This window comes from Schistocerca cancellata, chromosome 4 (assembly GCF_023864275.1).
Source record: "Schistocerca cancellata isolate TAMUIC-IGC-003103 chromosome 4, iqSchCanc2.1, whole genome shotgun sequence".
In the NCBI taxonomy this organism is placed as follows: domain Eukaryota; kingdom Metazoa; phylum Arthropoda; class Insecta; order Orthoptera; family Acrididae; genus Schistocerca; species Schistocerca cancellata.
The window spans coordinates 746036181-746180359 of NC_064629.1; the positions used below are offsets into that span (position 1 = coordinate 746036181).

Here is a 144179-nt window from a genome sequence, read left to right on the forward strand (position 1 = left end):
ATTTAGTTCTTGGACGACTTCATAAGTTCCTTCTCTCTAGTATTAATCTGCCACATACTGTCATCATCATAGCAGTCTCCCTGCTGTGTATTCTTAATTTGCGTAACTGCACATACCACTTCTTGTTTTTGGACTTTTGTGCAGTATCATTCTCTGGAATAAGGTGGTTTCTGAAGGAAATAGTTAAAACATATTCTGCAATCAGGTAATCAATTAACAACTTTGGGATTTGCTACTTGCACAGTAATTTTGCAATATACAAAAGAGTAGAGCGTAGCATTGAATGATGACTTCCAAATGTGAAAGTACAAAACAACCACCACTCCATTTTCTGCCAAACTGTAACAAGTATATCAAACACTCTGAAAATGCTCCAATTTGCCTACCAATTTTATCATTCAGATGACAGAGCTACAAACTTTCTTCCCTCCTCATTATTCCACAATTATCTGCACTTCAGCAGTTTACAACATTCAAGCTCTCTTTAGGCTGGAAGCACATACAAAAATTCAAAATTGCCAAAAGCTTTTCTTGCATATATGATTATGGATGGTGTCAGTTAAATAGGTACAATATGTAGTAAAATAATGATTGTGTGCATAAAAGCCCTTTAATACACCACTACCCACAAAACTACTAATACTGGTGTATCTTCATAATTGGCACGGGTAACCAAGTGCTTTCAATTTTTCACTACCAGATAAGGTATAAAGTTAATAGTCAATTCATTCTGTACTATAATAAGCAGTGTGTAAAATCAAGCAGAAAATTGTGTTCCTATATACAGCAACTTACCAGGGCTACAGCATAGCTGGTGAAATTCTGTTGTGCTACCTTAACTGATATAACTGTGCTATTAAGTGTCTGTAAAGATAGTTTAGATGGAATGTGTAATAAGCAGAAAGATCTGGTATTATGCCACATGCATTTATTAGCCATACATCAGACTGTTAGCAAATTTCAAACTGGCAAAGAAAACAAAATAATAGGGATAAAAACCACATGTAAGCCAGTGGTCATATTTACATGATATCACAGTCTTTATGAACTCTGAAAATTCAGAGTAGGTAGTTACTTGCAATTACACTGCTGCACAGAATTTTATGGTGTCCAACTCTCAATGTTTTTATGCAACAGTTTATGGATTTACACAATGAACGTAAGTGCTAAGCCAGTGTTTGAGGGGGATGCAGGTGGGGCTAGGGGAGGTGGAAAAATAATCAACTGTTATGAGGTGAGTTATCTTCAGAGTAGCAGCTAAACAAAATCTCTCACTTTAAAATGTCTTGTTTTGCTTCTCAGTTTACATACACAATGAACATAAAAAACTTGTCACCACAATATTTAGGCAGAGATAGCAACTTGCCTACATATTCCAAGGCATCTTAAAACGAATATATCTGATTACACTGTCCTTAAGCAGACTGCAGACATACTCTCACAAAAATGGCATACTGCAACAAAGGACAGTGTACTCATGAAAACATAGAAATATCACAAAAAGTTTCAAACATATCTATTAAAAAATTCTGAAATGTTATAGCACCTTCTACAGTTTCAGGAAGGCACGACTGGGCCAAGAATTGGTGTTTTCCACAAAACAGATAAAGCTGGTAAACACTCTTACTGATTGTAAAACACACACACACACACACACACACACACACACACACACACACACACACACACACCTCTTTACCTAGTCTTTTATTAATTAAAAATCGTGTCAAACAATACGTGAATGGTCTATATCTAAATTGTAATGGCAGTAATCTATCACACAGGCAGTATACATTTACAAATTTATTGTATATGCAAAAGTAAGTATTTATTGCAGTATTTAGAAATTCAATGGAGGCAGTTCTGTTCCACTAATTTTTCAACCATGTTTACACATGTATGTGATCTTAAAGTTCTAGATTTTTTTGTAAATAAATAAGTAAAACAAAAGATTTAATATTAACATTGCAGCAGACTGCAATATACCATTTGTAGCAGAATAATGGCAACACATTTATGCCTCTGTCCTTCTGACGACTATCTACTGCCTGTTAAATATCTCTAAAAGAAAACGATAAATACACAAGAACAAAAGCACAAACAGATTAGGCATAACAAAACTTTAATCAATATAACTATAAAAATTATACAACTAAATATGCATAATTTTGGAAAGGAAAGAACAGATTTATAACATAAGGTCACTATATGATAAACAAACAACAGAAAACTGAAGCATGAACATATTAACAAAAGTGTATGGTGTTTGTGTTTTACTCAGAGCACATACTGTTTGTCAACATAACTTTATCAACAATACCTCTTTTAAAATATCACAGAGTGGGTCACTGAATATAAAAACTTACAAATTCCAGTATAATATTACAGCAGAAGAAAATATAATTGTAATAAATCAACTGCAGTACTGAAATGAAAGGAAGAAGCAGAAGCTTATCTTCAAGCAGCCTGAAAAAATTATATAAGTGCTGAAATTTAATTTCAACTGAACTCAAGAAAATCAAATAATGCTCTCACTAATTAAAAAATACAATCAGCTTTTTTTTATACCCCTCACTTCACACTTTTCAGAGGTATATAATTCAGAGTGTCTTCGATGTTCTGTTTCATTGGGTGAAATTTGAAATTACATACACATGATAAACAAATTTAAAATACAAGTATCAGAAATTTATACATTATTATGCTGTTCATATTAATCTGATTACAAAATGATATGTCACAGAACTCCACAAATACAGTAGAAACAATGCTGGTGACTGAATTTGTAACTTGTTTCCATGTTTTGTTAGATAGTTATTACAAAAAAAGTTGACAGACAACAATGTATTTTCTGCCAAATTTAACAACTTTTAAGTCACTTTTTTTCTGTTTGAATGCACTTCACTCCACAAAATGATTCTAAACTGATGTCTTCCCTATAACACAGAACCTGAAAATTGACAGGCAATCCTGAAAATTGACAGGCAATTTCATGCTTTGCCAAAATGTTACACCCTTAATTTTAAGAAAAGCTAAGCACATATTATGCCTATAATTTGGCTGCAAGTCATAGCTAATTACAATTGTTGTTAACCAGTATTTACAAATGATTACCTTAAGAAAATTTTAAAAAATTAACATTCAATTTGCAAATCTTACATAATACCATTATGTACAAAAAGTATGACAAAATTGTATCTGTGCCACAAAAAAAGATTAAAATGGTCTTTTTTACCACAGTGATGATTATATCTTATACATATCCACACACGATAGATGCCTTGCTTCAACTTTATGAATTTACAAAATTTTCCATTAAGCTGAAATATATCACAGAAACTGATAAATAGAGGAAGATCCATATAAAACACACACACACACACACACACACACACACACACACACACACACACAAATAATAAACCAACTGTAATCCAGAACACCTTGAAACTGAAGGAATGTTTAAGAATTAATAAAAAAAATTGAGGAAGTACCAAAAATAAAAGTAATACACGACTGATACCTGTCAGAAGCAACTGAAGTGAGCAATATTGCGCTACGAAAATAGTGCAAAAATAAATGCGAGGTTTTTGAGTTTGCTGTCTAGGTCATTAGACCCTTAGTGGAAGCTCAAATTAGACAAGAATGAGAAGGAATTGTTTATGGTTAAGGAATCACACCAGCATTCCCCTGGAGTTGGGTGAGGGAGTCTCCGAAAAACCTGCATCAGACTGGTTGGATAAGAATATGGACACAATCTCTCTCAAATACAAGTGAAGGTGTGTATGTGTGTGTGTGTGTGTGTGTGTGTGTGTGTGTGTGTGTGTGTGTGGGGGGGGGGGGGGGGGGGGGATACAGGGACCATTAAGAGTAAGAACAGATTAAATGTGTCACTCTGTGCAGGGTTACAAAACTAGTTATGTGTAGAACAAATATAATTTTTATAATATTTTGATGAAATCTTTCCACAAAACTCTCAAATCATTTGAAACTGTCCCCATAAGACCCACAGCTTCAGGTGATTGAGAAGAGAAAATATAAGAGAATGCTGTTTGACAATAGCGTGTATAGCAACGAGATCACAGGATAGCATAATTTCAACTGATACAAAACTGTGCTCTTGGAAAAGACAAAGACGACAGGGAAGTACATTACCACTGATGGAAGCAAGTACACTAACTGTATAGAAAAAGGCTAACTGACACGTTAATGAAACAGTACAAAGTGATAAAGTCCTCTAAAATCATCCAGCTCATAAAAAAACGAACTGAGAACAGTATGGTGAAATAAGTGACTATAGCTGTGGCAATATTCACTTTAGCACACAGCTAAAAGGAAACGGAACTATATAAAGTCTAGAACCATGAAATCTTACCTCTGTTCCCTGAAGTAGTCTTTATAAACAAGATGAGGCAACTCATCCATAAATGGATAAATGGATATTGTATGAAGTCGTTACATCCACAAAGCTGCAACAACATTTCAGGAAACTGGGGAACTGCTTGTACAGATGTCAAAGCTGGTTGCCATATTCCCACAACTTTTTTTTTTTTTTTTTTGTGGTGTTGGGGAGGCACTCCCACCCTCTCGCCCACAGCCTGTCCAACCTTCATCACTACACAATATTCCACCTCAATTGCAGCAGCAAATTCTGTATCTTAGATGGTGCTCAAGAATAAACAGAAGGCTTAAAGATTGTTTCATCACACACTGACCTTCGAATTCTGTAACCTATGAATGTAATCGGCAAAACCATGGATCTCATTAACAGTGTCAGTCTCACTCAAAGACACAGACACAGCAATAGAATTAGGAACAGATCAATCTGATAATGACATATGCTGTTAACCTGTAAACAGACACTGACACAAGAATGTAGAATGTCAATTAACCACAGCATTTTTTGAATGCTGTACTTTTACAATTAGATAAACAAATTTAACTTAGATCAAACTTTACCAAACCACAATAATTAAAAACAGATATATATTTTTCAAATCGATGGTATTGCAAGGCATGTATACCAGTCAAAAGCGATACATTACAGCCAACTAGTGCCAAGAAATCGTGTTAAACAGTTTGAAATCTGAAAAACTTAATTGAGTCACTGTATTACTATTACATTTCATTCTTCTTGTGACAAAATACGTGGAGAAAATATTATAAAAGACCAAATGGGAAAATACAGATAAGCATACAAAAAGGTAACTAAAGCATGTGTAAGGAACATTTACACCAATAATGGATATACTGTAACGGAACAGATGTAAATATCCAAAGACATCTGATAGACTGAATTACAAGACCTCATACCCAAGCACAATGTAAAAGATTTTGAACTATTTACAGCAAACTAATGTCCCTAAGAAAGATTTAATTTAGTTGGGTAGAAAAGTTGTGGCCTAATAGATCGTGGCCCGATTGTCTCAGCACTACTATGTGGAGTTAAAATGGTCAGAGGACCAATAAGCTCTTAATATTTTGGGGAACCAGCCAGTAATTAACAAGACAATGATATAACAGAACCTGCAAAAACTCATCTAAAATCCTGGGCGAAGAATTCTGAATGTTGACAGTGGCCAACATAACAATACAGTAAGGACTTAGCACCAACCATGGGGACTTCGAAAACCCAACACGAAATTTTGATAGATACCGGTCAATCATTACTGTGAGTTTTTTCAAAAATAAAGTAATTCCAGATTCTCTAGTATAACTGCCTAAACTTATTACTGCTCCACAGCATACATTAACTGAAGAGTGTTTAAAACATGTCCTACAAAATTCAACACTACTTATGAGAAACAATCAACCTGTTGTTAGTACTGTACACTTACCTATTCCTAATGATAACAACAAGCAAAGCACAATATTATATCAATTTATATTCCACTTTCTTCCTTCCTATCTTGGTGTCTATCTTCACATCATTCGATTACAAGATTCTTTCAGCAATAATTCTGAGTACTACATTCTTACCAACTGCCTGCTGTCATAAGCCTACCTACTTGTTTTACCCCTCTTTACTGGTTAAACTTTAAATTCACAGAAGTGATTGTGATGGTCAGTCACCTTCAATTACAGAAATACAGCCTGCACATCTGAGTTTGTCAACATTTTCTTGATTGCATTTCTTAAAAAGTAAATAGCTGATACTGATTTTTCATCACTGTGATTCATAACTGCCAGAATATGTAAATGAAACTTATAACAACAACATAACTTCTACTACTGACAAATATTAGCAATTTTATTAATCTGTGACTATTGCTTTTGAATGTATGTATTTATGTATGTAAGGTTTGCTTGGTACTTGAGTGACACTTTTATCACAAAATTTTCTAATCATTATCTGGTAAACATGATTGAAAATTGCAGGATAATATGTGATCACAACCACAATGCTTTCTAAGCTTCTTCCAGACTTTTTGAATAACCCCTAGGGGTTTACTCAAAAGTTGATTCCTCAATCATGGCTAATTCATAATGATCAGATGATTATTTTCACAAATTATTCCTCTTATTTGAAAAGATAGCAAACTCTAAATGCAACTAATCGTTGCAGCATGATTATTGTACAATAAAGTTATTAGTCTTATACTGATTAGTGTAACCATTACTTCATATGAAATGATATGAAAGACTGGAATTGATGGATCTTCTTAAATGTCTGAAAGGGACTGGCTATCCCAGTACATCACAGTGACAAATTGTTTAAATCCAGAACACAAACCTATTACAATGCAAGTGATGAAAAAATGGTGATGTCTCATATTTCACTTAATTTGATCTGTTATTTTATGCATGTCACAACTCCTTGCAGGTTTTGTGCTCTGTTTCTGGAACTATCTACACTTTTGCACTATGCTTATCTGCAAAAACTTTTGCTAATATATTTTAATAAGGCAGCTGCTTTTTCAATTAGTTTTAAGTAAATGATTGAAGAATACATGTCTTTCTGCCACAACACACTTTCACATGCATGCACACACGCATGCTCACTGCTGACACTCTTACAATATGCTGAATTATTTGTTACCGTGATGTCGATGGTCGGTTACTGTCTATAGACTCTTGATCATTCATCTCTTCTGGCCCTCGTTGTTTCTTTAAGTTATCCATGTATTCCTGCTGTGAAGTAGCTAATACTTGTGCCAAAATGTCAGCATCTTCCCATTCAGTCAGCCCTGTAACATATCAGTTGAATAAAGTAAAAAAGATCTGATATCAGATTAATAATAGTGATGAATAATTCAGACAACCATTATAGACAATATTTTGTACACCCTACATGATGTAACATGCTTTTGCCTCCCTATATTCTCAGGCATATGAGCCACCGTCATCCACTCCCACACACACACACACACACACACACACACACACACACACACACACACACACACACACACACCCCTACCTACCTTTTCTAACATTTCACTTTTATTATCACACATAATTCATAATTGAATTACACACAATCTCCATTTTTACTAACCAAAAAGCTCAGGCGACAGATGATTCATGAACGACGCTGTCTCCAACAGCTGAAACCCTTGGTAATGTGCAGCTCGCTTGTGGTCACCACATGAGTTATTGCTCTCAGATGAAGACGCTACTGCTACATCTAAATGAGTTTCACCAGTCTTTGGAGAATTGCGTGTTAAGTCTGAACGCGGTGGTGATCCGTGTCCTGGAAATCTGCCTCTAGGAGATGACCTCAGTTCTGATGAAGTTACAGTTGCCGAGCTGCCAGTCTCTGTAACTGGAAGCTGCAACAGATATGTTCAATTATATACACAAATTTTTTTTAAAATTGTGTAATGTAACACTAGAAGACATATTTCTATACCAGAAAAAGTTTAGAACAGAAAAAACAATTACCTTTGATTTGTTTCTTTTCTCATTGTCTCGTAACCATTGTAAATAGCTCTCCCTAGCCACCTGCTCCTCTATAGCTTCATTTGTGGCTTCCCAGTCAGTAGCTCTTAGTTTATCCTCCAACATTGTCTGCAAATAAAAATTCATTAACATCTGTCTAGTAACAGTTAGATATATATTGTGAATATTAAATTCCATACCTGCTCAATATGAAAATCTTCACTAACACTCACAGCTTCCTTCATTAAATTTTTTTCTGCAAGTCCTGGTGTGTAGCTAGGTAAACCCAAGCCAACACCTATTGTTGCTTTATAAGGATCAACAATGCTGTTATAGTGACTTCCACGGTGGTACGACAATCTTATAGGCTCATTATCTGTCTTGTGTTTTCCGTGGAAGATATTTATGGGTTCTGAAAATGTTATTAAAGTTACGAGTTAATTTGTGAAAGCCTGTGTTAAAATTGATTTTGTGTGTGTGTGTGTGTGTGTGTGTGTGTGTGTGTGTGTGTGTGTGTGTGACTGTGAGAGATACACTTTTTAATATATCAATTAAAATTTGAATCTTATCACCTACTCCACGTCAAAGTGAAATTTATACCTAACAGACAAATCAAGAGAACCAACAGAATTTTAAGAACATATCCAGAGTATATAAAGTAAAAGAACAAAGAAACAATAGAAAAAAAAATCAAGAAAATCTAGAGTAATGACTGGGCAGAACTGTCAAAAAATGAAAGACCTGATAAAACTGGAGCAACCACCACAAAAAAAGGAAACACACATGGTGTAAAGTGATGTGTGACAAAGCCACAGAATAAAGGATAAATGCCTGTAAAAAATTTTGACAGCCAAAAAATTTGAAAAATGGGTAGAAATCATCAAGTTACGGAAGACTTCTTTGAAAATAATCTGCAGAGAAAAAAAGAAGACATTAGGAAAATAATAGGTTTAAGGAGATGGAAGAGGATTTCAATAGAAACACAACAAAACTTAATAGAGCAGTCAGAGAAAATATTACAGGACTAGCAAACCAGGTAATGCTTCGTAACTGCTAAATCAGTGATATGTCCTCATTTTCCTGTCTCTGCCCCTCTCCCTGTTATCCTCCCTCCTCCTCCCACTCTCTCTTCCCACTTTATATTCATTTCCTCCTCCTCCCCACCCCAGTCTCTCTCTTCCCTGTCTCCCCCCCCCCTCCCCTCCCCTCTCTGACCTTGAGCCTTGATCACTGTTTTTGCCCATGAAAGCTCCATTGGGAATTAAAGTCACTTAAAATGAATGGCTAAATCAGTTGGGATCATTGGTATACAGGGTAAGAGAGAGAGACCTGCTCCCGCTGGATCTGTGAGAATGGTAGCTTCAATGTCAGTATTTTGCATAATTTTAATCTGCAAACAGGTAGCATTACAAAGTCAGCCACAAGTAGAACTTTTCCGTTTTCTGTTACAACCAACCATGAGGAAGAAAACGAAACAACATATTATTTTGCATATAACTTTAGTGTAAAATTATATATAAAGAAAAAATATTGATGGGAGAAGCAATATGTCTAATAGTTTAAATTCCCTACTATTATAATTAAAACTCACTGAGAAAGAAAACGAAACTGCACATATCCAAAGCACAGCACAGCATTTTCTTTCTCACAGTGGGTTTTAACAGAAAACCTGTACATTGTTGTTTAAAAACTGTAGTCTATGTCTCTCTGAATGTCTGTTAGAGTATTATGTAAAAATTTGAAGCAAACTGGTCAAGAACTATGAGATTTTTGGTAACAACATTAAAACAACAACTTACCTTTATATGGTAGTATAGATACTACTGAGATTATGCTTCAAAAGGACAAGATGGAACACCGGATATGAATGTGAAAAAGAACTGAGATATTGGCACAGTACTTTTACACAGTACTCAACAATGATATTCCGACATATACGGCTCAAAATGGCTCTGAGCACTATGGGACTTAACATCTGTGGTCATCAGTCCCCTGGAACTTAGAACTACTTAAACCTACTAGCTAACGTAAGGACATCACACACATCCATGCCCGAGGCAGGATTCGAACCTGCAACTGTAGCAGTTGTGCGGTTCCAGACTGAAGCGCCTAGAACCGCTCGGCCACACCAGCTGGTGTCGACATATACTAACAGTTTGAAAAACCAAAAACCTAACCTGGATTTCAAACCCCAACACACAAAGAAATCCAGAAGGTAATAAAATCATTGAAACATAACAGAGCACATGGAGAAGATGAACCCATTTCAAAAATCTGAAAAATCAGGCCATGAAAACATTACACCCATAATACACAGTCATCAAAGATACCTGGGAAACGGGAAAGATAACAAAAGAATGAATGTCAGCCCCAATTCAATCCCCTCCAGAAGAATGATAAAACAGACACCAATAAATACAGAGGAACTTCACTGCTACTCATCACACACAAAATTCTGCCCAAAGCCCTGATAAATTGGCTACAACCTCAGATAGATCCACAGATCAAGGAGGTTTCAGGAAGGGAAGATCACGCAGTCCCGGAACACCACACTAACATTTGTCAACTTCAAGAAGGCCTATGACTCACAAGGGAACCTCCCCATCACACCCCCCTCAGATTTAGTTATAAGTTGGCACAGTGGATAGCCATTGAAAAACTGAACACAGATCAATCGAGAAAACAGGAAGACGTTGTGTGGAACTATGAAAATGTTAGTAAAATATACAAACTGAGTAGTCTATGCGAAGAGAGGCAACATCAAGGACAATGGGACTCAAGGAGCGCCGTGGTCCCATGGTTAGCGTGAGCAGTTGCGGAACGAGAGGTCCTAGGTTCAAGTCTTCCCTCGAATGAAAAGTTTAATGTTTTATTTTCAGTTTATGTGACAAACTCTTATGTTTTCATCACTTTTTTGGGAGTAATTATCACATCCACAAGAAGACCTAAATCGGGCAAGGTAGAAGAATCTTTTTACCCATTCGCCAAGTGTACAAGTTAGGTGGGTCGACAACATATTCCTGTCACGTGACGCACATGCCGTCACCAGTGTCGTATAGAATATATCAGATGTGTTTTCCTGTGGAGGAATCTGTTGATCTATGACCTTACAATCAAATGTTTTCGGTTCCTATTGGAGAGGCATGTCCTTTCGTTTACCAATGGCACGGTTTTGCGGTGTGGTCGCAAAACACAGACACTAAACTTATTACAGTGAACAGAGACGTCAATGAACGAACGGACAGATCACAACTTTGCGAAAATAACGAAAGTAAAATTTTCAGGTGAGAGGAGACTTGAACCAAGGACATTTCGTTCCGCAGTTACTCACACTAACCATGGGACCACGGCGCTCCTGAACTCTCACTATCCTTGATGTTGCCTATCTTGCACATGGACTACTCAGTTTGTATATTTTACTAATTTTTTTCATAGTTCCACACAACTTCTTCCTGTTTTCTCGATTGATCTGTGTTCATTTTTTCAAGGCCTATCCACTGTGTCAACTTATAACTAAATCTGAGGGGGGCGCGATGAGGAGGTTCCCTTGTCAGTAGATAGAGAAGTATTCTTCGACACACTGGAAGAAATGAAGGTGGACAGCAGTACCAGAAAACTATTACTGGAAACACTAACAACTACAACAGCCCAAGTCAAATTTGTGGGAGATATCTTGGAACCATTCGGAAATCAAGACATGGGTGAGACAGGAAAATGACCCGTCACCCATTCTACTTACCACAGTTTTAGAGAAAATAATCAGGACACAGGACAAAGGAGTCAACGGCGGAGATAAGGAAAGAACCGTCAACCTACGATGTCTGGCCGTTGCTGATGATATCACCATCATAACAAACACAGAAGAAACCAAAAAAGCTCTAGAGACACTACACCAAATATCAGCCAAAACAGGACTACAAATCTCTTATGAAAAAACTCTGTACATGGAGACAAAATTCACAGACACACACACACCGGAAACCATGTACAGAAAGATAACACACATAGGAAGTTTCAAATACCTGGGATAGATTACATAGAATACCGTGCTGAGCTTTATGTCCTATACAGAAAGAATCAAAAAATTACAGAAAGCTTACAGACTTACATGGAGCCACTACAACAATAGTAGTATCTCCATCAATGCCAAATTATGACACTATAATATGTACACACATTACACATCAGTGTGTTTGTCATTTCTGCTCTGCATCTAACAGCCTTCCCACAAACACAGCACAGACTTTATGACCTGGGTTTTCAGCACAGTCATAAATACACCTCTAAGCGGACTATGCCTGTCAGTTTGGGCTAGCTGTTTTGTGCCACACTTCCAAAACCTGACCTGCTGCCCAGGGAAAAATAAGCACTAATAGCTTGTTCTTGCTATATGTGTTTGGAAGTGCTAATCAACCTAAAAACATACTACTACTAATGGATATTATTGTTAGCCTGCAAATGAAGTAAATACTGCTATAATTTGTTCAGTGCACTGTCCTCTATCACCAATAAAAATATCTGCACTTCAAACCCATATAAGCTAAGGATAGCTACACGGATTCAAATCTCCTGAAAGAAGGAAAGTGAAATTTATATAAAGGTCAGGATCTGACATCGTAGTGTACAAAAAATACTGTATCATTTTAAAGAAAGTCATTAAAATGAGAGAAATCTGCACATCCTGACAAATTAATACTGCAGAGGTTAAGATTAAAACAAAGGAGAGGACAACTAGTCTCCATCACAAACTACACAAGGTTGTGACACATTCACAAGTTGCAAGTATTTTTAAGGATCACTTTCTAAACATAGCAAAAAAGGATTAAATTGTTCAGTTGAGAAAGCAGCAGATTATGCAATGCCTACTTCTCATGTTGGCAGCTGTTCTCAATTCAAATTCTGGAATATTTACTTCGCCTTCTTTGGTGGAGTAGTTTTGGAAGGCTTTGTTTAGTAACTCTGCTTTGGCAGCACTGTCACCAATAGCATTTCTATTGCTATTGCACAGAGAAGGCATTGACTGCCACTTGCTGCCTGCATATTTTAATATATGACCAGAATCTCTCGGTATTATCTGCCAGGTTTCAAGACGAAGTTTCATTGTGGAAACTATTATAAGCAACTCACATTAAAGTCCACGGTAAATTACGAGTTTCTGTAAGAGATCATCAATCTTGGGGATTTTCAGTGCATTTCAATTTGGCATGATTTTTGTTGTTTCTGCAACAGTGTTCTGACCCGTTTTGTGTACTAAGGGGGATCAACTCCACCATTTGTTAATTTATTTGGTATAAATCTCTCAATTGCTGTTGATAATATTTCTTTGAATTCAAGCCACATCTGGTCTACACTTACATTGTTATTTTGGAAGGCATGGAGATTGTCTCTCAGGAAGGCATCAAGCAAATTTTTATCTGCTTCTTTCAATAGGTAATTTTTTTTGTTAATTTCTGGAGGATTTAGGAGTTACGGTATTCAGACTTGCTACAACAACCATGTGTTCACTACTCCCTGTACCTGTTTTGATGCTCATTATTAGCTCAGGTTTATTTGCTGCTAAGAGATCAATGTGTTTTCACAACACATGAATGGATCGCTAGAAATTATTTCTAGAGAATGCATTTAGCACAATTCTGGATGATGTTTTATGCATGTAAACATGTATTTTCGCCAACGTATCAATGGTAAATTGAAGTCACTGCCAACTATAATTATATGAGTTGGGTACGTGTTTGAAATTAAGACTCAGATTTTCTTTGAACATTTCAGCAATTTTATCATTCGAGTTGGGAGGTTGGTAAAAGGATCATATATATATATATATATATATATATAGAGAGAGAGAGAGAGAGAGAGAGTTATAATAGAAGGAAACATTCCACGAAGGAATTATTATTTTATTGTGGTTGTCAAGAATGACCTCTACCCATATTAACTCACAGGAACTATCTACATCAATTTCACTCCAAGATAAACTACTTCTAACAGCAACAAACACTCCACCACTAGCTGTGTTTAGCCTATCCCTTCTGAACACGTGACGTCTTCACAAAAATTTCGGCTGAACTTATCTCTGGCTTTAGCCAGCTTTCAGTGCCTGTAACAATTTGAGCATCATTGCTTTCTATTAGGGCTTGGAGCTCTGGTACTTTCCCAAAACGGCTAAAACAATTTGCAACTGTCATACTGATGGTTCCTACATCTACGTTCTTCCTTTGTTCGACCTACACCCTTTGAGGCTGAAACCCTTTCTGTGTTTCCCCAATAGCCTCTAACCTAAAAAACTGCCCAGTCCATACCACACAGCCCCGGCTACCCGTGTAGCCAGCTCCTGCATGTAATTGACTCCTGACCTATTTGGCAGAACTCTAAATCCAACCACCCTATTGTGCACATGGAGGAATCTGCAGCCTACATGGTAGCACAACCATCTAAGTCTCTGATTCAGACCCTTCACTTGGCTCTGTACCAGAGGTCCACAATCGGGCCTGTCGACTATGCTGCAAATGGTGAGCTCTGCTTTCATCTCACAAGCAAGACTGGCAGCCTTTACCACTTCTGATAGCCGCTTGAAACCAGAAATAATCTCTTCCATTCCAAAGCGACACACATCACTGGTACCGACATGAGCCACCACCTGCAGTTGGCTGCATCCTGTGCTCTTCGTGGCATCTGGAAGGACCCGTTTCACACCTGGAATGATTCCACTGTGTACGTACAGGGAATGCAAATTGGCTTTCTTCCCCTGCTGTTGCTGTATAATGATATCCATACCTACAACACTAAAGCAAAAAGATCTTTATTACACATTATCAAAGCTATCACTGGCTAGGAAAGGAGTAGTTTTCAAGTGTAGTTGCATATGAATAGGGCTGCCAAATATACTCATTAGCATTTAAACTAATCATGTATACACATCCTGTAAAGTGACTTCTTCCACACCAGTCTGATAAAAGAATCATTCAAATGATGCATGGGTCATTAACTAATCTAAATCACTATCACAGCAACAAGTGTCATCCTATACTCTAACTTATATTCATGCTACGTGTGGCTGGAGGCTTGTTTCTCATACATAGTATGTATTATTGAGGTTGCTACCTTTCCCAAAATCCAACCAGTTACACGAAGTGCACCTTTCTGCAGAAAACATCAATTTCAATCTTTGCTCTCAACTGGTATTGGTTAAGCACAAGCAAAGTTACTAATGATAAATAGCAGGCAGTGTTTACTATTCTCCAGCTCAGGAACCCTGGATATATGAAACCAAGGTAGAAATAACTGGTTTTTCAAACATGTTCATAATTTAGCATCTCTCACACCCAAACCTCCAGGTGTCAGACAGACTGATACAAAATGTTATATACCAACAGAGTATCAACCAAAACTCCGATATAGTTTGTGCTACATGCCGTCATCCAGGAGCATGTATGTAAATGATAAATAAATAGTAACACCTGACGTAAGGAGCACAGGAAAAGCATAACTACAAGCATTTATCACATAGAGTTCCTGTGAGAAAGTCAGTAGAGCATTAGTTTGCTGTACAAAGGGTAACGAGTTTGAGTTTTACTGTAGTACATGTGAAACTGTTACATGGGACATGTTCCTGACATGTAAAAGCAATGTTTTATTGGAAGTCCACTTTCCCTTTATTTATTAGAAAAGAGCGAACCTATAGAGTACATTTGTAGTTTCACAGAATAAACAAACGAATGGAACAGAAAAATAAAGAAACAATTGCATCACATATGTGAATTATTATTATTGTTGTTATTATTATTATTATTATTATTTCTTTTCTTTCTCAGACATTATTATTATTATTATTATTATTATTATTATCATCAATAATACTTCCACACGTGATGTAACTGTTTCTTTATTCTTCTGTTTTGATTGTTTACGTTTATTCTGTGGAACTAAAAGTGTACTCTGTATGTTTCCTACTTTCAAATAAATTAAGCGAAAGTGGACAGCCAATAAAACATTGCTATGAACTCCAAACAGGCCTTTTACATGTCAGGAACATGTTGTCCCACACAACAGATTCACACCTACTACAGTGCAGAAACTGTCATGATGAGGGCTCAAACTCAGGACCCTGGGTACGACGATCTAATGCTCCACAGACTTTCCCCACAAGAGCTCTACACAACATATGCTCACAATTATGCATTTCCTGTGCTCTGTACTTCAGATGTTACTTATTAGTTACTGTTTATGCATATTCTCCTGGACGACAGCACATGGCACAAACTATATCAGAGATTTGGTTGATACTCTGTCAATATTTGACATTTGCTACCAATCTGACTGTTTGACATCTGAAGTTTTGGGTGTCAGAGGCACAAGCAGTGTCAGGGATACTACGGACATCATGAACATTACATCACCATAGTTTTACGAGTGATAAAGATATGCCCAGGATAAGTTTTACAGAGGGTGTTACCAAAAATCACAGTTCAAGGACATTGGTAGAGGAGAGGGTAAAAGGCTTGTTAAATTACTGAACTACTTTACATCCTCCCACGTGTTCACTTGTTATTCAAGTGCAGAATTACTTAACTAGTTTGTGTCAACTTTAGTAGATGTATATCTCTCTGCTGAGTAGAAGCTTTTGCTGTCATTATTTGATTGTAACTATATTTAGATTCTGTTCAGAGATCCATATTTCCAGGAACATAAAAATTCACAGGACAAAATAAAATAATCCCAATAAAGAGAGAAGCCAACAGCCATCAAGCTTCAACTTCCATTTACTGTGTGGAGCCACTAACTACCTCTGTCAACAGTTTCAGGGAAAGAATAGTAATTATGCTACAGTACTTCTTGTGAAAAGGAAAGTTTAAGCAGTCAGGTCTTCCATCAGTAGAATGGCACAATAAATCATTCTGCGTATTGAGACTTTAGACAGAAATTACTCTGTTAATTTTAAAGAGATGTTGATGTCTTACCTGTTCCATAACAGAATACTTCGACAGTACGATTGTACATCTCACTCATTGCTTGCATCTCTATGTGATTTCCATGAACATAATCACGTCTCTTCCTGTTAACGTACCTGTCAAAATCCTCTGTGACGTAATGAGAGAAATAATCTCCATTAGCAGCCTGGAAAAGAAAAAAAAAGGGGGAATTACACACTCTCTCTCTCTCTCTCTCTCTCTCTCTCTCTCTCTCTCTCTCTCTCTCTCTCTCTCTGTGTGTGTGTGTGTGTGTGTGTGTGTGTGTGTGTGTGTGTGTGTGTGTGTGTGTGTGTGTAGGGGGGGGGGGGGGCTGCACTAGTTTGCACGCATGACCAGCACTGCAAGTGAGAATTTCAAAAACAGTGTTTATTTAAAGATTACAATTTAAGGAATGCTGAAGATCAAAACAAAACAGTATACCTGAGCTGTTCTCCTCGCATATTGCCTTACTCAAATCCTTGGTGCACTGCCAGCTTTTCATAGAAAAAATTATTTAGGCTGAACTGGTATGTTTGTAAGCTATCTTGTTGTGACAATAGCAGAGAAATAAAAGTACAAACAAAACTATGGATGCTAAAACAAATTACTTATAAGTCATACAAAGAAATTGGCTCTAACCAATGGTTCCATTGACTCAAAAAGCAAAGGCTACTCAGAAAGTGAACTAAAATCAGTGAAATCACTTCACTTCTTTAAATTAACTTACACCACTCTCAGTTAATTCCACCATCTGCAACCATGATTCTTTTCTTACCATGCTCTACATGTTCATCATCCAACAACTGTAGGACCTGTTCACTAGTATAAAATTGCACTCTTTTTGAACTTCAGTTGCAGAAAAAAGAAGAAAATTATGTCGAACAAGGTCAAAAAATAATTTTATGTTGCCTGACACTGATATTTAACGTTTTGAGGAGAACACAACTTTGCACCTTCTACATCCATATCCTTGTTTACAGCTACGCTTACATCTACCTCTACTCATATACTCCATAAGCCACCTTATGGTGTGTCACTTCCGTCCTCTCCTGCTCCAATTGCAGCTCTAATTTTACTTTCATGATCTTTTTGCTAAATGTAAGTGGAAAGAAGCATTATGTTGACTGATTTTTATATGAAAATACACTCCTGGAACTTCACAATGCCAAATGCCTCTCTTTCTGTGTCTGCCACTGGAATTGGCCGAGCCTCTCCATGACCCTTTCAAACTTAATAAGTGAACAAGTAACAATATGCTGCTCTTCTTTGGATCGCCTCTATTTCCTCCATAAATACTATGTGGCACAGATCCCAAACCGATGAGCAATATTCAAGTAACAGTCAAATGAGGGTTTTGGAACATACCTCCTTTCTGGTTGGACTACACTTCCTGAAAATTTTTCCAGTGAATCTCTGTCTGCCACCTGCCTTATCTGCAATTAGTTTTATGTGATCATTCCACTTTAAATCACCTCATATGCATACTCTTAGATATTTTATGGATGACTGATTCCAGTAACTGTTCTGCATTAGTGTAATGATACAATAATGGGTCTTCCACATATTTATGCCCCAAATATTACATTTATGTTAAGGGTCAACTACCAATTTGTGTCCAAGCACTGACGATACTCTGCAGGTCTTCCTGCATTTCACTACAGTTAGCTTGTGCTGCAACTTCTTTGTACACAACAGCATCATCTGCAGAAAGCCTCGTGGAACTTCCAATGTTATCCACTAACTCATTTATGTATACACATTCCAGTCACATCAGCGTGACCACCAACTGATATTCTATGTCAGTGTGCAATAATCACTCACAGATTGGAGGTGGCAGCACTACTAGTGGAGGGTATACAAAGCATGTCATGGAGCTGCAGAAAACAGTGCAGTCATTCTGGAATTTAAAACTTTTTTGGTGTACACTTTCTATAAAATGTCAAGAGGACTGCCAGGTGCCTATAACTTACTGGTACAACATTTCGGCACAGTCTTCTGGCCACCTTCTGGCAAATACTGACGAGCAATACACTAAGATTCCCTATTTAAAACCCAGCCAGCACATGAGTGGTGTCCTAGTTGGTAATGTGCACGTTGCTCAAGCGCATGTACTTCTGCTGTGAGTCTGTGCACTGCTCTGCGGATCCTCTGTGGTGGAAGCTTGACTCTTTGATATCAAAACGACTGCCTTCACATAATAAGATCTCAGGATGACGCCAATTATGCAGAGCACCACGTTTTTCTATAATCAGGTTCCGTGCAGAATTTAACTGGAAACTGCCATCTTGATTCATAAGGGATTCAGACAGTCTTATTTCCTCAGCTGTTTGACGCATGGAGCACAATTTTTGTTCCATTATATTTAATTGAATGACCAGTGGAAATACAGTGGTCAGTGATAGCAGACTTATTTGCGCGAAGAGGACGCATATGCCACTGATGTACTGTAATGCAATCCTGCAAAGAGTGTGTTGTTTGCCCTATGTAAGATCTGCTGCATCTACACAGAATCCTGTAAACACCTACTCTGAGCAACTCTACACAATTCTTAACAGATCCCAAAAGTGCTGGTATTTTGGAATGAGGTCGAAAGATTACTTTAATTTTGTATCTTCTTAATATTCTGCATATGTTCGCTGATACATTCTCAATATACAATAAGCAAGCAGTTGTTTTGAAGGCCTCATTCTCTTCCTTGTTACGTTGTTTGTACGTCGTCTGTAGCTCTCTCTGTACTTGTTACAACAATTATCGGTTGTTCAGGAACACAGTTTACGGGTGTTCCAATTCACTTTCCAGGCTATATACATCTGAAATAATATGTGCTCATTGGTTCAAGGTCTTTAGAATTCCCATCCTGTTTTGTGCATAATGGTGGAAACCAGTAGATTTAAATAAAGGTCAATATGAGTGGCCTTTCTAAATGCTGAACGCCAAATTGTGCCCTCACTCTTACATCACACCAAGCCGTCTAAAAATGGCAAGCAACCATCTTTCTCCAGCTCCACAGTAAATTTCACTTTTTCCAAGTATGGAGTTCATAAAATGAAGGAACTAATGGAAACTGTCCATGTGGCCAAACTATGAAACTATCATCAACATATCGCCAAAGTACTGTCGGTTTTGAAATAGCCAAGACAAATGTTGGTTTCTCCAGTTCTTCCATGGAAGATTTGGGGCTCAGTTATCAGTGGAAATACGACTGTGTGAATCCCTTATGAATCGAGACAGCAGTTTCCAGTTAAATACTGCATGGGAGCCGATTACAGAAATGCTTTGTGCTCTGCATAATCGGCGCTGTCCTGTGATCTTACTGTGCGAAGACAATCATTTTGATATCGAAGAGGCAAGCTTTCATTATGGAGGGCATGCAGAGTGGCACACAGATTTACAGCAGAAGCACGTGTGCTCAAACAATGCATGTGCAATGCCAACTAAGATACCATGCATGTACCAGTGGGATTTTAAATAGGGGAGCTTAGTATTGCTCATCAGTATTCACCTGAGGATGGCCAGAACACACTGCTCCAAAATATCATACTAGCAAGCTACAGACATTCAGCCATTCTCCCAAAATTTTATAGAAAAGTGCAGTCATCATCATAATGCGTAAACAGTGTGTCATATGGCATCCAAATGGGCATGATTTTGGGCTATCGGGCCATGAGTGGAAGCATTTCCAAAATAGCTAACTTATCTGCTGAGCCCGAGTTTGAATAAGGTCATGATATATTACCATCTTTATATTTTTAACTCAATTACCTGCAATCTTTTTATTTCTTGTTGATGGTTCACAACAAGCTTGTTTTGCCACATGTGCCATTTTCAAGTGTTCCTGTTGACATTACAGTTATATATATTTTTATTCTATGTCTATTTAATAGTACTATGAGTTTCTATCTTACATAACATTTGTGTCTAGATGGTGTTACATCCATAAAACATCTTGGAACATAAGTTATTTTAGGTACTACATTGTTAACATAGGTCACTTATTTACTTTCTATAGAAATTTGTTTTTGACAGTTATCCATTTAATTTTTCTATTATGTCAATAAAGTTTTCCAGACAATTTATGTGTTTGTTTAGGGTGCGCATAAATTTCTAGATCTTCCAAAATGTTCACGGTTTGACCTTTCGGTAACCAGTGTAGAATTTTCAAAGCACTTTTGATTGTGTTCATTCTATGATTTTTGTTTTGTAAGTGTACGTAAAAACTGGATTGATCACTTTCACAAGCTTTTGTGTGGTCTTCAGATCTACATCTACATCTACACTCTGCAAACCCCCATGAGGTGCACGGCAGAGAGCATGTCCCACTGTACCAGTTATTAGTGTTTCTTCCTGTTTCATTCTTGTATCTTACATAACAGACTTTCGTGGGATAGTTTATGTCTATCTTCAAGAGTCTTCCAGTTGAATTCCTTCAGTGTTTCTGACACACACTCCCATGGATCAAACAAACCTGTGACCATTTGTGCTGGCTTTCTCTGATACTAAAACTTCTCCCTGTTAGTCCAATGTAAAAACTGTTGCAGTCACCACAGGAAATGCTGTATGCACCTGAATTAGAAAAGATAGGGATGTTCCTCTTTCCTGATCTCATCTTTCTTTGTAAGTTATTGATAGAGCAAAATGCTAGTTGTACTTTTTTGTATTCCTTAACAATTTGTTTATTTTGTGAGATATGTTGGCTATATATGTTGTTGGTACATATGTCAATCTGGCTTTGGTTTTGCCCAATCTTTTCAATGTTACATCTTTATGTATGTTGTCTGCTTTAGGTTCAGTATGGTCTTTGTAGACTTTGAGTACTATAGCTGGCTCGAAATTGTTTTTTGTGCTAAATATTGTAGTGATGTAATTTCATTTTTTATTGTGTGTTCTTCAAGCAGTAAATTTACGATTCTATTGATCATCAATTAAAATATGCATACTTACGCAACCTGGGGTGTCAAGAATTTTTATTGATGATGCCTGTAGTTTTGGGTTTTCTGCAACTTTCAAATTTGTATTGATTATCATTATTGGTTATTTCTACATACAAACAAAGTTGAGATCAGGAAAGGACAACATCCTTATCTAATCCATGTGTACATAAAATTTCCTGTAATGACTGCAATAGTTTTCACATTGGACAAACAGGAAGAAGTTTTAGTATCAGATTTAAAGAAGACACAAGAGATCACGAAAGCAACCAATCAAGTTTTTACCTACACTTAGTAAACAGAAACCATAGTGAAACGTAATCGAAAACGCTTTCAAAATTCTACATAGGATATCAAAAGATAAAGGTTTAACAGTCTGGAGGAACTAGAAATTTATCCACACAGAAATATGTATCAGAATGACATTCTAAACAGACGGACATCAAACATAAAAAATACCTGTAAAGCTTTATTGGCATAATAGGCAAAGAAAAGGGATGAACACTACACAAAAAACAACAAACAACATTATGATTGCACATCTACATAATACACAATATCTCTAGCAGAAAATATTTCTGACTACTTAAGATATAACTTACTAGTTAACATAAAACATCATTGGAATGCTCTGTCATTTTACAGCTGTCAAAAAATTTCTACAGAATTTAAGTGTGTGTCCAATGTTAACAGTAAAAGAACTGGCTTCCCAAGATGTTTTAGGTTTTGTTTTGGTATAGGGTACAAAAACAACTAAGACCATACACGCCATTGTGAGAACCATAGAACACAAACACGGAGGAGTTACAAGTGACTACATGGTAAGCCTAATCGACAGAAGGAAAGACAGCTGTAAACAGGGACTTTCTCTTGGAAAAAAGTCCATAAAATACACCACAGAGACAACAGAGGTCCTGAACTGAAGATTAAATGTGCTTCGCAATATTGTTATGATGGATAAAAAGTAAAACGAGGCTGATATCTGTGTGTCCTTGCTAAAATGGCTGATAACTCAAACAGCAGACATAAATAAGAACCCACTGGCAGACAGCAACACAGAGATTGGAAGGAATGGAAGAAGTAGCGGGTTGAGGTAGGAGGACTGCAGCCTTGGCAGCCGTGTCAGTGGCCTCTTTTACCATCAGACCAATGTGATTAGGGACCCACATAAACATCACAGTGGCGCCATCAAGAGTGGGCAAGTGAAAGTTCTCTTGGACCCATTGCATTAAGGGATGGACGATGTACAGCACACAGAGACTCTAAAGGGCAGTGAGGGTGTTAGGGCAAATGACAAAATTGGAAAATACTTAGCAGTGTTCCGGAAGCCAATATCGAAAATCGTCGGTGCCAATGACGAAGGCACACCCGACACCCAACACCATGGTCAGTTGGAGAGCTACCAGTGTACACAAAGGTACTATCATGACCAGGCGCGGCTCATGGTTTCTATACTGGGGAAGGCTGCGGTATTTATCGATCGGAGCCAACATGGACCTAAGGTTATGCTACAGATTAGTTTGACATAAACAACTAAGAATTCAGGGGGAGGGAGGTGGGCATATCACTCTCTACCCTTGATTTTACGTACTGTATCTTCTATAATGAGGTATTAAATATCATTAGAAGCTAACTTCGAGTTAAAATCTTTGGTTAGTGTTTTTAAACATCATTACATTTTCTGACACTTTGCAGCAAATCATATGAAAAAACGAGTTTCGGAGAGATCTTTAATGCGATGAATGTTAACTTTGCAGCTGCTTAATATTTTAAGTGTTTTCAGTTCTAAACTTAAGGCGTTTATTGTGGTTTACCTCCAAAGCTTGAAGTTTATGAGTTCGCATGACGATACTGTGATGTTTTGGTGACGTTACAGGTCTTGTGCAAGTAAAACTCACTAAAATCTTGCAAAATACACTCCGAAAAAGAAACTTGCTAATATCACACGATATCAACAAAAGCAGTCAGCATCAGCAAGCAAGGAAAGTAAAGTAATGGGACAAATTTCGCGCACTTTGTCCTCTAATCACTTATGGAACTCTCGCTAGATGGCAGTACTGTTATGTTACTGTAGTCTAGTGCACTCTGGCGGGATATTTGCAAACTTATTCTAAATGTGGATAAAATAGCCAATGGCAGAAACAAAACAACTATGTAAAACATTATCAAAACAATAATACTAAATGTCGATTAATGACGCATCGAAGTGTAGTAGAGATGTGCAGAGAGAGAGAGATTGGATAGCAAAGTTTCGGCCACTCTACATTCCTTTATTACATAGATAGTGGAACGTGAAAAACATGTGGTGGTTGGTATGACACCCTTAGGCTGCAAGCTCTGAGCCTTCGGGTCGCCCATAAAGAGCAGTACTATGTAGAAGCCACGCCCCCAAACCGCTACTACATGCAGCTTACGGACGTTCCAAGGCGCAGCCTAAACACTATTAACCATTCTTAAAACATCTATCGATACAAACAGTTCCAAAAACGTTGACCGTTGTTATTTTAATCGGAATGGGAATTATGCCAAATTCGTCCTGATAATTTAAATTATGTAATACGTTCTTGCGAAATTTACTTTAACATATATTTTGGGCCGACTCCGCCTCAGAGCCTTTAATTACGAGCCGCGCCTGATCATGACGTTCTGTACGAAGGTTGAGAAACTTACAGGGATAGAGTGAGTCTGGAGTAGTGTTCTTAGGAAGCGAATAAAGTCCAAGGAACACAGGCCGCCGTACGAAGCCAATGTGGGGAAGAGTTCGCACCCATCAGGAAAGTGGCAGGTAGCATTAATTTAAGCTTCTGGAGCAATAGCCGAAAGTGAACTCGAGGAGGTAACAGAAGAGAGATGCGCCCCATACTGGTGGTCAAAGGAGTCATCAAAGGAGGTGGCATAGGACGGGTGGACAGGCATGGCAGATCAACGGCATGCAAATCTGCTGAGGAGAACATCACATTGGTATGACAGCAGTAGTTCGGCAGCTTCTGCATATCGACTCTCAACCGGGCTAGTGTAAAGGTGCCAGTGGCCAAACAGATGCCACGATGGTGGACTGTATTGAGATGGCATAAGGTGGACAGACGTGCAGACGTATAAATGACACACCAGTGGAAGAGCACCAGGCCCAAGATGTAAAGACTGTGGAAGAAAACCACTGCACTGAAAGAAATTCATACAAGCAATTCTGTCAGTGGAAAAGCAAAAAAAACATTGTTGATGCTCCATGAATAAAGACTATCAAGACAATGCTAAAGACACTGCTCACGGACATAAGTCTGTGGAGAACTGCAACAGATGGCAAAATCGTCAATGAAAGGGGAGCCAGAGATGCCAGCGGGAGACAGGCCACAAGAGGGTTTACAGCGATACCAAATACGATGACCCTCTGGATGAGGCATTGACGCACAACGTTTTCCTGGATAAAGGTGTCCAACAAGGCAGAACCCACTCATACCTTGAAAACACGGTCTTTTAAAAATTCCTTAAGGAAATGGGACAGGCAGCCTCAGAAGCCCCACATGTGAAGAGTACGGAGGATACTAGTCCTCCAGCAGGTGTCTTAGGCTTTCTCCAAACAAGAAACATGGCCACAGTCTGGTATTTCTGCAGAAAACCATTCATGACATTGGTTGACGAAGTAACATGCACAGTGCTGTGCTCAAAATCCACATTATGCAGTGGTTAGTAAATTGCGAGACTCAAGCCAGCACACCAGGTGGGCATGAATCATACATTCCATCACCTCGCAAAACCAGCTGGTGGGAGAAATGGGGCAGTAGCTAGATGGAAGGTGTTTGTCCTTATTGGGCTTAGGTATGGGTATGACAACAGCTTCACTCCAGCATCTGGGAAATGTGCCCTCTGCCCAGGTGTGATTGTATGTATGAAGGAGAAAGTGACTGCCCGCAAGAAGAATGTGCTGCAACATTGGAATGTGAACATTGTCCGGTCCTGGGGCAGAGGATTGGGATGGAGTGAGAGCATCATGATCTAGGTCCCTAATAATAAAAGCGGCACTGTAGCACTCACGATTATGAGAAAAGAAGGGAATTTCCCAAGCCTCCTCCACTCGTTTCCAATGGAGGGAGGCAGAGTGATAGTGGGTGGAGCTCAAAATCTTCGCAAAATAGTAGCCCAAGGTGTTGGAGATAGTAATAGAGTCCACTATGAAATCATCTGCTACGGTCAGGCCGGAAAGTGGGGAATTGATCTTGGTCCCAGAGAGCCATTTGAGTTTGGCCCACATGAAGGAAGAGGAAGTGGAAGTGGAAATGTTAAAAGAACCAGCCAATGAAAACCAGCTAGCTTTTTTGCTATCCCGAAGAATGCAACAACACTGCACATGTAACTGTTTATGATGAATACAGTTTGCCATCATAGAATGATGGTTAAAAATGTGAAGAGTACATCTCCATGTGTGAATTGTGGGGCACGTCTCAGTCCACAAAGGGACCGGGACACAGGATGGTAAAGATGAAGTGCAAAGAATGGAACATTGTTGTGGATTGGCAAGACAGCCAATCCACTATGAAGGAAGCCGAAAGGCACGCGTTTAAGCTCACGCAGGCTGGCGTGAGGTTTGGAACTGACAAGGAAGTTAGACTTTAGAAAAAAAGGTCGTAGCTGTTGGAATACTTAACTTTAATCCATAATTGGTGAACATAGCTCTTGACGGTACATGTTTTACATCATCAATAGTAACTGGTAATGGCGCCTTGCTAGGTCGTAGCAAATGACGTAGCTGAAGGCTATGCTAACTATCGTCTCGGCAAATGAGAGCGTAATTTGTCAGTGAACCATCGCTAACAAAGTCAGCTGTACAACTGGGGCGAGTGCTAGGAAGTCTCTCTAGACCTGCCGTGTGGCGGCGCTCGGTCTGCAATCACTGGTAGTGGCGACACGCGCATCCGACGTATACTAACGGACCGCGGCCGATTTAAAGGCTACCACCTAGCAAGTGTGGTGTCTGGCGGTGACACCACAAACATACTGCGGCGGTAAGGATAATGTTTCTAAGGTATTCTACTTGTCCATCACAACTGGGGAAAAGTTGTTTGTTATAGGCTGCCAGAGAGAGGTAAAGCCTCCAGTCGGCGTTAAAAAGCTGCCATTTGGATTTGCACAAATGTAAGGTAGGAATCAGCAAATGGATAGCACATAGGAAATGGTCACTCAAGTATGTGTCGGAGAACAGACCACTCAAGATGATGGGCAAGCTGGGCAGTGCAGAATGAGGGGCCAAATGGAAATGGGTGCACGTGGAGTCTGAAAGGAACATGGGTGCTCCAGTGTTAAGGCACATGAGGACGAGTTGATCGAGACAGTAAGCTAAGAGGACATCTCTCTGTCAGGTGCTGGGAGAGCCCCAAAGGGGATGGTACACATTAAAGTCACTGAGCAGCAAAAAGGGATGAGGGAGTTGATCAATAAGCTGGAGAAAGTCTGCCCTGATGACAACAAATGACAGAGGAATGTAAATGGTACAAAAAGAAAAGGTGAAACGAGGAAGGAAAATGCAGACTGCAACAGCTTGTAGCTGGGTGTTCAGGAAGATGATTTGATTGCAAATGTCATCCTGAATGAGCTGCATGGCTCTCCCATGCTGTTCTTGAGGGGAAGGTCAATGCGGAAAAAGAAATGCGAGAGGTGAAAGTGATTTTCAGGATGCAATTTTGTTTCCTGGAGGCAGAGAACAACTGGATGCTGTGATTCCAAGAGCAGCTAGAATTCCTCCGTGTTGGATCTAAGGCCATGAATGTTCCATTCATTGGAGGTGAATCATGACGGGGAAAGGCAAGGGGGAAAAAATGAAGGGGTGTCACCTTGGTGGCTGCACAGTGCCAGCCTTCAAAGACACACTGCTGCAGGGCACAGAGGTTGGAGGGTCTGGGTTCATGAAATCTATAGAGGTATTGGCATTCGCACCTGGTCAGTCTGTGTTGTCCTGGGCAGAAAAACTGTTGGCAGTGCGCATTGGCGATACTGAAGAGGGCCAGGAGACGTCATTACACGGTGACACCACTGAAGAGGACCTCTGAGTTGGCAAAAAAGAATACAGTTTGCCTTTGTTTGAATTTCTGGAGCCTTTACAGCTGGCACATGAAGATTCAGATGTTTGTTGGCTGGGGGGATGTAAAAAGTCTTTGTGGGAGTCTTCTTTCCATCCTGACCAAGCTGCTGGTTGGTTAGCAGGTGATTTTGCTGCACAAGGCAAAGATTTGGTGGCTTCTTGCACAGCTAGAGGAGAAGGAGACAGGGATGCTAATGTAACACTGGGCAATTTTACAACTGCGGTGCTGAACATGAGGATGAAAGTCTGTGTGGCCATGTCCTATGTGGATGGAGATGTAGCAAGAACAGTACTGTAAGTGCCAGATGGCAAAACGCAGGGTTTCCAACTAGCCAACAACTTGCGAGCAACAGGGTAAATCACTTTTTCCTTCACCCAGATCTCCTGGACAGCCCACTCATCAAGATACACAGGACATTCAGGTTACACATTTCGTCAGGTGTCAACAGGACATTTGAATGTGGTTGTAACAATGACACTGGTAGCAGCACATCGGGTTTGGAATGTACAGTCAGACTTTGATGACTTCAAAACCTGCTTTTACCTTTTCACGGTAGCACTACTCTATCACACATGAGAAAAAGAGTGCATGTGGGCACTAAGGATGCATCTACCTTTTTCATCAGCCAATGGACTGCAGTGAGACACTGATCGGAGGGGTAAGTTAGGATTTCTGCCTCAGTCAGACCATCAAGCAGCCTAGTGTAAATAACACCACCCGAAGAATTCCACATTCGATGGGCCTCGACAAACAGGATAGCCGTGGAGGAGCAAAGCTGCAAGTAGTCGTTGGGCTTGAGACAAGTTGTCTCCAAAGGCAAAGTGTCATTGGGTAAAAGAGCAAGATTCCACAGGACCAGCAATTGCATCAACAACTTTCTGAATAATAAATGAATTTACTGTAGCAAAGGTCTGACCGCCTTCGTACGTGAAACCATGTGGAACCAACATGCAGCTGGCAGGGTCTTTGAATCATTAGCCTCAGCCTGTTCACGTTAAATAGACATATACTGAGGAGATGATGATGATGATGATGATGATGATGATGATGATTGGCTCATTCCCAGAAAATCCCCCACGATTGTCAGTGTCTGCGATGGCATGCTCCTTCCAATGCCTCCGCCCCCCCCCCCCCCCAGATGGGGGCTAGGAATAACGCAGTACCTAGTCATCTGTTACATGTCAGATGTATGGGCTGGCCTTCAGGAGTGCATAGGAGGAAGAAGAAAAAAAAAAAAAGAGTACTCTCAAATACCGAAGTGCAGTAAGGATAGGACAAGTAGAACGAAGAAAGAAAAAAAAACAAACAAAAAACAATGGAGAGGCCGTTCAGATGTCAGGCTACTGAAAATACAGGAATATTCCCCAAAAATATCCCAGCCATGTTCCCCGAGGGAGGGAAAAAAGAATAGCAGGATGACAGACATGCAGCATGGAAGGGAAAAGTGCTGCAAAGGCTGGGTCTCCATGGTACCAAGCAAGAACTTACCACGAAGAGGTGAGCCCACTGGCGGGAAGATGATTTATGTGCATCACTCCTCCTTGATACTAGTGTTATATTAAAAAAATCTAATAGTACTATACATAGACATAGAATAAAACAATATATAAATGTAATGTCAACAGGTATATTTGAAAATGGCACATATGCCAAAAGAAGCTTGTTATGAACCTATGTAATCAACAAGAAATAAATAATTTGCAGCTAATTTTGTCAGAAGCATGAAGTAGTTTGTAAACTGTTCGTGAGCTGCCATAATTAAAGTATTCTGTACACAGTGAAATGCTGCTATCCTAAACTGGCACTGCCGCAACTACGATGCACCGTGGGCCATACGTGACAGGGATGAACAACGGCTTAGAGATTCGCAGGGGCAAAGAGACGTGCAACTGGAGAGCAACTGACTGCTCAGATGAACTGAGGGGTTACCCACAGTGTCTCCTCAATGACCATTCATTCAGTGTGTGTGGGCCCTTGCAGTAGGCGCACGGTTCACGCATCCGTGCTTACAGATATTCATCAATGATGAAGGGTGGAATTTGCTCACCAATACTGCTACTGGATGTCCACCAAATGGCAACAGAAGGATCTTTTGAGATGAATCACGTTTCATGCTCCATCAGCATCTTGAAAGCAAACACTCTGCAAAAATTGTCGAAAGGGTCCAGGCCAGATGAGGAAGCATAATGATCTTTGGAATGTTTTTGTATCATTCCCCTGGCAATCTTCTCATTTTGGAAGGCACAGTGGATCAACCGAAGTATGCACCTATCCTTGGGGACCATGTCCATTCCCACATGCATTTTGCTTTTCCTCAGCACACTGGTGTCTACCAGCAGGGCAATTCAATGTGTCACACAGCTCGCAGTGTACATGCGTGGTTCATAGAGCATCAGGGGGAGTTTACTGTACTCCCTTGCCCACTAAACTTCCTGAATTTAAAGCCAGTGGAAAATCTGTGGGACCACCTCGATCAGGCTGTTCACACCACAGCTCTTCAACAGGAAAACCTGGCACAACTGGCCATGGCAATGGAGTCTGTATCCTTGTTGGTACCTTCCAGAACCTCACTAACACACTTCCTGCATGTCTCGCAGCGGTCTGTGCTGCAAAAGGTAGTTATTCAGGCTTTTGAGAAGTGGGCACAATAATGAGACTGGACAGCGTATATTTTGGAAAATAATGGTCCTATAACACCACTATGGGGTACAATTGAAGTTATTTTTATGCCTTATGATTTTTCTCAGTTGAGAATGATAGGCTCTGTTTTTTTACAAAACTGTTAAGGCTTTCGTAGTCACTTGTCGAAAAATTGCCTGTTGGCTTCTGTCTCAGGTTCCTTGGCCAATGCTCATTTGACGATTTTTGATATTTTGCCAGCACAAGTGGCTGACTTTGTCAAAGCTTCAACCTTCATTGCTGGTGACACACTGGAGTCAAGCTCGTGGCCGTAGGTTGTATGTACCTGTTACACCAAAGCCCTAGGGATTTTTTGTGGTAATTACTGATGTGATTCTCTCCTTGATACCTACAATGGCCATTTGCTGAAGCACACGAATCCAGGATCCGTTCACCTTCAGGCTTTCCACTTTCTTGTTGAAACTATTGTCACATTTATGGATTTCTATAGCTTCATGGAACTAGCAGATGTTCAGTGATCCTAGTGTTGACTGATTGTCCAGTCATTCCAACATAGACTTTTTCACATGTACATGGTATGTGATACATTCCCGACATTGCAAGTAGGTCCCTTTGTCAGTTTATAAATAGTTTTTATGCCATGTTTGCACAAGACATGGGTAATTCTGTCCATCACTCTGGGAATGTATGGCAGAAAGGCCATACCCAACATTTCTTCTTCAAATGTGTCTCCTTGCCAAGAGTTTGAATCTGTGATACTTCTTATGTAGCTGATGAAGTACCCACTGCTCCTTAGAACACTTTCCAAATGCTGCATCTCGCGTCTAAGGTGCTGCGGCTCATATAATCACCTTTGGTGCGTTACGAGTATATTAATCATCCCTTTTTTCTGCTTCACATGGTAATTTGACTGTTTGTGCAAGTATTGGTCCTTGTGTGTCAATTTTTGATACACGATGTGCCTCAGGTTTTCACCATTCCTTGTAGCCAGAACATCAAGAAAGTGTGTCTGTTCATCCTTTTCTACCTCCACAGTCAATTTTGTGTTGGCATGTAGCCGGCTAGGTGTCTTAGGAAGTCACTGAGCTGTTCCCCATCATGGCTCCACATAGGTCTCATGACATCTGTGCTACACCTTAGGTTTATAAGGTGCCAAGTCCAGCATGTGTTTCAATATGTTGGCCACTACCGGACTAAGTGGACTACCCACAGCAATACTTTCCAACTGTTCACAGAAGTTGCCATTTGGCATCTAATAGCGTGTAGTGAGTCGTGCACTAAAAAAGTTCTGTTTGCTTCAAACTCTTCAATTCAGTCTCTCAGCTGGTCTGATGTTTCATAATCTCTTACTTTTGTTCATTAGGTGGCATTCTGGAGCTGCATCGAATACTTTCCAGAAGTCAAGGAACAGAGCATCAACCTGGGTGCTGGCATCTACTACTTTGTGGGTCAAGTGGACATACACGATGAACTAGATTTCAAACACCTGTTGTTTTTCAAACTGTTGTTAATTTCTACAGAGGAGATTTTTCTCTATAAATGTCATAATATGTTTATACAACATGTTCCAAAATACTACAGCAGACTGATACCACAGATATATGCGTTTATAGTTTGGAGCTTCTGTTCAATGACCTTTCTGGAAAACAGGAATGACCTGGGCTGTTTACCAGTCACCAGAAATGCTCCACTCCTCCAGCCACCTATGGTACATGGCTGTTAGAAGATATCTAGCTCTTCACATACTCTACGTAGAATCGCAACTGGTACCGCAGCAGGTCCAGTGGCCTTTCTTCAACTGAGTGGTTTCAGTTGCTTTTCTATCACAAGGTTACAATTTTGATATATGTCATTTTGACATTTGTGCAAAGATTTACAGGAGGAACTACAATACAATATTCCTCTGTGAAGCAGTTTTGGAAAAAGATGTTTAGTATTGTGGCCCTCTCTGTATCATCCTTACTTTTCGATGCCATTACAGTCACAGCGTGTCTGGACAGATGGCTTCTATGTGTTTACTGGAACATAAGACCAAGACTTCTTAAGCTTTCCTGTCAAGTCAGTGGATAATATTCCTTTTGAATATGCCGAACACAGCACACAAGACCTGCCCTGATGCTAATTTTGGTTTTGTTCAATTTTTGTTTATCTGTGTGGATTTGGCTACATTTAAATTCACAGTGAAGCTCTCTCTACTTTCGTAGCAGCTTTCTAACATGGCTGTCAAACCATAGTGGGTCATTTCCATCCATCAAGTTTGCTCGGCACATACCTCTTTGAGACCTGTTATGCAATACTGTTGACCTTTGTCCACTGATACTCAACACTGTCAGTGTTGAAGATGAAATTTTCATGCTGACTACTCTACTACTCTTCAGCCCCCTCCCCCTTTACACATCTGCCACCCAATCCTGCCTCCCCAACCTCCTCTCAACTCCCATCTGTCTGCCTACTCCTCTCCCCTCTCTCTACCCTCCTCCTCCCCCTCCCCTCCTTTTCTCTTTCCAGGTCATCATACCTAGCACAACAGGAGGTTGTTGGTTCTTTCCTTCACAGTATTTCTTTCCACACAGTAAGTAGTATGTGTACCAAGTTGGGATTTTTTTTTACCTCTGGCTTTGCTCATGTACACACAATTCATTCGGGAATTTAACTTCTCTCTCAGTACTCATGCTGCCTTCTAATCTCTTCCAGAGACTAACAAGATGAATTGTTCAAGTCCTTGGAGAAGTTGATGGCACAGGAGCATGAACAAATTGCACTACATCTACATCGCTACTCTGAAAATCACACTCAAGTGCCTGGCAGAGGGTTCATCGAATCACCTTAACAATAATTCTCAGTTTTTCCACTCTTGAACAGGATGCAGAAAAAACAAAATCTTTCTGTGCGAGCTCTTATTTTCCTTGTTTGCTTATGATTCTCATTTCTCCCTATGTCGGTTGGTGTCAACAAAATATTTTCACATTCAGAAGATGAAGTCGGTGACAAACTTTGTTATAAGCTCCTAGCACGATGAAAATGTCTGTTTTAATTATGTCCACCCTACATTCTGTTTCATTTCCATGACACTCTCCCCTATTTTCTAATAATACAAAATGTGCTGCCCTTTTCTGAACTTTCTCTATGTACTCTGTTAATCCTATCTGATAAGGATCCCACACAGTGGAGCAGTACTCCAAAAGAGAATGGACAAGTGTAGTGTAGGCAGTACCTTTTGTAGATATGCTGAATCTTCTAAATGTTCTGCCAATAAATTGCAGTCTTTGGTTTGCCTCCTAACACACTTTGTGTGTGTTCTTTCCAAATTAAGTTGACTGTAGTTGTAATTCCTAGATATTTAGTAGAATTAACAGACTTTAGATTCAACTTATTTATCGTGTAACCAAAGTTTAGTGGATTCCTTTTTGCACTCAAGTGGTTGACCTCACAGTTTTCATTATTTAGGGTCAACTGTCAATTGTCATACCATACAGATAGCTATCTAAATTGGTTTGCAATTAGTTTTGATCGCATGATTACTTGACTAGATGATAAACGATAGCATCACCTGCAAATGAAGACAGCTGCTCAGATTGTGTCTCAAATCATTTTTAGAGATAATGAACAACAGAGGGGAATGCCAGAAATAACTTCTGTTTTACTCCATCACTTCCCATCAATTACTAAGAACTGTGACCTCTCTGAACGAAATCACAAATCAGTCGGATATCTGAGACAATATTCCACAAGCATGCAACTTGATTGCAAGCTGCTGCGGTGTCAAAAGCCTTCCATAAGTCTAGAAATATGGAATCATTTTCAAATCCTTTGTCGATAGCACTCAACGCTTTGTCTGAGTATAGAGCTAGTTGTGTTCCACAAGAATTATGTTTTCTAAATCCGTGTTTACTGCGTCAAAAGACCGTTCTCTCTGATGTAATTCATTATGTTTGAATACAATTTGTGTTCCAATATCCTCTTTGTATCTACGTTAATGATATGAACTTTTAATTTAGTGGATTACTCCTATTGCCTTTCTTGAACAGTGGTTGTATATGGTTGTTAAGTACGGGGCTATTGCATCAGCATACTCTCAAAGTAACCTAACTGGTATACAATCTGGGCCAGAATACTTGCTTTTATTAAGTGATTTAAACTTCTTCACTACTCCGAGGATAACTTGGCAGCTGCTCTTGATTCGAGTTCTGGAATATTTACAACTGTGTCTTTGGTGAGGGAATTTTGGAAAGCTGTGTTTAGTAATTCTGCTTTAGCAGTACTGTCATTAATAGTATTTCCACTGCTATCGGACACAGAAGGCATTGATTGTGTCTTGTGGCTAGCATACTATACATACAACCAGTATCTCTTTGAGTTTCCTCTCCCAGATTTTGAGACAAAAGTTTCATTGTGGAAACTATCTTAAGCATTTCATATTTATGTCTATGCTAAATTTCAAGCTTCTGTAAAAGATCGCCAATCTTGAGGTTTTTGCATTCATTTAAATTTGGCATGCTTTTTTCTGTTGTTTCTGCACCAGTGTTCTGACCTGTGTTGTATGTCATGGGAAATCATCTCTGTGTCCTTTGTTAATTTATTTGTTATAAATCTCTCAATAGTTGCTGATACTATTTCTTCGAATTCAAGTCACATCTGGCCTACACTTACATTGTTAATTAGGAAGGAGTCAAGATTGTCTATCAGTAAGGCATCAACCGAATTTTTATCCACTGTTTTGAATAGATATCTTTTTCATTCATTTTTGGTGGATTTGGTAGTTGTGGTATTGAGTCTCACTATAACAACCCTGTATTAATTAATCACTGTATCCAGTTTGATGTGCATTATTAGCTCAGGAAAGTGTGATTTCACAACTGTTTACCATTCGAGTGGACTCATGAAATAATTGCTCAAAATAGTGTTCAGAGAAAGCGTTTGGCATAATTTCAGATGATTTTTTATGCATACCTTTGGATTTTAACATGTATTTTCTCCAACATATCGTGGGAAAATTAAAGCTGTCAACAACTTATAAAATTAAAGTCATATATGTGTTTGAAATTAGACTCAAGTTTTCTTTGAATCTTTCAGCAATTTTATCACCTGAGTTGGTAGGTCAGTAAAAGGATTCAATTATTATTGTATTCTGGTTGTCAACAATGACCTCTACCCATATTAACTCATGGTATTGAGCTGCCACCATATTACAGCATTCTACCATATTCTCCTTAATATAACTGTTCCTGCAGTGACTCCCACCCTGCTTGCTATTCCAATACTGAGCGTGACTATATACTGATGTTTCACACGCAATTTATATAGTAGAAGACATACAGCCACCCCAGCTGTCTATGTGCCCTGTCCATGTTCCAGTGCATAAATTAATGACAACTTATATTTCTACTGTGATGAACTGTAATTTTTTAATCTCACTTGGGATTGTTTTATTTTAATTAAAAGGATTACTTTGTAATTGTCTTATGAATTGTTTATTTTTGTGACTTACAAACAAAACTATTTTATTATTGTGTCTATTCGGTCATTTGATATCATTTTGTTGTCATGGGTTGTTTTTACAATCTTTCTATTCAGTTAACTGAACTTAATTAACTCGCTTGTGCAATCACGTAAATTTTGGTCAATGGATTCACCCTTCAGGTGTCTGTTGTAAATGATTCAATGCAGTGAGAAGCTTCATGTTTTGTAGTTGTCAATTTAAACTTTCGTTTGATGTATCTATCTAATTTCATACTTGTTGATGCTCAGCTATAATCAATCTGTAATTGACTTCGTACCTTCCACACACTAATATATTTTCAATGTTGCAACTTTTCTTTGGTCAGTTGAATAGTTACAATATTACTTATAGGATATAATTTGTGATGTTAAACTCTAAACAAATTCTAGATTACAATGCTTCCATCCTTCCTGATTACGGTTAAAAAAAAAAAATTGTGTTTCAAAACTCTGTTCTGTGGTTTCAACCTCCTTATCAGGTTAGCAACCAAATGTTGCCGGATGTTCGCCACTGCTTGCACATGTGATCTTAGAAAATAACTGCAGTCTGACAAGGAGGCCATTCAACATCACATGACCCCTATTCTATTACAAATCACATTGGATCTGTTACCTCCTTTAATAACGCTACACATCAATCATTCATTTACTTTATTAATTAAAAAATAAAAACCCATAAATGTGGCATTGTTCAAAGAACACAGTGCTGTAACTAAATCGGCAAAGCCACACCCTTTCTCAACTTCGCAGAGCCACCGCACAGAGACACTGAAATACGGCTGAACAGATCAACACATACCCCCAGTTCATGATCAACAATTAAGATGATGGCATCATCATGTAGGGCACTAGTGAATATTATGTCTCATTTTAAACTTAAATTGTGAGCATTATGTCTATGTACTACAAATGAAGAGCCTTGTAAATGTGTGTATCAAACAATACTTTTTGCAAATACTCAGAACATTCCAGTGAAAATGGATTATATGAACACAAGTACATCTTCATACCTAAATTAGAATAACGTGAACTAATATTTTACATCATCTACTTTCCACTCCTCCTCTAGGAACAAGTAACGAACCTACTTTTGTAATGACGACTGCATTCTCGTCAGGTACAACAGTAAACATGTATTGGTTATTTTTATGTCATATCCTTATCCTTGTCGTACAAGTCTTTCAGTTGCTTGCACTCCTCAAAGCCGTCTCTGAAGCCAGCTTCATATGCCTTTATAACTCTGCTGCTGTCACAGTCCTGTTCTGACAATTATAGCACTGTCACCATCACGGTCCTTTGTCGACAACTGTAGTCACCGCTTGGAAACTTAACAGTTACACTCACATTCCAAGATTTGAATTGTGTGTGTGCTCTGCACAGTTGTGTACTCTGTTTAGACTGAAATAGTGAAAATTTACAGCAGTCACATACATGGATATAGAAGGCTGAAAGTCATTCCCAGCCCAGCAAGATGACATAAAACTGTTGTCAACAGATGTAAAGGTCTGGCTTACACATGTGACAAATGGACTTTACGATATTCTCAAAAACTAAAACATAGTGATGTATGATACAAAACAAAGAATCAGCAACTCACAATGTAATCCATACAGTGATTTCTCACGACTGCATGCATGTCTTGGTCACCATAAACTTGGTCAGCTACTGCACGAAACAAACATGCCCCATCTTCTTCCATTTTCTTGATGATGAAGCCTTTCCTCTTGATAATTTTTTCAAACCAACGGTCACGCTGTAATTATGTTATACCATTGAGTAAATGATTTATTAATTTATCTCAGAGCAGTTTAAACAGATAACAAATATGTGAACAAGTTAACTGTTTAGGTGTGTAGAAATGACAAGAGGAACTTCAATTGCATTTTCGTACGAAAATATAGGGTGTGTCATGCCATTGGAGTAAAAAATCATACAACAGTAAAGCATTGTAAACTGATTGAGATATGAGGAACCAATAGTCGGAAATGAGTATTTCAGATGACGTGATGTCTTGAATGAGCTATGCATGTGGGGTTACACATTTGTATAGAGCTTAGGTTTATGCACTGACGTTGGTGGCACAACCTTGAAAAGCAACACACAGTTTTCTGTAATGAAATGACTGAAAAAATTGTAACAAAAAAAATAATTAATGCACAGTAATGAAATTTTAGGAATATATTTGTCTAGGTGACATATTTAAGTGATTAACACTGCAAGATCACACGTTAATCTATGTGCAAGATAAGCCATTACAATGTGAAATGCTGGTACACCAATAACCAGCGCAGCTGCTAAAATGTTGAATGCCAGCATACAAACATGCATGCATTGTGTTGTACAGGAGTCAGATGTCAGTCTGTGGGATTGAATTCCACGTCTACTGCACTTGGTCAGTCAATACAGGCACCGTTATTGCTGGTTGTGGGTGATGCTGGAGTTGTTGTCCAATGTGTCCCACATGTGCTAAACTGGAGACAGATCTTGTGATCAAGTAGGCCAAGGGAACATGTCATCACACTGTAGAGCATGTTGGGTTACATCAGTGGTATGTGGTGACCATTATCCTGTTGGAAAACAACCTTTGGAATGCCCTTGATGAATGGCGACAAGAGGTCAAATCACCAGACTGATGCACACACTTGCAGTCAAAGTGCATGGGATAACTACAGGAGTGCTCCTGCTGTCATAGGAGATCCCACTCCAAATCAAAGCTGGAGGTGTAGGTGTAGGTGTAGGTGTAGGTAAAGTGTGTCTAGCAAGCAGACAGGTTGTTTACACACCCTCAACTGGCCGCCTCCTAACCAATGCAAGGCCATTACTGGCACAGAGCAGAATCACCTTTCATCATAAAATGCAAAAGACATTCATTCTGCCCTCCAATGAACTCTCGCTTGACACCACTGAAGTCACAAATGGCTGTGGTTTGGGGTCAGTGGAATGCATGCTGCACGGCATCTGGCTGGGAGCTGTCCTTGAAGTAACTGATTTTTAACAGTTTGTTGTATCACTGTGGTGCCAACTGCTGCTGAAATTGCTTTTGCAGATGCAACAGGATGCACCAGAGCCATACTCTGAACACGATGGTGTTACCTCTTGGTAGTCCCATGTGGCCATTTGAAGTCTGCTCTTTCTACGACTGTATGGTCTCATACCCACTGCTGCCAGCAATCGTGTACAGTTGCTACAATCCTGCCAAATTATTCTGCAATATCACAGAAGGAACATATAGCTTCTTGTAGCCCTATTACTTGACCTTGTTCAAACTCGGCGAGGTGGTGATAATGACGTCTTTGTCCGTTAAAGATATTCTTGATTAACATCAGCTCACCACATCTGATTTCAAAGGTAACTGATGCTCACAACTATTACAGTGTATATTTAAAGCAAATTTGAGTTGCATCCTTATAGTGACAGTACTAAGGCTACTCTTACACGACTGGTGTGAAATTTAAACAGACATCATGTAGAAACATGCGTAACAACATTTGTTTGTCACACAACTCCTCCTTGGTGTTGCAATTTTTTTCCCCATCAGTGTATGTCCATAGAGGAGCACTGCTCATTAGGGGAACTTCGCCTATGTGGTTAACAGATGGTACAGCAGGTGGTAGCACTCAGAATGCCAAACAAATGTACAGATTTAAGTTTTGTGATGGACGTGATACTAAGTGAAAGAAATTCATCACCATGATCAGAAATGGGCAAAAAATTAGGATGTTATAGCCAAAGAGATCTGGCTAAGGTTTTTTCACACAGGAGAATTTGAGATCACATGGGAGACATCTGATCAATAAGTACATGTCAAATTGCCCCTGAAACACCCACATTAAAAAATATAGTGTGGAGCAGTAATTACAAACTCAGCACTAACAATGTGTGCAAGCATTGGGAGTCAGTAGAGCTTAGTTCTGTCAATTCATGCGTTATAATATATGCATTAAGACTGATGGTAACCACTCTTGATGAGCTTAAGTTATACGAGGTGTAAGTTGCTTACGTAAAAAAATGTAAATATTCACTTCTGTCCACGTGCTCATGACCTGAACACACTTCTGATACAGGTTTCATTTTGCCCCTGAGGTATGGAACACCCTGTGTATTACATATATTATATATTTGGTTGACCCGTAAGTTCACAGTGTTTTTCCATTAGTTTAGTAAATACCACAGATACAAGTAACACACACTTCAGTCATCAATAACATACTCTCTTTCACTATTTACAACAGTCTCCCAATGCTGGTGTAACTTTTCGATACTACGACTGTAGAAACTGCATGGTTTTGAGGTGGTGAACTCTTTGAGCCATATTCAAAACCCATTTTCATCTGGAATGTGAGTCCCTTGAAGGTTTCAGAATGAAATTTTCTCTCTGTAGTGGAGTGTACACTGATAGGAAACTTCCTGGCACATTATAACTGCGTGCCAGATGGAGACTCAGACTCGGGACTTTGCCTATCGCGGGCAAGTGGTCTACCGACTAAGCATCTGAAGCAGGGCTCGTGACCCATCTTCACAGGTTTACTTCCACCAGTACCTCTATCTGTAAAGCACCTGCCAACGAAAGGCAAACGTCCAGAGTTCGAGTCTCAGTCCAGCACACACTTTTAATCTCCCAGGAAGTTTCTTTGATGGTTGTTCAATAGTGTGGAAAAGGTGAAACTCTGAGGGCACAAGTTCAGTTGAATAAGGTGGTTACGGAGTGACTTCCCAACCCAACGCCTGTATAGCATTTTTAGTCGGTCTAGCAGAATGCGGGCAGGCCTTATTGTGGAACAGCATCATTTCACGCAGTTTTCTTGTTCATTGTTCTTGAATTGTATCTGAAAGATGTTTCAATTGTTGACAATGAATGTCAGCAGTGATGATTACACCTCAGGGAAGCAATTTGTAGTACACCACCCTGTCGCTGTTCCACCAGATGTGTAACATTATCTTTTGCGGATGTGTGAAGTCCCTGTACAGGGAGTTGCTCCTTTGTTTGGGCTCAACCATACTTTCATTTTACTTATGTTACCATAAAGATATGATACAGGGTAGGAATGATCAGTGTTGTTCACGAGCCAATTGATGACTAGCAAGCAGAGATGCGCATATGGCTGCCCACTGATTTCTGTGATTTTGGCTTAGAGGCTGTGGTACCCATACACCCAATCTTTGAATCTTCTCCATTGCAAGCAAACATCGCATAATAGTGGAATGATCACAGTTCATCACATTTGCGAGTTCTCCAGTACACTGATATAGATCATTGTGGATTAATGCACTTAAAAAATCTTCTTCGAACCCTGAAGGACTTCCTGAACACAAGAGTCACTATGCCAAAAAGAATCTTCTCAAAACAAGGAAACTATTTTTCTTGCCATGCTCCATCCAATGGCATTATCTGTACACACGGTGGAAATGTTTCTGGCTGCCTGCACTGCTATCACCCCTCAATGGAATTCAAACAGAGAAATACGTCAGAAATGTCCCGCTTTCTCCACTTAGCACAGAATTCTCTAGTGTCCACAGCTCCTCTCACGATCCCCACATGATAAAATGATAATACGTACCCTCAAATTGTGGCAGTGAACTACAAATAAAAAATGGCAATTGATAAATAAACCCAGAGCAACCAGAACAGCAATGTGCAAACGATCATTTGTGCCAGGTTAAAATAGTGATTGGAAAAAAGCTACATTCCTTCTATGTATATAAGTAACCGACATGCCTTATACAATTATTTTTATTTCTTTCTGAAAATTACAGAAGATGATTTTATACATTAAAAATCTTTAAACTTTTGCCAGTTCTACTCCAAAGTTTTGTAAAGTAAAATTAAAAAATGGTATAGTTCATTACATCGCTGTAGAACCTAGCAAATCTTCAGGATAACAGCATCAAATAGTCTTTCAAACTTTCTTCATTTTCTATTCTACTGTTCTTTCATTTATACACAACCTTTTGTTTTTTTAAATCATCAAATAATTTATAATATTCCTCACAGCAATTAATAAGTGCTAACAACTTGTTATCTATTCCATATTCAGATAGTGTGTGTACCATCAAAGTAATAAAAATATACCTAAAACAGTGCAAGGGCTTTGTATACAATAATAAGAAAGAAGGAAATATCAAGTTAATTGGTATATATTGCCAACAACTGCTGAACCTATACTCAAATTTTGAAGTGTTTACATCATAGACACTATAAATTTTTTACATTTAATGATTTTAGTGTCAGTGTTGTTTTAGTTCCCGAAGACGGGTAATGTACATGCAATTGGTAAAAGTGAAATCCCTATTTCTGTGTAAAAAGAAGAAAGAGAATTGATTAAAGCTGTGTGTTGGATCACGAGAAGCTTGGACCCTGTACTTTCACAAAACACAATATTACCAATTATGCTATCTGAGTCACGACTAAAAAGTTTCAACTTTGATATCATAGAAACAGTGACAAGTAATGAGGGTGTCCACAAGGCTTATTTACACTTACCCATTTCAAACGGAAGTAAGGCTATGATTGTGACAATACATACAATAAGATAGTTTGACTCAAGCACACTGATTTAATGACAGAAATAAGGTTTCATTGGCATGTTTCGAGATAAACATAATTCCTATCACTAAATATATGCTTGGGGCAAATTATATTAGTTCACAAACTATATGATGCATTCAGAAACTGCAAATGATAGTTCACTGTCTGTGGAAGAAAGGCAGCCAAGTTTGAAGTCCTGCCTCCAACACAATTTTAACTGTTGACAAATTTAGTTACACTCATGATAAGCTTTGATAATTCAGAGAGAAATGTAACCCTGGAGCTGATGCAGGTGAGTTAAGGAATTAGCCTAATATTAATTTAAATAGCTAACATTCTAAAGTGTGTTTATAATACTAATGGCTGAGCCCACATACTTCTGACTACATCCACTATGGAATTCTGGAGATATCAAAACCACATAACTTTTACAATCTTTATCAGTGTGGCTATTTCTAGTTACTGAGAGTTATTCTTAGGGTCTTCATAATAGAAATTTCACTGGCAACCCCAATATTAGGCCATACAAAACTTTATACATGATAGTGAATATTATAGCTCAGTATATGCCCAAGGTCTTACCTCCAACCAGTCAGTCTCACTCAGGGCTTGGTCATCACACGGTCCATACTCATCACCGCTGTTGTAACCATTAGCATGGTCATCAGCAGACTGAGATGGACCTGCTTTTGGTGAAGTGACAACAACTCCACTACAACCAGCAAAACTTGGTGGGGAGGCTGCATTTCTTTCCCGTAGCTTACTTCGACTGCTTCTGAAAATATCAAACCGAGGACATCTCATATTTCCAAACTTAGCAAAACTTGTTTGCGGAACAGGAAAATTTCCACTATGGAAAATGAAAAATTTTGATAATGTTATGTACCCAGGTACGTCAAAGCAAAAACTAATATTACAGCGTAGATGTCACTCATGTCTACAGTTCGTAAGCAGCAAGATGGTGCATTTTCTTGCTAAAGCAACAGATCATCTGCAGGTAGTTGTAAGTGAACACACAATGTTCATACAAAACATGACTGTAAGATGTGCTAACACTATTAACACAGAAAATGCATACACAAAATGCACGGTGCTGTGCTGAACATTACTTATTGTCAATTAAGTTTACACTTGACAATGCAAAACACTGACCCCAGCCGAAAATTCTAAAACGCCTGAAATTCTGACCAGATTTTATTAAATTGTTGAATTTACTGTCTTTGTACTTGTTGGTGATTCATCATTCCTATAATAGAATATTCGCAGTCATGTTTTGTATGAACATTGTGTGTTCACTTACAACTACCTGCAGATGATCTGTTGCTTTAGCAAGAAAATGCACCATCTTGCTGCTTACGAACTGTAGACATGAGAGTGCCGATATACAGCTGCCCCCCCCCCCCCCCAATGCTACTGCGCATATTTTAGATGCAATATAGGGAGATTATGTGCCTTGAGTGCAGCTCAGCAAATTGTGGGAAGTAGTTGAGCAGTCAGGGATAGGGATGCAACACATTCAGTATCTCATGCACTACACACAACTAGATGGATGTATGCAATACAACTTCCCAAAGAACACATTTTATTTGTTCTTAATTATAACTTCACACACATTCTGTTATAAGATACTAAATGACATCAAAATCACAAGGAATTAGTTGTGTTCTTCACATAATTATCTAGCTTATACATAAAAAAATTTCAAAACCCATAGCACTGTGGTGTAGTGGTTTGATTCTAAACTGTTGCATGGAGGGTTGTGAGTTCAAAACTCACCTAGACTGTACAATTTTAATTTCTATATTTGGTTCGAGTACATTCTCGAAGTATCCACAAGTGCCAAGAATCATTGTACTGGAATGCTCTGTAGCTGTATATATACTGTATGTGTTCTGGCCAGAGGCAGTTCGCTCCTTGCTCTTTTATGTGCAAGTGCTGAATAAACCTTCGTTAAGTGAAGTTAGTGTTCGTCAATCATCTAATTCCACCTTCTTCTATGTGGCAATATATTTCTTCATTGGTATACTATTCGTAAGTGTCTTAAAGGAACACACATTTTCTTCTTGAAACTTCCTGGCAGATTAAAACTGTGTGCCCGACCGAGACTCGAACTCGGGACCTTTGCCTTTCGCGGGCAAGTGCTCTACCATCTGAGCTACCGAAGCACGACTCACGCCTGGTACTCACAGCTTTACTTCTGCCAGTATCTCGTCTCCTACCTTCCAAACTTTACAGAAGCTCTCCTGCGAACCATGCAGAACTAGCGCCCCTGAAAGAAAGGATATTGCGGAGACATGGCTAAGCACTCCTTTCTTTCAAGAGTGCTAGTTCTGCATGGTTCGCAGGAGAGCTTCTGTAAAGTTTGGAAGGTAGGAGACGTTAAAGCCTATAGTGAAAAATTAAAGAAATGCAAAGTTCACTTTGCTGTTGAAACATCTGACGAGTTCCAAGATTATTACTGAATGCTGACACTAACCTCATCTAACAAAGTCATTCTACTTGCTAGTAAATAAACATTATAAACGGGGTCAAGTTTGTGTGTGTTTAATGGAATCAGTGGAATAAGGTTTGAATACAATCATGTGATTTGATGCATTTTTCAATCTAGCATTGGGCCATTTTACGGTTTTTACAATGTTGAAATGGAAAATTTTAAGATAATCTGAAGATGCCCTATGAAGCCAAAATGTGTTGTCAATGAAATAATAAATTGCAACCAAGACCATTTTTACTTCAAATATCCTACATATTGTTGCTGTACCAGACAACCTAATGGAGTGGAAGATATTTTAAGGAAATATTTCACTATGAAAGCATTTTTAAAGCTAAATCAATGAAAATTTTTATTTGACTTCCAAGTTAAAAATACAGACATATGTGTCAGAGGACGAAAGTTTCTATCAAAATGTCACCACAAGAAATCAAAAGGCAAGATTAACAAACACCACTGACTAGTTACCAGCATCTCTTTTTGGTCACACACACACATTTGCAAAAGACCATTGCTGCAATGGCCATAGTGTGAAAAGTTTAGAAGGTGTTGCAATTTGCAAACTACATCAAAGAAAGCTATTTAACAGTCACCACGACAAATTGGTTCCGTCAGAATCACATACAAAAAGAAATGGCTCATTAATACATAAAATTTTCAATAAACCTAATATATAGTCATAAAATTATTTTTGTTGTAATTACTCCACAAACTAATCATTACTGATGACAAAATAGATACCATGTTCGAATGTAATTCCATATACAGGAATATCCATTTGAGATGACTAGGTGCACTGTTTCTAGATTGTTGATTTGTACACGTACAATGTCTGTTTAAATTAAAATTTTTATAAAAATTCCAAATCTTGTAGGAAGAATTGCTTTATTAAATTTTAATAGCCTATTTGAAGCTTAGGTTGCATAGACAAGATATACTATTTGCACTGTGTGTAGATTAACAGATGAGCAATGGGTGTAACATACAAAATTTGATTTAAAAAAAATCTATGGAGGCCACACAGTCTATGCGAGTGAAGCAGTAGGCGCTAAGCTAGTATATATAGTTGTGGTTCTGATATCAGTACCTGTGAGGACTGGAACGGTGTCGACGTTTTGTTGCTCCATGGCTTGGGCCACTATCATGTTCATAGTCATCATAATGTGGACTTCGTTTCTCTTCCCTTGACCAGCACGATGGTGAGTTTAGTCTTTCATGACTCTCACTGGCCTACAGGAATAAATTTTGAGTTGTTAAAAAAATTGATCCATAAGATGACATAAATATGGTGCTGAAGCATTGTAATGAAGTTTCAGAACAGCTTAAGAGAAAGTGGTAGTCTATCAGTTGAGAGTCTCATCAAATGAATCATGAAAAATACAAATACAATTTGCACAAAGGAGAGATACAAGTCCTTACCAACAATTTGAATGTACTGTGATGTAATTCTATTTATAATTCTTGATATGAATGATTCCTATAATGTCATAAAGCTCAAGGGTATTAAAACAAGAGCACTAATCTTGCATTGTTAATGGTGGCAGAAACCACTTAACTTGTCCTCCTGTCCAATTCTTCTGAACAGTTTATTCAACTTCTCAACTTCTGACAGACCAAGGTTTAAAAGCAAATTCTGAGACTTATTGTCAAATCACTGGTCTCATAATGACATCAAAACAAACAATGAATTCATGTCATGTCATGCCATGATATGCCATGCACGACAGTGTACGTAAATAATTTTTTTTTTTTTCAGTTTGAGGAGGCGTTACTGAAGATCATTTTTAACAATCCACACTAATTTAGTGATTCACATTTGGTATGAAAAACAATTTGAAAGGTCAAACATGACTCTGGTGCTGGCTATGACTGACTACAGGTGAAATTCACTGAGGGGTTAGGATTTTGTATGGACGCACAAGCCTGAAGGAGAACCTGCTAGTATTTACACTGACAGCCAGTTGTGTAATCCCCAAATGTTCCACAGACAATGTCACTTAGGAACAGATGAAAATACAAAAACTATCAGTATAACTTTGGAAGCTTAATACTTTGAGTTAGCACGAAGACATATAACATCACAACAGACAATTATTGCAAAAAAGTGCATCATTTTGTGGCAGGCCAAAAACATAGAATAATCTGCCATTATTTAGAATGCAACAATAGGCACTTAGCAATAACTACTCCATTGATTTACAGCTTACAAACACCCTTATCTTAAGGCACATATCCATCTAAGTAATGTGGAGATATTTATGAGGGACAAGAGGAATTCATCATTTTGTCTGTGTTTCACAGTGGCAAAATTGTATTTATTGTGGACTCCACTATTCGCAGTGTATTCCCAACTTTGGTGTAATATGCCTCACATTTTGATGTAGACACCATTATTTAATCAGTAGAACTTTGTTCACTCAATGGTCAATGATTATTATAAACACAGTCGGGGGGCAATATTCACTTTTAGGTTATTTCAAAATAAGCTACACTTTCTTTGCATGAAAGTATCACATCTTGTAGCATACTGTTCTCAAGCATAAAATTAACTGGTTAGCTTTGATTCACATATTTCAATGGCGAATGTCTGTTGTCATTATTGCACTTATCATATAGTGTGTTTTACACAATGTCACTTTCTTGCAATTCTTAATGACAAATAGCATGGAGCCATCACTTTCTGTTGGAACTCCATGATCTTTTCCATTCAATCCCACCAACACTTCAAAGATGAAATTTTTCTGGAACTTTCTAGCAGATTAAAACTGTGTTCCAGACCGAGACTCGAGCTCGGGACCTTTGTCTTTCGTAAACATGTACTCTACCACTTGAGCTACCCAAACACAACTCATGACCTGTGCTCACAGCTTTACTCCTGCCAGTACCTTGTCTCCTATCTTTCAAACCTCACAGAAGTCGTCCTGCAAACCTAACGTTCCTGGGAGAAAGCGGTGAGGATGGGTCATGGTTTCTGCTCAAGCAGCTCTGTTGGTAGAGCACTTGACCACAAAAAGGTAAAGGTGACGTGTTCGAGTCTCGGTCCAGCAAACAGTTTTAATCTGCCAGGGAATTTCATAGCAGCACACACTTCACTGCTGAGTGGAAATTTCATTCTGATTTTTTTTCCCTATTGGTTGCTTGTGCAATGATTATTTTACAAATTCAACTTAATCTCTAGCATAATTACATTAATTCAAAATATAACCTTTTGTTAGGAACAGACTACCGAGTCATCCTCTGTTCCCTTTGTATGAGTAAGTCAAATGCTCAAATAGTATCAGAATTTATTCATTATGGCTGCTTGTGCTTTAAGTAGGTTCTAAGTGTTCAAACATTTTATTCATATTATAATAGGAGATCTCTGTTTATCTCAACTCTGTCAAGTCCGGCAGTTTAACAGTGAAGTGCATTGCCAGAAACCGAAAGGTCGTGGGATCGAATCCCGGTTGTATCACTGATTTTTCAGTCTGTCTAATCTAGCATTCACCTCTCAACAGTGCGGACATCTCTCAGAAACAAATCAAGATTCTGATTTCCTGCTCAGATAACTGGGATAGGTCAGAGAGAAACATCGCCGAAGTGGCATTTGATTGAAATATTTGCACCGGGCCACTGAACCACACAAAAATCATCATATGTATCTTGATTCTTCATTTTTCGTGAACTGTAATTTTAAAAAATTCTCCATGTGTGAATTGGCATTATTAACTGTTGTAACACATGATAATTAACAGAAGCTTAGAACTGACAGATCGTAGGACTATCTACATTATTTTTGATAATGCCAATGCTTTCTAGAGACAGGCATCCATAATTGATGTACAGACCCTTATTGCTGCTGTTACAATTTTATACTGCTACAGAAAATCTTTCCAAACAGAACACACCGAAAGCTTCATTTCATATCAAGTTAATTACTTCTTATGAAATAACTTCCTGGGTACTTTGAAAAGATATGTTTAGAAACATTATAAAGTCAACATTTTCATTTCACACAGAAAATTGTTTGATAACTTTTCACTTATTGTTTTCTCAATAGAGTGAGCAAGTGAATGAGCAATTCAGTTATTCCCTTCACTTCACTTTCCCTTATATATGTATCATAGCCAACACTTCTTTTCATACTTCATTTCTCCATTTCAGTTCACGCAATTACATACCAGTGGAAAATATTTCTATCGGAGCCAAAAAAATAAATAAATAAATAAATAAATAAATAAATAAAATAAAATGGCAAATATGCTCCCATTTATTAAGAGATCGTCTGAAAAGCGGAGTATCATTTGCCTCATTCTGCCTTCCTCGGCACCTTTAAAAATTTGCCCACAAATTTTTGAATGCAAACATATTAATGTTATTTTTAACATGCAACTCACCTCCCACTCCCACAAGATCCTATTCGGCTGTAACTCATTCACACTCACTAGTCCGACACCGTAAGTCGCTCACCCACCCACTCCCACTTGCCTATTCTCACTCGTCCACTCAGCCAAATTCATTGTCAGTCTGTCTTTGTGACTGTCACTGTCCGGTCTCATAGCCACAGTCTCCTTTGTTCTGTCCTCCTATTACTGTCTCCTCTCACTGTCACGTTTCCCTCTTGCTCTCTCCACCACCACCACCACTATCTTAGTCATTCCTTCCCACTGCTGCTGTCTCTTCTCTTCTCTTCTCTCTCTCTCTCTCTCTCTCTCTCTCTCTCTCTGTCTGTCTGTCTGTCTGTCTGCCCTCCTTCACTGCCATTGACTGTCTCTCATTATCACTGCCTCTCACCTATGTCCACCTTCTCTTAATTCCTCTCCCACTGGCACTATCTTCTTCCCTCTTTTCCTAGCACTGTTCTGTCACTGTCAACTATGTTCTACTGCTACTGTGTCCCTCCTCCTCTCAAAATACCACTGTTTCCATCACTCTTCCTATACAACAGCAAGTGTCTACTACTTTCCACTATTTATTACTTATCTGTCTCTTTCCCACTGCCACTGTATCCTCCTCTTTCAGTATAAAAAGTGTGAATATGTTTGCAAGCCAAAATTATTGGGACAGTTTTCAAAGGTGCTGAGAAAGACAGAATGAGGCAGCTGGGACCCACTTTTTCAGTCAGACTTTTAACAGACAGGAGCATATTCACATTTCTGCACTCTGATAGGAACATTTTTCTGTTGGTTGCCTTCTTTTCCCTGCTACAGCAGGGCACGTCACTCATACGAAAAGAGAGTTTAAGGATCACTACAATATTTATAGTTTACTTATGCGAAGTTGAAATGTCACAAAACTGTACAATTTTACACCTCAGACCGGATTTTATGTGCACAAAAATTTTGCGTGGGCTTCAGTACAACAACATATGGTTCCCTGAATCCTTCCGGTGATAGAAGAGACAATTTATAGCGTATCTCCCTGTGCTACATCACTTTATAAATGTTTGTGCCTCACCCTGAATTTTACGTGTAAAAGTAAGGTAAGTTTGAACCACTGTATTTCAGAAACGGATAAACGTTCAAGAAAATTATCACAGTTCTGCAAGATTGGGATCTTAGGAATACCTCATACAAATTTCAGCCATTTCTCATGAGCTAAATGGTGCCTCCATTAAACCCCTAATGTGCACTGATAAACCACATCTAATGCAAAAGTAACCAGCTGATTTGCCCCATTTGCCTAAGCTGGAGGAAGACCCTGTACTGTAGGTTATTTACTGTGAGATGATCCTTCTGTTAGGTATGCAGATGGTCCCTACAGAAAAAAGGTGTGGTGCAGCGCAACATATTAGGTAGTCCATGCTGTGGCGTGTGTGTACAGACAAGCAGGGAACTGTGATAGTTAAGTTACAAATTAGTAATAGAAAAGATTTTAATCCAATTCCCTAGTTGTCACAGGTGTTTTTTTTTTTCTTTTCATGGCACTGGATGCGACTTTCTCCTGAACGCGTTAATTTAGTTTGATACGAAAGTCATAATTCAGACACATTCAAACAACTGCCTGGACAATATATGTGACTGTGTCATACTAAGCCTCAACTGCTTATTATTTAGCTAAACAAATGCAAAACAGAAATGAACAATTAAAACAGAATACAGTATTTAAGGATGTTACTATGAAAATAAACAAAATAAACAAGTAATTTTTGCAGACTGAATCTTTCATTCTATAGCAGAGTACACACTATTGTGAAACTTGCTAACAGATAAGAACTGTGAGCAAGACCAGGCTCAAATGTGGAACCTAACTCTTTCACATGTAATGCAGGAGACAACCTGTGTAGTTTGAAAAGGAGAGGCACAGTGATAGAATTGACACTGTGAAAGTAGATCCTGGGTTGTAATTGGATATCTCAGCATGTACAAGAATTTCCTGCAAAAAAACAATATTTCAGGTTCAAGTCCCAGCCTGGCACACAGTTTTCATTTGTCAAAATGTTTCTTGTCATTATATGACGAGTTTCGTCTAGACATAATTATTCCTGTTTCGTCACTGATAAAACATCAGAACTCCTATTAGAGAAAGTAAATGAAACCCTCAAGGGTGTTTACACTAATAGTTCTATACGAGGGCAGTTCAATAAGTAATGCAACACATTTTTTTTCTCGGCCAATTTTGGTTGAGAAAACTGGAAATTTCTTGTGGAATATTTTCAAACATTCCCGCTTCGTCTCGTATAGTTTCATTGACTTCCGACAGGTGGCAGCGCTGTACGGAGCTGTTAAAATGGCGTCTGTAACGGATGTGCGTTGCAAAAAACGGGCAGTGATCGAGTTTCTTTTGGCGGAAAACCAGGGCATCTCAGATATTCATAGGCGCTTGCAGAATGTCTACGGTGATCTGGTAGTGGACGAAAGCACGGTGAGTCGTTGGGCAAAGCGTGTGTCATCATCGCCGCAAGGTCAAGCAAGACTGTCTGATCTCCCGCGTGCGGGCCAGCCGTGCACAGCTGTGACTCCTGCAATGACGGAGCGTGCGAACACACTCGTTCGAGATGATCGACGGATCACCATCAAACAACTCAGTGCTCAACTTGACATCTCTGTTGGTAGTGCTGTCACAATTGTTCACCAGTTGGGATATTCAAAGGTTTGTTCCCGCTGGGTCCCTCGTTGTCTAACCGAACACCATAAAGAGCAAAGGAGAACCATCTGTGCGGAATTGCTTGCTCGTCATGTGGCTGAGGGTGACAATTTCTTGTCAAAGATTGTTACAGGCGATGAAACATGGGTTCATCACTTCGAACCTGAAACAAAACGGCAATCAATGGAGTGGCGCCACACCCACTCCCCTACCAAGAAAAAGTTTAAAGCCATACCCTCAGCCGGTAAAGTCATGGTTGCAGTCTTCTGGGACGCTGAAGGGGTTATTCTGTTCGATGTCCTTCCCCATGGTCAAACGAGCAACTCTGAAGTGTATTGTGCTACTCTTCAGAAATTGAAGAAACGACTTCAGCGTGTTCGTAGGCACAAAAATCTGAACGAGCTTCTCCTTCTTCATGACAACGCAAGACCTCACACAAGTCTTCGCACCCGAGAGGAGCTCACAAAACTTCAGTGGACTGTTCTTCCTTATGCACCCTACAGCCCCGATCTCGCACCGTCAGATTTCCACATGTTTGGTCCAATGAAGGACGCAATCCGTGGGAGGCACTACGCGGATGATGAAGTTATTGATGCAGTACGACGTTGGCTCCGACATCGACCAGTGGAATGGTACCGTGCAGGCATACAGGCCCTCATTTCAAGGTGGCGTAAGGCCGTAGCATTGAATGGAGATTACGTTGAAAAATAGTGTTGTGTAGCTAAAAGATTGGGGAATAACCTGGTGTATTTCAATGCTGAATAAAACAACCCCTGTTTCAGAAAAAAAATGTGTTGCTTTACTTATTGAACTGCCCTCGTATACATAATCATGGAACGAGAGCCAGTTTGGAGTTACATTTATCCAGAAAAAAAATAAAGAAAAATTCAAAACCGCATTTTATAGCAGGGGATAAAACTGTATAATAAAGTGCCATAGGAAGTGAAAAAACTCACTGAAGTACATTTGTTTAAAAAAGGCAGCTAAAATGATCGTAATACTGCATATTACACAAAGTTTACTCAAGAGGACTCAGAGTACTGGATAGTAATGAAAGAGTATAACTACAGCACCTTGTCACATTTCAGTACATGATGTGTTTACAGATTTAATACGTAAGAAACTATCAGCCCCGACTGCGGTAATGAAACAAACCTTTATCTGGGTTTCTGCCCAAGTAATTGAGCCTTCTTCAGAATATAAACCTGATTCTATAATATGTTTACGAGGGCATGGTCTAGAAATAAAACTAAAACAGCCTGAATAGGTGTAGTCATATTTTAAAAATGCGGTACATAGGTACTAAGTCACCACCAAGACTTGACTTATGCTCCGGCGAGCACCTCGTCTCCACGGACACCATGCAGTGGGCCTCGGGAGCTCACATGAAACTCAATTTGACTATGCCTATTCAGGCTGTTTTAGTTTTATTTCTAGACCATGCCCTCACAGAAATATTATAGAATCAGGTTTATATTCTTCAGAAGGATCAATTACTTGGGCTGAAACCTAGGTAAAGGTTTGATTCATTACCGCAATCGAGGCTGATAGTTTCTTATATACAGGGTTATTACAAATGATTGAAGCGATTTCACAGCTCTACAATAACTTTATTATTTGGCATATTTTCACAATGCTTTGCACACACATACAAAAACTCAAAAAGTTTTTTTAGGCATTCACAAATGCTCGATATGTGCCCCTTTAGTGATTTGGCAGACATCAAGCCGATAATCAAGTTCCTCCCACACTCGGCGCAGCATGTCCCCATCAATGAGTTCGAAAGCATCGTGGATGCGAGCTCGCAGTTCTGGCACGTTTCTTGGTAGAGGAGGTTTAAACACTGAATCTGTCACATAACCCCACAGAAAGAAATCGCATGGGGTTAAGTCGGGAGAGCGTGGAGGCCATGACATGAATTGCTGGTCATGATCTCCACCACGACCGATCCATCGGTTTTCCAATCACCTGTTTAAGAAATGCCGAACATCATGATGGAAGTGCGGTGGAGCACCATCTTGTTGAAAGATGAAGTCGGCGCTGTCGGTCTCCAGTTGTGGCATGAGCCAATTTTCCGTGGGCTACGCGTGAAACTTGCCCGCACGCGTTCAACCGTTTCTTCGCTCACTGCAGGCCGACCCCCTTTACAGAGGCATCCAGAAGTTATAAACTGCGCATACCATCGCCGAATGGAGTTAGCAGTTGGTGGATCTTTGTTGAACTTCGTCCTGAAGTGTCGTTGCACTGTTATGACTGACAGATGTGAGTGCATTTCAAGCACGACATACGCTTTCTCGGCTCCTGTCGCGCTCTCGAGCGCTCTGACGGCAGAAATCTGAAGTGCGGCTTCAGCCGAACAAAACTTTATGAGTTTTTCTATGTATCTGTAGTGTGTCGTGACCATACGTCAATGAATGGAGCTACAGTGAATTTATGAAATCGCTTCAATCATTTGTAATAGCCCTGTATAAGAGTATCACGATTGGTGACTGGGCTGCAATGTTGAAAGTACTAAGATGTTTACAGATTTCATAAAGATCATCTGACAAGTTGTATAATACACAATTAGCAATGCCTTTCTGCTTAATTTTTTAGTTGGGCAGTAGCACATAGTTAAATATGGATTCCAGAATTGAGGCAAGGGGCACGGCAGCAACTTCTCAGTCCGGGACCATTGGTGGGCGTCTTAGGGCGAGCATCAGTGAAGAGTGGAACAGTGTTTTACATTACAAGTGACTGGAAATAGTTCAGGATTCTCCAGTGGGTGACCTCAGTGTGTGGACAGTGAGGAGGGAAACTATGTTTTATATTGCAAGTTATCTGAAACAATGTGTGTGTAAATGAAGAAACATTAAACAACAGAATTACTGAATCAGCCAGTGCAGCTGTTAGAACACTGTCCTCATATTCGGAAGGATGGAGCTGCCCTGTCCGAGCATCCTAATTTGGGTGTTCTGTGGTTTTCCTAGGTCGCTAAGGCAAATGCCAGAACGGTTCCTTAATAAAGGTAATAAAGGTCCTTAATAAAGGTACCCATAGGCTACCTGTCCTATCCTCTTAAAGCATGTTATGAATGTTGTGTGTTAATTTTGTCCCAGTGGCTGGCATCCTATTTAATCGATCACTTGACTGTGAAATGAGAGTAGGGTATTGCTACTAGATGAAATTTTTGTTTTGTTACTTGAACAAGGTCTTCCATTTGTTTTCCAATCTGTTGTAAGCTGTTTGCTAAAGCTATTTCACCACTGATACTTATCACCTTATCTACATTACAAAATTTACTTCAGATTAGTTTAAGCCATTCATATAACAATGAGAACCACACTTTCTTCAATGAGATATACTTAAGCAGTAACGTATTTTAAAGAAATTGACAAAGATTAAGAAGGCTAATATGTAACTACTATGAGCACACTTGTATTTTTGAATTTCTGTTTGAGGCATAGTCCCGCCAGAGTTCCCAACATGATTAGATTTCATGCAACACGGACAACGGGCTGTACATAATTTATATTTTGGCATGTCCCCTCTAAAGCAACTGCCAATTAACATGAACAATATTTGAAAAAGAATACAGTGATTTTTAGACAATTCACAAGGCAATAAGGCCAGGCATAAGACTTTGCAGTCAATTTGAAAACAATAGTGCCTGTGGAAATTTAGCTTAGTAGCAATACATTTATTTTCTCCCCCCCCCCCCTCCCCTACCCCTCTCCCTGCAACTAACAATACTAGTGTAGCAGGAATTTACACTTTAATTTTGAAATGGTGTCCATCTGTTCTCATTATGTGCAATGCCACTATCTCTCAATCAGCTTCTCTGTGTATGAAGATGCATTTCAGTAAATTCTTTCTAAAACCCATTGTGCTGCATTTTCTTTTTCACTATTAAATTAACTATTTAATTGTTGCCACCCAATGCTCGAAATAGTACCACGAGGAAACTAAAACCATACTTCTGATTAAAATTCAGTGCCATTCCATTCTTAATGCTTAGATTCTCTACAATTGAAGACGCGCAACATATTCTGACAACTGCACTGACAGCTGGCCATTATGTTGTTAGACAGAAACAAATGAGTGATTTGCAAGTATGTGGGCACTCACTGTGAACTTGCATTCATAAAGTTAAGGCATTTCATCCAGGACTGCTCGTGTATAAACCATTAACATTTTATTTTTCATAAAAGGAATATATATTTTACCCAATATTGGATAGAGATATAGGAGATTTATTTTCCATATGTGAGCATGTAACATCAGTAAGACAACGATTTGGACGAATGGCGACACAAATAGTTTGAAATACCCAGAAGAATAAAAAAAATTATCAGATGTAAAATCTTGAAAATTGTTTGCACTTTGTCATACTAACAATATCAAGCACCACTTACAATGATTAAATGATGCTGAGAGTTTAAAGATCTGCACAACTGAAAATTTCATTGCATTATAAATTAAGCCACGTACACTGAAATCATTTGATGGGGTACCTTAACTCATTAACACGCGAAAAACTTTAATGTTACGTACGCATTAACTTACGTGTACTTTACAAGACACATCTCGATTTGACGCTTTGAACTTCAGTTATCATCATGCTTTATTTACAAAACAAGTATCGAGCATGTCCCATCTTCACTGGCACTTAAGAATTTTTCCCGATCTGGGGCTTAATATACGCAAACTGCAGAGCGCCCGCGACAAAAAAAATTTCACTTCGGTGCACAAGCAGTTCACGATAGAAATGAATGCAGAAGATACCAGTGAATGCGGGGTCACTTTCGATACTGATTTGGAAAATAAAGTGTAATCGTTAACAAAGCTAGTCGAACACTAGGTATTTCGCACAGTACAAAGACGGAAGATATGGCAGGAATTGAACTGTGTCCTTTATGTACCGCCCCTGCTTATGCTTGGAAGGTTTAGTGGAACATATGGGAACCGAAGTCAGGATAAGGAGACAGAACTCCAGAGTTCTTTTAATTGCTATATCGCTTAGGGTCCTAGCACCTATCTCGTCTTAAAATTTCGTAGGGATACGTCGAAGCATAACAAATGCAGCTAGTGACGAGGTGAATACACATCGCGTCTGACCTTAGGACAGAGTAATCAAGGCACTTGAAAAAGAACGCCATCTTTTCGAAAGGTTTCACACAGGAAAGAATTGTGCGACATCACGTGACGACTAGATGCGCGGCAAGGTCGCACACTGCACGACGCAACAGGGCACACATGTCACAACATTTACACGCGACACGTGTTACGGAAGACGGAAACTGAATTTCGATGTAGTGGGCCTGAACAGGTATTGCTAGCGTGATCAAATCTCTGTTTTCCGAGTGTTAGTAGTTGCACACAGATATTGTTTGTAGATCAGCTGTTTCAGACTTCTTCAGCATCATGAAACGAAGTTTGTCACTACCTTCGTAATAGTTTTTAATAAAGATGTAGTTAAACCCCCCCCCCCCCATACAAATGTCCGTGAACTCTGAAGTGAGAGAGAGAGGAGGGGAGATCCTTAAAAAATGATTTTTAAAAATGTTATCCATGCCAATTAAAGCGCGCGAAATTGTTACGGTAATACACCAAACCAAATAACGCACATTGGGGAAAAATGAACAAAGTGATCCATGGTGGCACATCAAAGCACTCCAACATTTGGAGATTTTAAATGCCTAGAAAACTTACGAATGATTAAAGAAACATACCCATTCCTGTGCTCAGAGTTAGCGAATGTTTTATCGCCAGCCACTGCCTGTGGACGAGAATCTTTTCACAAAAAGATATAGCGCGTACAGCAGTTTACAAATTAGCCACCAACGCAGGAAAAGTGTGGTTGCCATACAACTCACTTTTGATAATTCAGCAAATATTTCATGATTTATATGCAACTCTGAAGTTAATCATGACGAAAGTGGTTTCTTCATTTAAATAAAGGAAACAACTTACTCGTCAGTCCAACACATCTGCTTTCCCTTCACTCCACATGGATCACTTCGTCTACGACTCTACGTGAACCATCATTTTAAAAAGTAATTAACAGCCTAACAACCTAATCACGATTTAAATACGGAAGAGTGAATACATGGAGCAACAATCTACTGGAAGCGAAACCCGCATTTCTAGACACTGTTTAACCCGTACTACACGTACACGCCCTTCACTAAATTTGCCTGCATTTGTTTCTAAGGAGTTCTAAACAAATGGTAAACAGAGCGGTTGGAGCCGTAGTCGCGAACCGAGACCATCAAATGTAGGTCACACAATTCGACAGCAAAAAATATTCCATCGTCGAGAAAAAGACGGTGGCCTGTTAACTTTTGACTTGACACTTCCGAATTTTTGAGAATATCGACGCAGAATTTGTGTTGCCTTAGTCATAATGAGCACGAATTCGCCGTGCAAGTCCCGTGGGCAGGCACCAGACTTGTGCACTAGCCTTCCGCCTCTTTGACGTCTTACGTAAAACCTTCTTCGGGGGAAAAAAAAATCACTAATTCAGTATTACAAATAATTTTATTCATTTCGTGTGGAAGAGCAACAAACTTTTACATTTTTATTTTGGGTTAATATTCATTTCACTCAAACATTATATGTTATAAAGAACCCGAATTGGCATTTCATTGCTTATTCGAGCCACGGTATGGTAGGTCCGCTACTGTTCAGTACCGAGGAAATTGGATAATTTTTTATTTCCTTCACCTCAGTTGCACTGATATAAAAATTCAGCTGTAGTGGTTACCGGTTTCGGGCTGACATGCCCATTTTCAAACCACGCACCTTGCTATTAACCGGAATTATTCACACAATATGGTGGCAAAAGGCACGAACAGCTTCTGTACAACGAAGTATACAATGGACAAGTCCTGTTTCTTCCTGCAGTCACTCAATGAAGACAATATCTGTACACATATGTTGGGATTTGTCGAGGAAATAACATAAATACATGATTTTGCTGCACCAAGGGCTGGAAATTAATAGACTACATGGGCAGTTCTTCCATATCAAATAAATTAACATCATTTAAATACTAAATACTATAGGGCATTTTTTTGCCAAAAGGTGCATTTTATATGAAAAATTGTGTATGTCAGCATAAACGCATGTCTTATTAAAGCAGCTCACTAAGAGCAGATACGCGTATAGTACATAATACGGATGACATCTCGGGGCCAAACAAAACGTCCATTACAGAATGAGCATAAAATTGCGAGTGCAGTTCCCAGAAAGACAAGCCTTATGAACAGACTCTTCCCATGAATTTAACCAACGTGAAACGACAACATCGTTAACTAAGTGAACTGACAAATCAGAATTATAACACAGTATTTTTCAAGAAAACCACGTTTACAAGAAGGTCGGAGAATAAACCCTAGGTGAGGTTTCGAATCAGCACTTGACTGAAATGTAAGGTAAATGCTAGAATCGTGAACCACTCCTTCAGGCACCATAAACAAGAAAAATTTGCAATCCCAAATTTCATAAAACTGAGTGTGACCCAACAGAATAACAGTACTAGAAAATTATTAAAAATGCTTAACGGTCGCTCCCATAAGCCAACGCGCTGAGTGTCAACTCATTTTGCGTGGATATGAGCTAATGAAACAACTACGATTGGCTGGCGGTTGGTCCCAACAACTCAATCCACTAGAAAGTCAGTAACGAAGTTATTTTAATCGAGGCTTAACAGTATGATGCTGTGTCGTTTGAGTAACTGTGCTGACACGATTAGGTGACTAAATTTATTCCATTTTACGTCCTTTTTCCCACGGGGCTGTTCGTTTAAAATGAAGCGATTTCTGCAGCATTGTGTGAAAATATAGCGTTGTAATTGCCGTTGTTATACAGGGGAAGAGTGTTATTTATCACTGTCCACCGGGTTTTCCTTTATGCTACTGTGTTTCCACAGGTTTCCGGTAGGATTAACGAATGAAAGTGTCACTATTCCGCAGAAAACTTTCGTCCGATATAGAAGTAGTGACGATGATTACGATTCTCCACAGGCGCACTTCAGGCTAGTTTCACATAATATTTTACAGTCATAATTACGAGGGCAGTGCAAGAAGGCCATAATATTTTCATTACTGATTAGTATGTTACATTTGAGACGAATAGGCGTTCCTTCAGAGCTACTCTTCCCACCCAAATATCCAAGCATTATCGGTGATCAATATTAACTAAACTGCTAATGTGATACTTCCGACGCGTGCGGGGCTAAGACGGGGAGTAGTGACACGATATGCACTGTGTCCCTTCGATGAAGGAAGAAAGTGACCGTGAGAAAAATCGTGCGTAAGGATGTTATCGATCCGAAAGTTCATTGACCACCGACGTTCTGTTCTCAAATGTGAGTTGTTTTTGTATTTATTTGGCCTAGAGCTGCCCATACCGTCCTTGGGCCTAACTCACCCACACAGCCGTAGAGCGTGTGAAGGCCGTTCACGAAAAATAGACAAAATGGAACAAGAGGGAACAGAGCCGTGGGTGTACAGTTTATAGCCTGACAACCACATCATACGTTCCTTGATCCTTTAATTGACAACGATTTCTAACATATGGTATAAGCACTAAGAGACCTAGTACATTTTATGTAGCAGTGTTGTATCCAGTTATCCATTGGCTACGCACAGTTGGCAACACCAATCAGTTGTGTGCCAGATTAGATTAGATTAATACTAGTTCCATGGATCATGAATACGATATTTCGTAATGATGTGGAACGAGTCAAATTTTCCAATACATGACATAATTAAGTTAATTTAACAACATACTTAAGTTAATATAACAACTTTTTTCATTTTTTTGTGTTTTTTTATTTCTTTTAAATTTTTTTTTAAATTTATATCTAAAAATTCCTCTGTGGAGTAGAAGGAGTTGTCATTCAGAAATTCTTTTAATTTCTTCTTAAATACTTGTTGGTTATCTGTCAGACTTTTGATACTATTTGGTAAGTGACCAAAGACTTTAGTGCCAGTATAATTCACCCCTTTCTGTGCCAAAGTTAGATTTAATCTTGAATAGTGAAGATCATCCTTTCTCCTAGTATTGTAGTTATGCACACTGCTATTACTTTTGAATTGGGTTTGGTTGTTAATAACAAATTTCATAAGAGTATATATACTGAGAAGCTACTGTGAATATCCCTAGATCCTTAAATAAATGTCTGCAGGATGATCTTGGGTGGACTCCAGCTATTATTCTGATTACACGCTTTTGTGCAATAAATACTATATTCCTCAGTGATGAATTACCCCAAAATATGATGCCATATGAAAGCAACGAGTGAAAATAGGCGTAGTAAGCTAATTTGCTAAGATGTTTATCACCAAAATTTGCAATGACCCTTATTGCATAAGTAGCTGAACTCAAACGTTTCAGCAGATCAATGTGTTTCTTCCAATTTAATCTCTCATCAATGGACGCACCTAAAAATTTGGAATATTCTACCTTAGCTATATGCTTCTGATTAAGGTCTATATTTATTAATGGCGTCATACCATTCACTGTACGGAACTGTATGTACTGTGTCTTATCAAAATTCAGTGAGAGTCCGTTTACAAGGAACCACTTAGTAATTTTCTGAAAGACAGAATTGACAATTTCATCAGTTAATTCTTGTTTGTCAGGTGTGATTACTATACTTGTATCATCAGCAAAGAGAACTAACTTTGCCTCTTCATGAATATAGACTGGCAAGTGATTAATATATATTAAGAACAACAAATGACCCAAGACTGACCCTTGTGGAACCCCATTCTTGATAGTTCCCAGTTTGAGGAATGTGCTGATCTTTGCATATTATGAGAACTACTTATTTCAACTTTCTGCACTCTTCCAGTTAGGTACGAATTAAACCATTTGTGCACTGTCCCACTCATGCCACAATACTTCAGCTTGTCTAGCAGAATTTCATGATTTACACAATCAAAAGCCTAGATGACAACTGTGAGCTGCCGTGCGTAGTTTGATTATAGATGCGAAAACGCTTTCAAGCAAGCGTTATCAATTCATTTTTATGAAACTCATATAGGTAAGTTAATACTTACTTACAAAACAATGAAGCGTGTACTGGAAAGACAATTCCTTAAAGCAACATCCGATATTTTTTACACAAATTAGAGTAAATGCTCTATTGCGTTCAGGACGCCCCGTTTATTCGAAACAACGCTACAATAATTATTTTCTGAAAACTTTAAAACAGTGTCAAATAAGGGGTAAATTATTAAACTTGCCTCAGCTGACGTGCAGACAACGCACTACACAGCAAATGCATAAAGACACATCGTATTTCCCCTTATGGCAGCTCTCTTTAAATATGGATAATGAGAAAGAACTCTATTACAATATCTGTGGCGAACTGTTTGAGCTCGTCATAACATTTAAATGTTTATAGATAATACTACAAAGCGATAATGAAACAGTATGAACACGTAAAATTTTTTTGTAGAGAAGTCTAGTGCAAAATTTAATTTATTGGAAGGGCTGTGGGAAAGTGCATTGCATACGTAATAGGACCAGTATATTTTAAGTTAGTTTCGACAATTCTAGAGTCCTTACACAGCCGACAGCAAATACCAAACGAGTGAAGATTCTCGTTAACAGAATCTTAAGCTGAGATGTACATTATGTGAAATACTTGTATTTGAAATGCAAATACAAAATGCAAAATACCTATTTTCATTTTTTCGAAAAGCATTTTCTATTTTATTTGAAATCCTTAAAATACTGATATTTTGTATACAAAATGCTTCTCTCGTTTTTTTTTTTATTTCATACTTCGTTTACATTCATTTAAGGGGAGCCGGAGGTGCCTGTGCTGTCCATGTTAAAATAACTAAGTTTGAGGAACATTTATGAATAAACTACCAAATAGAAAAATTTGAATATTTTTTTACATATAGAGTGGTTTAGTATTGCAGTTATGACAGAGGGATTTTGGAGTATCTTTTCTAGTTTCCTTCCAATTATTTTTTTTATTAATGACCCAATTTTTTTTACAAATAATTGTTTTATAATTAAACTGAAATGAAACTACTGAACATATTGCCAAATGGCTGTTACAATGTAAGTTTGACCACTAGGAGTGCTGTATAAAAATTTCATCTCTCTAGCTTGAGTGGATTTTGAGAAAATGTTTCTTATATTCGAAAAATTCTAATTTACGGAAAATGGCTATCAAAGTTTCTCAATACATTCCTGCACTATAGGATGGATTATCAGGGTCTTCTTCTTCATCCTCCAAAAACTTCCTCTTCTGTCTTCTTTTCTGGCCTGTTGTTCCATCATACTTCATATGCCTTTCTCTTCTTTCTGCTCCTCCTATCCTTTCTTTGTCAATATTTCTTAGTGCTCGTACGGTGTTCACCCCCAGCTGTAAATCCTAATGCCTTCAGAACTTCACACTTCACACTGTTCCCTTGGTTGTAAGTTGCTATTGCATCATAAATGCCAAAGTTCAGTGTTTTTATGCTTACAAACACCCTTTTAGGAATCACTTTCCAAATCAAATTGTTTATGCTCTCATTAGGATTTTTCGTCTTTCCGTGTAGACATTTGTGTAACAATTCTGGCTGTGCTAAGTCATGAAAAATTGGTTTTATTGCATTTATCACAGCTGCTGGCAAACCATGTTTGTGATCATAGTCATTTTTTGCATTATATTTGCACCAGGAATCTTTTGGGCACAGGCTGTGTTGAGGGTATTCATTGGAAGAGGCAGTACGAAGGAACAATGCCCACATTGCTTTTCGCATGTCACTAACATTACTAGTGTTTTGCCTTATAGCATACCCATAGTATCTCTGTAGACGTTCAATCACCTCATCAGTAAGCCTGCCTCTCCCTCCTATTGTCTTTCCATCACTGAGCTTACTTGAACCCAAAGTTAGTTTGAGCCTTCGAAGCCGTGCACCCATACGCTTTTGCACATGCCCAATGCATTCCAACTTTTCAACTACAAATTCATTTCCATATGGTTTCAGTTCCTCTATAGTCTTGAAACCTTAGGAGTCACCATCCCCAGGGTAGTATTTGTACCTAACGTTGTATCTGGGAACTGAACATTCAAAAATTTGTTTCACTCCATCCACTTCCATTGCTCCACTTGATCCACTGTGCTCTCCTTTGATTTTATTTTTGCACCTACAATGTTTTGATAATATTGCAACATCTATCACTTTTGCACTATCACCACAAGTAGCAGTTACAACCCCATTCAGGGATTTATGACCCCTCTTTTGCCAGGAACCATCTAATGCCACTACCAAATCCCTAGAACCACCGTTCATTTCTACAGATTCCTCCACTGCTTCCTTCATGGTTTTCAAAGCCACATCTTCAACAGAGGATCCTACCAGTTCACAGTAGTACCCAAATTTGCTTGGAGGCGATGGCAAGTTCACAATACCACAAAACAGTTTACCAGCAGCAGACCCTTTTCCAATGGATCGAAGACCATACACAAGTCGAACATTCACATCAAACACTCTAGATCGTCCATTTTCACCAAAGAGACTGGCATGTGAATTGTAGAAAGTCACTTGATACTTGCAACATGCACAGATTATCTTCATCTCACAAGCTAAACCAAAGTGCTTTGTTATCTCTCGTCCCACTCCTACACTTGAACACATTTTGCACAGAACACTTTCTTTCAGAACAGAAGATAATAATCCAATATTCAGTACTTCGTTAATATCATCACTGCCACTAACATATTCACGAAATCTGTCACTTCCACCAGTCAGCTTCTTGCTAGATGTCACAGGGCTATGGCCGGCCATGTGTTGCTTAGCAGAAGAACGCACTGTTTCAGTAATTGTAGTATCGCAACTTGGTATTAGTGTTAATTTTCTTTTCCCTACGTTCTTCCTCTTCTTATATACACAGTTACTAAAACGTGGCATCGTAACCAGAACAACGCTTTACACAAGAAGTATAATACTACCAACAACAGGCGCAACACTGAACTAATTCGAAACGGTACACAGCAAAGAGACGATGTTCCGCGCTCTTAGCGCTTCATTTGTCATAGAAAACAATGTAGCCAACCCTTGCACACTCGCTGTATGCGTAACATAAGGCGCTGTATGCGTAATAGGCCGAGAAAATCCCAAGCAGTTCGCCAGGATGTCACGAGAGGGTGTTCTGGCTTGAGTACATACTATATGTTCAACATTATTGTTTGTTTAACGTAAAACGTACCGAAATCATCTGATAATTGGAATTGAATGGAGGAGGGAGCGAGGTCACACACATTACATTTAATAGTTTCAAGAGATACCACGTATAAAGCCAGATCTCAAAGTAATTCACACAAAAATTTTTATGATGCAGCCATGTCAAAATAACAAGCACTTCGCAATTTGTGTTCAAGGTCTCATAGAGCTTACGAAACCTATTTAGAGTCAACTGGAAATTCCCCTACTCACACATGTCCAACACGATGCAATTTATACTATAATTCTTGTCAAGATCTACTCGCTGTCAAGGACACGCCAAAAGAATACGTAAACTCGTATCAGCAGCTCTTAAAAGAACTGAAATACCTTTTCTTCATGAATACATAAGTTGTTCAAAACCTACTGCTGACAGCATAACAAGTTTAGGAGGGAAAAGGGTACCTACTACGCATGTCTTCTGCCAGAAATACTGAGAACGTAAGGACTCCTAAGCAGTTTGCAAATGGCCAAACCTACATAATGTGGTGTGCTGATCGAACTTGAATCTTATTATATGTTTGTTGAGGACTTACTCTTCTGTAGCCTGCGATAGTGGCACCACAACAATAGCTCTGGAAACATTACAATATTTAAAATATAATGATATTGGTCTAGATTCCTTGAAGAGATATCAAACTCTATAAAAAAATTCCTTAAATATAATACTTGTTTAGCAAGCTGAAATAGAAAAAATAACCAACTATTTGTATTTTGAATTTAAATACTTTCAATAAACTCTCTTTTACATCTCTGATCATAACAAATCTGTTGCATACATCGCGAATATGGGAATAAGGTAAGGTAACTGGTGTATGTATTCACGTTATTTTCCGCTCGCACCCATACGCTGATGTAATCACGACAGAAAGTCAGCGTGCAGTGTACAATGGTTATTACTTTTTATCTGATTTAAAACATTCCTAAAGCTTGCTTAACTACAATAAGTATTGTTCCTGTTACCATTTTTGTCAGTGCTTTCAATAATAAACAGACAACAATCGACTGTCAACAGTATCTGACCAAGGAAGGAAGGTGAGGATTTAAAGTCCCGACGACATCGAGGTCATTAGAGATGGAACACAATCTCGGAATGCTTTCAAGGATAGGAAAAGAAATCGGCGGTGGCCTTTGCAAGGAATAATCCCGGAATTTGCCCGAAGCGATTTAGGGACATCACGGGAAACCTAAATCTGAATGGGCGGACGCGGATTTGAACCGTCGTCCTCCCGAATGCGAGCCCACCTCGCTCGGTCTGTGTCCGACCACAGTATATATCACCCACGAAATGTTCACGCCACTGCAGATTTTAATACAGTCCTGTTAAATTATATGTTCGACTGTGCTTGCTTTCACGATTAATTAATATCTCGTGGGTGTGTCCGCGAAAAAAAAAAAAAAAAAAAAAAACACGTAACAGAATATTAACACTTTCTTTTTCAGGAAAAAATGTAAGAAAGTCACGAAGAAAAGTTAACAGCTGATAAACTGAAGGGTGTACAGACTTTTCACAGTCTTATTTTGCAATCACGTCACCGAATGCATCATATGCTGTGGGTATACTAAAGCAGTTCCCTGGCACCCAAAGAGAGCGAGTCTAGAAGACGGAGTTACAAGCTAGTGTATTACGTAAGTACGTGACGGGCACGTGTGTGACCTCCATATCCGTTTTGAATGCGTCGCATCGCAGATTCATTCTTAGTAGTTCTCTGCCACTAACAGCTGTGGTACAAAAGCTGTAACGGCTAAAAACGAATATAATTATACTAAAATACTGACGTGTGTTATATTATCAAGGTCGTGTCTTTAAAATTCAGAATTTGTGTATTATCGATGTTCGAAAGTTAACGCATCTAAGAGACTACAACAGAAGCGTTAGTCAGTGAATACATGACGACGTTTGACGTGTTGATGACCAACAGATTAGAGATGGGCAAACTGAAACACTTAACTGTTTCGAAACAAATGAAACAGTACAATGTAATGTTTCGATACGCTGTTTCGAAACAGTGAAACAGGTTGTGTTTTGTAATCTAATAAACGTACACATTTAATCATCTTGAATGTCTACTGTATAAGTATGTCCATATAAACACAAATGAGGTGCGAGAGCGCTAATCATATCGCAGAAAGTATGAAACTATCACCTGGGCGTCTTGGCAGTTTCGTATTTCCTGCAGCAAATGCGTTGCTTTCGTGTTGTGTGACTTTCATACTTTTCAATTGGCTGAGGACAGCCATAGCTGAAGAGAGAAGAACCACCACGAACAGAACTGGAGGTAGGAGCAAACTGCAGAAACAACGGATATGCTACTGGGATTCCCACATTCCGTTAGTATGGGTACTATACCCATCCTGCTAATTTCCATGCACACAAAGGGAATCATTGTGGATAATAGTCACAGTGACGATAGACTCACAAATAACGCCAAATAATTCGAATAAATAACAAAATATAACAGAATAAAATTTTGTCTTTCAAGATGTTTCGAACCTTTACTATAAAGTCACCATGCTTCCCAGCCCTTCCCGTTCACCATTACACTATCAGTGATATGTCAAACAGATTGCTTGCAACTATACCTAGATCAAATTTATGTATATGTCTAATAACTGTCACTCTGAGCCTTTTTTTTATTCAAAATGTTGTAGGCTTACTTGCGTTTCTTAATACGATTACTGTACATGAAAAGAGAAGCGTATGTTATAAAAAAAGTGTAATTTAATCTAATGATTTTCACATATTTATTATTTTGAATGGGAATAGTATGCGTTGTTTCATTGTTTGGTTAGTGTTTATAAAGCAGATGTTACGCCATTTCGTAATAGGACAGTCAGCTAGAAACGAAGCTTTATTTTCGGATATCTTAAGCTTCATTCTATTGCTTGTCAAAAAGAATTCGACACTCTTGAAAGTGTTTCATGAAGTGTTATGTTGTGTTTCAGTATCTGTGACGAGCCCGAATCTCGTACGACACAGAGCGGAATGAAACATCACTGTTTCGATACAATTAGTCCGTTCCAAGCGCAGGTGGACTGAAACAGCCTTATTTTGAAACAACGATACAGTTTCTGTGTCTGGCTCGAGATCGAATCTAGTGCGGTTATCCGAAACAGGGGCGGAATGAAACACCACTGTTTCGAAACAGTGAACCACAGCCGTTCCGAAACACTGAAACAGTTCCACGTATCGATACACTGTATCGAAACATAGAAACAGTGGCCAAGTCTACAACAGATTCACAAGAGGTGTAATTTGGCAGAAGGCTAAACGTTTGCCTGAGACAATACATGCAGTAGTTACAGAATCATATTTCCCAAAATAAAAGTTTAGAAGTTGCTGCGTTGTCCTACGTTCTTCCTCTATTCCCCGCTGTAGTGAAAATATGGAGTTTCAACGAAGTGATTACAACACAATCAAATCGAACAGCCCAGGGAAATATGCGATCTCTGTGACTATTGCACTGTGGACGCATCGAAAAATGCTGTGCGAATAGAATGGCCACATGTTGCCCTTGTCAAGCGTACACAACTTCATTTCACTGTGTTTTAATCATTTCAAACTTCACATTTGCTCTTCGATAACGAATAAGGGAAGAATATACGACAACACAGCAACTTCTGTTTTGAATATATGACTTTATAATTACTGCAAGACAGCATGTATTATTTATGGCTATTTCAGGCAAATGTTTAACTTTTTACCAAATAATGCTTCACTTGTGCCTTGTTCATCAGCTGATCATAATTATGTTATACGGTAATCTAAGGGGAGTTAGAACAGATTTTTTTTCACATTTTCGGATTTTTATCTCATTATAAAATTTGCAATTTTCCGAATAAAATGATTATATATATAATCACTTATAAACTCACATGGGAAGAATTTTATTTTATTTTTTTAAATATAATCTACCCAGCTTGAAAATGTTAAAATTTTTACGTGTATTACTTCAACATCTAATAAAATCGTTATTTCTTTATATAGAAGGCTGGGGATTGCTGCGTTATAAACGTTAAATTACGTGTTTGTATCGGTCATGCCCAGAAGAGGATGGGCACCAGGTTGAGGAAGTTGAAACAAAGTTTGAGAGACAAGAAACTTTCTGATGATAAAACCGTAAGAGGCAGGCTGACAGACAAAATGATTGATGAACTACATCAGTATTATGGGATGGCCATTAGAAATAATGCTGAGGATTTGTTGAAAATGAAGCAGGCAGTATGGGTTACCCCCTTCCATAGACTGACAGCTGATGAAAAACCAGTACACCACCTTTGCCCGCCTGGACCTAATTCACGGTGCAATTACCGCAATGCCCAGTACTCCATCAGTTCATACAGCAGCATCCCAGCAGCAGTCATGGATATAAAACCTATTTACAGAGACCTGGCAAATCCTGAACTGAAGTAGTGTCTGCATGATCAGGCTCAAAATCCCAATGAGTCATTCAATAATCTTATATGGACTCGCTTACCAAAAAATGTTTTTGTTAGAATGAAGACACTGCAGTGGGGGGTCAGTGATGCTGCTATTGCCTTTAATGATGGCAACATTGGTAGGGTGAAAGTGCTACAGCAGATGGAATTAATCCTGGAGCAAACCGCATTAAAGAACTTTAACGGATGGACAAGGTTCGCTTTGATAAAGCAGAGTATGCTGCACAGTTGGTCACTAAGGAGTCCAAAAAGAAGAAAAGAAGAAAAAACTTGAAAAAGATAAAGATGATGATATACAGTATGGTGCAAAGTGCTTCTGAGTGACTAAAAATAAAAAATTAAGCAATTATTGAGTTACAGTCTTTTGAAACTTTAGAAACCGTTCTGAAAATTTACATTTTCTGTTGCATTTTTCACTACATCTCAGAAACCACTTCGAGTACAGTATTCAAATTCTCAGGGAGTAATTACATATCCTGAGTCTACTGAACTAAAAGAAGAACGTAATGTTATGTATAATTAAAATTATTTAGGATAACGTACGAAAAAAGTACACCATTTTAACTGTGTAATTAAAAAAAATATATTTCCGAAAGCAGTGACTGAAATGCAATAATTGTAGTTCATTAGACTCAGAACATACAGTTTAATGTCCTCTAAAAGTTTCACGTCAATGGCTACAGTGGCTCCTGAAATACAGGGAAGCCAAATCACTAAATTTAACATTGTCGGGCTGGGGCGTTCCAACTCGCCTTAAATTCTCGAATACACTGCATTAATGTTCCACAATAACATTTATTTAGTAGTTCGTTATGAACCGGCTTTCGGCTTCCTAGGGCATCGTCAGGTAACTTTAAAAAAAAATTGTTTTTCGAAAGTATGGGACATTTTACGAGTATGTAGATATAAAAGCACAATCATATTGTAAGATCCGAAGAAACTCTGAACAAATAACGTAACACTTGCAGTCCGGCTACAGGTGCCGGAGATAGCTTTCATGTGTGAATGTGTGTATTTTCCGTTCTTTTCTGAAGAAGGCTTTGGTCCAAAGCTTACTGTCTAACAGTCTTTTCGTTGTGCCTGTCTGCATTTCAATGTGCAATTACAAGTGCAGCAGTCTATCCTTTTCATAACTGCAAATGTTAACTACAGGTATATCCAAAAGATTGAAAGTATAGGAACGTAAAGCCAGAGTGTTTAGTCCTACAAGTGAGTAGTGGCACAGAAAATTATGTTATATGTGCGAAAATATTATACAGTACTGTTTCTTCGGCGACCTGTCTTCAACCTTGACGTATCGGTTGTACAGAAATTCAAAGTCTTGTACGAAAATGGCCTTGTTGGATAGCAGAACAGACGCTTCCCTATTTTTAATTTTTTTTAGCATTTCGAGCTGGGATACTTCCCGGATAATTTGCGCTCCACCTACACTATGGAACATTTCCAGAAAAAATTTATACACAAATTAACACACGGCACGGTACATCGGAACAACATGATGCTTCTGTAAGAACATCTCTATTCATGACAATGCTACTGGATAAAAATACCAATAAATTTGTCAAAATTACTCCTATTGACAATACCCGGCGTAATTTGAGTCCTCAGAATCTGAGCCTCTGCCGACGTGAAAAATGTCTATTCTGACAAGGGAACCTCCCCATCGCACCCCCCTCAGATTTAGTTATAAGTTGGCACATACGATAGGCCTTGAAAAACTAAACACAGATCAATCGAGAAAACAGGAAGAAGTTGTGTGGAACTATGAAAAAATAAGCAAAATCGCAAAACCGTGTGATTAGTATACGAAAGGACGTGCCTCTCCAATGGGAACCGAAAACATTTGATAGCAAGGTCATAGGTCAACCGATTCCTCCACAGGAAAACACGTCTGATATATTCTATACGACACAGGTGACGGCATGTGCGTCACATGACAGGAATATGTTGTCGACTCACCTAACTTGTACACTTGGCGAATGGGTAAAAAGGTTCTTCTACCTTGCCCGATTTAGGTTTTCTTGTGGATGTAATAATCACTCCTAAAAAAGTGATGAAACCATAAGCGTATGTCACATAAACTGAAAATAAAATGTTAAAATTTTCACCCGAGGGAAGGCTTCAACCAAGGACCTCTCGTTCCGCAGCTGCTCACGCTAACCACGGGACCAAGGCAACCTTGAGTTTTCTGTCTCCTTGTTGTTGTCTATCTTGCACATGGACTACTCAGTTTGTATATTTTGCTTATTTTTTCACAGTTCCACACAAATTCTTCCCGTTTCCTCGATTGATCTGTGTTCAGTTTTTCAAGGCCTATCCACTGTGCCAACTTATAACTAAATCTGAAGGGGGTGCGATGGGGAGGTTCCCTTGTGAGTATAGGAAACTACGCTAGCGGGGCGGTCAAAGTTAATTTTCATGGCATAACTACGTTATGAGGCGGAACAGAGGGTATTTTCCGAAGAGTAACATTGAACGATTGCACAACTAATAAGACAGAATTCAAAACGTCACAAACGTGTAGTCAGCAGTAAAACTGATCCGACGTTTCGTTTTATTATATTGTTTAGATGCTACTGTTCTGAAATGAAGCTCCTAAACACCATTACAAGTGCTACAAACGTAGGGTGTTTTCACAAGGGAACATGCGTACTCTAAGCGTGTGCTGTGGACAATTCTAAAGAGAGCCTACCAAAATATTTCCTCTGTTCTCGTCTACTTCCTAGATGCAGTTGGATCAGGCAAGGGTAACTTACGAATGGTTGTGTTTTTTATTTTTAAAATTCCATACACCTTGGGTTCTAAACGCTATCATTACTTGAATAGGAATGCATTTTTCAGTTCGTGTGTGTGTGTGTGTGTGTGTGTGTGTGTGTGTGTGTGTGTGTGTGTGTGTGTGTGTGTGTGAAGAGTGCCGAAGGTAAAGAGCTGTACTTTGAAGGCCGGCCTAGTTGACCGAGCGGTTCTAGGCGCTACACTCTGGAACCGCACGACCGATCCGGTCGCAGGTTCGAATCCTGCATCGGGCATGGATGTGTGTGATGTCCTTAGGTTAGTTAGGTTTAAGTAGTTCTAAGTTCTAGGGGACTGATGACCTCAGAAGTTAAGTCCCATAGTGCTCACAAGGGAACCTCCCCATCGCACCCCCTTCAGATTTAGTTATAAGTTGGCACAGTGGATAGGCCTTGAAAAACTGAACACAGATCAATCGAGAAAACAGGAAGAATTTGTGTGGAACTGTGAAAAAATAAGCAAAATATACAAACAGTAGTCCATGTGCAAGATAGACAACAACAAGGAGACAGAAAGCTCACGGTTGCCGTGGTCCCGTGGTTAGCGTGAGCAGCTGCGGAACGAGAGGTCCTTGGTTGAAGCCTCCCCTCGGGTGAAAATTTTAACATTTTATTTTCAGTTTATGTGACATACGCTTATGGTTTCATCACTTTTTTAGGAGTGATTATTACATCCACAAGAAAACCTAAATCGGGCAAGGTAGAAGAACCTTTTTACCCATTCGCCAAGTGTACAAGTTAGGTGAGTCGAGAACATATTCCTGTCATGTGACGCACATGCCGTCACCTGTGTCGTATAGAATATATCAGACTGTTTTCCTGTGGAGGAATCGGTTGACCTATGACCTTGCGATCAAATGTTTTCGGTTCCCATTGGACGTCAATGAACGAACGGACAGATCATAACTTTGCGAAAATAAAGAAAGTAAACTTTTCACCCGAGGGAAGTCTTGAACCAAGGACCTCTCATTCCGCAGCTGCTGACGCTAACCACGAGACCACGGCGCTCCTTAGCTCACACTATCCGTGATGTTGCATATCTTGCACATGGACTACTCAGTTTGTATATTTTGCTTATTTTTTCATAGTTCCACACAACTTCTTCCTGTTTTCTCGATTGATCTGTGTTTAGTTTTTCAAGGCCTATCGAATGTGCCAACTTATAACTAAATCTGAGGGGGGTGCGATGGGGAGGTTCCCTTGTCAGAGACATGTGAACCATTTTATTTCTACTCCGAAAGCCACTGAAGTCAAAATGGCGTTTTTACTTGTGAACAGTATACTGCCACCTCTAAATGTCTGTTCATTTCGCCCAGCCCGGCGGAGGTTCGAGTCCTGCCTCGGGCGTTTGTGTGTCTCCTTAGGATAATTTAGATTAAGTAGGGTGTAAGCTTAGGGACTGATGACCTTAGCAGTTAAGTCCCATAAGATTTCACACACATTTGAACATTTTATTGATTTCGCCCAGTTTTCGAATACCCAAGTAAAGATTACTGCCACGACTGTAATGAATACACTCTAAGACAAGAAAAACGACGCACCACGGAGGAATGAACCGTATGGAACGGAAATAGATAGATGCGATGTACATGTACAAGCGAACACGTCATTACAATTTCAGAAAAATTGCACGATTTATTCAAGAAAAAGAGCTTGACAAATTGAGCAAATCAATAACGCGTTGGTCCGCCTCTGGCCTTATGCAAGCAGCTATTCGGCTCGCAATTGATTGGTAGCGCTATTTGACGTCTTCCTGAGGGGTATCGAGCCAAATTCTGCCTTACTGACGCGCCAGATCTTCAAAATCCCACGATGGATGGAGGGCCCTGCGACCTTGCTGGCCAATGTAGGGTTTGGCAAGGAGTAGAAACTTTCGCTGTGCGTGGGCGCGGATTATCTTGCTGAAATGTAAGCCTAGGATGGCCTGCCATGAAGGGCAACTAAGCGGGGCGTAGAAAATCGTCAACGTGCCGCTGTGCTGTAAGCTGCCGTGGATGATACCCAAAGGAAAAAGGAATGGCACCCCAGACCATGACTCCCGGTTGTCGGGCCGTATGGCGGACAACCGTCAGCTGCTGTCTGGGACGTCTCTGGCCGAGAAGCTCATTGACTGTAGTAGAATTGTCTTCAGTGATGAGTCCCGCTTCGAGCTGAGTCCTGACGACCTGCGAAGACACTCCGGACAGCGGTGGGATACCAAGATGATTGTCGCCAACCAAACGGCTGGACAACCAGCAGTGATTGTCTCGGGTGCCATTTCATTTCGTAGCAGGACACCTCTGGTTGTCAAACGCGCCGTCCTTACAGCACAGCGGTACGTCGACAATATTCTATGCCTCATTTTGTTGCCCTTCGTGGCAAGCCATCCTGGGCTTACATTTCAGTAAGATAATGACCGCTAGGCACACGGCGAGTGTTCTACTGCTTGTCTTCGTGCTTGCCAAACCCTAACTTGGCCAGCAAGGTCACCGGATATTTCCCCAGCTAATAATGTCTGGAACATTATGGGCAGTGCCTTCCATCCAGCTGGGGATTTTGACGCTCTAACAAGCCAATTGGATAAAATTTAACACGATATCCCTCACGAGGACATCCAACAACTATCAACCAATGCCAAGCCGACTAACTGCTTGCGTAAGGGCCAGCAGTGGATGGACCAACGCGTTGTTAGCTTGCTCATTTCGTGAAGCTCTTTCTCTTGAGTAAATACTCTACTTTTTCTGGAACTGTAATCATTAGTATATTTGCACATGTACACCACATCTACCGATTTCCGTCCCATTGGCTAATTCCTTTATGGTGTCTGTCTGTCTTCTTCTTCTTCTTCTTCTTCTTCTTCTTCTTCTTCTTAGGGTGTATTTCAGCGGGAGCAACTTAGCTTCCGCAACCTGTAGATACGAGAGCGAGTCAAATGAACATCTTAATATTTTTTAAAATATTTATTGTGCAGAAGTGGTACAAAGCTGTATCACTTTTCAACATAATCTCCCCCACGCTCAATGCAAGTCCTCCAGCGCTTACAAAGTGCATAAATTCCTTTAGAAAAAAATTCTTTTGGTAGTTCGCGCAATCACTCATGCACCGCGTGGCGTACCTCTTCATCAAAACGGAACTTCTATCCTCACATTGCGTCTTTGGGTGGTCCAAACATATGGAAATCATTTGGGGCATGGTCTGGTGAGTATGGTGGATGAGGAAGACGCTCAAATTGGAAGTGAACCCAGGTTTCGTCCCCAGTAACGACTCTTGCAAGGAAGCCATCACCTTCTCGTTCAAAGCGCCGAAGAAGTTCTTCACAAGCATCAACACGTGGTTGTCTCATTTCAGGAGTCAGCTGCCGTGGCACCCATCTTGCAGACACTTTGTGAAACTGGAGCACATCATGCACAATGTGGTCTGCTGGCCCATGACTAATCTTTAAACATGCTGCAATGTCATTCAGTGTAACTCGGCGGATTTCCTTCACTATATGGCTTCAACTGCTCAATGTTCTGTGGAGTCACAACTCGTTGTGCCTGACCTGAACGAGGAGCATCTTCCAATGAAGTCACACCATTAGCGAACTTTCTACTCAATTCGTAGACTTGCTGCTGTGACAAACATGCATCACCGTACTGAACCTTCATTCGTCGATGAATTTCAACAGGTTTCACACGTTCACTACGCAAAAAACCGAATAACTTCCCTGGTGCAAGTCGCAAGTGGGGCGGCCGTCTTTATACTGATACTGCGACGGTATGTGTGCATCTACACTATGCTGCCACCTACAGGCCATTCTGCACGCTGTTTGTAGCACGCTTACCAACTTACAGGATAACGGCGTGAAATTTCGATTTGTTGTAACAAATTTAAGGTTTTCATTTGACTCACCCTCATACTAAACAGTGAGCACTAATTTTGCGCCACGCAGCACCTACATCTCGCAGCCGCGTCATACTGACAAGAGGAAGACAGATATCAACGTTAGTCGTCGACAGCGCTGCCAAGCTGACACCAAAAAGGATCATCTGCTTTCTCACGAATTTTGATTCTTATAAAGCTAAAGCGCAAGTTTCCTACTTTCCGTTAAATGATTATCACCATGTTTCATTGACAATTTACATGTAACCTGTGTTGTAAAATCGACAGACAAGTACGTTTGCGAAAAAAAGAAGGAATACTAAGGTTTAACATCCCACCGACAACAGTGTCATTTAGAGACAGAATACAAGGTCGTGTTTGGGAAGGACGGAACGGAAATCGGCCGCGCACTTTTCAAACGAACCATCCTGGTTTCTGCACTGAGCGATTTAGAGAAATCACCTAAATATGGATGGCTGAAAAGGGATTTGAACTGCCGTCTTCCCAAATGCAGATCGCGTTTCTTACCACTGCGTCACTTCATTGGGTGTATATATACGAGAGGGATGAGGACGCCAATCCTTTCAAATCTAAATTATTTTTCTACACAAACCCCGTTTGGAATATATATACTTTTTCCGCCCTCCTAGCTATTTTGTACCCCTCCGAAAATAGAAATTGTCACGCTCTTTTCAAATACGCCTCTGACTCGTAAGATGTTCACCTTATTTGAGCAGCCCCTCTGTTTTATCAGAGAGCCATGTCTTTGTGTTTGAGGATAAGAAGATACGGTAGGGAGCGAGACTGCATCATAAGTACGGAGAGTGCGGCGAAAATGCATCAACTCCTGCTGAATGTATATAGGCGTTGTCGTGCTAAGACAGCACTTTCTGCTTTACCAAAAGTTGCAATATTTCCTTCCATTTATTGACTAGGCGGTCCAGTATATCATTTTAGTATTGTTGAGTGATTTTCTTAGAAATGTACTCAAGGCTTACACAGATGCGTATACTCACAGTAGTAATTACTTTGCAGATAAAAAAACCCGTGCAGATGCCTAGGTCTGGGTGATTCCGGTTTCGTTTGCAGTAACAGCTGTCAGTTACGTAATTACCAAAAGCTGCACAAAGTGAGATATAGGCTACTGTAGGATACTCATATCTTTGGAACCCTTCGCTCCACAATCTGGCTACTGTTTATTTTTCACATACGACAAATAATGGACAGTATACAAACAGTCAATCTCTCAATATCCTCTTAAATGTATTTACAAGTACACAATGCAACGCTTATTACATTGAGCAACAGGAAACATTTACACGTTTAACATTACGGTGAATTAACGTACATTTGATAAACGAACAACACTAAAAACATTTTACAGTATGTATTATGCAACTACTTGTAGCGACTTCATTTGACTTTCAAATATTACGGAAATACTTCTCAGAAAAATCTGAAACCTCAGTTTCAGTAATTACGACAGGGAACTGCAATTTACATTACGTATCAAGAATATGAGTCAATGATTTATTATTTGTGGTCAATGGAATGTAAATTACGAGGTCAGACTGTCAGTAGACGAAAATTAGGACTAAGTGCAAGCTCAAGCGTAAAGAACAGATTACAGGGGTTTACAACTTTTAATATCCGCTCAGACTTGCGTTTACGAGTATAGCGCCTTCGCATTCCGCTGGCGGGACGGCCTTCGCCTCCTCTCGAGCAGATTCAACAGGAGCAAAGAATTGTTTTGACTGTTCCTCTCTGGGGTACAGTGGTGTATCCAGATCTCATCTTCGGTAAAAACGTGGCGCAAACGTTCCTCGGAGTTCGCTTAAATTGATGCAATGACGGCTTCAAAGATTAAAACCGACGCTGCTTGTTGCTCAGCGTCAGCAATACTGGCACACATCAGACCGACATATTTTGCACCCTCACCTTATGTAAAACTAGCTATACGCCCGAGCTTCGCAACGGAAGTTAAATGGTTCAAATGGCTCTGAGCACTATGGGACTCAACTGCTGTGGTCATAAGTCCCCTAGAACTTAGAACTACTTAAACCTAACTAACCTAAGGACATCACACACATCCATGCCCGAGGCAGGATTCGAACCTGCGACCGTAGCGGTCGTGCGGTTCCAGACTGTAGCGCCCTTAACCGCTCGGCCACTTCGGCCGGCTAACGGAAGTTAAAGAAGGGTTTTTGTATACAGTCATTTTTTAGGGATCATTACACCAGTCGGTAAAAACGAAACCTTTACAAGATTATTTTGTCAATAAATTCGCTTTTCCTAGCCAAGAAGTCAAATATGAAAGATATCGAAAGATGTTAAGCAATTTGGTTTAGGTTTCGAAATCCCCTTCCAAACGCTAAACAGCACTTTTTCCTTTTACGCGAAGACGAAGTAGCCCAACTTTCTGAAAAGGCTGCCAAACTGAAACCAAACTATGAATACCACCATTTCTTAGCGCCGTCTAACATACAGCGGCAGACTTGAGCTAGCAGTATTCAAACGCGGGTACTTCCTCTTGCAACGGCATGTAACGGACTGACCCACTTCTATTTTCTTCGTACTTGTAACGAATTTGAAGGTCGTTTCCCTGACACGAATTTGCTGTAGCAGTGCGACTCACTTCTCAGAACATTCGAAAAAATTCACTATCAAGTGTTACGAAGAGTAATAACTGTAAGGTATTCCAAATGTCTCAATGGAGTCGCTTCCACGGTGTAGTGTTCTTGTCTTGCAATCACGTATTCGCCGTTTTGATTGTCAATAACATTTTTTTTTATTTCTTCCATAGTATCAAACTGGAATGTTAACAAATTTTCGATGATATATTTTAATAAAAATATGATCTTTTCATTAGCATTAGAGGTCAAAAAGGGCACAGCTGTAAGTAATGTATGGGCACTTCTCGCCAAGGGGTCATGGGGAGGTGATACAGACCGGCGTCCAGGACTTCAAACTCTAGGTACCTTTTTGTGAATGACAACGTTTAATCGAGCGAACGAGCCCGCAGAAAGAACTTCCTGTCTCCTCCCCCTCCCCCAACCAATCACAAAGCAAAGAAAAGATTACACTGCCTGCCCTACTGGTGGCTCACGCTGCGGGTCATTCTTCAGTATTCTCTCACACTTGGAAGCTAAGAGTGAGAAATGAGTTATGTTATAAATGATTAACAGTTCTGGAGAACGTGGTACTACGAAAATGAGAAACAATGAAAGAAACAACGAAACTTGTGTATGTTGGATGGGAACAAAAAACCAGTCTTCATTTAACACGTTTATAAGAGAAGGTGCTACTACTAAATGCTACTTTTCTACTAACATGTCTGAGTGGACACTGAAAAAGCTAAATTGAAAGGAAACAGTAATTCATTAAGTCCCCCAGTGGGTAACTGCATAATACTTACGGTATTCATAAATTGTTAACAAAGCTGTAGGTTATACACCATCTGATCAAAAGTATCCGGACAGCTGTTACCGAACATTAATATGAGCTGTAGCCACGATCCAGGAGACTTTCACTGATGTGTCAATCTCTGCGGGGGGAATGGCAGTCCACTCTTCCTCGAGATCCGAAACCGGAGAAGGTGGTGATGTAGGGCACTTGGGTCTCGAGCGAAGTCCACGTTCTATGCCAAGGGGCAGTCCAGATCATTATTGTGTGGTCCACAAATCTCTGTCTTACAGATGTTACTTCATGACAGAGAGCTTTGTCATGCTGATGCGTGTTGTTGTTGTTGTTGTTGTTGTTGTTGTTGTTGTTTTCAGTCGGGAGACTGGTTTGATGCTGCCCTCCATGCTACTCTATCCTGTGCAAGCTGCTTCATCTCCAAGTAACTACTGCAACCTACATCCTTCTGAATCTGCTTAGTGTATTCATCTCTTGGTCTCCCTCTACGATTTTTACCCTCCACACTGCCCTCTAATACTAGATTGGTGATCCCTTGATGCCTCAGAACCTGTCCCACCAACCGATCCTTTATTCTAGTCAAGTTGTTCCACAAATTCCTCTTCTCCCCAATTCTATTCAGTACCTCCTCATTAGTAACGTGATCTACACACCTAATCTTCAGCATTCTTCTGTAGCACCACATTTCGAAAGCTTCTATTCTCTAATTGTCTAAAATAGTTATCGTCCACATTTCATTTTCATACATGGCTACACTCCATACAAATGCTTTCAGAAATGACTTTCTGACACAAATCTACACTCGGTGCTAACAAATTTTTCTTCTTCAGAAACGCTTTCCTTGCCATTGCCAGTCTACTTTTCATATCCTCTCTACTTCGACCATCATCAGTTATTTTGCTCCCCAAATAGCAAAACTCATCTACTACTGTAAGTGTCCCGTTTCTTAATCTAATTCCCTCAGCATCACGTGATTTAATTCGACTAAATTCAATTATCCTCGTTTTGATTTTGCTGATGTTCATCTCATATCCTCCTTTCAAGACACTGTCCATTCCGTTCAACTGCTCTTCCAGGTCCTTTGCTGTCTCTGACAGAATTACAATGTCATCGGCTAACTATAAAGTTTTTATTTCTTCTCCGTGGTTTTTAATTCCTACTCCAAATTTTTCTTTTGTTTCCTTTACTGCTTGCTCAATATACAGATCGAATAACATCAGGGATAGGCTGCAACTCTGTCCCACTCCCTTCCTAACAACTGTTCCCTTTCGTGCCCCTCAACTCATCCGCCATCTGGTTTCTGTACAAACCGTGAATAGCCTTACGGTCCCTGTATTTGACCCCTGCCACCTTCAGAATTTGAAAGAGTGTATTCCAATCAACATTGTCAAAAGCCTTCGCTAAGTCTACAAATGCTAGAAACGTAGGTTTGCCTTTCCTTAATCTTTCTTCTAAGATAAGTCGTAGGATCAGTATTGCCTCACGTGTTCCAACATTTCTACGGAATCCAAACTGATCCTCCCCGAGGTCGGCTTCTACCAGTTTTTCCATTCGTCTGTAAACAATTCATGTTAGTATTTTGCAGCAATGACTTATTAAACTGATAGTTCGGTAATTTTCACGCCTGCCAACACCTGCTTTCTTTGGGATTGGAATTATTGTATTCTTCTTGAAGTCTGAGGGTATTTCGCCTGTCTCATACACATTGATAACCAGATGGTAAAGTTTTGACATTATTCTCTCTCCAAAGGCTATCCGTAGTTCTAATGGAATGTTGTATACTCCCGGAGCCTTGTTTCGACTTAGATCTTTCAGTGCTCCGTCAAATTCTTCACGCAGTATCATATATCCCATTTCATCTTCATCTACGTCCTGTTCCATTTCCATCATATCGCCCTCAAGTACATCGCCCTTGTATAAACCCTCTATATACTCCTTCCACATTTCTGCTTTCCCTTCTTTGCGTAGAACTGGTTGTCCATCTGAGCTCTTGATATTCATATAAGTGGTTCTCTTTTCTCCAAAGGTCTCTAATTTTCCTGTAGGCAGTATATATCTTACTCCTAGTGATATATGCCTCTACATCCTTACATTTGTCCTCTAGTCATCCCTACTTAGCCATTTTGCACTTCCTGTCGGTCTCATTTTTGAGACGTTTGTATTCCTTTTTGCCTATTTCATTTACTGTATTTTTATATATTCTCCTTTCATCAATTAAATTCAAATCTCTTCTGTTGCCAAAGGATTTCTAGTAACCCTCGTCTCTTTACCTACTTGATCATCTGCTGCCTTCACTATTTCATCTCCCAAAGCTATCCATTCCTCTTCTACTGTATTTGTTTTCCCCGTTCTTGTCAATCGTTCCCTAATGCTCTCTCTGAAACTCCCTACAACCTCTGGTTCTTTCAGTTTATCCAGATCCCATCTCCTTAAATTCCCACTTTTTCGCAGTTTCTTCAGTTTTAATCTACAGTTCATAACCAATAGATTGTAGTCAGAGTCCGCATCTGCCCCTGGAAATGTCTTACAATTTAAAACGTGGTTCCTAAATCTCTGTCTTACCGTTATATAATCTACTGGAAACCTTCCAATGTCTCAAGGCCTCTTCCACGCATACAACCTTCTTTCATGATTTTTAAACCAAGTGTTAGTTATGATTAAGTTATGCTCTGTGCAAAATTCTACCAGGCGGCTTCCTCTTTCATTCCTTACCCCTATTCCATATTCACCTACAACTTTTCCTTCTCTTCCTTTTCACACTATCGAATTCCAGTCCCCCATGACCATTAAATTTTCGTCTCCCTTCACTGCCTGAAGAAATGTATGATGAGATAAAAGAAATTATTCATCCTCTTCGTCATCTGCGGAGCTAGTTGGCATATAAACTTTTACTAATGTGGTAGGCGCAGGCTTCGTGTCTATGGTAGCTACAATAATGCGTTCACTATGCTGTTCGTAGTAGCTTACCCGCGCTCCTATTTTTTTTTTTTTTTTTGAAAATCATTACTAAAGCCACTTCTGCATTACCCCTATTTTATTTTATATTTGTAACCGTGTATTCATCAGACCAGAAGTCTTGTTCCTCCTACCACCGAACGTCACTATTTCCCATCATATCTAACTTTAACCTATCCATTTCCCTTTTTGTTTTCTAACCTGCCTACCCGATTAAGGGATCGGACATTCCACGCTCCGATCCGTAGAACGCCAGTATTCTTTGTCCTGATAACTACGTCCTCCTGAGTAGTCCCCGCCCGGAGATCCGAATGGGGGACTACTTACCTCCGGAATATTTCACCCAAGAGGACGCCATCATCATTTAACCACACAGGAAAGCTGCATGCCCTCGGGAAAAACTACGGCTGTAGTTTCCCCTTGCTTTCAAGCGTTCGCAGTACCAGCACAGCAAGGCTGTTTTGGTTAATATTACAAGGCCAGATCAGTCGAGCATCCAGACTGTTGCCGTGTAGCTACTGAAAAGGCTGCTGCCCCTTCAGGAAGCACACAGTTTGTCCCCTACGTTGGTTGCACCTACGGTACGGCTAAGTATATGTATCGCTGAGGCCCGCAAGCCTGCCTCCCCACCAGCGGCAAGGCCCATGGTTCGTGGTTCATGGTCCATGCCGGGGGTTGGGGGGGGGGGGGGCGAGCAGGCAGGGAGGCATCGGGATTGTTCCTCGACACTATGCAGCACATAATTATGTAAAATGTGTTCATATTCTTCCGCATTTAGCAATTTCAAATCTTAACCACGGAAACAGCCCCATACCGTACGACCAGCTCCTCCGTACTACACACGTTCCTCTGGCATTCGCCGAATCTATACCCTTCCATCGGATTCTCAGAGGTATAGCGTGATTCGTCACTCCAAATAACTCTACAGTCTTGACTACAGAAATGTCTGAAGCTGCTCAAACATTGTACGCCACTTTTACCTCCCCACGCACATGGTGCTAGCTGAGCTGCTGGTAGCAGTGCGAAACGCACGTGCGATTCCTTCTGCCGGTTTCACGTGATGATTTTGCAACGACCATCCTCAGTACTCGACGGTCCCTATCCGTCAGTACATAATGTTGTTTAGCTGTGATTGTTCCTTCGCATTTCTACTTCACAGTCACATCACCGAAAGTCGATTCGTGCAGCTTTAGAAGCGTCGGCGAGACATCCAGTGACACCTAGCCGTCAATTACACTGGGCTGTCCGAATACTTTTAATGAGATAGTGCACGGTTTTCTGATTGGTTATTACAGCCTATAAAAGTTTTGGTTTCTAATCTTAACGAAACAAGTACAAGTTTCATATCAGCGCACACTCCGCTGCAGAGTGAAAATCTCATTCTGGAAACATCCCCCACGCTGTGGCTAAGCCATGTCTCCGCAATATCCTTTCTTTCAGGAGTGCTAGTTCTGCAAGGTTCGCAGGAGAGCTTCTGTAAAGTTTGGAAGGTAGGAGACGAGGTACTGGCAGAAGTAAAGCTGTGAGGACAGGGCGTGAGTCGTGCTTGGGTAGCTCAGTGGTAGAGCACGTGCCCGCGAAAGGCAAAGGTCCCGAGTTCGAGTCTCGGTCGGGCACACAGTTTTAATCTGCCAGGAAGTTTCATATCAGCGCACACTCCGCTGCAGAGTGAAAATCTCATTCTGGAAACAAGTACTATCTGAATAAAAAGCACAACTTTTCCCGCAGATACACTCGGCTGGGTAGTCACGAATACAAAAGAACTGGAGAAAACCAGTAATAGCAAATGATCTGAGAGTAAGCATCCTATGAACCTAAAGCGTCCCATGAACCTAAAACGGAAAGTTCTGACAGAAAGGATTAAGAGGAAAGTCAGATGCCAGACATTTATTTGACGAGACTTAAGAAAATTTAATTCACCCAGGGAGATGGTGGTTCACTAAACCTTCGTTCGATTGATTCTCGAGTATTGTTCGTTAGTCACATCCTCACATTTCGTGAAGGGTTTGTTCAGTAACGCCAAGAGCGCCACGGAGATGGCCACTAAACATCCTGATTTGCTGTTAAAATTCCGGAAACACGCGTTCGAAGAAGAGAGAATCGACATATTAATATATCGCACACAAGTCTCGCGAAATTGTGATAGTAAAAAGAACAGATGCAGAATGTGGCACACATTAAAATCTGCGCTTAAAAAACCTAGGTAGGAGTCAAGATTCGTCACAAAATTTTGGAACCCGTGCCACAGCCGAGCAATGGCCTTTCCGAATAGAATAGAGGACATGTCTTGACAATCAGCCTCACGCCCTCAAATACCTTGTGAACATATGGCCCTGGAAAGAGGTTGTGACACGCGTCACACCCTGGATCCTCTTCGTGAGACGGTAGGAAGTCGGGGGTTAGGCAGTGCCCCTACACAAAGGCGAGCGACAATTATCTCGTTTCGTCTGAGTGGGTGGAGGTACTCCAGGGACAAGTGCTCAGTTTAACTGTTAAGTTTACTAACCATTCACTCTCACCCACGTCCCCACGACTGCCCTTAGCGCCGATGACGTGTCTGGCGGCAAGGCGGGGCCAACGATATATACGGACCCTGTGGCGTACGTCACAGCGTGTGACACAACGGGTTTTACGAGTTACAGCGACCGTCTCCAGCGGAGCGCAAGTTACTAATCGACATCACTGTAACACTTAGAAGATGCGCATTTAAATAAACACACGCTATAAATAACATACGGCAAAGTTAAGGGCTGTTGGATACCGTTACACTGACATACAGATTTCCCGCCTGGCCCCGGACGTAGCCGAGCGTACGCGAGGAATGTCGGGCTAGTACTGTGACGTCACATGGTCGTTCCCGTGGCCCGTGTTTCCCGTGGGGAAGGCGATGTCGCCGCATTATCTCGAAAAGCCTGTTCGGCTGCTGCATCGGCGATCTCATTCCGTCGTGTCCCATCACCCAGAAACTTTTTACTCTGTCTCTGCAAATTCTTTGGATACTCTGAAGAGCATTCTGCGAGTCGTACCGGATGAAAATACAGGGCTATTACAAATGATTGAAGCGATTTCATAAATTCACTGTAGCTCCATTCATTGACATATGGTCACGACACACTACAGATACGTAGAAAAACTCTAAAGTTTTGTTCGGCTGAAGCCGCACTTCAGGTTTCTGCCGCCAGAGCGCTCGAGAGCGCAGTGAGACAAAATGGCGATAGGAGCCGAGAAAGCGTATGTCGTGCTTGAAATGCACTCACATCAGTCAGTCATAACAGTGCAACGACACTTCAGGACGAAGTTCAACAAAGATCCACCAACTGCTAACTCCATTCGGCGATGGTATGCGCAGTTTAAAGATTCTGGATGCCTCTGTAAGGGGAAATCAACGGGTCGGCCTGCAGTGAGCGAAGAAACGGTTGAACGCGTGCGGGCAAGTTTCAAGCGTAGCCCGCGGAAGTCGACGAATAAAGCAAGCAGGGAGCTAAACGTACCACAGCCGACGGTTTGGAAAATCTTACGGAAAAGGCTAAAGCAGAAGCCTTACCGTTTACAATTGCTACAAGCCCTGACACCCGATGACAAAGTCAAACGCTTTGAATTTTCGGCGCGGTTGCAACAGCTCATGGAAGAGGATGCGTTAAGTGCGAAACTTTTCAGTGATGAAACAACATTTTTTCTTAATGGTGAAGTGAACAGACACAATGTGCGAATCTGGGCAGTAGAGAATCCTCACGCATTCGTGCAGTAAATTCGCAATTCACCAAAAGTTAATGTGTTTTGTGCAATCTCACCGTTTAAAATTTACGGCCCCTTTTCCTTTTGCGAAAAAAAAAACGTGACAGGACACGTGTATCTGGACATGCTGGCAAATTGGCTCATGTCACAACTGGAGACCGACAGCGCCGACTTCATCTTTCAACAGGATGGTGGTCCACCGCACTTCCATCATGATGTTCGGCATTTCTTAAACAGGAGATTGGAAAACCGATGGATCGGTCGTGGTGGAGATCATGATCAGCAATTCATGTCATGGCCTCCACGCTCTCCCGACTTAACCCCATGCGATTTCTTTCTGTGGGGTTATGTGAAAGATTCAGTGTTTAAACCTCCTCTACCAAGAAACGTGCCAGAACTGCGAGCTCGCATCAACGATGCTTTCGAACTCATTGATGGGGACAAGCTGCGCCAAGCGTGGGAGGAACTTGATTATCGGCTTGATGTCTGCCGAATCACTAAAGGGGCACATATCGAACATTTGTGAATGCCTAAAAAAACTGAGTTTTTGTATGTGTGTGCAAAGCATTGTGAAAATACACTCCTGGAAATGGAAAAAAGAACACCATGAATTCATTGTCCCACGAAGGGGAAACTTTATTGACACATTCCTGGGGTCAGATACATCACATGATCACACTGACAGAACCACAGGCACATAGACACAGGCAACAGAGCATGCACAATGTCGGCACTAGTACAGTGTATATCCACCTTTCGCAGCAATGCAGGCTGCTATTCTCCCATGGAGACGATCGTAGAGATGCTGGATGTAGTCCTGTGGAACGGCTTGCCATGCCATTTCCACCTGGCGCCTCAGTTGGACCAGCGTTCGTGCTGGACGTGCAGACCGCGTGAGACGACGCTTCATCCAGTCCCAAACATGCTCAATGGGGGACAGATCCGGAGATCTTGCTGGCCAGGGTAGTTGACTTACACCTTCTAGAGCACGTTGGGTGGCACGGGATACATGCGGACGTGCATTGTCCTGTTGGAACAGCAAGTTCCCTTGCCGGTCTAGGAATGGTAGAACGATGGGTTCGATGACGGTTTGGATGTACCGTGCATTATTCAGTGTCCCCTCGACGATCACCAGTGGTGTACGGCCAGTGTAGGAGATCGCTCCCCACACCATGATGCCGGGTGTTGGCCCTGTGTGCCTCGGTCGTATGCAGTCCTGATTGTGGCGCTCACCTGCACGGCACCAGACACGCATACGACCATCATTGGCACCAAGGCAGAAGCGACTCTCATCGCTGAAGACGACACGTCTCCATTCGTCCCTCCATTCACGCCTGTCGCGACACCACTGGAGGCGGGCTGCACATGTTGGGGCGTGAGCGGAAGACGGCCTAACGGTGTGCGGGACCGTAGCCCAGCTTCATGGAGACGGTTGCGAATGGTCCTCGCCGATACCCCAGGAGCAACAGTGTCCCTAATTTGCTGGGAAGTGGCGGTGCGGTCCCCTACGGCACTGCGTAGGATCATACGGTCTTGGCGTGCATCCGTGCGTCGCTGCGGTCCGGTCCCAGGTCGACGGGCACGTGCACCTTCCGCCGACCACTGGCGACAACATCGATGTACTGTGGAGACCTCACGCCCCACGTGTTGAGCAATTCGGCGGTACGTCCACCCGGCCTCCCGCATGCCCACTATACGCCCTCGCTCAAAGTCCGTCAACTGCACATACGGTTCACGTCCACGCTGTCGCGGCATGCTACCAGTGTTAAAGACTGCGATGGAGCTCCGTATGCCACGGAAAACTGGCTGACACTGACGGCGGCGGTGCACAAATGCTGCGCAGCTAGCGCCATTCGACGGCCAACACCGCGGTTCCTGGTGTGTCCGCTGTGCCGTGCGTGTGATCATTGCTTGTACAGCCCTCTCGCAGTGTCCGGAGCAAGTATGGTGGGTCTGACACACCGGTGTCAATGTGTTCTTTTTTCCATTTCCAGGAGTGTATCTCAAATAATAAAGTTATTGTAGAGCTGTGAAATCGCTTCAATTATTTGTAATAACCCTGTACTTGTATGGACACGTCACCTGGTTAATACGCGAGAGGGCCGGAGTGGCCGAGCGGTTCTAGGCGCTTCAGTCTGGAACCGCGCGACCGCTACGGTCGCAGGTTCGAATCCTGCCTCGGTCATGGATGTGTGTGTCGTCCTTAGGTTAGTTAGGTTTAAGTAGTTCTAAGTTCTAGGGGACTGATGACCTCAGATGTTAAGTCCCATAGTGCGCAGGGCCATTTTAATAGGTCAGAGGACTGTATATACTCGGCATCGACGACGCTTAAAGTCTGCCAATAGAAGAGTCCTCAGGACCTTATCTGAGGAAAGGCGGAACAGCAACTGTTTTCTTATTGTGCCGGCATAAACTACTGTACCTTTACAGCGTGTATTTAAAATTCGGCGGAATGTATGCCATATTCGGCTTCTCATACGAAAGTAATTAAAAATTTATCCGAGGCCTCGTGATCAGTAAATGTGTGTGCTTGTTCAAACACTGCAGGAGATGTCATCTACCGTGCCTTGTTTCGCCCGGATTCCTAACAGCTTTGTTGCCGCTCTGCAGGACTGTTAGCAAAGACGGACACTGGCCGATTTGGCTTCAAAGGCGTGTTGCACAGTCAAGAGTCGCCGCCGAATAGTACGAGGTGGTTCAAGTACACAGACAAGTACGTACGCCATAATTGCTGAACAAGGACACTGAATAAAATGTGTTCAAGCTTAAGCTGTTTTAAGGAGTTCCAGACACTTTTAGACTTTATTTGAGGCTGCTGTTCGAAGGTAACACCGGTTCCCGTCGGATCACCGAAGTTGAGCGCTGTCGGGGTTGACTGGCACTTGGATGGGATACTTTCCGGGCCTGCCGAGTATTGTTAGCAAGCGGGCTGCACTCAGCCCTGGTGAGGCCAACTGAGGACTCGCTTGATTGAGAGGTAACGACACCGGTCACGAAAACTGATAACGGCCGGGAGAGCGGCGCGCTGACCACATGTCCCTCCGTACCCGCATCCGATGACGCCTACGGTCTGAGGATGACACGGCGGCCGGTCAGTACCGTTGGGCCTTACGGGCCTGTTCGGACTGTGTTTGTTTACTGTTCGGAGGTACACCAAAGAAGAACGACTGTAGTTTATCTTTCAGTCGACAATTTCGCCAATAGAGGCGAAGCTCCGAACATTACTGCTGGCTGCCACACATTTTATTTTAACGAGCAGATAAAGCAAAAAGTTTTATAGCTGACTATTGCATTACTCCTGCGTCAAATTTAGAAGGAAGTGCAGATAACTTTTTCCTTCTAGTATTCTATTCCTGCATATCTCTATTACTCTCACAACGCAATTGACGTAGGCAACGAATTTCGTGAGTGGATAAACGTACTGCAAAACTCTGGTTAATATTCCCAATAGTTTCCATATATGTCTGCAACATGTGTGAACTCCACATATAATCCTAATTGTTTTGTAGAATGAATAATTTATATCTAAGTGAGGAGTCACCCAATAATACTATATCAATCCGAAGGACATCAGATATAAATGTGTGTGAAATCTTATGGGACTTAACTGCTAAGGTCATCAGTCTCTAAGCTTACACACTACTTAACCTAAATTATCCTAAGGACAAACACACGCGCAGCCTCTTAGAACGCTCGGCTAATCCCGCGCGGCGAAGGACATCAGAGGATGGAAATATGTCAAGTATGTTTCTGTGTCTCCGCTAATTATTCTTTTGACAAAAGTATCTGAATCTAAAAGTTACAGTAGGTCTGCTCTCTTTCTCCAATTTACGTTTTCACCAATATGCACAACGCTTGTTGGAGGAAAAACAGAATTTGCCTGAAGAGATTCGGGAGAATCGAAAGCGCGATGGCAGGATGGGCGATTCACTTTCTGAAGACCGTTCATTCGGAATAAGAATGGAAGGAAGAGTGGAGTTTAATTTCCCGTCGACGAAAATGTTATACAAACGGATGGGGTAATGTTCGAAAATCGGCCACGTCCTTTTCAAAGGCGCCTTTCCTACATTGGCTCTGATAGATTTTGGACAACCTCGGAAAACTAAATCTGGATGACTGGACGGAGTTTTAAACCACGCTCTTACCGTGCGACAAGTCACTGCTTTCAGAAATCAGTGTCTTAACCACTTCGCTAATTCGCATAGCTGTGCACAGAAAAGTGGACATATTCGCAGCATGTTCCCTCATCGTCAAAACACTGACCACCACGCTAGCCTATCCTGTGTGCAGGTCTCTACTGCTGCATAAATACTGCAACCTACATTCATTTGACGTCGTTACTTTCATCTCCGTCTGCAGCTTGTAACCTCACAATTATTACTCGATGCCTCAAGGACGTATCCTTCGAACTCATCCCTTCGATTACTCAGGTTGTGCCATACAGCAGTTTTCTCTCTAATTCGAGTTAGTTATTTCATTACTTGCAACTTTCTGAACATTAAAATTATGTGCCGAACTTGGACTCGAACATGGGACCTTTTCCTTTCGTAAGAAAGTGAACGACTAACGTCACAGGTTCGAGTTCTAGTCCGGAATACAGTTTTAACCTGGCAGGAAGTTTCAAATCAGCACAAACTCCGTTGCAAATTGAAAATTTATTCTGGATACTTAATTCCTAACTCGATCGGTATATCAATCTCCACTACATTACAAAGGCTATCCTCCTCTTGTATGTACGTTCATGTTTCACTTCTATATATAGCTCAACTGCAGACAAATACTTTCCTGAAACGCTTCCTAGCACATTTTTATTCGAAGTTAACAAGTTTCTGTTCTTCAGGAAAGCTATACTTGCTGTTCTAAGTTTACATCTCATATCTTCTTTACTTCCGCCGTCGTCAGTAGTTTGCTGCCCAAATATCAAAACTCGTCTGCCTCTCTCAGTACTCATTTTCTGATCTAATTCCCCAAGCATCAGCTACAATGTACTATCCTTGTTTTACTTCTATTTCATAACCTATTTTTCAGGAACCTCTACCACGCAAAACGGATCTACATTTTTATTAATGATTGTGTGAGTCCACTGTAATGAATCAATGCGACATCAATGACGGAGATTCTTACCGGTCCCTGGGAGAGGTAACCACAGAATGACGAACTAATGACGAACTAAACAAGTCCCCCCCTCTCTCTCTGTCTCTCTCTCTCTGTCTCTCTCTCTCTGTCTCTCTCTCTCTGTCTCTCTCTCTCTGTCTCTCTCTCTCTGTCTCTCTCTCTCTGTCTCTCTCTCTCTGTCTCTCTCTCTCTGTCTCTCTTTTTCCAGTTACCTGACTTACCACCACACAGACATTGCCAATACTTCGTCGACACTTATCTACAAAATAAGGCTTTGACCCTGGCATTACTTTATTGCAACGATATCATTGTGGAACGACCCAAAAGGTCAGATCATGTTTTAAATAATTAACAAAGATCATGTATTAGTTCACTGCGCAGCTGTAATTTGCTACGTTAAAGCGAGTTTTATGCGTTTGGCTTTTCAGTTTCAATAGCATCGGTGGCCTAGATATACCATACGCAAAGTATACGAACTGACTACACAGTACGCTATTTTGTACGAATGGGTTTCATATCCCTATCTAGCCACACACTTAGGTCCTCCAGTGGCTTCCTGAATTACTTTGAGCAAATTCTGGGAAAGCCCCTTCATCATGGGCGCACCTACTTGCTGTTCGATCTTTGTCCATCTGATGATTAAATAGGCGATAGGATGCTTACATACAATTTTCGTTTCAGCGCCGAAGTAATTAGGTGCATTAGTACAACTTTATAACTACGTATGTTCTGGGTTTCTATGCATGCACTTTTTCCTTCATTTCGTGGTGTTCTATCCCTTAACATTGTACATCGATTACTCTCTACTACTATCACTGTTACTACAATCCTGTACCTTTTTCTTCTTTTTACACCTGGCGTTTGTTTCCTTTTGCGTATTTTCTCTGATTGGTGCAAATAAACATAGCAAATATCAACTGCGGAATACGCAAGAACATAAACCTAGTGAATTAGTACAGAGCTAATTGACGAGCACAAAATTCAACACACGTCACAATATTTAATCCTTTGTGTAGGTGTTCGCTACGAAACAAATTGACATTCTCCTCCGACATAATAATTGCGACAAGAATACCGGCTTCATGGGCCACCTCGAGTCGTGAAACGTGCTAATTTCGAAGACAAACAGCTGAAGTGTCAGGGTCGCTGAGAACATTCAGATTCACTCCCACGCCTTAGCTGCGATCGATCTGCTGCGAGTACGTGCCGCAAAGGAGGGTGAAGCTGGCCTAGAATAAAACGTCAGTTCAAGGGTGGAGCCATCTATGGAACAGTCCGTTGAATACACAATACTAAACCACAAACAGCGAAAGTATAGGGTGTACATGAAGTCCAGGAACTTTCAATTATTTATTGCACAAGAACCAAACATTGTACAGATATATGTCACATTGAAGAGAAACGTTGAAAAAAAAAATTTTTTTTTCCTCCATGTATACCGCCACAGCGTAGTTTGGTAATTCGCCGATAGTCAGCGCTAGTGGCAAAAATGGCGAGTTCAGGTGCGGAGCGAGCTCTCTGTGTGTTGGAGTTCGACAAAAGCAAGTGTGCAACAGCTGTTCAACGGATATTTAGAACCAAGTACGGTAAAAATCCACCAACAAGGAAGGCCATTTACCGCTGTCACAAGAAATCCGTTACGACGGGTTGGTTGTGCCTGGCAAAGAGAAGCGGACGTCCCAGTGTGAGTGAAGTGGATGTATAGTGCGTACGAGAGTCATTCATTAGGAGTCGAAAGAAATCGGTGCATCGTGCATCCCGTGAACTCGAAATGACTCCAATGACAGGGTGAAAAGTCCTGCGACAGAAACTGTCTATGAAACCATTCAAATTGGAGATTGTGCTGAAGCTCAATGACGACGACAAAGACAAGCGTTTTGAGTTTTGTGTGCGAGCAAGTGAATTTCGTCCTAGATAATAGCTGTCGATGGCTCAGAAAGAAGTCCAATACGAGCCACAAAAATCACAGGTCATTTGCTGAACAACATAAAACGTTGGGAAACAAACAAAGTCAAATCCGAAGTTGTTTCTTCCGGGGAACTCCTGTTCTACAGACGAATTTTTAATTAAAAACTACCACAATGTGTAGTACAGACGATAAAGTTGTTTAGTTTTGTTGTTAAATTGAAATATGTTGCACTAGGCATGGCAGCAATTGGAAAAAACCGCTACGCTCATTTCTACTAAATTTAAGCCACTACGCTAATTAGTAACTTGTTGACGGCCAACATGTGGCCATACAAACAAAATTATGTATACATGGTAAGAAACCTTGCCAATGGTATATGAAACACAGAATTATGTGATACTCCTTTTTGTAAATGACCCCAATGCCAATGATTTCAGTTCATTTAAATTAATACCAGCGACCATTTTTACTCTGTGGACAGGCAAAGAAGGCTCAGACATGCAATTTTTCTCGGGACGAATCTTATGGTCAAGTCTTACCAACTGCTGCATCCACCCACACGTCCAGTTTACTTCAGTCGGACGAACGCACGTAGCTCTAACCTCAGTAACACTTAATGACGTTACAAATTTCATTCGTTCGGTTGTCTTGATTGCTGCTAGCACTAATCCGATTTTCGTTTTTATATTTTTAGACAAAGTCACATGAGAATTTCACAATGCTCTTACCAGTTCAGACAGACAGAATATGACTTCTGGCTGGTCGAAACCACTAGCGGCATTCTGAAATGCTCATGTGATTGTGTCGAATAATATTCAAATAAAGTAAGCCAACTGCTTTACCTCCAAAACGTGTCACTAATCCAAATGTTGCATCTTAATTTCTGTTCATGTATTTCCGCCAAAGACCATTGACCATTTGTTACGCCCAACTTTCTTCACCTCTGGCAATGTTTGCCAACGTGAAAAATCCCGAACTACACCATCGTCGGAGTCGACGGTAAACTACTGTTGTTGTTGGTTTGATGCAGCTTTATCCTGTGCAAGCCTCGACGTCTCTGCATAAAACTGCAACCTACGTCCATTTGAGCCTGCTTACTGTATTCACGCTTTTGTCTACTACTATTTTTACCCCACACACTTATTTCCATTACTCTTAGTCAAGTTATGCCGTATTCCTTTTTTCCAAATTCGATTCTGTACCACATTTGTTATTCGATCTAGCCATTTAATCTTCAGCATTCTTCTGTAGCACCGTATTTTAATAGCTTCTGTCTTCTTTCTGAATTGCCTGTCGTTCATGTTTCTCTTACGTAGAAACCACCACCTCCGTCAAATACCTTCAGAAAAGACTTCATAACCCTTCAGTTTATACTTTGTGCTAACAAGTTCCTTTGTTCAGACACGAATTTCTTGCTATTGCCAGTCTGCATTTTATATCTTACCTACTTCAGCCAACATCTGTAATTTTGCTACCCAAATAACGAAACTCACTGACTCCTGTTAGTGTCTCATTTTCTAATCTAACTCCCTCAGCATCACTACAGTCGATTACCCTTGTTTTACTTTTTGTGTTGATCTTGTCATCTCTTTTCAAGACAATGTATGTTTCGATCAACTGCTTTGTCACGTCCGCGGTCGTCTCACAGAATTACTATGTCATCGGCAAGCCACAGAGGTTTTATTTCTTCCCCCTGAACGTTCATTCCCTTTCCAAATTTCTCCTCGGTTTCCTTCACAGCGTGCTCTGTATGCAGATTGAATAACGTGGGGTATAGGCTACAACCCTGTCTCACTCCCTTCTCAACTATGGCTTCCGTCTCGTGTGTTTCGACTCTTGTAGCTGCAGTATGGTTTCTGCGCAAGCCTCAAATAAACCTTCGGTCACTGTACTTTATTGCTGCTGCTTCAAAAATTTCAGAAAGTGCAGTCCACATTGTCAAAAGCTTTCTCAAGATACGTCGTAGGGTCAGTATTACCTCGCGTGTTCCTACATTTGTCTGGAACCCAAACTGATAGTCCCAAGGACAGCTTCTACCATTTTTCCAAATCTCCTGTATATGATTCGTGTCAATATTTTACAACCATAACTTATTAACTAATAGATCGTAATATTCACACCTTTCAACACCCGTCTTCTTTTGATTTGTAATTATTACGTTGTTTCTTAAGTCTGATAGTATTTCTCGCCTGTTCCATATATCTTGCACAACAGGTGGAATAGTTTCGTCGTGGCTGGCTCTCCAACGGATTTCCTTCTCAAGGAATGTCGTCTAATCCACGGGCCTTGTTTCGGCTTAGGTATTTCAGTGCACTGTCAAATTCTATTTGCAAACCAACCTTCGAATAGTTGACAGTCTTTTTTTTGTCTTATTCAACGTCCCGTTTGTACTGTAGCCATTTCTGTACTGTACCCGATTTATCTGGCAAAAACATCAACCATTCTCTCTCCCTTCTTATAGTAGTATCTTACTTCCTACACTAACGTCTCTCTTCGTTTACCATTTTTTAAGACAGGAAATTTCACTGTCGTGAAAATAACAGATAAAACACACTCCCTTAAAATCAACATGAAAAATTTTAAAAACTATTGTCTGAATGCAGTCACTCATTCTCATACTGTCCAAAGTACCGAGAATATGGCCGCTGTGCGATACGGCGTCATGCTTCACGTAAAGATACCGAAAGTGAGTCAGCACTAATCAGCAGAATGCAGGAACTGTTAATGAAATCTGTCTGTGCTCTGGCACGTTCAGACACGCAGTTTTAGCATATTTACGAGTCTGGTCGTCTGCTCGACAGAGGTAACAAGTCACTGACGACCAGTTACGGATTCGTGTGTGTGTGTGTGTGTGTGTGTGTGTGTGTGTGTGTGTGTGTGTGTGTGTGTGTGAGAGAGAGAGAGAGAGAGAGAGAGAGAGAGAGAGAGAGAGGGGGGGAGGGAGGGAGGGAGGGGGGGGAGGTGGAGGTAAGTTAACTGACTCGAACCTACGAGAAATACGCGCTACATGAGAGAACGATGGCCTAAAACTGCACGTAAGACAATTTACCTTCAGAACTAGCTCTGAAGTACTGGGGTGTGAAAGTAGATGAGCCAAAGGAGCAGCCGTTAATTAGAAGGATGAATAGAGTTTACCTTCAAACTGACGAGCTCCATTATAAGCGAAACACAAACTCGGACTAGAAAGAGCTGGAAAAGAAAAATTATCCGTGTCTTCTGCCACGGAACGGAGACAGCATCCGACGGGACTTGTGTACGGTAACCACCCAAGAAAGTACATTTAGTTGCCTTGACATGACTTTGAAGCCGGTCCTGCTGATTACGAGTCTAGGTCGCTAACCACTGATGACGAACACTAATAACAAACCCGTTACTCCTCAAATCGCAAACATTTTCCTAAGTTACACAAAATACACACGCAAAGGCGCCACTATGCCGAACGCTAACAAATCGGTTAAAAGGCGCAGTCAGTCTCCGACCGGAGACAAACGACTTCGTGTGACATGTTACTAGTCAGAGCTACTTTGAAAGCGTTAATAACATTACAGACTCTGAATATGTATTAACATTTGCGCAGACGAAACACAAGAAATCATAGCTATTCTAAAATGAATGATTCTTATATTTCAGCATCGGCAATATCTTGTGAAAGTGCAAAGAACACAAAGGCAAAGTTGGTGGGTACGATGCCCCGTTTTATCTGTCACTTAGCACTTTCATCTATGGTGATATTCGTCGAGTTGTGCCGTGGTTCGGAGCGCACGTTAAACTGTAGTTTCCCCTTAAAACTGACTGGCTGTCACATCAAAGGTTAAGCAATAGGACCATGCCTAGCACAGCAATGTCGTGTTCTTCATGAGCGCTTTACTTAATCGCAAATTGCTTTGTATGAAAGATGTTACTTGACTAACATCTATATGTACGTGACTACACTGCAGTGTACAATTAGTGTCTGGCAGAGGATTCGTTGAACCATCTTCACACTATTTCTCTGCCGTTCCACTCTCGAACAGCGCGCGGAAATGCACTTGCGTCTTTCCGTGCGATCTCTAATTCCTCTTGATTTATTACAATGGTCATTTCTCCCTATGTAGGTAGGCGCCAACAAAATATATTCGCATTCGGAGGAGAAGGTTGGTTATTGAAATTTCGTGAGAAAATGCTGCCGCAACGAAAAACGCCTTTGTTTTAACGATTGACACCCCAATTCCCCCATATCCGTAGCACTCTCCCCCATTTTGCGATAATACAAAACGAACTACCTTTCTTTGGACTTTTTCGATGGTCGCCATCAATTTTGTCTGATGCGAACCCCACACCGCGATGCATTACTCCAGAAGAATACGCACACACGTAGTGTTGGCAGTTTCTTTAGTAGACCTGTTCACCTTCAGATAGACCGCAATTTGTTGTTTCCTTTCCCTACAACATCTATGTGATGGTTCCAATTTAAGTTATTCAAAATTGCACTCCCAAAGTACTTAGCTGAGTTCACAGCATTTAGATTTTTGTTATTTATCGTGTAACCGAAATTTAGCTGATTCCTTTTAGTACTCGTGCGGATGACTTCACAATTTTCATTATTTACAACCTATTGTCACTTTTCGTACTTTACAGATATCTTGTCTAAATCATTTTGCAGTTGGTTTTGAATCAAAAATGGTTCAAATGGCTCTGACCACTATGGGACTCAACATCTGAGGTCATCAGTCCCCTAGAACTTAGAACTACTTAAACCGAACTAACCTAAGGACGTCACACACATCCATGCCCGAGGCATGATTCGAAACTGAGACCGCAGCGGTTGCGCGGTTCCAGATTGAAGCGCCTAGAACCACTCGGGCCGGCCGGTTTTGAACCATTTGATGACTTTACGAGACGGTAAATGGCAGCATTATCCACAAACAATTTAAGAGGGCTGATCAGTTAGTTTCTTAAAACGCTTAGGCAGAGCAGAAACAGCAGAGGGCCTATAACACTTACTTTGGGAACGCCAGGTATCACTTCTTTTTTAACTCTACGAGTTTCGGCCAGTTACTACGAACTGTGACCTTTCCGACTGGAAATCACGAGTCCAGTCGCACAACTGAAACTATATTCCACAGGCACGCAATTTGATTAGAAGTCATTTATGAGAAACGGTGCCAAAAAGACTTCTGGAAATCTAAAAGTTTGGAATCAATTTGAGATCCCCAGTCGATAGCACTCGTTACTTCGTGAGAATAAAGAGCCAGTTGTGTTGCACAAGAACGACATTTTCTGAATCTGTTCTGAAGATTTGTCAATAGATCGTTCAATTCGAGGTAATTTACAATGTGTTGACGCAGTATACGTTTCAAAATATTACTACAAATAGACGTCAGTTATTTGGGTCTGTAATTCAGCGGATTACTCTTATTTCCTTTGAGTGTTAGTGTGACCTGTGCAATTTTCGATACTTTCGACGAGTGACGGATTGTATATGATTGCTAAGTATGCAGCTTTGTATCGGCATAGGCCTAAGCTGAAAGGAAACTAATAGGTCTACTGTCTGGACAGGAGGTCTTGCCTTTATTAAGTGATTTAAGCCGCATCGCTAAACTGTGGATATCTACCAATAAGTTATTCATGTTGGCAGTTGTCCCAGATTCGAATTCTGGAATATTTACTGCGTCGTCGGTTTCGGAAACCCGTTTCGTAACACTGCTTTAGTGAATACATATTCGTCGTTATGAACAACTATAGAACACGCACACTTATCACCAATCAAGTGTTTTTTTATTCGCAGGTTTTTAATTGCGTCTGCTTGATTTAACGCTTAGTTTTTAAGAAAACTTTTAAGCATTTTTTAATTGTAGTGTAAGAAAGATATTCGAATTTCCTAAAAATAAAACACGAGACTTAGGGAAGCTCTTTATTTCTCAAGTTTTGTTGGTAGGTTGGTTAGTTGTGGTACCCGTAGTTTGGTTGGTTGAGAGGGGGGGGGGGGGGGGGGGAGGTGACCAAACAGCGAGGTCATTGGTCCCATCGGATAAGAGAAGGAAGTCAGCCGTGACCTTTCAAAGGAACCATCCCGGCATTTGCCTGAAGCGATTTATGTTAATCACGGAAAACCTAAATCAGGACGGCTGGACGCGGGCTTGAACCGTCGTCCTCCCGAATGCTAACCACTGCGCCCCCCCGCTCGGTCCTAGTTTGGCTGTGCGTGATTTCGGCTCAGTAGGAAAAGGGGAAGGGGAGCCTCCCTATTTGAAAGATCACAGAATGGAACAGAATCAGAAAATATTGTTCACAATTAGCTTTTAAAAGAAACACTTTTTAACTTTCAACTTAATTATTAACACCGTACTGCCGGGTTAATTTTGATAATACCACTTGCAAACCTATTATTTATTAAGTGTGCGAGCCAAATATCAGGAGAAAATCAGATTTTAGTTTATACATGCTTATTTTTCAATAAAGCATATTTTTTCCTCTGGAATCTCATCGGAATACTCAGATACAAACAGAAGTATATATAGCTTCTTACTTAAAAAAAAAAAAAAAAAAAAACGTTTTGTTACAGTATTCCAGGACCTTGACGCGTGCCTCAGACGGATAATTTAAAACTTTTGCTCAGTAACTAGGTGTCGAACGTTGGCATCTTCATTTTCACGCCGCTGTGAAGAATCTGTATTAAAGGAACTCGCCACTCAAAATATGTTTAAAGATACTCTTATTTTATTAGTGACGAACTTTTCCATCCCATTAGTCGTAATTTTTGCGATTTGATCGATTCCTATTTGATTCCTTTTGTCTGTTGGTTCTGCCTCATGGGTCAGTGTAGTCACTGATTCAGAAGATTAAGGCAACAGGAACCATAAACGATTTTTCAGTTTATATAAAGTTTTGAAAGAGTTCTGAAATCTAAATACGGTGCTATGGCTATCGAAGCAGCACAAGTTCATGCTTCGACTAACATACTGGTACCGAAACCTGCAATCTCTTATTGTAGTAGTAATTCAGTTTCATCACAAAACGTAACTTTTTCAATAGATATAATGTGGCTTTCGCCATCCACCTTGTATGACAGATCCCTTTGGAGCACGGAAAGATACTCCAGGAGATGGTTCTTCGAGACGAGAATTCGCAGTTGATTAAAAAACTATCGTCTCATGTATCTTATGCCTGCAAGTTAAACACAGGAGTTCTTTTTCCAAAACGTTTTCAATCAAAACACAGGCACCACCGAAAGTGGTCGTATTTTAAGGTGTTTCGACAGAAACTAATGATTTAATTCAAAAGTCATTCTGTACGAGTTTCATGTACATTCTCCTGCTCTTTTCCGTACTAAGAAAAAGATCGAAATATGCATAAAATTATCAGCATTGAACTAGAAGTGAACTTTAATTTTCTTTTATTTTTAAATACACTTGTGTGTAAAATTTGTATTTTAAGTACACTAATACATATTTAATGAATTGTTTAATTTCATATTCGTTTCACTCTTGTCTGTTAATGGTTGCCTGTGCTGGCTCAGACGTTCCTTCCCAAATACCTGACGACTGATTCCGTGCACGAACCTCGGGGTTCCATTCATCTGATAACTGAACAAAAGTTGGTTATGTTTCTCACTGTAAGTATCTTCAAAGCACTGATGTGTTCTATGACTTCAAGGTTGTGAAAAAAGAATCTTTTCACTTAACGAAGTTCCGACGATTTCCCGGTATTTTCATGCAATTGCCCCCTTTAGTGACACAAAGCTGCTAATTATAGTACATAGTTTCTCAACTACTGTGTCGAAAGTTACGATTTTTCCAAACAAATCTGCACTTCCCACACATGTGGTATTGCACTTGGATGCATACTTCATTTACACACACGCGTATCGTAAAATAGTATTATGTTGGTTTCACAGATCATAGATTACTTGCAGTTATTTCATGCTAGTAATACTCGTGTACGTTTATATCATTTTCTTTAAACGAAACGAAAACGAGGACATCGTACTTGCTACGATTATGTCCTCCGCTCGAAAGTGAATGACAAGTGGGGTGGTGCGCGCTGGGTCGTAAACAGTTCCATCTTCCGTAGAGCATGCCGTCACTGGCCCCGACAAGTATGATGCTTTCTAAGGACGCATTCAGCTAAGGAAATAGAAGTAAACACTCTGCGCAAGGCAGTCAACGAATGTATCGTGCAGAAATAATTCTTGCGCGTACTTGGTATGTTTTGGAAATTTATCTAAAATCCACACAGAATGCACAATTAAACAGAAAAGGTACGGCGAGAGGGTAACGATGAAGGATTCCCAAAAAGGAAAGATTACCAGTGAACTGTTTCCCACATATGAATGAGTTTGCTCATCTCTAGGTGCACTGAATGACCGAGGATACTTCGTGCCAATATCAGTCACCCTGTCCTATTCTGCCCGCGTACAGAGTTTGGGGTAAATGAGTCTTATTCGATGATCCTTACACAAGATGTATATGACACAGGTAGTGGAACTGATGTACCGCCTACGTAATCACATTCGAAATCTAAGGATTTCACAAGCACAGAAACAATGCCGTGGAACAGACACAACAACCAAGAGCAAATGCTTCAAACAAGATATGTCCACACTTTCAATACTTCCAGAATATTTTCTGGGACTGAAGCTGGTGTATTTACGTTTTTTTTTTTTTTCTTATTAGTACTAGACGCGCGAAGCGAGTCTGATGTCACTTCCAGTGTAACATCCCGTGCTGTGCTCCTCTATGTGGCTATACTTTTACTGGCAATTACAAGCTTTACTTCAACTCCAATGTTTAATATTAACTTCTCAATGAAGTATTTTACGTGGCGAGTACAGTATATCTCTTAAATTTGTTCGTCAACTAGGAACCCGAGGATTCTGATGAAAACCTCGTATAAGTAAAATTTTGTTCCTTCCGGTTGGCTGTTTTATACCTATCCTATTCTTGTACGGTTGCTGTCTCATAGTCATATTTAAAATTGCGATTAAAACAGGCACAATGAAACAGTTCATGGTAAAGACCTGAACAATGTGAACACTGTGGCTTTAGATACTGGACTATGTAGGGTGGATACACTAAAAATGATGGAACTGGCTGAATATTAGGGTGTAACATCCTGCTGACGACCATGTTAGTAGAGAACAGTCGAAGCTCGAATTAAGCAAGGATGTGACAGAAAGTGACCACGACGTTTTCGAATGAAACAGCGCGACATTCGAATTTAGAACACAGGAAGCGTAAGTCTCGATGGCCCGTCGAATGTTTGAACCTCAGTCCTCCCGAATGCAAGTACAGGGGACGAACCGCTCTATCACCTCGCTGGATGGGAAAAAAACCATACTTTTAAAAGTACTATGATGTTCTAAACGACTACCGCAATAATCTCGTGGATATTTTGATACAATTCTGCAGTTTGAAACTAAACTCCGGAAACTTTTCCGAAAGTCATTATTTTCAGTGTCACCTTCATGGAAGTGAAACATGAACGATATACATTACACACAAGAAAAGGATAGCTGCTTTTGAAAAGCGGTGCTGCAGAACAATGCTTTAGGTTACATGGGTAGATCGAGTACCTAATAAAGAGGTACTGAAGAGAATTTTGAAGAAAAGAGTTTTATAGTACAACTTGGCTAAATGATGAGTGGGCTTGATAGCACAGAGACAGCCGGAGATACTGTGAAAAAGTTTAATAACGTATTGGAGCGAATGTGTCAAAAGGTATAGCAAAACGGTCTGTAATTTGTGGTGGCACTTTCGAATGTGCTGTGAAACGACATTTCCAATAAACACACGTCACCATCATCAGCTCAGTACTCATTTTTCTCGACATGAAAAAGCCGTGTTGACAACAGAGCACATGTGACAACAGGGCACATGTTAACACGACGATTCCCACTCTGAATGACACATTGTATCACCTAACCCCTAATCAGCATGCCGGTTTCCTCTTGAAACGCACTGTACAAGCCTCTTAACTGAATAGCCAGTACGCCCGGCAGTGTGTGAGAATTCGGCAGTATTTGGAAAGCGCACTGTGATGTACGAAGAAGAGTTTAAACTTGGCAAACATCCATTAAAACTATTTATTATTTTGGTTATACTACCAACGATAAGCTTTCTGGCATTAACAATTCAGTAATGATACCGCCAAACAACGTTTCGGCACGGCAATGTTTTACAAGCGCTCTGCCGTTGCCTTTAACCTGAGAATAGCTTTGCCAGCCAGTTCTGCATCATACACTATACCAAATCTTTCCAAATAACTTCGGAAGAAAGCGTGCAAATGATCACGAGAACATAAAAAAGGGTAACACACAGATTGAAGCACGGACGTACCATTTTTTTCCGTATACACGAAATACCTTATTGCCAGATATTCAGCCACGAAATAAATCCAGAGGAACAGAGTTTAACCCAGTACTTCTGATATGTAGTCTAAAAATCACATAGCCTAGTTAATACTAGTGGGTCTCTCTGCCTCCTTTCAGACAGAACAAGCTAATTACTATACATGTTTTGTTCCAGCGTAATAAGAAACGAGGTTTTCTGTCGTTAACTGGTAAAGCTTTCCTCAACGCGAAGTTTGGTTAGAAAGATATGATGCCTTACAAGACACTCCCTATTGCTGGTTTGACCTTGACTTCCTACTTTCGAAATGACTTACCAGCGAATTATAAAGGGGCACAAAGTTTAACGTGCACTCCGAACAATGGTACAGCTTATTTTTCATATTTGTAATTACCTGATGTGATAAAAAACAAATGATTGGCCTTAAAAAAAATTAAGGAACGACTGGGAATCGAACCCCGGACCCTAAGATTGGTAATCCTGCACTTATACACTACGCCACGATGCAACACCCATACTTCGTCACGCCAATGAAACCTACATTTCAGTTGTCGTACAAATTTCATGTTAGATAGTACCAGTGTGGTACTAGTGAACAATTCTCGATTTATATCCTGGTTCAAGTCGTCTCACATTGTATTTCCGTGATATGTTGCATTCTGTATCAATTGTTTCTTAATTTGAGGTTTTATTTGAGTGACAGTTTTTATCAACTTTCGTTAACAAGGCAGTTCAAGTTATCGCATTATTAAATTATTCATATATACGGCCATAATAAGTCGCAGTTGCATAAATGCTTTCAATACTACTGTAGTATACTACTTCCTGTGGAACTACTTAATGCATTTTTTTCACAACAGTCGTGTTTCGTGATTTCTCAGTTTCGTTGACAGACCGCGTGTTAACACTTCTTGATTTCCACGTAGCCTTGGATTCAATTCACGCAAATCAAAAAGATTCTTACTTGTACTCACATCGTTATATCTCACACAAAGAAGTTTCTCTTCAAGAACAAAGTGTGTTTACTAATCCTACTTGCTAATTTACTTGGTTTTCTCTAATGCATTCACTATTGTTCTTAATCACAGGCCAACTAATAAAATCTGTAACATCTGCATCCATTTATTGTTTTCAGTAAGAACAATGATTTTCATCTCTAAGCTTTTAACATTGTTTGTCCTCTTCGAATATACTCATGTTCAAGTTTCTTTCACTATAATCACTTTCAGGAACGGTGAACAGCAACAGTTATCTAACACTTCTAGTATTACTAAGATTTTTCTTTGTCTGAACAGACGTGCTGCACACGCTAGCTTGCGTAGCAAATGCCACTGACGAAATCGTCTCCTGTTATCACCAACGCAACAGTTTCGCCATTTCGACGAGTTTGTAGTCGCAGGCGGATTTCTTCGGATAGTCAGCAAAGCTACTAATTCAAGTTTTTGTTTCAGGGCGCAAAAACAACTAGGGTCATATGCGGCCATTAATTCAACGTTTCCCATATTTGTTTATACTTGAAGAAACTACCTATCACCTAAGGGGTCAAATAAATAAATAAATAAACAGCCCCCCTCAAGTTACTTTTATTTATTCAATGCCTATGGACATAAAAAATATTCAAAACGTACGCAAGTAATACAACGTAACACCTCCATATAACCAAAACACAAAGATGGCTGGAACAAATAATCAGCTGTTTCACTGTAAAACTATGGATGGCAGGCACGTTATTTAAGACACAATCATGGAATTTCAGAAAAAAGGCGACAATTAACTCGGCAAAGAAAAAAACGCAAAGAAACAAGAAATCTAAATACTGGTAAAAAGTTATCAAATTATGGCATTTCATTATCTAAGGATAACAGATGATGACTGGAATAAACAAACATTTTCAAAATTCAGCCACACACAGAATTTGTGTTGTTTACAGTAAAAAGGTTAAGTACCGCAATAAAAGCCAACAGCAAACTCTGCAAGATATAAATATCACATGCTAATAACATATACACAACTTTGATACAACCTGCTTTTCAAAAACTCTACAAAAAGCATAAATTAGATGTGCAGGCTGAAAAGAACTACACAATAAAAGACAGAAGAAACTTTTCTCGGGACCATATACCATGAATTTCGAAATTTACTGGGACACAAACTATAAAATTTTAATGAACTACAGGCAAATAATATTAACTGTTAATAAGCTCAGCCCCGTTACTGCAACTGAAGCTAACATTACCTTAGATAGCAGAACAACAAAACATGAAGATGAATTTAGAATTCACTGATCTCCGACTGCTTCACTCGTCAATTTTGAACAAAATCTTATTACAATGTCCATATCTTTATTATTACGAAAACAAACTAGTAGAGAGCGGGGGGGGGGGGGGGGGAGATTAACTTTGTTTTGACGAACAGTAAATGTAGGGAGGTAGCAAACAAAAAGTAATGTCACTCATAAACCAAATACTAGTATTTGGAATTGTTTAATGGCTACCAACAAGAGAGACTGAAGCAATTACAATGTAAACTGATGGAAAACAAAAATCAAACTAACCGTGGTTATTACACGACACAAAATAACTAAGATTATGGAGGAAAAAAAGAGGCACAGTATTTTCAAGTCACGATTTTCAGTGTACTGTTTGTACCTACAGCAAACTGTTGGTGCAACAGCATCCAAGCGCTTGTGCAGCAAAATGTGCTTTATATTAAAATCTTTGCCTTGACTCTTACGCTAACTGTGTCAACTAATACGCACAACAGCGAAGTTATCAGGATATACAACTATTATTACCAATCTCGTCAGTCAAGCAATAAACATACCTTACTTTGCAAAAACTTGTTGAGGAAACAAAGTTTGAAAAACAAGCTCCTGCCTCATAACAAGTGCGTCGGAATATATGACGTATTTCTCGGGCAGTCTGTCCAAGTTTTGTCTATACGTAATACGATCCACTAACATATCATCGGAAAAGGGGAAAAAACAAGTCTCTCACGTAACTTCATGCGAGGCTATAGAATCTCATTTCTTGCTGTTCTCTACGTGTGAACCATTATTTAAAATAAATCCTTTGCATCTCACCTGAGAATGGCTCTGTATCGACGCCAGTGAAAGAGAATGAGTTCCTCCATGATGGTTCCCCGAGTCATTTTGATCTTCCGATTTTCCTGGCCCACTGGACTTCTTCTTGGATAAAATAGTCATATTTACAGAGACGGAATCTTCTCTGGATACTAATTCAAGAATCCGTCATGTACCACACGGAGCACCAGTTCAATAACCACAACAGCCCTCACTCGGTCACGCACACCAACACACACTACGCCAAACACATTAATAACTCTACCTCCCCTCCACCAGAGAGCAGCACTGTTGAGTCACTCCACGTCACATGGTTCCCTTCTCTGAAACACATTGACCAGAGAATATCCTAGTGGCCACGCCCGTCTGTCGTTTAAAAATGTCCCAACAAAATTTTATTTGGCTTCGGAAAAGATATCTACAGTAAAAGACGCTCTGTCTTAGTTCCCTTTCGCCTGCGGGAAAGGTATAAGAACTAAAAGCTGTTGCGTCACAGTTCTTTTTCACCTGCGGGAAAGATATAAACAGTAAAAGATCTTACGTCACCTTTTGCTTTCGTTTACGGAAAAGATATACACATTAAAATATGCCAATTGTTGTAGCAGTAGAATACAGAGTTCAAAGCGCCACGGTGCTATGCTCTAGTTTTCTATTTCACATATTTCAATTTTAACACATTTTCTTACGCCGTGCTTTCGTCATATTTGTAAAGTGTAGATTCCACAATGTAGCCACCGATTTCAGTAGCTTTCGCTTTTCCCTTTCGCCTGCGGGAAAGATATAAGCACTAAAAGCTGTTGCGTCACAGTTCTTTTTCACCTGCGAGAAAGTTATAAACAGTAAAAGATCAACGTCACCTTTTGCTTTCGTTTACGGAAAAGATATACACATTAAAATATGCCAACTGTTGTAGCAGTAGAATACAGAGTTCAAAGCGCCACGGTGCTATGCTCTAGTTTTCTATTTCACATATTTCAATTTTAATACATTTTCTTGACGCCGTGCTTTCGTCATATTTGTAAAGTGTAGATTCCACAGTGTAGCCACCGATTTCAGTAGCTTCCGCTTTCTTCATTCCCATGAGAAAATCGATTAAAAGTCTTTCACATTTTCTAATAACTAGCACTCGAACCTTTACATATTAAATTTCGTTTAATCTTAAATGAAGGTAAGCATCAAAAGGCCAAACGTGGCAATCAAATGCCTCTACAGACCACCTGCTACAGGAGTTGTACTCGCAGAAAGCTTCAGTTACGTTTTCTGACCATGTAGTTAAAATCTGGAGAGACTTCAGTTTTCGAACTATACATTGGCAGTGTCGTGCGATTGAAACTGGTTCTAGAGACAAGGCTTCAGTTATAATTTTTGTCAACGTTTTCCCCCGACAAGTACTCGGGGCTCTTAGAGGATCGACTCGTAAATAACGTACCCGGACTTTTTAAATCAATTAACGTAGAAAATGATGTTACCGGATCAATGACTACAACTGCTACCAGGAATGTGGAGAAAGTTAACTTTTACGTAGCAAATTGCACAGTATCTGAGTAGCCAAAATCAAATATTCAACTCTGCGGACGAAGATGTGGAACACACATGGATATTACTGGAAAGATTATACAATACGCCTTATATGCTGAGCATTGTTCTGAGTGGTATGGAGTCCCAAAGTGATTCAATAGCCTTGTTAGAAAGTTGTTTCGAAAGCAAAGACAGCGTGTTCATAGATTTAAGTGAAGTCAAAATCTTGTTGACAAACGAAATCTAACGAAGCCAAAATGAACGGAAGAAGAAAAATACAGGAAGCGATCAATGAATCGGAAAGTAAAATTTTGCCAACCTAAACGATCAGAAGTCTTAAGAAGTTAGGGTTTAACGTAAAGTCAGTAAGCTTTAGCGGTCAATTATTCAGTCGCTCAGTGACCATACAGGAACCAGAACGAATAATGTCAGAGAGAAGGTCGAAATATTGAATACAGTCTTCGGTAATTGTTTTACTGAGGAAGATCGTAATACGATTCTTGCTTTCAATTGTGGCACGAATGGCGAAATAACAGCTATAGAGGTAGGCGATCACGGAATAGAAAATCGACTAACATTGCTCAACAGAAGAAAGGTATCTGGATCGGATAAGATACTTGTAAGATTCTACCCAGATTATGCAAAAGAACTTTCCCTGCTCGAGACAGCAGTTTATCGTAGGCCGTTGAAGCAACACCGAGTACCACGCAGTTAGAAAAAAAGTTCATATCTTCCCCATTTTCAAGAAGTGTCACTAGACGAATACACGTAATTATAGGCCTATATCGCTGATGTCAATGTGTTGCAGAATTGTGGAACGTATTTAAAGCTCATGCATTACGACGTTTTTGAAAAATGAAAATCTTCTCCATAAAAATCAATACGGACTCCGAAAACAGAGATCATACCGAACACAGCTCTCCCTGTATGTCGATGAGATTCAGAGCGTCGCAGGCAACGACGTCCAAGATGATGACGTGTTCCTAGAATTCTGGAAGGCATTCAGTACAATCCCGGTATGTCGTTTAGTGAACAATATACAAGTCTGTCTGATATTCGGATTAGATATGTTACTGGTTTCTTGACTTTCTAGATTGTAGAACTCAATACGTCGTTGTTAACACGAGAAATCAACAGATATAAAAACTGTTTTTGCAACCCCAAAGGAGTTTTAATATCTTGCTCTTTACAATATATAGGGTTAATCCGTGATGATATTACAGATTTTCAGGTACGGTAAATGTATCAATTTGAGGGAAAGGGCCCTGGTCCAGAAACGACTAAGTCAAAAGTTGCGAGCTACAATCGTTCTTATACTTGTGACAGTGGAATACATGTACCGGCACTACTGTTGCTAAGATAGTACGGTAGTCAACTGCCAAAAGAGGTAGTACGGACTAAACAAGAAAAATCTGTCTAGTAAAAATCGGCTCTAAGATGCATACCTTAAGAGCTATGAGCACTTGTTCATCTTTGCCATTGTGAAACAGATCTCTTCTACTGAACAAGTGCCCATAGCTCTCAACGTAAGCATTTTAGAGCCCATATTTACTGGACATTTTTTTCTTATTTTGATTCGTAGTGCCACTCAGGAAAGTTGCCTACCATGCAGTCTCAGCAACGAAAGTGCCGCTACACAAACATTCCGGTGTCAGAGGAATTAGAACAATTAAATTTTCTCTGATATCTTTCGACTCGGTCTTTCCCGGATGAGGGTTCTGTGCCTCATATTGATTCACTTGCCCTTCCTCATCATCACTGAAAGTTTTTAACGCTACCACAGAATTATGGTCACCACTGCTCCAGAATCTAGATCATTTAGTTTAGATTTCTGGACCTGAGTTATCGGGTGAGGATGTGTAGGACTCCCCTTGATAGGTCTGGGGTGCACTACACAAAGGAAGCAGCTACTCGTGTAGCAAGGTACCTGTGAGTGCACAAAGGGGCTTTTTAGGCTAGGCGGTAGTTTGAGGTACTCTCAAGAACACTCGCCAGTCGATAGGCATATAGGGAAATCAGACCGCGTTCAGAGTAAAGACAGTTCAACTGTCAAAATTTTATCACTAAATTGTCGAAGTATTCGTAACAAAGTTTCAGAATTTACTGCCCTCCAGGAAAGTTCTCAACCTCAAATTATTCTTGGGACTGAGAGCTGGCTAAAACCAGAAGTAAAATGCTCCAAGATATTTAGGGACTCTTGGAATGTTTACTGGAAAGACAAAAATGGTTCAAATGGCTCTGAGACTATGGGACTTAACTTCTGAGGTCATCAGTCCCCTAGAACTTAGAACTACTTAAACCTAACTAACCTAAGGACATCAGACACATCCATGCCCGAGGCAGGATTCGAACCTGCGACCGTAGCGCCTAGAACCGCTCGACCACAACGGCTGGCCTGGAAAGACAGATTAGACGCCTAGGAGGAGGACTGTTCATTGCAGTCGACAAAAATATCGTCCCTACTGAGGTTGAAATTGAGTGACAGTGAAGTTATATGGTCGCGCATAACAGGTCTAGGTGAAACCAAATTAATTGTTGGATTTTTTACCGACCACCCGATTCCGCTGTGACAGTTCTAGAGTCGTTCAAAGAAAGTCTATGGTCAGTTGTGCATAAATACCCATATCATACAACACTAGTTGGTGGTGACTTTAACCTGCCGAGTATAGACTGGTACGTGTATGGATTCGTTGCAGAGGATACAGACAGACAGTCTTGTGAAGTACTTTTGAACACGTTTTCCGAAAACAGTCTTGAGCAGCTAGTTTGGCAGCCAACATGCAATGGAAGTGTCTTGGATCTTGTAGCTACATGCAGGCCGGGTCTTATCGACGGCGTCAGTGTGCAGACGGGGATTAGTGATCATGATGTCATCATAACGACTATGGTTGCGAAAGTTGATAAATCAGTCAAGAGGGCTAGGAGAGTCTTTCTGCTAGAAAGAGCAGATAAGCTGTTGTTAGTTCCAGAATGATGGCCATAGAGAAATTATGGGCAAAGTTTAACCAGATTGTAAATCGTGTTCTGAAAAAGTATGTTCCTAGTAAGTGGATTAAGGAGGGATAAGACCAAACGTGGTTTAATAACGAAAGTCGGAAAATTGTGAGGAAGCAAAGGCTGTTGCACTCTTGGTTGGAAAGAGGACGCGCAAATGACGACAAGGAAAGATTAGTAGAGATTCGTGCGTCTGAGAAAAGATATATACGCGAAGTATACAACGGCTACCACCATCATATCTTGGCTAAAGATCTGGCAGAGAACCCGAAAAAATTCTGGTCCTGTGTAAAATCTTTAAGTGGGTCTAAGGCTTCCATTCAGTCCCTAGTTGACCAGTCTGGTTTGGCAATAGAAGACAGCGAAAGGAAGACCGAATTTATAAATTTCACATTTAAGAAATCGTTCACGCATAAGAATCGTACAAATGTATCGTCGTTTGACCATCGCACAGAGTTCCATATGGATTATATATTAATAACCACCCCTGGCATAGAGAGACAACTGAAGGAGTTGAAAACAAATAAGTCGCCAGGTCCGGATGGAATCCCAGTTGGGTCCCTCAAAGACTACTCTACCTCACTGGCAGCTCACTTAGTTTGCAATTATCGCGGATCTCTCGACCAGCGCAAAGTGCCAAGCGACTGGAAAAAAGTGCAGGTGACTCCTGTGTATGTTGTTGCTGTTGTGGTCTTCAGTCCTGAGACTGGTTTGATGCAGCTCTCCATGCTACTCTATCCTGTGCAAGCTTCTTCATCTCCCAGTACCTACTGCAACCTACATCCTTCTGAATCTGCTTAGTGTATTCATCTCTACGATTTTTACCCTCCACGCTGCCCTCCATTACTAAATTGGTGATCCCTTGATGCCTCAGAACATGTCCTACCAACCGATCCCTTCTTCTGGTCAAGTTGTGCCACAAACTTCTCTTCTCCCCAATCCTATTCAATACTTCCTCATTAGTTATGTGATCTACCCATCTAATCTTCAGCATTCTTCTGTAGCACCACATTTCGAAAGCTTCTATTCTCTTCTTGTCCGAATTATTTATCGTCCATGTTTCACTTCCATACATGGCTACACTCCATACAAATACTTTCAGAAATGACTTCCTGATACTTAAATCTATACTCGATGTTAACAAATTTCTCTTCTTCAGAAACGCTTTCCTTCCCAGTGACAGTCTACATTTTATATCCTCTCTACTTCGACCATCATCAGTTACTTTGGTCCCCAAATAGCAAAACTCCTTTACTACTTTAAGTGTCTCATTTCCTAATGTAATTCCCTCAGCATCACCCGACTTAATTCGACTACATTCCATTATCCTCGTTTTGCTTTTGTTGATGTTCATCTTATATCCTCCTTTCAAGACACTATCCATTCCGTTCAACTGCTCTTTCAAGTCCTTTGCTGTCTCTGACATAATTACAATGTCATCGGCGAACCTCAAAGTTTTTATTTCTTCTCCATGGATTTTAATACCTACTCCGAATTTTTCTTTTGTTTCCTTCACTGCTTGCTCAATATACAGATTGAATAACGTCGGGGAGAGACTACAACCCTGCCTCACTCCCTTCCCAACCACTGCTTCCCTTTCATGCCCCTCGACTCTTATAACTGCCATCTGGTTTCTGTACAAATTGTAAATAGCCTTTCGCTCCCTGTATTTTACCCCTGCCACCTTCAGAGTTTGAAAGAGAGTATTCCAGTCAACATTGTCAAAAGCTTTCTCTAAGTCTACAAATGCTAGAAACGTAGGTTTGCCCTTCCTTAATCTAGCTTCTAAGATAAGTCGTAGGGTCAGTATTGCCTCACGTGTTCCATGTGTATAAGAAGGGTAAAAGAACAGACCTGCAAATTACAGACCAATAGCCGGCCGGGGTGGCCTGCGGTTCTAGGCGCTAGTCTGGAACCGCGAGACCGCTACGGTCACAGATTCGAATCCTGCCTCGGGCATGGATGTGTGTGATGTCCTTAGGTAAGTTAGGTTTAAGTAGTTCTAAGTTCTAGGGGACTGATGACCTCAGAAGTTAAGTCCCATAGTGCTCAGAGCCATTTTTACAGACCAATATGCTGCAGAATTCTACAGCATATTTTAAGTTCGACCGAAAATTCTTAGAGACCGAAAAGATCATGTCCTCGAATCGCTCGAGCGAAACCCGTCTCGCTTTTTTTGCGAACTATGGATGAAGGGTAACAGGCAGATTTAATCTTTCTACATTTCTGAAAAACATTCGGCACAGCACTCCACTGCAGACTGTTAACGCAGGTAAGTGCATACGGAATAGGCTTCCAGATATGTGACTGGCTCTAAGACTTCTTAACAGAACCCACTATGCTGCGTTCATTGGAGACAGGGGTAACATCAGGAGTGCCCCAGGGAAGTGTGACTGGAGGGTTGCTATTTTCTATATGCACAAATGATCTGGCAGACAGCGTGATTGTTCTAGAATGAAATTTTCACTCTACAGCGGAGTGTGCGCTGATATGAAACTACCTGGCAGATTAAAACTGTGTGCCGGACCGAGACTCGAGCTCGGGACCTTTGCCTTTCGCGGGCAAGTGCTCTACCACTGAGCTACCCAAGCACGACTCACGCCCTGTCCTCACAGCTTTACTTCTGCCAGTACCTCGTCTCCTACCTTCCAAACTTTACAGAAGCTCTCCTGCGAACCTTAGAGAACTAGCACTCCTGAAAGAGTCTGCACCCGGTAGCTGAGTGGTCACGCGACAGACTGTCAATCCTAAGGTCTCGGGTTCGATTCCCGACTGGGTAGGAGATTTTCTCCGCTCAGGGACTGGGTGTAGCGTTGTCCTAGTCATCATCATTTCATCCCCATCGACGCGCAAGTCGCCGAAGTGGCGTCAAATCGAAAGACTTTCACCAGGCGAGCGGTCTACCCGACGGGAGGCCCTCGTCACACGCCATTATTATTATTATTATTATTATTACTCCTGAAAGAAAGGATATTGCGGAGACATGGCTTAGCCACAGCCTGGGATATGTTTCTAGAACGAAATTTTCACTCTACAGAGGAGTGTGTGCTGATATGAAACTTCCTGGCAGATTAAAACTGTGTGCCGGACCGAGACTCGAACTCGGGACTTTTGCCTTTCGCGGGCAAGTGCTCTACCAGGCAAAGGTCCCGATTTCGAGTCTCGGTCCGGCACACAGTTTTAACATGCACTACACGTTGGGACCGCGAAGATAAGATACGAAAAATTACGTCTCATACGGAGGCATACAGCCAGTCGTTTCTCCCTCGCACTATCTGCGAGTGGAACAGGTACTAGACTACTAGTTTTGGTAAAGGGTACCCTCTGCCACGCACTGTACGATAGCTTGCGGGGTATGTAAGTAGATCGAAATTTACATATATACTCCGCTAGCCACCAAGCGGTGTGTGGCGGAGGATACAATTCGCGCCAAAGTCATATTCCCCCCCCCCCCCCCCCCCCCCTCCGCTCCACTGTTCCACTCGCGGATCGCACGATGGAAAAACGACTGTCTGAACGCCCCAGTACGAGCTCTTATTTCCCTTATCTTTGAATGATGATCATTACGCGATTTGATAGTTGGTGGTAATAATATATGCTCTACATCCTCGGTGAAGATTGGATTTTGGAATTTAATGAGCAGCCCCTTCTGTTTAGCGCGTCGTCTATCTGCAAGTGTGTCCCACTTCAAACTTTCTACGAGATTTGTAACGCTCTCGCGATGGCTAAATGTACCAGTCACGAATCTTGCCGCTCTTCTTTGGACCTTCTCAATTTCTTGAATCAGACCCAACTGGTAAGGGTTCCATACAGACGAACAATACTCTAAGACTGGACGAACTAACGTATTGTAAGCTACTTCCTTTGTTGAAGGACTGCATCGCTTCAGGATTCTACCAATAAAGCGCAATCTAGAATTCGCCTTACCCGTTACTTGTGTAATCTGATCATTCCATTTGAGATTATTTCGAATAGTCACACCCAGATACTTGACTGATGTTACCGCTTCCAAAGACTGATCATTTATTTTGTACTCATACATTAATGGGGATTTTCGCCTTGTTATACGCAGTAGGTTACACTTACTAATATTGAGAGATAACTGCCAGTCATTATACCACGCATTTATTTTCTGCAAATCCTCATTGATTTGTTCACAACTTCCGTGTGATACTACTTTCCAGTCGACTACAGCATCATCAGCAAACAGTCTAAGGCCGCTGTCAATACCATCAACCAGATCGTTTATGTAAATCGTAAAAAGCAGAGGACCTGTTACACTGCCCTGGGGCACACCTGAAGTTACTCTTGTTTCTGTTGAAATTACCCCGTTCAGGACGACATACTGCTCCCTGTCTGTTAGAAAACTTTCTATCCAACCGCATATGTCACTGGATAGAACGTAAGCGCGCACTTTTTGTAGCAAGCGACACTGCGGAAGTGAGTCGAGAAATATGGCATCAACCTGGGAGCCGGTGTCATGCACAAAGAGGGCCAGCTGTGTCTCGCATGGCCGCTGTTTCCTAAAACCGTTCTGGTTTCCGCAGATGAGCTTCTCAGAGTCTAGAAAGGTCATTATGTCTGAACACAAAATATGTTCCATGATTCTACAACAAATCGATGTCAGTGAAATTGGCCGGTAATTATGTGCATCCGATATTCTACCCTTTTTATAGATTGCTACGACCTAGGCCTTCTTCCAGTCCCGTTGAACTTCTCGCCATTCCAATGATCTCCGATAGATGACGGATAAGAATGGTGCTATAATTGTAGCATAGTCAACATAAAATCTTACGGGGATACCATCTGGGCCAGATGCCTTTCTGGCGTCTAAGGATCTTAACTGTTTTACAATCCCAGATACACTAAACACTATGTCAGCCATCCTTCCTTTTGTTCGATAATTGAAAGGGGGAATGGTGCTGCAGTCCTCTATCGTAAACGAGTTTTTGAAAGCTGTGGCTGTATTCTTTCACATTTCGCATCAACGTAGATCAAAACCAAAAAAATTTCAGTGTTACTTAATTATTTTTGCCGCGCTGACGGCATAATACGATTTTTATCTGTTACAAACTGTCGGCAGGCGGACAGACGCAGACATTTCCGTACTCTAATTACCACGTAATCGTGAATTATTTAGTTTCACAATCGAAAAAAGGTCTTTCATACAAATGTGTCGATCGAAATATGGAGCCGTGGAAATTCTGTCTGAGGGAAGCAATGTAGACGTCCTGGACAGTTTTACTGCAAAAGAATTTGCAATTAAAACGGGAACTGCCTTTCACGTCAATCAGCTACGCTTGCACATGCAAAGTGGCGCTTTCAACTGAAACGGCAAACATCCTCGAAGGTACACACATTAAAAAAAGTTTTGCATCACCTCGGTTCCGAGAGTTCCGGAACCTGTATAGAAAATTGGAATAAAAATCAACATAAACATCATTTCCGCCCTTTTTATTGCTCGTGAAAAGCACACATGGCATGTTGTACCACCATACATCGAGAGCTTCAGAGGTGGTGGTGCAGATTGCTGTACACACCGGTACCTCTAATACATAGTAGCACGTCCTCTTGCATTGATGCATGCCTGTATTCGTCGTGACATACAATCCATAAGTTCATCAAGGCAATGTTGGTCCAGATTGTCCCAATCCTCAACGGCGATTCGGCGTAGATCCCTCAGAGTGGTTGGTGGGTTACGTCGTCCATAAACACCGGTTTTCAATCTATCCCAGGCATGTTCGATAGGGATCATGTCTGTAGAACATGCTGGCCACTCTAGTCGAGCGATGTCGTTATCCTGAAGGAAGTCATTCATAAGATGTACACGATGGATGCCCGAATTGTCGTCCATGAAGACGAATGCCTCGCCAATACGCTGCCGATATGGTTGCACTATCGGTCGGAGGATGGCATTCACGTATCGTACAGCCGTTACGGCGCCTTCCATGACCACCAGCGGCGTACGTCGGCCCCAGATAATGCCATCCCAAAACAGCAGGGAACCTCCACCTTGCTGCACTCGCTGGACAGTGTGTCTAAGGCGTTCAGCCTGACCGGGGTGCCTCCAAACACGTCTCCGACGACTGTGTGGTTGAAGACATATGCGACACTCATAGACAAAGAGAACGTGATGCCAATCCTGAGCGGTCCATTCGGCATGTTGTTGGGTCCATCTGTACCGCGTTGCATGGTGTCGTGGTTGCAAAGATGGACCTCGCCATGGACGTCGGGAGTGAATTTGCGCTTCATGCAGCCCATTGCGCACAGTTTGAGGCGTAACACGAAGTCCTGTGGCTGCACGAAAAGCATTATTCAACATGGTGGCGTTGCTGTCAGAGTTCCTCCGAGCCATAATCCGTAGGTAGAGGTCATTAACTGCAGTAGTAGCCCTTAGGCGGCCTGGGCGAGGCATGTCATCGGCAGTTCCTGTCTTTCTGTATCTCCTCCACGTCCGAACAACATCGCTTTGGTTCACTCCCTTGTTGAGAGCCCTTCCTGGCATAAAGTAACAATGCGGACGCTATCGAACCGCGATATTGACCGTCTAGGCGTGGTTGAACTACAGACAGAATGAGCCGTGTACCTCCCTGCTGGTGTAATGACTGGAACTGATCGGCTGTCGGACCCCCTGTGCCTAATAGGAGCTGCTCATGCATTGTTTTTTACATCTTTGGGCGGGTTTAGTGAATCTCTGAACAGTCAAAGGGAGTGTGTATGTGATACAATATCCACAGTCAACGTCTATCTTCAGGAGTTCTGGGAACAGGGGTGATGCAAAACTTTTTTTGATGTGTGTAGCTCTAAAATTGATGTAGGATTGGTAGCGTCCTCAAATCGTTTAGGAAACTACCGTTGTAATTCTTTCAAGGCCACATTGAATTCTTCGAACCTAGCGATTTCCTTAACGGCAGTGAGCTTAGGAAACTAAACTAAACTGTGTTTGTGAGAATGTGTCATTTCCATAACGCGATTTTATTTCTAAATGTGTCCCCATCAAATCAGAAAGAAGTTGTTTCTCTTCTTGCAATGTCTTTCTTTGGGCAGTGTAAAGTCAAGTTCGATTAAAATGCAATGTTCAGAATCCATTCTGGATATTCTAATTTTCGTTCCTGCACTCATTTTCCTTCATCACTTCTAGAGTAGCGAGTTTTAAATCGAAAAATCGTTGCAGGCATGCCCCTTGACTCAAACAACGTACTTTGCAGCAGTGTATAAAGTCTCCATACTCTTCGTTCAGCTCGATCGAAAATTGTTGCAACTGACTGTGGAAGACTGCGTGGAAGTTCAGAAATTTTACTATTTGTACCACCAGTTTCTTCACATGCTGCATGCTTGCAGATTTAGCACACAATGTTTCTTGATGTACGGAACCACGAATTCCTTCTGTCGAACGTTATAATTCTTTGCTCTTTCATTCTCAGCTAAATCTTTCAATTCTTTACTTTTGAATACATTATGGGAGTGTGTAAATGTGTTGTAAATATTTGCTATTAAAAACAGTCTTGATCACGATTTATTTATTAAAGTGACCGCTTTCGACCACAACTGTGGTCATCTTCAGACCATTGAGTAGCAACCTCTTTCAACTGGAGAATCACTACTCTAGTATTCACAGCGCCACCGTCCAGTTCCAACTATGGCTACCATGTGTCGTGATCAGTCATCGTGGTTCACAGCTTCACACACCTCACCAACCACAGTGCACTTGTTGACGTTCCAAAATGAGCTTGGACAGAAGGAGGAAGGCATTATTGGTGGAGCTCTATTGTCAAAACAACAGTAATGCTACAGCTGCACATAAGAAAGTCCCTGGCTGAAAGGATTACGGAAGGGTCCTCTGTTCCACCTGCTGTACGAAGCACGATGAAGAAGTTGGAATCAACTGGAGAACTGGGCATCGCTCCAGGAACAGGCCGATGACCGGTTGCATCACTGGTGGTTGATGAAATCGCTATTGCTATGGCAGACAATGCTGCGTTCACTTCCCGATCCTCAGGCAGTGCGCGTGCCGTGTCATGACATCTGATCATCTCGTGGTCCACTGTACGGAAGGTGCTTCGAACCATTCGCAAATGGTATTCGTACAGGATCCATATTGTACAGCAGCCTGCACCACAGGACGCACAACTACATGTTGACTTTGCTCTCCACTTTCTCGCAAGAACTAAAGTTGACGAGGACTGGTGCTGGACCATACTATGGACAGACAATGCTTATTTTTCTCTGAAGGGTGAGGTAAACACACAGAATTGCCGAGTGTGGGGATCTTCACCTCCAGTCACTGTGCATGAAGTTCCTTTGTATGGCAAACGTGTCACCGTATGGTGTGGCTTCACGGCTATGTTCATCATTGGCACATTCTTTTTTGAACAGGTTGGCGCTCAAGGGCCAAAGACGTGCAGTGTGACTGGCCAGCTTTACTACAATATGCTTCGTCAGCATGTCATACCCGCCCTACAGACGCTTTGAACGCAACAGTTGTCATGCAAGATTGTACATCGCTCGTGAAATTCACCTGCTTCTCCGAAACACATTTGGAAACGATCAAATTATCAGCCGATCGTTTCCAGATGCTAGGCTGGCAAGATCTCCTGATCTCACTCCTGTGATTTTTGGTTGTGGGGCTACCCGAAGGACAGTTTTACAAGGGGGGGGGGGGGGCATGCTTTGTACTGCTGTGCAGAATGAAATCCTGCACTTTCAGATTCTTCTGCATACTGTGGGCGCCATACTGAGCCCCTTTTGTAGCAATAATGGTACCGGTATGTAATGGTATGATGTACCGTGTCAGCACATTAAAAGTGTTTCAATTGAACTAATTCTGCGTTTTTTATCTTCCCCATGTCCTTGTCATTAATGCTACCAAGTTTGGTACTCGTACAGTAATTAGTTTCCTTGTTATAATGTACCAAATAGGGAAAGTTTAATTATTACCACCCTATATATTGAGAATTCTCATCCCTCTCTTCTGTCATTCCTACTCATTTTTAAAGGCCCATGACGATAGACCGCTAGATTGCCTCTTTTTGTGCGAACAACACCTGGACCTGTGAACGTCCTTCATGTGTTGTTGTTGTTGTGGTCTTAAATCCGAAGAGTGGTTTGATGCAGCTCTCCATGCTAGTCTATACTGTGCAAGCCCTCTCATATCTGAGTAGCTATTGCAACCTACATCCTTCTAAATCTGCTTACTGTATTCATCTCTTGGTCTCGCTCTATGATTTTTACCTCCTACAGTTACTTCCAATACTAATCCATTGATGTCTCTTATTTTGGTCCAGTTGTGCTACAAATTTCTTGTCTTCCCAATTCTATTCAGTACCTCCTCGTTATTTACATGATATACCCATTTAATCTTCAACATTCCAAAAGCTTCCATTCTCTTTTTATCTAAACTGTTTATCGCCCATGTTTCGCTTCCGTGTATGGCTACACTCCAGACAATCACTTTCAGAAAATACTTGCTAATACTTAAATCTGTATTCGATGTTATCAAATTTCTCTTCTTCAGAAATGCTTTTCCTGCCATTGCCAGTCTACATTTTTTAACCTTTCTACTTCGCCCATCATCAGTTATTCTGCTGCCCAAAGAGCAAAACTCATCTACTACTTTAAGTATCTCGTTTCCTAAACTGATAGTAGTGGGACAAGGGCGGCAGCATCCCACTCTACAATGCTGCCACATCTATTCAAGATGGCGGATCCAAGATGGTGGCCATAGATGTAGTAACATCACAATGACGTCGTGATGGGGAGTTTCAGTTCAAATTTTGGCTCAAAAATAGTTAGTTGTGCTACCTCCACTAACCTAATCCCCCTCTCCTCCCCTTCTTTTCCCTCTCCTCCCCCATCTGGATATCTGGAAATAGGCAGGAAAAGGACTGACTCTGTGTCTAGCTGTTGGACTGGTAGGACAGACGCAGTTGTTTACCGTATTCAATGGATGAGATGTTTGTGCTAGAGAAGGAGGAGTTTCATGGGTATGTTGGCTGCAATCATGCAGCTGAGGACTGTGTCAATAGCAATAATATTTGGTGAAGATGACTACACTTCATCAAATAATGAAGATGCAGCATGACAGGGTTAAGTTACACTTCCAAATTATGCTGATAAATGCGTGTGCTGTAACTGTAAATCATTCGATAAAGTCCAGTCAGTCTTCCGAAGTGCAAGAGGCCAGATATTCACTCCTGTGCATTCGTCCCCCCCCCCCCCCCCCCCCACCGGAGGCCACACGCTGGGCTCAGGGCGGCTGCGAAATACCAACAGCCTTCCTCCTTAACATCCCCGGCACACGGATACTCTTTGTAGTCGGACACGAACTGCTTTGGAAATAATTACATCTGGTGTTGCGGAATTTTGTCACATACATAACTTGAAGATGGCACAGGACCTAAATCTACTAGTGTACAGAGAGAGAGAGAGAGAGAGAGAGAGAGAGAGAGAGAGAGAGACAGACAGACAGACAGACAGACAGAGCTTTGCAGATGACGTGAAAATATTTAAAAAACTACAGGTTTTATTCCGAGGAACACCACCACAGCCACACTCGAACACCGACTCTTCAAAGATCGCGACACACTTGTGAAACCCTCCCTGAGACACTTCGTGCTCTCCTATGGGAAATACCATTGTCTTTGAGCACGAGCTGCTTCGGGAGTTGCTAAATCCAACTGAATATCTCTCTAAATACGCTTACAGAAAGATTACTGCACAGTAGTTGCCTCAATTTTGCGGTGTATACCACCACACTTCAACACAGACTCTATAAAAAAGATGGCGACACACTTGTGAAACCTCCCATAGACATTTCGCGAACTTGCGTGGGAAATAACCGTGTCATTGAGCATGAGATGCTTCAGGAGTTACTAAATCCAATTGAATATATCTCTAAATACATTTTCAAAAAGATCGTTGCACATTTGTTTGCGTCAATTTTGTGGTGTATACCGCCACACTCGACCATGACTCTAAAAAGATCGGTGAACACTTATAAAACCTTCTTGAGACGCTTCGCACGCATTGGTCTGAAATAGATCCCGAAACCGATGTTGTTGTTGTGGTCTTCAGTGCTGAGACTGGTTTGATGCAGCTCTCCATGCTACTCTATCCTGTGCAAGCTTCTTCATCTCCCAATTCCTACTGCAACCTACATCCTTCTGAATATGCTTAGTGTATTCATCTCTTGGTCTCCCTCTACGATTTTTACCCTCCACGCTGCCCTCCAATACTAAATTGGTGATCCCTTGATACCTCAGAACATGTCCTACCAACCGATCCCTCCTTCTGGTCAAGTTGTGCCACAAACTTCTCTTCTCCCCAATCCTCTTCAGTACTTCCTCATTAGTTATGTGGTCTACCCATCTAATCTTCAGCATTCTTCTGTAGCACCACATTTCGAAAGCTTCTATTCTCTTCCTGTCCAAACTATTCATCGTCCATGTTTCACTTCCATACATGGCTACACTCCATACAAATACTTTCAGAAATGACTTCCTGACACTTAAATCTATACTCGATGTTAACAAATCTCTCTTCTTCAGAAACGCTTTCCTTGCCATTGCCAGTCTACATTTTATATCCTCTCTACTTCGACCATCATCAGTTGCTTTGCTCCCCAAATAGCAAAACTCCTTTACTACTTTAAGTGTCTCATTTCCTAATCTAATTCCCTCAGCATCACCCGACTTAATTCGACTACATTCCATTATCCTCGTTTTGCTTTTGTTGATGTTCATCTTATATCCTCCTTTAAAGACGCTATCCATTCCGTTCAACTGCTCTTCCAAGTCCTTTGCTGTCTCTGACAGAATTACAATGTCATCGGCGAACCTTAAAGTTTTTATTTCTTCTCCATGGATTTTAATACCTACTCCGAATTTTTCTTTTGTTTCCTTTACTGCTTGCTCAATATACAGATTGAATAACATCGGGGAGAGACTACAACCCTGCCTCACTCCCTTCCCAACCACTGCTTCCCTTTCATGTCCCTCGACTCTTGTAACTGCCATCTGGTTTCTGAACAAATTGTAAATAGCCTTTCGCTCCCTGTATTTTACCCCTGCCACCTTTAGAATTTGAAAGAGAGTATTCCAGTCAACATTGTCAAAAGCTTCCTCTAAGTCTACAAATGCTAGAAACGTAGGTTTGCCTTTCCTTAATCTTTCTTCTAAGATAAGTCGTAAGGTCAGTATTGCCTCACGTGTTCCAGTATTTCTACGGAATCCAAACTGATCTTTCCCGAGGCCGATATCAGCTGCAATATCTAATTTTACACGCCAAAACGGTGACATTTGGAAGTCGAAATAAATTTCTCTGCAACTCTGTACAGGACGCTCACCAATTGTCGAGTTTTAGTTGCTTGTTTGAAGGCACTGCTAGAGAGAGAAAAATTTCTGAGTTCTACAGCTGCTGTGATGTTCATCACTTTTCTGAAACGGTGAGTGGACTTAGTTTATATTTGCTATTGCTGGACCCAGGAACGTTATTTTCCTCACTTCTCGAGGCACACACAGGTGTCAAAGCACAGACGGGAAAATCAGAACAAGTGAAACGTCCCCTTTTGAAGAATTGTATACGAGACTGTGCTTAACCTGACACACAATATTTTTAGCGCAACGCAATCTGACTTTCAAAAATCCCTACAAAAGAATAGCCCTGACTAACATTAACCTATACCTTTCACAAATCACTTACCTCACCAAAAATCTTCGTTACTCGAACTACTGCAAAACAGCGAGCGCCACTACTGCCAGCTAAATAAAAGATTCAAACTACGGAAGGCACTAACTACTGATAGGCATAGTTAGCAAATGAAAGATTTAATAGAGAACAAACAATGTATTTACCATAATAGTGTTGAAAAACCATAATATACATGTTCATGACATCCAGTCTTACAAATTTCCAAACTCCGCCATCTCTCTTCTCACATCCACCACTGCTGGCGGCTCACCTCCAACTGTGCAATGCTACGCGCTGTTCACATCCAGCTGCCGCTGCCCAACACTACAATGGCAGACAACAATGCAAACTAGCCACAGACTGCACACAGCACAGCCAGTGATTTTCATACAGAACGCTATGTAACGTTGCCAATAAGAAAACATAAACAGCCTACTTACACAAGTAAACAAGCAGAATTCTAAGCATTGTCTTAGAGACGAGAAAAATTGCTGAATTTTTTTCTGTGAATTTTCGACATCATACAGCTGCTGGTCTGGATATGCTCTAAACCCACAATGGCGGGTGAGGGATAGCATCCAGCATCACTGAACCAGAGGAAGATGGTCTGCTGGGACGTGTCTCTGAACACTAGAACAAAGAACACATCACGTGACCCTCAGATGCAACAGAACTGTCCGCAGATACCTTGCCCCATCTTGTTCGAACTAGTCTGTAGAGGCTCCTATGCCCCAGACAAAGGATGTCTTGTAACACTTTGACGTCATGCCACTTCTTTTGAATGAAGCATTCGGACTGGTTCTTACTGAATTTACTCACCAAACTGCTGCTGCTGCAGCTGTGGGAGCACTGTCCGCCATTTTTGCAGATGGACCAATCACTAGACTCTCAGCGGCAAAACTATTTTGTAGAGATCGAAAAAAGAACATAGAGTTGTCTCATTTCACTGACAGTTAAACCCTGCAAAAGTGGTCAGCAGATAATGAAATATGGAAACTGTGCCAAAGACACTTCCTCAGTTACACTGCTCTGCTCTGTCGAGGAATTTTTCGACTTGAAACCAATCTCCAACTGGGCTATATCACCACATACCATATCGATGTAGTAAACACAATTCGTGTCGTGCATCATACAAAATCATCACTTTTGTGTCCTGCATATGGCTATCGACCACCAGACACGCATATACATATACCACAAAGACAGACAGATCCCAAAAAACGTAAGCATGCGCAACGTATATAGTTCTCGCAGTATTAGATATTTCCCGTGAGGTCGGCGGCCATCCACCACGGCCAACAGTCATGCTTGCCTGATAAGCATCAGAGTGCCATCAGCGGACTGCGGTCAGTCTCCGAACTGTTGTACAAAGACTGGGCTGGTTCCCCTCGGTACAAAGGTGTTACTTTTTCTGGCCCCGACCTGCTTGCTGCCATGATTTCTACAGACATCTCCAGGCTATGGGATTACAAGAACATACGTATTTTCATATGGTTTGCCAGAATATCATACCATTTACGCAATAGTTCTCGATATTAAGCACTTATCAGTATTATACTGAGTGCTTGCACAGTATCATCCTGAAGATCCACTGGGGTCCGAACCGCACAATAACCCTGGGTTCGGTGTGGGGCGGCAGTGGGGTGAGTGGCCTGCTGTAGCCTGTTGTGGGTTTGTGTACCACTGCGGGCTACGGCATGGACGAAGCCTCTCCATCGTTTCTGGATCCCCAAAAAAAAAAAAAAAATGCTCAAATGTGTGTGAAATCTTATGGGACTTAACTGCTAGGGTCATCAGTCCCTAAGCTTACACACTACTTAACCAAAATTATCCTAAGGACAAACACACACACCCATGCCCGAGGGAGGAGTCGAACCTCCACCGGGACCAGCTGCACAGTCCATGACTGCAGTGCCTTAGATAGCTCGGCATTCTGGGTCCCCCAGTTCCATACAGTACAGTCATTATTGTAGTGTGTAAATTAAAAATATCACTGCATTGGAACAGCAGACTCAAACTATACCTCAAGAACTGTATTGTATCTCAAGAACGGTCAAGGACTGAATTGTAATCTCAAGAAGTGAACTGTATTTGTGTGAACTGAATAAACTAAAAAAATTCGTTACCATACGTCTTTGTTGTTGTTGTTATTTATTTAAATATTTATAAAAAGAACTTCTCCCCTATTGCATTATCTACGTATATATAAAGGCTGTGCATGATACAAAAGACATTAGTTTTTCTGAAGATGAGTGCTATTAAGGAGACGAAGTTTAAGGAAGAGAATAACAAAATATATAGAATGGGTGCATGGAATTACGCCTATCACGCAGCACAAATTGGGTTATTGCAGCAGGAGGGACGTGGCTGCATCTGCTTCCAAAGACATATAGTAAACATATCTGAAATTATATCTACTGTGCTTGAAGAGAACCACAGACATAGTATCTGGACGAAAAGTGGGAACAGGTTGAAAAGAAATCATACACATTTCATGAGGTGACAATTCATTTATTTCTCATCCAACTTAAAAGTACACTCCTGGAAAATGAAAAAAGAACACCATGAATTCGTCTATCCAGCAGAGGGAAATTTTATTGACACATTCCTGGGGATGTATACAACACACGATCATAAAGACAGAGCCATACCTGCCGGCCGTTGTGGCCGAGCGGTTCTAGGCGCTTCCGTCCGAAACCACGCGGCTGCTACAGTCGCAGGTTCGAATCCTGCTCGGGCATGGATGTGTGTGATGTCCTTAGGTTAGTTAGGTTTGAGTAGTTCTAAGTCTAGGGGACTGATGATCTCAGATATTAAGTCCCATCGTGCTTAGAGCCACAGAGCTGTACACACACGAGACAAGTCAACAGAGCATGCGCAATGTCAGCGCTAGTACTGTATATATTCTCCTTTTGCAGCAATGCAGGCTGTAATTCTCCCATGAAGACGATCGTAGAGGTGCTGAATGTACTCTTGAGGAATGGCCTGCCATGCAGTGTCCCCATGGGCCAGATTCCGTGCTGGTCGTGCCGACCGCGCAAGATGATGTTTCGTTTAGTCCCAAACATGCTAAATGGGGGACTGATCTGATGATCGTGCTGCCCAGGGTAGTTGGCGTACACCTTGAAGAGCACGCTGGTTGGGACACGAGACATGTGGACGTGCATTGTCCGGTTGGAAAAACATGTCACCTTGTTGGTGCATGAACGGTAGCAAGACCAGTTGAATAATGGTTTCAATGTACTGTTCACTGTTCAATGTTCCCTCTACTACCACCAGTGGAGAAAGGCCAGAGTAGGATATCGCTCCCCACACCATGATCCCGGGTGTTGGCCCTGTGTGCCTTTGTCGTACACACACCAGATTTTGACGCTCCCCTGCACGACGCCATTTACGCGTTCGACCGTCATTGGCACCAAGGCAGAAGCAACTCTCGTCACTGAAGACGACACGTCTCCATTCGTCCTTCCATAAACGTCTATTGTGACACCACTGGAGGCAGGCTGAGCGATGTTGGGGCATGAGCTGAACACGCCCTAAGAGTAAGCGGGATCATAGCCCTGCTTCACGGAGATGGTTGCAAATGGTTCTTGATGATAGCCCTGGAGAAACTGTGTCCCTAAGTTGTTGTGAAGTGACAGTAAGGTTCTGTACAACACTTCCTAAGATGCAATGGTGCTTCTGTGTTTCGCCGCTGTCCGGACCCAGGTTGAAAGGCATGTGCACTTTCTGCTGACCACCGACGACAACATCGATGCACTGTGGAGACCTCTCGTGTTGCGCAATTTTGCGGTATTTCCATCCGGTCTCCCGCAGGTCCACTATACGCCCTCGCTCAAACTCTGTCAGATGCACAAATGGTTCACACACATGCTGTCACGGCATGCTGACAATGTTGAAGACACACAAGGATCTCCGTATACCACGGCAAACTGGCTGCCACTGGCTCTGGCGGTGAAGACCTGCTGAGCAGCTTGCATAATTCCACGGCTGATAACGCAATTCCTGGTGTTTGCGCAGTGTGGTGCATTTGATCATCGCATGCACCGCCCTCTCATACTGTTCTGTGAAAGTATAACAGGTCTTATTTACTTGTGTCAATGTGTTCTTTTTTCATTTTCCAGGAGTGTAGTTTTACATTTTTATAAGCAAACACAGCAACACTATTTTCACACACTTTCTTCCTCTCCTTGAGTCAATGGAAAGCAGGCCACGCGTAGAATTTCAGGTATTGAATAGCTGCAAACCTGAAGATTCCATGCAGCCATGAGATCTTCTCCTGCTGCACGGGATTACCCGAGCGGTCTGAGGCGCTGCAGTCATGGACTGTGCGGCTGGTCCCGGAGGAGGTTCGAGTCCTCCCTTAGGATAATTTAGGTTAAGTAGTGTGTAAGCTTAGGGACTGACGACCTAAGCAGTTAAGTCCCATAAGATTTCACACACATTTGAACATTTTTTTGATCTTCTCCTTCCCCTTCGCGTAGACGGTGGTATCAATGTGGTCGAATAATCGGAGAGATGAAACGTCTTGGCAGATTAAAACTGTGTGCCGGACCGAGAGTCGAACTCGGGTCCCGAGTTCGAGTCTCGGTCCGGCACACAGTTTTAATCTGCCAGGTAGTTTCATGTCAGCGCACACTCCGCTGCAGAGTGAAAATCTCATTCTGGAAACATCCCCCAGGCTGTGGCTAAGCCATGTCTCCGCAATATTCTTTCTTTCAGGAGTAGTAGTTCTGCAAGGTTCGCAGGAGAGCTTCTGTAAAGTTTGGAAGGTAGGAGACAAGATACTGGCAGAAGTAAAGCTGTGAGGACGGGGCGTGGGTCGTGCTTGGGTAGCTAAGTTAGTAGAGCACTTGCCCGCGAAAAGCAAAGGTCCCGAGTTCGAGCCTCGGTCCGGCACACAGTTTTAATCTGCCAGGAAGTTTCATATCAGCGCACACTCCGCTGCAGAGTGAAAATCTCAATCGGAGAGATGTCACCATGTCTCCATAGGGTATGCCAAGACAATCCCAGTGAATTCCATGGTACAAATGCGTTGACCACTTTACATTCTTCCGTGTTTTAGCGGACTTAACATCCTTGAAAGACCTCAGTGATGCAATGTTTGCCGAGAGTGTCTGTTTTATTCCGGCATCCCCTGTGTACGCTACAAATGCAGCATCTTTTAATATGAACTTGTGAGGTAACGGGCGAGTTGTGGCGCCCTGAAAATATTGGCGGCCACCGCTGGGGCTGTTCGACAAGTCGCGGCTCGCTATCAACCGCGTGATGCCGCACAACGGCCGGACCACGTGGTCCATCAGCCCCGTGGCTGGGAATTCCACGATGACGCTGTGTCGATAAAGGAGACATGCAGGGAGTGCCAAAGATGGCGGACTTTGTGAAACCTTAATGGCAGACATTTCACAGTTCATACAGAAATTAATAGTAGCCAGATGAATCATGATACCTTAAAAAGAAACATGTACATTACCATTATTTGCACTACGATTCTGATGGTGTAATCAGATTTTCAAAATCTTTATTAGTTTAAAGTTTAGTATCTAAATTATACAAGTAGCACCCAGCAACGAATTTCCAAAATCTAAACGGTTCATCCGATTTTGTCGATCTACATGTCTTTAGAAAGCTATTAGCGTAAACCTAATTGGTATGAAGCACAGGCATCTAATTTGAATAGTACATGAGTTATTGGAGGTCTAAGTGGCCGATTACTATCGATCGCGTCAGGCCGTAAGTACACCACAGTTACGCTAAAAAACGGTATCATCATGCTTATAAATATACTTATTCATATATGTCTTTGTTTATATCCGATATATATACTATTCACGAAGAAATTGGACAATTATTTAGTGTGTTTTAGAAAGCACAGAGACATTAGGTTACTGGCTTACTGCTGTTCTATTCCTTTGATATATGTTTATTTAATTTGTTTATGTATTTAATAATGTGTGTCAGAGAGTGTTTATGGTCCAGCTGTAGGAATATTTATTTAAATTCAAGTTATTGAAATATAAGTCCAATATTTCGAATGTGTTTCAATATTTTTGTGAGTGTGCGTTGGCTCGGAGACATGGGGAGAGCGCTCTAGCGAATCACAGCGCTCGTTACTACGGTGAGCGACTACCAAAATGAATGGAAGTGGCGGAGAATGCTGATCAGTGCGGCGCGCGGGAGAGTCGCACACGACTCGGGGAGTGCTGGACGTGAAGGCACGACGGACGCAGGGTCAGGGCAGAGACTTGGAGAGTGTGGAGCAGTTTGCGCGTGGTCGTGGCAATGTACTGCTGGCCATTAAAATTGCTACACCAAGAAGAAATGCAGATGATAAACGGGTATTCATTGGACAAATATATTATACTAGAACTGACATGTGATTACGTTTTCACGCAATTTGGGTGCATAGATCCTGAGAAATCAGTACCCAAAACAACCACCTCTGGCCGTAATAACGGCATTGATACGCCTGGGCATTGAGTCAAACAGAGATTCGATGGCGTGTATACGTACAGCTATCCGTGCAGCTTCAACACGATACCACAGTTCATCAAGAGTAGTGACTGGCGTATTGTGACGAGCCAGTTGTTCGGCCACCATTGACCAGACGTTTTCAATTGGTGAGAGATCTGGAGAATGTGCTGGCCAGGGTAGCAGTCGAACATTTCCTGTATCCAGAAAGGCCCGTACAGGACCTGCAACATGCGGTCGTGCACTATCCTGCTGAAATGTAGGGTCTCGGAGGGACCGAATGAGGGGTAGAGCCACGGGTCGTAACACATCTGAAATGTAATGTCCAGTGTTCAAAGTGCCGTCAATGCGAACAAGAGGTAACCGAGACGTGTAACCAATGGCACCCCATACCATCACGCCGGGTGATACGTCAGTATTGCGATGACGAATACACGCTTCCAATGTGCGTTCACCGCGATGTCGCCAAACACGGATGCGACCATCATGATGCTGTACACAGAACCTGGATTCATCCGAAAAAATGACGTTTTGCAATTCGTGCACCCAGATTCCTCGTTGAGTACATCATCGCAGGCCCTCCTGTCTGTGATGCAGCATCAAGGGTAGCCGCAGCCATGGTCTCCGAGCTGATAGTCCATGCTGCTGCAAACGTCGTCGAACGGTTCGTGCAGATGGTTGTTGTCTTGCAAATGTCCCCATCTGTTGACTCAGGGATCGAGACGTGACTGCACGATCCGTTTCAACCTTTCGGATAAGATGCCTGTCATCTCGACTGCTAGCGATACGAGGCCGTTGGGATCCAGCACTGCGTTCCGTATTACCCTCCTGAATCCACCGATTCCATGTTCTGCTAACAGTCATTGGATCTCGACCTATGCGAGCAGCAATGTCGCGATACGGTAAACCGTAAAAACCGCAATCTCGATAGGCTACAATCTGACCTTTATCAAAGTCGGAAACGTGACGGTACGCATTTCTCCTCCTTACACGAGGCATCACAACAACGTTTCACCAGGCAACGCCGGTCAACTGCTGTTTGTGTATGAGAATTCGGTTGGAAACTTTCCTCATGTCAGCACGTTGTAGGTGTCGCCACCGGCGCCAACCTGGTGTGAATGCTCTGAAAAACTAATCATTTGCATATCACAGCATCTTCTTCCTGTGGGTTAAATTTCGCGTCTGTAGCACGTCATCTTCGTGGTGTAGCAATTTTAATGGCCAGTAGTGTAGAAATACTTCGGAATGCAGACCTGTGCATCTGTGAGATTTCCGTGGCTTCTACAGTGAAGACGTAGTGTACGTTTAGAAGTAAATATCTCGCGAGCTATGTTGTTCTTCACAACTAATTATGTGCAGTAGGAATCTATTGTTTCCCTGTTATTAAACTTATATTTTATTTCATTGCTGGGCCATCGACACCAATAAGTGTTTTACAGTTATAAAGGGCATTCTTAAAGGTACTTCTGCTATGGTACTCATCATTTAAAGTCATTAAAATAGTATCTGCAGAATTTATTTAATTGCAGTTTTCCTTTATAAATGTCAATATTAGTTCATAATTCGCAATTGCCGAGTGATAGGAACCTCCGACCATTCGAATCATGTGTATATTCATATTGTATACTGTAGTCTCAGCAGTATTTGGCTTGTAATGTGGCAACTACATATCCCACACCCTAGTCGACGAAACCAGCCAAAACTTTTAATATTTCAACTCTGAGTCTGAGGGTACATAGTTGAGGGCCTCTACACCATCATCACATTTTATTATTTGAAAGCCCGCAATTGGGGGCTCATCCGGGATTTATGCCCTGCAACGTGGTAATTCCTTTGCTCTCTGTAAATAAGCGTACTATGCAAAGTAGAAAAACCTTTGCAAAACCAGTGGGGAGTTCTGTAGAGTGAACCTCTCACAAAATACAGTGCGAGATCGCGATTTTTCGCAAGTAGTTTTCTGGAAATAGTGAAATTACACAGTAATTTTCACAACTAACACATGCTATCGATAGAGGTCCTAATCTATCAGGTTACAGGAAAATTACGTGGTGGTTCAGAGTCCAAATAAGTTGAGTGGAGGGAACAGTAGCGGTTAGCGCGTTTAACGGACAGCGGTATCCGATACGTTTGTTACACGCGGTAACGGGTGGCAGTGGCAGCTACGACTACATCAGTCGACTTATCCAGCGCCAGCGGCGGACGCAGATCAACATCAGCACGATGGCAGCTTCTTCGGGTACTCCATGGCAGTCTTCATTGTCGACTTGCACTACAACCGACGGCATCACCATGGCAGAGGGAACCATCTCAGATCAGGTAAGTGCATGCGCAAGTAGTGAGATAGTGTTTAACTCTGTAGTTCAAGTTCCACTTATAGATCTCGCGGATAGAAAACAGTCACGTAGTATGAGTAATTCTGAAAACGGAAGTGAGCCGGTTAGTCCGAAATCAGAGCGCGAAAGTGTAACTAGTAAGAATTCAGGCAAGGGGAATGAATGTGGAGGAGTTAGTTAGTTATACAAAATTGTTGAGGCTTTCGTGGCCACTTGTTGACAAACTGCCTATTGGCTTCTGTCTCGGGTTCTTCATCATTAGATGAACGTCGGCCGAAGAACCCGAGACAGAAGCCAATAGGTAGTTTGTCAGTTAGTTAGTTAGTTACGTGTTCCATTGATCAATAGCACGGAAAAACCGTTATGATGTGGAACGTGTCAAATCCGCAAGAAATTCGCAGAGGAAACAAGTTATTTTAATTTTTTTCTTTAAATTATAGTGTCATACCTAAATATTTCTGTTATCCTTCCCATTCCCTTAAATGGCACAAAATGCATATATTATATCTCCAAATTTATTTACTCATATTCAAGAATTCATCTACGGTATAGAAGGAGTTGTCAAGGAGGTATGATTTCAGTTTGTTTTTGAAACTATTACTGTTGTCAGTTACACATTTTATTTCATCTGGTAATTTATCAAAAAGTTTTATAGCAGCATATTTTACCCCTTTCTGTGCCAAAGATAGGTTAAGTAAAGGATAGTGTAGGTCTTTCTTTTTGCTAGTATTGTAACCATGTATGTCGCTTTTGATTTTAAACTGGTCCATGTTGTTGAGAAAAAATTGCATTACTGAGTAAATGTACTGTGAAGCAGTTGTAAAAATTCCTAACCTTTTAAACAGATGCCTACAAGATGCGCGACTATGAACCCCACACATTATTCTAACTACTTTATTTTGAGCAGTGAATAGCTCTTGCCTAAGTGTTTAGTTGCCCCAGAATATTATTCCGTATAACATCAGAGAGTGGAAGTATGCAAAGTATGTTAGCTTACTAATTTCTACATCATCAAAATTGGCAATTATTCTGATTGCAGAAGTTGCTGAACCTTGTCGCTTTAGGAGATCCAAAATATGAATTTTCCAATTAATATTCTCATCTATATGTACACCCAAAAACTTAGTACGCTCTACACTGGCTACTGACTTCTTTTGGTGTGTTATTGAAGGAATTATACTTTTTGCACCAGAAAATTGGATGTACTGTGTTTTTTCAAAGTTCAGAGCAAGCCCATTCGCAGAAAACCAATTAATAACTTTTCCAAAGACCTTATTTGTATCATTTTCTATCGGACTTTCTTTTACTGGATTAATCATTATGCTTGTATCATCAGCAAACAATGTCAGTTCCGTATCTTGTTTCACATAAGAAGGGAGGTCATTCACATATATCAAGAACGGGAGGAGACACATGATCGAACCTTGTGTAACACCTAATGTAATTTCACCCCAGTTAGATGAAGTGGCAAACTTCTCTGAATCACTTGAAGCATATAAAGGGACTTTTTGCTTCCTGTTCTGTAGATATGACTTAAACCACTCATATGTCGTTCCATTTATACCACAGAATTGTAATTTGTCTAACATAATGTTATGGTTCACACAATCAAATGCTTTGGATAAGTCACAGGAATATTCCTATTGGTGACATTTTACTATTTAAAGACTCTATTAAGTGGACAGTGAAATTGTACATTGCTGTCTCGGTGGAACAGCATTTCTGAAATCCGAACTGTGATTTACTAAGTGTCCTATTACTGTTGAGATGGCTAATCACTCTTGAGTACATTACTTTCTCAAAGATTTTTGAAAATGCTGTAAGCAAGATTACTGGCTGGTAATTATTGACATCTGTGGTTTCCCCCTTTTTGTAGAGAGGCCTGACATTGGCATATTTTAACCTGTCTGGAAAAATACCCTGAGTCGGTGGTGCATTACATATGTGACTCAAAACATCACCTGTAATAGTTCCACATTGATTCAATAACTTCTTAGAGATGTCATCTACTCCAACAGAACATCTATTTTTCAAAGATTTAATAATTTTCCTTGTTTCACAAGAGGTTGTTAGATGAAACTTAATCTGAATAAAATTTTTCAAAACTGACTCTTCCATGTACTGCCTGTCTTTTTCTCTTGAACTATTCTCACCAGTTTTTTCCCCTACACTTAAGAAGTGATTGTTAAATACAGTGGCCATCTGTGTACTGTTGGTTAAGATGGCCTCATTCTCTTTAACAGTAATACTACCTACCCCAGTTGTTACTTTTCCTGTCTCCCTTCTAACAACATTCCATATTGATTTGATTTTATTGCTTGAGTTGTTAATTTCTTCTCTAACATACATATTTCTTGATTTCCTTACAACTTTTCTCAGTATGTTACAATAATTTTAATAGTGTAAAACTACTTCTGGATCTTTACTAGTTCTTGCTGTCTCATACAGTTTTCTTTTTCTTCCTGAAGACACTTTAAGACCTGTAGTAATCCAAGATTTCTTTGAAATGTTTGTGGTGTTACATTTAGTAATTTTCTTTGGAAAACAAAGTTCAAAAAGGAATATAAATTTTTAAAGAAATAGGTTGCATTTATCATTAGCATTTGGCTCATTATATACATCTTCCTGGTTTACATTTCCTAAACTTTCTCTGAAGTGATCTGTAGATACTGGGCTGATCACCCTCACACTTTTAATTAATGGTTTCTGAAGTGTACACCCTGTTAGGTTTTGTAAGTTAATCAGTTGTGCATCATGGTCAGATTATCCATTTACCACAGAGAAAGCATGTGTTTGTTCTACACCCTCTTGTGATACAAATACATTATCTGTTGGTGTAGTACTGTCCTGAGCTGTGCGTGTAGGGAAATTGATCACTGATTCTAAGTTATATCTTGTTAACAACACTTCTAGTTCACTTTTCCTATCAGAATTGCTTAGAAAGTTAACATTGAAATCACCACAGATTAATAACTTCTTCTTTTTGTCTGACAGACAGCATAATAGGGAGTCAAACTTTTTTATGAATAGCTCCCAATCTCCTAGTGGAGACCAGTACACTGTTGCTAATATCAACACAACATTATCTAGCTGAAGTTCACATGCACAAACCTCAAGTGCTGATCAACACAAAATTTGCTTACTTCAACAGTTCTGTATTTGTACCCCTGTGTTATGAAAATGGCAACTCCTCCTTTAACCATACTAGATCTACAAGTGTAAGATGATAAATTATACCCATTTATACTGACATTTTCCATCCACACAGTTACATGGAGCTCAGGCAGACAAAGTATATCAATCTCATGCTTATTTTTGAGATCATCTAAGCACATTATCAGTACCCATCTACTTTATTTTTTATTCCCCTGATATTTTGGTGAAGTAAGTTGACACCACCCTTAGCTTTATCCCTATTTGCTGTGCATGAAGTTTCTTTTCTTCTATTTTCCTTGGTTGTTGTCTGTCTGGAATATGGCTTTAACCTAAAAAAAACCTGTCTGCCTGGTCCCAATAACCACAGGGATCACCCCTTGTATGACTGTGGCCCCCCTTACAGGCCATGTGTAGTGTAACCACACCTACCAATAGCATCAACTAGAATAGCACTCATGTGAGACTTTGCCAGTGTCTGGAGCATCCCGTTCAGCTCAGTGTTAACACACCTTACAGCAGTGTTTACCCAGGGCTGATCATGGCGCTGAAAGACCTCCACAAACCCCACATTCGTGTGCCCAGTTTCTGCTCATATTTTATCCAGGTCACTCCTAATATTGTATCTTGGATTCATAGCCAGGCTGTTTCCTGCTCCCCCAACTATAATTACCTGATCTTCCTTCTTAAAGTCCTTACATAGCTGACCTAAGTTTTCTGTCACCTGGATAAGGCTAGCACTTGGTTTCACAAAACTTGTGATCTGGTACTCTGTCCCTAATTTCTCCTGAAACTGATGGCCCACAACACTCCCATGACTGCTACCTATAAGCAGAATTTTTCTTTTCCTATTCTGCCGTTTGATCCCGACCTGTCTTTTTTCTTTAAGGTAGTATTCTGCTTCAACCTACATTCAACTAGATCTGAATGAGGCCCTTCCTCCACTACTTCAAATAGCAAGCCAAACTGATTTGCTAACTTAATTTCAGAAGTTTTATCAATTGTTTCCCTTTTTCGCCCTTTCCTTGTTACCTTTTCCCAGCGCCCAGAGTCCTTTTCCTAGTTTAGCTTACGTAATTCCAAAACCTGCGACTTTTAATTCAGCTTTAAGGGCACAAATCTTTGCCTTCTGTTCCGCGATTTTTCTGTCCTTTCTACATAACCTACACTGCCATGGAAGAGCCTCATTATCTACCCTCGTTTCCTCTCCACTGCACTCGCCCCAATGAAACCACAACCTACAGTCTGTACAGAACACCCCCTCTTTCAAATTTCTGCGGCTACCACCACACTTGTCACACATGGTTTGATATTAAAACGTAAAACAAAAGCAGAAAATAACTTCAACAACACAATAGTTTCGTAACCTGTACTAATACGTAACTAAACACTAATGTAAACAAACTTATAAACTTGCTTCAGAAACTTTTAATTAACCACACAAATTCTGGATGAGAGACACGGATTAATTTAACTTGGAAGCGTTAAGTGTAGTCAAAAACCAAATATCTACGCTCGTACGAAATTTACGCCTAAGTATGTAAACAAACTCGCGACTGCCGGCCTTTACGAAATACTTCCTTTTCGATGTAATTACGTTTAGAAAAGCGAAACCTTCCATAGACAGATTAGATAAGAAGTAAATGCACTAGTCTAAAATGTAATATTAACTAAATTAGCTCTTATTTCAATATTAATCGCTTAACTTAGTGAGAGCTTCGTACACGCGCGTCCGCCTGGCTGCACGGCTGCCAACCTATGATGAAGATATGATGTCTCAGCTAATGCAAATGATCCAGGGAATGGCAAATAATATCAATACAATTCCGACTGATACAGTTACAATGCGAACTGAAATAGTTTCCGATATGAAAGAGGAAGTTGAAAAAATTATGGGTAACCTTGAAAAAGCAATTGATCATAAATTAAAATGTGTCCGAGTGGATATGGCGAAAATTACAGACGGAGCTGTAATAGTAAAATCTAAAATCGAATCAGTGGAAAAAGATCTTGGGAAAAATGCATAAGATACAGACAGAACTTGGGGGCAAGGTAAGAGACTGTATAAAAGCGCGAGATGCTCTTAAAAGCGATATAAATTTGGCAATTAGTGACATTGCCAATCGTGTAAGTGAGAGGGAGAAAGAATTGGGCAAAATTAAAGATAAAATAGAGTCCTGCGTCTCTAGTGAAAATGAATTTAAAAAACAAATGCAACAGATAAAAAGTGATTTAAATTCGTTAGCACCCCAACAGGGCACGGCGGTTATAAATGTCCCTTGGGAAAATACGGGATCTGTGAAATGTTACACAGATGACAGAAGATATCACCGAGTAAATTTCTTGGCTGCGTGTAGGGACGCTTTTGTTCACGGCATGTTGGACGCAGCGAAAATAAAATAAATTGAACGGCATTTGGAGGGAGACTCACAGTCTTGGGCAAATGTTAAATGTCGTTCGTGCCAATCGTACGGAGAGTTCGAAAAGTGTTTTTTGAATAAATTTTGGAGCGAGGCAAAATAGACGCGGGTCCAAAATGAATTTTTAAATGGGCCGAGTTACAGGTACGGTAATGGGACGATGAGAGATTTTTGCAAGGACGAACTTGGTAAGCTTATGCATGTGAGGGGGATCGTAACGGAAATCACCACATTAAAAAGGCGATTCCCCGAAAATTTGCAGTGGTATCTTGTCCATAGTCCATGTGATTCCGTGGACGAATTTCTAGAATTTGTAGAAAAATTAGAGAGGGCTTTGAAGTTCAAACCTCAGAGAAAACTGGGTGGTAGTTATCAAAATGGGAATCCAAATAATCACCACCAAAATAATAATTGTGAGAGAAATCGAAGAAATTCTCAGGGAGATAGTAGCTGGAATAAGCAGAATGGTTGGAGAACAAACAGGAGGGATAACTGCGATGAACAGGATCCAAGCAAAGGACGGAGATTTGACTGGGGAAATTCGCGCAAAGTGCAATCGCGTAACAACTGGTCGGGAAACTGCTGTTCGCCAGATCTCAGGTCTGGAGATGGTGATCTGAACAGGCGATGAAAAGTATTGGAGATAATGGTAATGGTAGAAATGCTGATAAGTTTGGAGAAAGGCAACAAATATGTAATACGGAGTATCAGTCTGAAAAGCAACTATGATGAATCTAGGCGACTCTAGCTGTGAGCGAGTTTTAATAGCCCATGTTTGTTTGTTTGCAGTCGGTAGCACTAGGTATTCTAAAATCTCTGAAGAGCGGAATGTTGGTGATAGGTATGTACCAGAATTGAGAATTTTTAGAAGCTTCAAACGCTGCTCGTCTGATACACTGATGTGACGCATTTTCCATATTATCTTGTTGACTGTGATCATATTCTCCCCTTGAGCTCCTTTAATGTATGAGTTATTGTCCGTCGCATTCCATATGAGAATGAGTTCCTGTTTACCATTCATAATAATCTGCTTCATATCCTCAAAGTAGCTTATAAGCATTTTTAGAGGGATGCATGCAGTAAATCGTTTGGACTCTGCAACTGTTCTATCCGTCGGGTCGTCTGTGAAACATCCCGCATTTTCTAAACCACTCAAATCTGTTATGATTCAGAGAGGTATGTTTTAAGGGTTGAATTATGCCGACATTGCGTGTACGGTCGATCTCAGACCCACTGAGTTCATAGGGTGTCTCTTGAAACAGGAATGCTAAAGCGTTACGTGTAAGCTTGGATCCCACAGTAGCGCTGCCATCAGTTTTCTTGAATGATCCCTGCAAATGTATGAAACTCTCGCATGGAAGCGTCAGTGCGTCTTGGCGCTGAATGAGAATCCTATTGTCATCATTCTTGTTAAATGTGGTTGAAGTATCAGGTTTCTGTGAGAAGTATTCCTGATGTATAATTCGCTCATCATACTCTACTGGGCTGGTTATATTGAGTGAGGGTGACATTGCGAGGTTTCAAGCCAACTGATTTAAGAAACTCATAGTTCACATGTGTTATCACTTTGGAACCCAGTACGCGCACTATTGAACCCTTCTGGTTAAAGTCAATCGTTGCATTTGCAGTCCTTATTTCAGATTTAGGTGTGCTGATGCTTGCACGTAGCTCAACACCTTTTCCAGATTGTTTTGAGACTTCTTTTAAATCGTCAATATTGTATGCACCAGGTTCTATTTCCACAATATCTTTTTCACCATTAATATCCAGATGCAGTTTGTTGTTAGCCTCGGTGATATTTGGGATGTTGTTATAGTCCTCAGTCCAATCAATGCAATACTCCATTCACCAATGCTCAAATCAATAGGCGGAAAGTAATTTTTAAAGTGAAAGTGTACGACATTACACCTGAACCTCAACTGATGAAGGAGTGTTTAAAGCTTTTCTTTATATATACTGCTTCTCGTTCTTCTTTGTAAACGTCGAGAGAAACATGACGCATAGACATCCGCAGAGGTATGTATTAAAGTCCTGATAGCGGCGAAAATTGTAGAACACACGTCCTCTGCGAGTGAAGTATCTCTGTAATTGTTCTGGCGGTTCCAGGTCACCAAATGAGACGAAATAGTAGACGGTATTTGCATTTTTCATAACATATGACAGCCAGTGGATGCTGGGACCTCCAGCAACATCTAAATTCACAATACTACATTCATCAGTTTTCCACATCGTTTTCGCTAATGTACCCCGCATAAACACACCACGAAATCTTGAAATGCTGAACTTTTTTCTTGCAAACTTGCGAAGATCAGTATTTGTGAGTAGCCGATCTCGTATGACTGCTAAAGGGCGTTTTTTTTTAATTTATGAATAGACCAAGCCCTTCTTTTCCAGTATGGTCCTTTTTTGTTGGCTGCGGTTTCCATCATGCGGTTTTGTGTTCCTGCTTCTTCTAACTGCGCTTGGAAATTTAGCGCGTTCTTGAGTGTTCGAGCAGTAACCAGCGAGAGACCCTACCGCCGAGAGAGCGGAATGTCCTGGGATGAGGAATGGACGAAAACCACCAGACGTCCTGGATATTGGTGGAACTCGAGGTGGTTTAACCGATTCTCTTCTTCTGCCCACACCATTCTGGTTCACAGAGTTTTCAGCTGCATACATCACTGTCAGGATACAGTTCTCCAAACACCTTTGCTTTCTACCCTCCTTCTTTAGTGCACAACGTACAGAACTCATAACTCGCTTGCAATTCATCACTCCTAAACTCAACTTGGCTTTTCCACGCATGGTTTTATGAACTGCAAATGCTGCAATGCGGTGACCTATACCAATAACCTTTCCTCTGCGTATTGCCTTAGCCTTATCAGGTAAAACCTTCTCTGCTATGTGAAACTTAGGAGATCATTATTTGCAGCGTACGCAGTGTCGTGTTCCATACACGCTTCATTGAGCAGATTAATCCCTTTATCACCTCGTGCCAAGCGTTTCTGAAGCTTTGTTCCTGGTTGACAGTTATATCCCGTAATGTGCAATTCGACTGGCAGTTTGTCTAGAACATCACTACCTCCTCTAATTGGTCTCCTAGCACGCATGTTATACTGCGGTGGTTGTGGACTGCGCACTCCATTATACAGCAAATCGTTAACACCAATCCAACTGTTTTGTGTTGCAGGGAAACCAAGCAATTTGACTACCGCTCTATTTCCCCGATGTCTTATGATTCTCTCCGCGAGAAAAACATCGGGTTCTGAGCTTTTCTGCAACTCCTCGGTGTAGAAGCAACCTGCAATTTCTTCACCTTTACTATTCTTCAAGATATAAGTTCCACGATTCGTTTCTTTGCACCTTTGAAACTGTACATATCTCCAGAATGAGATTTTCACTCTGCAGCGGAGTGTGCGCTGATATGAAACTTCCTGGCAGATTAAAACTGTGTGCCCGACCGAGACTCGAACTCGGGACCTTTCATATCAGCGCACACTCCGCTGCAGAGTGAAAATCTCATTCTGGAAACATCCCCCAGGCTGTGGCTAAGCCATGTCTCCGCAATATCCTTTCTTTCAGGAGTGCTAGTTCTGCAAGGTTCGCAGGAGAGCTTCTGTAAAGTTTGGAAGGTAGGAGACGAGGTACTGGCAGAAGTGAAGCTGTGAGCACCGGCCGTGAGTCGTGCTTCGGTAGCTCAGTTGGTAGAGCACTTGACCGCGAAAGGCAAAGGTCCCGAGTTCGAGTCTCGGTCGGGCACACAGTTTTAATCTGCCAGGAAGTTTCATATCAGCGCACACTCCGCTGCAGAGTGAAAATCTCATTCTGGAAACATCCCCCAGGCTGTGGCTAAGCCATGTCTCCGCAATATCCTTTCTTTCAGGAGTGCTAGTTCTGCAAGGTTCGCAGGAGAGCTTCTGTAAAGTTTGGAAGGTAGGAGACGAGGTACTGGTAGAAGTGAAGCTGTGAGCACCGGGCGTGAGTCGTGCTTCGGTAGCTCAGTTGGTAGAGCACTTGCCCGCAAAGGCAAAGGTCCCGAGTTTGAGTCTCGGTCGGGCACACAGTTTTAATCTGCCAGGAAGTTTGTACATATCTCTTTTGACCAGTTTGGTTGGTATGATTTCTCAAATTCTGTGTTGTGATTTGAGATACGTACCAAATCACGTACATTAATTTTTTGTTTGCGTGGATCCACCATTTTAATGCGATAGTACACCGTATCCATGAGTCCATTATCATTAACATCGATAGGTCTCATTTTTACTGGGCTATGTTTGGTTTGATTGTACTGAGCGATAAATTCTAGGAGTATATCTGTCCATTTGTATGAGCCGCGAAGACTAAAATGCATCCACATTTGGCCTTTTATTGTTCTGTTCAGACGTTCCACGATACTCGGCTTCAGGTGGGTGAATGTTGAGTAGTGATGTATTCCATAGCGCTACACCGTTTTCTGTTTTCTTGAAATACCAATTGTAGAACTCTCCACCGTGATCGGTTTGGAGGTTTTCCGGGCATCGATTCATGTCTGTCTGCAGCAAACGCTCAAACACATCCGCAACAGTTCTCCCCGTATTTGTTTTAACAGGTAATGCCCAGTTAAATTTGGAGTATGTATCAATAACCATTAAAATATATTTGAATGTGTTGTTCTCAAGCCGGTCATGGTGGCCGAGCGGTTCTAGGCACTTCAGTCTGGAACCGCGTGACCGCTACGGTCGCAGGTTCGAATCCTGCCTCGGGCATGGATGTGTGTATTGTCCTTAGGTTAGTTAGGTTTAACTAGTTCTAAGTTCTAGTAAACTGATGACCTCAGATTTTAAGTCCCATAGTGCTCAGAGCCATTTGAACCATTTTTTTGTTATTCTCATGTGAGTATTCCGTAGTATCTACATTATAAGCCTGCCATAAGTCATCCAAACCTTTGATCATAACTTGCCTACAAGGGTATGTTTTGCGTGCTGGTTTGTGCAGTTCTCGAACTACTGTCTCCGCACTTAATCGATGATACCTCTCTCCGTAAGCCGGCCGTTATGGCCGTGCGGTTCTAGGCGCTTCAGTCCGGAACCGCGCTGCTGCTACGGTCGCAGGTTCGAATCCTGCCACGGGCATGGGTGTGTGTGATGTCCTTACGTTAGTTAGGTTTAAGTAGTTCTAAGTCTGGGGGACTGATGACCTCAGATGTTAAGTCCCATAGTGTTCAGAGCCATTTGAACCATTTGAACCTCTCTCCGTAAGCTCAGAGATTACTGAAACAGCCTCATTCGAATGAACTGTTTCACCTGCAGCAGCTAATGCCACGAGCAGACGTAGTCGATCTTTTAGCTTGTTGGGGTCGTCGTAATATAGACACTGCGGGATTCGACTGTTCACTGCCTTATGCTGAATGTCTATACCATCACCGCTGTTGTTGTTGTTGTCGTTGTCGCTGTTTTTACTGCCAAGTATTGGTTTTATAATTGTTTTATATTTCTTGTCGCTCTAGCTTCTTGCGATCTTATGTACATCAGACAAATGTAGCATTTCACGGTACATTTCCCTATCATTAACTGAATAATTTATAGTTTTTCCCGTGGGTCTTAGGAGAATAAGAGTCGTTAAGCCAGGTGCTCTATCAAACCACCTATCACCAATCTGTATTGTGTAATCAGATACATTTACAGGCTGCGTACCCAGCATTTACGCCCTTTCCCTGCTGACGCCGAATATTCTATCTGGCCAGGGGCGTGACGGGTA

General features: G+C 40.9%; 1 protein-coding gene across 2 annotated transcripts; it reads right to left on the minus strand.

The window, feature by feature from the left end:
* Window positions 1–911: 911 nt before the first annotated feature.
* LOC126184025 (OTU domain-containing protein 5) lies at window positions 912–107132 on the minus strand. Of its 2 annotated transcripts, none has more exons than XM_049926379.1 (9): window positions 106886–107132; window positions 46075–46217; window positions 43079–43268; window positions 37568–37723; window positions 16839–16995; window positions 8082–8293; window positions 7885–8010; window positions 7499–7772; window positions 912–7187 (listed from the first exon to the last, which is right to left on the minus strand). In XM_049926379.1, the coding sequence occupies exons 1-9, from the start codon at window positions 107006–107008 to the stop codon at window positions 7036–7038; spliced, it is 1533 nt and encodes a 510-aa protein (XP_049782336.1). In that variant the 5' UTR covers window positions 107009–107132; the 3' UTR covers window positions 912–7035. The 2 variants fall into 2 exon arrangements, with proteins under 2 accessions (XP_049782336.1, XP_049782335.1); XM_049926378.1 differs by having other exon boundaries at window positions 43079–43271.
* Window positions 107133–144179: the final 37047 nt, after the last annotated feature.

Bases quoted from the DNA above. Each gene is read 5' to 3' on its own strand.
- LOC126184025 (XM_049926378.1), bottom strand. From the start codon at position 107,008: ATGACTATTTTATCCAAGAAGAAGTCCAGTGGGCCAGGAAAATCGGAA. The intron at 43,272-46,074 runs GTACTGATATCA...TGATATTTTCAG, and splicing joins CACCGTTCCAGTCCTCACAG to AAGCAGTCGAAGTAAGCTAC. The intron at 7,773-7,884 runs GTAATTGTTTTT...TATCTGTTGCAG, and splicing joins AGAAAAGAAACAAATCAAAG to CTTCCAGTTACAGAGACTGG.